At 42.9% G+C, this 125,882-nt stretch overlaps 8 protein-coding genes across 13 annotated transcripts; 3 read left to right on the top strand and 5 right to left on the bottom strand.

Annotated features, from left to right (window-relative positions):
- Positions 1–8,637: 8,637 nt before the first annotated feature.
- LOC121650529 (trace amine-associated receptor 13c-like) lies at positions 8,638–9,741 on the top strand. The gene is made up of 2 exons (XM_042002082.1): positions 8,638–8,830; positions 8,928–9,741. Exons 1-2 carry the CDS (start codon positions 8,652–8,654, stop codon positions 9,739–9,741), a joined length of 993 nt encoding a protein of 330 aa, XP_041858016.1. The 5' UTR covers positions 8,638–8,651.
- A 4,740-nt stretch (positions 9,742–14,481) lies between these two features.
- On the bottom strand, positions 14,482–15,629 carry LOC121650591 (trace amine-associated receptor 13c-like). Its single transcript, XM_042002158.1, has 2 exons — positions 15,460–15,629; positions 14,482–15,301 (listed from the first exon to the last, which is right to left on the bottom strand). Exons 1-2 carry the CDS (start codon positions 15,627–15,629, stop codon positions 14,482–14,484), a joined length of 990 nt encoding a protein of 329 aa, XP_041858092.1.
- A 9,519-nt stretch (positions 15,630–25,148) lies between these two features.
- On the bottom strand, positions 25,149–26,293 carry LOC121649923 (trace amine-associated receptor 13c-like). Its single transcript, XM_042001051.1, has 2 exons — positions 26,124–26,293; positions 25,149–25,968 (listed from the first exon to the last, which is right to left on the bottom strand). The coding sequence occupies exons 1-2, from the start codon at positions 26,291–26,293 to the stop codon at positions 25,149–25,151; spliced, it is 990 nt and encodes a 329-aa protein (XP_041856985.1).
- Positions 26,294–29,822: 3,529 nt separating this feature from the next.
- LOC121649924 (trace amine-associated receptor 13c-like) lies at positions 29,823–30,970 on the top strand. Its single transcript, XM_042001052.1, has 2 exons — positions 29,823–29,992; positions 30,151–30,970. The coding sequence occupies exons 1-2, from the start codon at positions 29,823–29,825 to the stop codon at positions 30,968–30,970; spliced, it is 990 nt and encodes a 329-aa protein (XP_041856986.1).
- An 8,029-nt stretch (positions 30,971–38,999) lies between these two features.
- Positions 39,000–51,994, bottom strand: LOC121649921 (gamma-aminobutyric acid type B receptor subunit 2-like). Its single transcript, XM_042001049.1, has 19 exons — positions 51,589–51,994; positions 49,491–49,628; positions 49,231–49,401; positions 47,802–47,903; positions 47,643–47,708; positions 47,296–47,484; positions 46,905–47,147; positions 45,182–45,242; positions 45,023–45,103; positions 44,765–44,915; positions 44,560–44,692; positions 41,867–41,965; positions 41,633–41,752; positions 41,309–41,419; positions 40,796–41,023; positions 40,569–40,685; positions 40,325–40,412; positions 40,144–40,246; positions 39,000–39,388 (listed from the first exon to the last, which is right to left on the bottom strand). Exons 1-19 carry the CDS (start codon positions 51,838–51,840, stop codon positions 39,265–39,267), a joined length of 2,577 nt encoding a protein of 858 aa, XP_041856983.1. The 5' UTR covers positions 51,841–51,994; the 3' UTR covers positions 39,000–39,264.
- Positions 51,995–52,504: 510 nt separating this feature from the next.
- On the bottom strand, positions 52,505–63,833 carry rpp25l (ribonuclease P/MRP 25 subunit-like). Of its 5 annotated transcripts, none has more exons than XM_042001057.1 (2): positions 63,814–63,833; positions 52,505–53,643 (listed from the first exon to the last, which is right to left on the bottom strand). In XM_042001057.1, exon 2 carries the CDS (start codon positions 53,641–53,643, stop codon positions 52,984–52,986), a length of 660 nt encoding a protein of 219 aa, XP_041856991.1. In that variant the 5' UTR covers positions 63,814–63,833; the 3' UTR covers positions 52,505–52,983. The 5 variants fall into 5 exon arrangements, 4 of the variants coding, with proteins under 4 accessions (XP_041856991.1, XP_041856989.1, XP_041856990.1 ...); XM_042001055.1 differs by lacking the exon at positions 63,814–63,833 and adding an exon at positions 63,108–63,164; XM_042001056.1 differs by lacking the exon at positions 63,814–63,833 and adding an exon at positions 62,032–62,163.
- si:ch211-67e16.4 lies at positions 63,450–72,366 on the top strand. The gene is made up of 10 exons (XM_042001050.1): positions 63,450–63,689; positions 64,777–65,195; positions 66,303–66,452; positions 66,541–66,776; positions 67,650–67,790; positions 67,948–68,035; positions 70,854–71,059; positions 71,133–71,219; positions 71,412–71,490; positions 71,909–72,366. The coding sequence occupies exons 2-10, from the start codon at positions 64,793–64,795 to the stop codon at positions 72,151–72,153; spliced, it is 1,635 nt and encodes a 544-aa protein (XP_041856984.1). The 5' UTR covers positions 63,450–63,689; positions 64,777–64,792; the 3' UTR covers positions 72,154–72,366.
- A 773-nt stretch (positions 72,367–73,139) lies between these two features.
- fer1l6 (fer-1 like family member 6) lies at positions 73,140–112,755 on the bottom strand. 2 transcript variants are annotated; one of them, XM_042001047.1, is made up of 46 exons: positions 112,372–112,755; positions 111,639–111,724; positions 111,158–111,260; positions 110,649–110,703; positions 110,207–110,338; positions 110,033–110,095; positions 109,808–109,886; positions 109,440–109,596; positions 109,181–109,367; positions 107,018–107,119; positions 106,850–106,940; positions 106,638–106,755; positions 106,305–106,545; positions 104,664–104,772; positions 104,237–104,474; positions 102,083–102,203; positions 100,094–100,194; positions 98,656–98,758; positions 97,636–97,755; positions 97,403–97,555; positions 97,160–97,331; positions 93,827–93,951; positions 93,595–93,729; positions 93,372–93,521; positions 93,184–93,291; positions 93,039–93,101; positions 92,837–92,935; positions 90,781–91,006; positions 88,955–89,088; positions 88,751–88,870; positions 88,619–88,664; positions 87,185–87,229; positions 86,820–86,917; positions 85,464–85,592; positions 82,126–82,266; positions 81,918–82,045; positions 81,661–81,831; positions 81,376–81,530; positions 79,754–79,896; positions 79,451–79,539; positions 79,259–79,357; positions 75,325–75,445; positions 75,127–75,247; positions 74,893–75,050; positions 74,715–74,815; positions 73,140–73,842 (listed from the first exon to the last, which is right to left on the bottom strand). In XM_042001047.1, exons 1-46 carry the CDS (start codon positions 112,401–112,403, stop codon positions 73,656–73,658), a joined length of 5,655 nt encoding a protein of 1,884 aa, XP_041856981.1. In that variant the 5' UTR covers positions 112,404–112,755; the 3' UTR covers positions 73,140–73,655. The 2 variants fall into 2 exon arrangements, with proteins under 2 accessions (XP_041856981.1, XP_041856982.1); XM_042001048.1 differs by having other exon boundaries at positions 88,955–89,085; positions 104,664–104,769.
- Positions 112,756–125,882: the final 13,127 nt, after the last annotated feature.

The raw sequence follows: 125,882 nt of genomic DNA, 5'->3' as shown, positions 1-125,882 counted from the left end.
GAGTCCTGTTTTCCATCAGGAGGAAATCTATTGCAGAGGGCGCTCGAGCTGTCATCGCGGTGGATAAATAATTTATTAATGGACAGCTGTACCGCGACCCGGACATCACTCTGTGGCTCTACTGACATGTTGTTATGTACACGCTTGATCATGAGGCCCAGCTTGCTTGCACACATTAGCACTTTGCATGATTCGCACAAATGCACACGCACGATGTATGAGGGAACAGCGCAAATGCACACACAGACATTTAATACACAGATCCAGATGGCACACTCAGCCGGTAGATGCACATGCACATGGAAAATCAGTGGAGCACACACACACGCTTCAGTAAAATACACGTAGCTCTTTTTATTTGTTGGATGTCGGACACTTGGAGGTTTGTCACTTGGAATATGCGCGGAGCTGGTACAGGGGAGAAGAAGTTAAAGATTTTCAATTGGCTGAAAGAAATAAAAGCAGACATCGTCCTCCTTCAAGAGACTCATTTCTCAAACTCAACAACAGATCTTCTTTCAACAGCCCAGTTTCCACATGTGTTCTCAGCTTGTTAAGGCAGAGAGGAGTAGCAACTTATAAAGTTGAATGGATAAAAATTAATCCGGGACAACACAGCAGCGTGTCCCTGAGAGCCGACCCACCCCAATGCACACCCATCCGCTGGCCTGGCAGAACACCCATACATGCAGCATCCACAGGAGGAGAAACGGAACCACCGACACGGGACACCACCAGACGCCCTTCATAACCCCAGCATGGCTTCAGCTCCATCAAACACTGAGCTACTCGCCAACTGATCCACAAATGGTGAAACCACCTGCTGCCAATGACGGCAACCTGCACGCAGGGCGCTGCTGCACACCACGCTGCAAAAGGATTAAGCTGCGTGAACCTCTACAGACAGACAAAGCAAAACGGTGCGGTACTCACGGTATGTTCAGCTGAAATGCTCGATCACCTCCACCATGATATACTGACCTTCGCTCCGCCCCATAGTCAATGCTGGTAGATTACAGAGGTGCAATTAAGGGAGGAGAGGGGAGAAGGTAACCAGCCCTGTCCTGTCACATTTGTCTCAAGTTTCTTTTTACAGGGGCTCCCAGCGAGAGACTCTTCTTTGTCTTGAGTTCCTGCTTCCAAGGGGCTCTCTTAGGAACACTGCTCTTTCTTGAGTTTCTTTTTCAGATTTGCCTTTGTTGTGACCTTGTCCTGTGCCTAGAAGGGCTGTGTGGTCTGCCTCGCCTTCCTGAAGTAATTTCTCATCCCCTGACCTCCACCAGAGCTGCCGCTGCTCTTTGGTCTGCTCAGTTACCCTCTACCAGTTCATCTAAATGGTAAATGGTCTGTATTTATATAGCGCTTTACTGTACCTGAAAGTGTCCTACTCACTTCGGCTTGAGCTCTCCAGGCCAGGACCGAACCAGCAAACCTTGTTACAAGACGTCCACTCTACCCACTCAGCCAGAATTAAGGCTTTAGCCTCATCAGTAAAACCACCAGAGTTTATTGGTTGCCTTCATCTCCACTTTCACGACTCTGCATTTGGGTCCAGTTCCTCAACTCTTCAACTTTGACTGGGACAGTCTCTGATTGGCCAACATGGATTCAGGGGTTTGGTATATTGCCGCATGAAAAATCTGTTTGGCAGTGTATCTGTGTTTGGGTCGACATAGTTTAAGGTCAATGTCTAAACACATGTTTAGGTTTATTTGTTTAAGCCTCTTTTCATTTAAATGTTTCGTCCCAATGGAACTGATATTTTGAGGGCTGAAAAACACTAATTTGTGAAATCAGTTCCCAAGATGTATTAACCTGAAAAAAAAAATGCCACTCTGTTTACAAATGCTTATTTCCTGAAACCATGACACCAATGCCCATCACTTGGTTACACCAGTTTCTGCACATGCTCCATGTCGCCTTCTGATTGGTTGTGTAGCTCTGTGGTTTTGTTTCTGCACCACTTGCAGGTTGCACACATTTCTTCTGCACTATTCTGTTTATGCCAACAGCCTTAATTTAAAGACTTTCACTTTAAACCTCTTCATGACCTTTGTATTAAACATTTGCTTGTCAGTTTTACAACAAAATGTTTTCAGACCAAACCGAGTGGATTTCCTTGCAAATCTGTTCAAATACCAACATTAGTATTGGTGTCAAATTACTAAAGACTGACGGTTTATTTCCTCTACAGGGCAGAAACTAGAAGTGGGCCTCATGCAATAGTTCCCTGGAGGGTTTTGGGGCAAAAAGTCAAAACCGAGAAGAGCAAGAAGTAGTTTATGCTTGTAATCAACTATTTGCACTTTATGTTTTAAAAAAAAAAACAATTGTGTGCACTTTGTTTACAAGAAAATACAATTTAGAGTTTAATGGAATATTTTATTATTTTACTGTTTTTAAAGAATAACAACCTGGAACAAATAGAAAAATGTAAGTTTTATAACATTTGTTTAAAAAAAATTAAAAATGAGTCGGCCGGGGTCGACTGCTGCCGTAGAGGTGTGGTCATATCTGCTGGATCACACTCATCTCTGATCCCTCCTCTTCCTCATCCTCTGCATGCTGACACAGTCACGGAGGCATCCAGTGGGTTTTTACACTAAGACATGCTTTGGTTGGGGTGTGTGTTTCTGGTTGTTGTTGTTGCTGTCTTGGTTATTTTTTAGGAACTCCTGATGATTGTCTGTTCAGTTTACCTGTAAAGCTGTGGGAAATTCTCTGTTGTGTTTCTGTAAAGGTGTAGCAGCTGCTTGTCTGGTGTTAGGTTGGATTGAAGGGTTGTTGATTCTTTACTGTATCTCTGAAGTAAAAATCTTGTATTGACTGTATTGATGAGACTGGGACTCTCTGTGAGAGAATGATTGTGACCAGAACTGTTTCACGTCTCTGGGAGTGAATACAGTTGTAAAATCACATCAAAGGACCTAATTACCATTTTGCTGTTGTTGGTCAACGTGAAGCCTGAATATGGGGTCCTGCACTAGTGGATGAGACAACAGTTCCCAGGTGGTGATAGGAGTATAAGAAGATGTGACCTGGACTGGAAACCAGTTCTAACATTGTTGGCTGGCCTGTGTTCAGCTTGTCTCCTGGCTGTGTCTGAACTCCGGCAACTGCAGTAAACAGCTGTCTTCTCATCGATGTGAGTGTCCATCCTTCATTAAGAAATTTTTCTAACAGTCTCCTCTTCCTTTTTTCTACTTTCCTTATTTCTGTCCCCTCCAGTCAGGTCCATGAATATTACATAAATGACATAATTCATAACAAATCAATAAGATAAAAAAAATGAATATATGAAATAATTAATTTAAAAAAGTCTGATTATCAAGAGGAGCTTTATACCCATTAAGCTCCTCTTGGCAAAACAAATTTGTTTGCCATGGAGGCGCTACCAGGAGACAGGCCAGTCCATCAGGAGACGTGGAGGAGGCCGTAGGAGGCAACAATCTTGGCCACTGGCGCCCTGTGTTCTTCACAGATGAAAGCAGGTTCACACTGAACACATGAGACAGACGTGACAGAGTCTGGAGATGCCGTGAAGAACGTTCTGCTGCCTGACAACATCCTCCAGCATTACCGGTTTGGCAGTGGGTCAGTAATGGTGGGGTGTGGCATTTCTTTGGGGGGCCGCACAGCCCTCCATGTGCTCACCAGAGGTGGCCTGACTGCCATTAGGTACCGAGATGAGATCCTCAGACCCCTTGTGAGACCATATGCTGGTGTGGTTGGTCCTGGGTTCCTCCTAATGCAAGACCATGCTAGACCTCATGTGGCTGGAGTGTGTCAGCAGTTCCTGCCAGACGAAGCATTGATATGGACTAGCCCGCCCATTCCCCAGACCTGAATCCAACATCTGGGACATCATGTCTCGCTCCATCCACCAACCACAGACTGTCCAGGAGTTGGCGGATGCTTTTGTCCAGGTCTGGAAGGAGATCCCTCAGGAGACCATCCGCTATCTCATCAGGAGCATGTCCAGGTGTTGTAGGGAGATCCTACAGGCACGTGGAGGCCACACACACTACTGAGCCTCATTTAGACTTGTTTTAAGGACATTACATCAAAGCTGGATCAGCCTGTAGTGTGTTTTTCCACTTTATTTACCATTGATCATTTTTGTGTGATTTTGTTGTCAGCACATTCAGCTATGTAAAGAACAAAATGTTTAATAAGAATATTTCATTCATTCAGATCTAGGATGTTTTATTTTAGTGTTCCCTTTATTTTTTTGATTAGTGTATATCTTAGTTATTTTTAGTTTAACATGAAAATTAATTCACATTTAGCATGTTGATGATTCATTTGCTAAAAGAGCTTTTACAAGGAAAACATGTTGGTATTTTTATTACTGTATTTGCTTGGTACTGAATTGATGCCTAGTTTCACAGTATCTCAAACTATTATTTACTAGACCAAGTTAATGTAGCTACAAGCTCATTTACTTTTACATTTAACATCCAAAAAATGCATATATTCTCCAAAATGTCAAGAACTGATGCTCTACCATATAAAAACAGGACTTTTAAAGCAAATGAAAAGCTAAAGAAACATTTCGTGTTATTTTTCAGCACAACCTGTCATACCACTGAAAACAGAAGTCAGAAATTTAAATCTGTTTTATCTGTTATCAGCCACACTCATTAAACTAATCTGCAGGTGTGAGACCCCGGTCCCAGGGGGACATGGTCGAATGCCTTCTCCAAGTTCACAAAGCACATGTAGATTGGTTGATTTAATATCCAAGAAAAATCGGCGGTGTTACGTAATTAGCTGTAAATGAATCGATATTGAATCGAAACAGGCTGTTGTGAATCGAATCGAATTGAACTGTATCTGACATATCAGTCATTTAATGGTGTACATGGTGTCTTCAATAATGCACTTTTAAGATGACAATGAATTAATTTAATTTCATTAACTATTTTATGAATGAACTATATTAACATTTGAATGTGTTAACTCTGTACAGTGTTTCTCTGCCTCTTTTTAAATTCCCTCGTCTGACTCTCACTACTAGGCTGGCCAGGAGTTCTCGTCCACAACACACACACACACACACACACACACACACACACACACACACACACACACACACACACACACACACACACACACACACACACACACACAGCAGAAGCAGCAGCCTCATCTCAGTTAATTGGTTAGTTAGTTAAAGCGGCAGCAGACTTACTGAAACACTGAAATAGTGTCAGTTGGCTCTGTTTTCATCTCATTGTTTTTTTTATCCACATTTACTTCTCCACTGACTAACGTTGGACCAATTCAAGTTGTTTACTCGTTCCTGCCATACAACATCACTGCTTCACATTTGCAGCAACTGTGTGATGCTGTCACGTCAATGTGGAGAAAACCTCTAAGAAAGGTTTCCACCACCTGCTTCATCTATCACACCAAAATGTCCAACCCGGTACTAGAAGGTGGACCTGATGAAGAGGACGACCCGGTACTAGAAGGTGGACCTGATGAAGAGGACGACCCGGTACTAGAACGTAGACCTGATGAAGAGGACGACCCGGTACTAGAAGGTAGACCTGATGAAGAGGACGACCCGGTACTAGAAGATGGTCCTGATGAAGAGGACGACCCGGTACTAGAACGTAGACCTGATGAAGAGGACGACCCGGTACTAGAAGGTAGACCTGATGAAGAGGACGACCCGGTACTAGAAGGCGGTCCTGATGAAGAGGACAACCCGGTACTAGAACGTAGACCTGATGAAGAGGACGACCCGGTACTAGAAGGTAGACCTGATGAAGAGGACGACCCGGTACTAGAAGATGGTCCTGATGAAGAGGACGATCCGATACTAGAAGGCGGTCCTGATGAAGAGGACGACCCGATACTAGAAGGCGGTCCTGATGAAGAGGACGATCCGGTACTAGAAGGCGGTCCTGATGAAGAGGACGACCCGGTATTAGAAGGCGGTCCTGATGAAGAGGACGACCCGGTACTAGAAGGCGGTCCTGATGAAGAGGACGACCCGGTACTAGAAGGCGGACCTGATGAAGAGGACGACCCGGTACTAGAAGGCGGTCCTGATGAAGAGGACGACCCGGTACTAGAAGGCGGACCTGATGAAGAGGACGACCCGGTACTAGAAGGCGGTCCTGATGAAGAGGACGACCCGGTACTAGAAGGCGGACCTGATGAAGAGGACGACCCGGTACTAGAAGGCGGACCTGATGAAGAGGACGACCCGGTACTAGAAGGCAGACCTGATGAAGAGGACGACCCGGTACTAGAAGGTAGACCTGATGAAGAGGACGACCCGGTACTAGAAGATGGTCCTGATGAAGAGGACGACCCGGTACTAGAAGGTAGACCTGATGAAGAGGACGACCCGGTACTAGAAGGCGGTCCTGATGAAGAGGACAACCCGGTACTAGAACGTAGACCTGATGAAGAGGACGACCCGGTACTAGAAGGTAGACCTGATGAAGAGGACGACCCGGTACTAGAAGATGGTCCTGATGAAGAGGACGATCCGATACTAGAAGGCGGTCCTGATGAAGAGGACGACCCGATACTAGAAGGCGGTCCTGATGAAGAGGACGATCCGGTACTAGAAGGCGGTCCTGATGAAGAGGACGACCCGGTATTAGAAGGCGGTCCTGATGAAGAGGACGACCCGGTACTAGAAGGCGGTCCTGATGAAGAGGACGACCCGGTACTAGAAGGTGGACCTGATGAAGAGGACGACCCGGTACTAGAAGGCGGTCCTGATGAAGAGGACGACCCGGTACTAGAAGGCGGACCTGATGAAGAGGACGACCCGGTACTAGAAGGCGGTCCTGATGAAGAGGACGACCCGGTACTAGAAGGCGGACCTGATGAAGAGGACGACCCGGTACTAGAAGGCGGACCTGATGAAGAGGACGACCCGGTACTAGAAGGCAGACCTGATGAAGAGGACGACCCGGTACTAGAAGGTAGACCTGATGAAGAGGACGACCCGGTACTAGAAGATGGTCCTGATGAAGAGGACGCCCCCGTACTAGAAGGTAGATCTGATGAAGAGGACGACCCGGTACTAGAAGATGGTCCTGATGAAGAGGACGATGAGTGGATATCAGGAAAATCCCATGAAGTGAGATGGTGCTTACACCAGGTCAGCATCTTGGGGGACTACAGTAGTGGTTGGTGTATGTTGTTGGGGTTGGAGGTAAAACTCTTGATGCTATCTCTGAAACCTGAAGTCATCACACTCTCTGCACTTTTCTTGCTTTTTGTAAACACGGCCCATGAGCACAGTCGCCATCATGAAAGGAGCTGCACAGGTTAACACAACAGACCCGTCTTGCAGTGGGTGAACTGGGTGCACGTGGGTCTGTTTTCATGGGCGTGAAATTACACAAAAATAGTGAAAATTTTAGTTTTTGTTAGCTATATCAAGACTGTTCAATCTACAAATGGCTGGAACTAATTAACTGGCATTACACAAGTTCAGGCTTGATAACATCAACACACACTTTGTCTCGTTAGGATTCTCTCTGGGCTCTGAACAGCTCTAAGTGTGAAGCTTATTAGCTGCTTAATGACTGTTTGCTTCTCTGGCAAAGAAAGTTTTCACACCTGTTGTCATTAGACTCAGGCGATGATACAATCAAAGGTGTTAGCCGTCAGACAAAACAAGCTGCAACATTAAAACATGATGCAACTCACAAAGGTAACAGCTTACCTTTATACTTTTATAACATTAAAACTTTTCTGCTGGAACCTGCACACTGTATTGTCACAGACACAAGCCAACGACATGCAGAATGTTTTAATAAACATACAGTCTCCATTTTATAAGGTCTAACTGTTAAAATGTTAAACACAAACATCTAACCAGCCAATCCCAGGGCAGCATGTAGTCATGTGGACATGGTGAAGACAACTTGCTGAAGTTCAACCTGAGCTTCATAATGAGGAAGAAAGGGGATTTAAGAGACTTTGAACGTGGCATGGTTGTTGGTCTGAGTATTTACTGGGATTTTCACACATAACCATCTCTAGGATTTCCAGAGAATGTTCTGAAGAAGAGACATTCACTGAATGTTTGTTGGTTCTGTGATGAACCAGGAACACCTGGGAAAGGTTTCAACCGCATTTCAATCCTGCTTGTGGAATAATCTGTTAACTTAAGAAGACAAAGTTTATTTCCTCGAGATAAATGATCCCGTTGTCATGAGGAAACGGTGTAAAAAAAAACATGCGAACGCTCTCAGCTTCCATGTACAAGCCCTGTTTCAGCAACTTTTTGAAGACACTCTTTCGCACGACACAGATGAGACTCACAGTGAGATCTGATCCACTTTCCGAACCAGTCACGTGGTATAGCCTGACCGCGAGGCTTCGCATGGAATCACTGACATCGCTCCTCATCCTCCTTCATGGATGACTCCACGCATGTTCTGAAGACATGGTGCTGTACGTCCCATCACTACTGAAAACTTTTTTGGGGACAAAAAAGACAAAGTTACTTTAACCTGCAATAAAGAGGTAAAAATAACACAAAGGTCGAGGGTGGGGACATAATGAGAGAAAACATGACGTGCAGCTGATTTAGTGGGAGGAGGGATCGTTGGTGTTGGGGATAAAAGAGTTGCATGTCAGAGGCTGGCTCAGCAGCTCCTCTTCCTCTGATGATGATGATGGAGATCCTGGATGAAGCCAAACTCTGCGTTCCACACCTGAACTCCTCCTGCAGGAGGCCCACACATCCTCCCACCACAGTTATGCTGATTTACGTTCTACTTTCCTCTGTTTCTTTCATCACCGTGGCTCTCAACCTGCTGGTCATCATCTCCATCTCCCACTTCAGGCAGTGATCTAAAATCTTTACATCTTCTTGCAGGATGAGACTTTTTATTCATGTCTGTGCTTAATAATGTGAAATCACTGTGTGCCTCCATCTCCAGGCAGCTCCACACTCCCACCAACATCCTCCTCCTCTCTCTGGCTGTCTCTGACCTCCTCGTGGGCCTCCTGCTGATGCCGGTAGAGATCATCTACATCAATGTCTGCTGGTTTCTCGGAGATGTTGTATGCACTCTGTATTACATCATGGACTACATCATCACCTCTGCTTCTGTTTCTAACATGGTTCTCATTTCACTAGACCGGTATGTTGCAATCTGTGACCCCCTGCGATACCACAGCAAAGTCACCAACGGCACAGCAAAGATGTGCGTGTGCTTGTGTTGGATCTGTTCTGTTCTTTACAGCCTCCTCCTTTTACACGAACAGCTGGAAGAACCGGGCCGGTCCAACTCCTGCTTCGGGGAGTGCGTGGTTGTCATCAGTCACATTGCAGGACTTGTTGATATGGTTTTGACTTTTCTGTTACCCATTGCTGTCATCGTATTTCTGTATTGCAGAGTGTTTGTGGTGGTTTTGCATCAGGCTCGCATGCTGAAGTCTAAGGTTGCAGCTCAGCATTCAGGAGCTCTGACTGTGAGGAAAAAGGAGATGAAGGCAGCCATCACTCTGGGGAAGGTTGTGCTTGTGTTTCTGATTTGTTTCTGTCCACATTATTTCCCCACTATGGCAGGGGAAGACACTTTCATCAACGCTTCATCTGCTGCGTTTGATATCTGGTTGGCACACTTTAAATCCTGCTTGAACCCTGTTATCTACGCCTTTTTCTACCCCTGGTTCAGGAAATCTGTGAAGCTCATTCTGACACTCCGAGTCCTGCAGCCTGGCTCCCGGGAAACCGGGACGCTTTTCTGAGTGAAGTGAGGTGTGAAGGGGAATAAAGTGTTGGTGTATGCTGTACTTGAGTCCTACAGTCAAGTTAATGGTTAATGCTTAAATATGTATTTTTGTATCTGCATTGAATGAACAAAATGTTAGTTACCAACCTTGCAAGCATCATCTCACACCAATAAAACACAAATAATTAGGATTTCTCTCAGCAAATGTTTGTTTTATTTGCAGTTATTTAAGTAATTGTCTATTTATTAATTATATCTTGGACATGCTGAGGATGCGACGTAAGCTCAGAGGGACCAGGCTTTTAGTGGCAGCTCCTCGGTGGTGGAATCGCTGCCACTGCAGGCTAGACAGCCCCACCATCCAGGTTCAAATCTCTTACAACCCATTTCTTCTCTTTGGCTCTGACCCAGCGTCAGAGTTGATTTTATTATTATTTCAACATTATTTTGGTTTTTTTTTATATGTTTTTATTTAGCTTTGATCTTATTTTACATTGTTGTATTATGTTTTTATTTGGGCTGTCAGGTGATTAAAATTTTTAATCAGATTAATCACAGCTTACAAATGAATTAATCATGATTAATCATGATTAATCATGATTAATCATGATTAATCATCATTCACGACTATGCCTGAAATCTGCCCGTTTTTACTGTATTGTATCAATAGAAAGAGCTGAAGCTCTCTTGGGTTGTTCTTTGCTTTTTTACACTAGACGTTCACTTTAGGTGTAATAATCAGTTCAATATTACACAAAATCAAGAGCTTATAAAGCATATCTCATTTGCACCCCACTTTTCCTGGTCATTGCCCTCATCAAAACTTTTCTAGACCTGCCCCTGCATATCTAAAGGATAAACCCTTCCTACCATCTGCCAGCTACTGTGTTAGAGAAGGTCCTGCTCTGGTTTATATCTCAGAACCTGTTCATAATTTCTCTCACCACATTCATGGTCCCTAAATGATCAAGCTATTGTTGAGTCTCCAACATCTGCATCAGCAATTATGTTTCATTCAGCTTCACTTGACAGTAAAAGATTTTCAATATATATATATATATATATATATATATATATATATATAAATCCACAAGGTAATTCTTTCATAAAACAGTGACATCATGTAATCACAGTGGAATTTAAAGGGTTAAAATAAATAGAATAATTACATATTTGGTCGTTTTTATTTGGACTGAAAATAGTGGAAAAATAGGAATTTATAATGTTTGATTGCAGTTTTTGGAAGAGGACTTTTTTGTCCTCTAATGAGCCAAAAGGGTTGGAAACGAAAGTGACCCACAAGGATTTAAGTGACTTTGAACGTGGCATGGTTGCTGGTCTGAGTATTTACTGGGATTTTAACCCACAACCACCTCTAGGGTTTCCAGAGATGGTCCGAAGAAGAGAAAATATCCAGAGCAGCAGTTTTCTGGACCAGGATGCAGCAGAAGACACACCGGGTGCCTCCTGCCAGCTAAGAACAGGAAACTGAGGCTACAATTCACACACACTCACCAACACTGGACAATAGAAGATGGAGAAACGTTGCTGGTCTGATGAGTCTCCATTTCAGCTCCACATTCAGATGCTCGGCTCAGAATCTGCTGGAAACATCATGATATATGTTTGTTTATTATTGGTCTTGGACCTTCTTATTTATCTGACCTACATTTAAGTATGAGCCCTTGTGGACCCTGAGGTCCTCTGGTACTGGCCTTTTAGTTGTTCCTAAAGCCAGGCCTAAAACCTACACTCATTCCTCGTCCCACCTCTACGGGCCTGGTCTGTGGAGCTGGTTTTTGTGACTGTTTTACTAAAGCACATTGTTTTTATAACTCCTGTAGTTAAACTTTCGTACTTGTTGTTCTTGTCATTTTTGTTTTTAGGTTTATTTAATGTTCTACTTTTAACATTTTTAACTTCAGTGTATTCCTCATGGGGACCTCCGTGCAGGACCGTTGCCTGCTTGCCAGGATTGTTGCCATAGGGATGGCTGAGGCCTGGACGGCCGGCTAGGCCTGCCCAGACCTGGGTTGTCCCCTCGGTGGTAGCCTCTGTGGTCATGGAGCCAGAGAGCATTTTGCTCTTCTGAATGAGCAGAATGTTTGATGAAGAGGAGCGTCAGTCCAAGAGCTGTTCTGGTCAGCAGGGTCTCTGCTCCTATCCTCTCCTGTCCTTTCAGATAATGGACGCTCCAGAAGAAGCCGAGCTCTGCTTTTCACAGGTCAGTGCCTCGTGCAGGAAGACACTGAGGCATACTGGGCTGCATTTGTCTGCTCACTGTGGTTCTTAATCTGCTGGTCATCGTCTCTATCTCACTTCAGGTCTCTGCACAACCTACGTGATTACTCTCAATATGCAATCCATATGCATCATAAAATGCTTATTATTGGAAAAGTATCACTGCTTCTGTTAATGATCTAATGTGGTTTTCACACATTCTTCTTCAGCTATCATGTTAAATGTGATAATTATGATAATGGTGCTGCTTGTGATGCATTTTGTCTTAGCTGCATGCTGTGTTACACTCCTCAGTGTTGGTATTCCCTCCTTTCAGGCAGCTCCACACCACCACCACTACCCTCCTCCTCCTCTCTCTGGCCGTGGGTTTCCTGCCATTAGTGTCATGTTCTCTGCCCTGTCTGGGCTCATCAGCTGATTCAGTTCACCTGGGCTTAATTGCCCCTCTGCCTCGGTTCCTGCTCTGACAGGCTACCAGCCTAATTCAGCCCACCTGGTTTTTCCCTGATTGCTGCTTGGTTTCTCTGCACTACCTAATCCCTTTTCAGTCCCTCCTTCTCTGCCAGGTTATCATGTGCTGTGTGTGGTTGAATTTCCGGGTCCTCACAGTCACCCATTACAATTAGAAATCCTCCACCGGCACAGCTGCTGAATTCTGGGTGACTTCATGTGTGCCTACTTTTTAAGTTTCCTTTTTTGTCAGCATCTCAGTGTGAAACATGCTGCGTATTTCAGCTGACCACTTCTTAGCTAGATGTGACCCCATGTTTTATGCCACCAAAGTGACTTCGAGAAGGGTTCGATTCTGTGTTGTGTTCTGTTGGATTCTTTCTGTTCTCCACAACAGCTGGCTATTAAAGGATTTCCTCGGGCCCCCCTGGTCTGCCTCTGATATTTGAAGTAACCTGTTAATTACATGCCTGTTATTTTGCCCCCACATTTATTAACTTGCATGCTGATAGTCACTGTCATCCTGTGGGTTTAATCAGCAACTACAGTTATGTTCTGTGTGTGTGTGTTACTCATGTTTTTGTTGTTGTGATTCATGATTATTTTTTTTATTTTTTTATTCCCCCCCCCCCCCCCCATCTTATCTGGCCTTTTTTATGTGCTCCTGATAATTGTCAGCTTTGTTTATTTGCAGACATTGCAGGTGGTTTGTTTCCTTCTGCAGGTGAGGCAGCTGGTTTCTGTTTTTTCCTGTTTAGACTGAACAGCTGTTGCTGTTTTTCTATCTGGTGTATACTTGTGTCTTTTCTTCTCCACTCTTTTTTTTTCTCTTGTTTAATCTCCTTTCTTTTGCGCCCACCCCCTCGTCAGGTCCAGCACTAATATGTAAATTCAGCAACAGACTAATTTAAAAGTACAGAATAATTAAGGGCCTTACGTCCATAAAGCTCATAATGGTCCCACGTCTTTATCATTAACTTCATAAGTCTATTTTTATGAATGCAGTGACCAGAGATGGGCACTCGAATCTGGGACTTGGACTTGAGTCACACTTAAGTCACATTTCCACTGACTTGAGACTCAACTTGGACTCGTGATTTGAGACTCGTGAACAATTTTACTTTTTTCATGCTCTTCTCTGTCCTATCTCCTGTCTGCTGTCATTGCTGCAGACGTAACGCTGACGTAAGAGCACACAGATGCAGTGCACTCAGTGCAATCAGTCAAAACAGCGACAGCACTGGTAAATGCAGCTGTTGCTGCAGTGCCTGTAACTTTTGGGAATTGAAAACTTAATAAAAAGGGACCAGTATAAGAGCAGCAAACTGGAACATCTGTAATATAAAAATCCAGGATACTGGATCACATCCACTTTCATCCACCTTAAAACACATCTGGAAAGGTTAGTCACTGTGATATGAAGCTAATGTTAGCAATGGGCTTAGAGACATGTAAACCCTAGCTTGTTACCTTTGTACAAAAATAATGTTAACTCCATCAGATTGGTGACATTGGATGTGCTCAGAAGAAGAATAACACATTTACTGAACAGTTTCAGTAAACTGCTTGCTTTTTTTTTTTTTTTTTTTTAAAAAAACCTGTCCTGTCTGACAGCAGAATGATGGTCTGGCTTAACAAATGCCAAGAGGAGCCATTTGGCTATGAGGCTCCTCTTGAAACTTAAATGTTACTCTTTATAATTTTAAAATAAGTTTTTGCTTAGAATTGCTGGACCAGAGAAACAGCAGAAGAAAGGAGTTTTGTTGAGTGATCATGCAAATGCAACCACGCCCCATCAAATGATGAGGCAGGCCGAGAGGGCCCCAAGCCCCGGGCAACCAGCAACCACCACAGAGAAAAGAACAGAGACGTCCACCACAGGAACGGTAATGCATCCAGAGAGGAGGAGGCAGAGGAAGGCCACATCCAGAACCGCCGCCCGCCGGGGAGCGCAGCCCCAGGTGTCCACAGTTTAAACCTATACAGATAAATAAAACGAACAACCTTTTTCTTTACTCTCATTTTTTGTGGTTTTATTTGAGTCAGTGTTTCTGAACAGACATGTCTACAGTATGTTTGCATCACAGGAGTCAGGCTGCAGTATCTGAAGTGTCACAATGAGTTTAACAGATTTCCTAAACCAGGGATAGAAAAAAGCATAGATCACTGGATTTATGCAGGAGTTACAATACAGCAGCCAGACACCAAAAACCGAAAATACCTCTTTTGTTGACAAAGTCTGACCTGCAACAGAGGGATAAAAGTAAATACAGAAACATATCAGAAAAACAAGCACAACAACACCAAGAGCTGTAGCTGCTTTCCTCTCAGACTTCTTAGCTCTTACATGAACACGTCCCTGTAGTGTGACGGCTGCAACATGAGACCTCATGGCTCGAGCCTGAGACACAGCCACCACAAACACCCTCATATACAGAACTATGATTACAATAATGGGGCCAAAGAAGGTCAAAATGACATCAAAAGCTCCTGTTATATAATCAATTACAATTACACATTCTCCATAGCAGGAATTATATCTGTCTGGATCTTTTAAATACTCTTTCAAGATCACACCATTGTAGAAAACAGAGCAGATCCAACACAGACAAACACAGATTTTAACTCTTCTTTGAGTGACTTTGGTGGGGTAACACAAAGGTTCGCATATGGCAACACATCGATCGGCTGATATGAGCACCATACTTCCTACAGAAGCAGATGTAAGAATAAAAGACATGTAGTTAAACAGTAGACAAATGAAGATTCCCAAAGCCCAGCAGCCTCCCATCAGGAGGATTCTAACTGGCATCAACAGGAGACCAACAAGGAAGTCTGAGACAGCCAGAGAGAGGAGGAAGAGGTTGGTGGGGGTGTGGAGCTGCCTGGAAACACAGATAAAAGTCACTCAACATTATTAAACAGGAATATAAGTAAAAACACATCATGCAGCCACTAAAAGGCTGTAATACAAGTAAAGAGAACAGTAATACAGTGCAGGTAGCTACGCTTAATAAGTGGAATAAATTATTTCAGTTTATGCCTGAAATGGGAGATAGAGATGATGACCAGCAGGTTGAGAAACACAGTGAGCAAAGAGATGCAGGACAACAGAATGTAAATGAAAACATAAACATGATGCTGAGGTGGTTTCCTGCAGGAGGTGTTGAGGAGCTGTGGAAAGCAGAGTTCAGCTTCATCCAGAGTCTCCATAATCAGAGAGAGAAGCAGACACGAAGCTGCTGAGCTCTGGCAGCTTCCTGACCGATGCTCTCTTTAAAAAGCTGCTTCATCTCCCTCCTCCCTCTCTGTCTGTCATGTAATCACCAAATACAGTGACTGCAAATGTGCACTCAGTGAAGCTTTGTGGAATGAACCTTCTTTCTTTGTATTTGCTATACCACTTATTCCACTTCAGGACAACTGGAGGCTGCAGTCTATCCCGGCAATTAGCAGGCAAAAAGCAGGGTACACCTGGACAGGTCACCAGTTTATCATAGGCCCAACACAAAGTGATAAATGGATTCACAATGTAAAGCGCTTTGGGTGCCTTGAAAAGCGCTATATAAATCTAATCCATTATTATTATTATTATTATTATTATTATTATTAATATTATTATAAACAACCACTCACATTCACTCCTAGAGAGAATCAAGTGACCAATTAACATGCATTTCTTTGATGCTGGGAGGAGGCCGGAATACCTGGAAAGAACCCACCGGAGCCAGAGTACATGGGGAGAACATGCAATATTTCCCATTACTATTATTATAGTAGTCAAATAAATCATGTAATAAATGAGTAAAAACAAGGCATTAGGTTTGAATGCAATGACCATGCATGGAGCGTTCAGGACGGGAACACATTACACCAGTTTTTAAAATTGCGGCATTGGCTCCCTGTGCATTTCAAGATTGATATTAAGGTTCTTATTTATCTGACCTTCTTTCAAGTCATGAACCCTCACGGACCCTGAGGTCCTCTGGTACTGGCTGTCGCTGATTCAAGGGTGAGGACCAAGACATACGGCAAGGCCTCTTTCCATTGTTACGGCCCTTGTCTGTGGAACAGTCTGCCAGAGAACCTCAGGGCTGCAGAGACCGTTGATGTTTTTAAAAAGTGGCTTAAGACCTACATTTTTAGCTTAGCTTTTAACTAAATTTTATTTGATCTTAATTTATTTTACATAATTTTATTTCAAGTTATCTTATTTTCATTATATTCAACTGTACTACTTCTTATTGATTCATTTATTTATTAAATCTTCTTCCGGCTCTCAACCGAGGCAGACACTTTTTCTTTTCTTCTCCCTCCCTCTCCCTCTCCCACTCTGCCCTGCTACTGTCCTGTCATCTCTCTGAGCCTCTCTCTGCATTTCCTTCCGAACTTAAATCTTGAGATATGGATCTGATCAGCTGGTCCCTAAATGCAATCGACCAAATTTATTCGAACCGGAAAACAGGCGTAGGGGAGCCTGCTTGCCCTGGCGGAACGTTTTCGGCTGGATATGTGATGGATTCCTGGGGAGTGTGGAAAGTCATGTGTCTGTCGATTCTTTCTGTCGAGGACGCTGAGGACATCTATACATTCGGATTCATGATAACTGGGTTTCTGCTGTTTGGAGCGGGCGGTTTCCTGGCATATCGCAAAATTCGGACACTGTCGGCAGTCACTGGCAAGCTGCCGGATTTCTGTGCTGGTGTGTGCCGAGCTATGAACAATCAGGCTTTGGCGGTACAGGAGCTGAATCGTAAACTGGAGGCTATTCCAGTTCTGGATGGCAAACTGGTTGCGATTTCTGGGCTTGTACGTGAGGTGGTCACCAACTTGGAGAAGTTGTCAGCTCGGCTGGATGGAAATTGACCCAAAATTCGGATGATTGGAGTCGCCAGTGGGACCACTGTAGAGACTCAAGGCAGACGAAACAGCTCTGGCCTGAACCAAAACAAATGCTGTTATCAAATTCGGCTCCCTGTGCTGGCCTTGGATGGCTGGCTGAAAGCTCCCTGGAATGTTTCGTTGATGGATGCTCAGCCCCCACCCTCCCCTCACCCTCTTCACGGGCGATGGACTTCAACCTGGATCAGCCCTCAAGGATGCCCCACTATCATCAGGTGGCAGAGACTGTGAGGGAGAACTGGGGCATAGTTCATATGCTCACTTCTACGCACACACATACATGCACCACACTCAAGTACACCACTACAGATACATCCCCCCGTGATTCACTGCCTGGGGCTGCTCCTTACCCCGCTCCTTCCACTCCCTGGCGGCGGGTCGACTGGACTGCGCTCGTGTCAGCTGCGTCCGGACTTGCTGTGATGGGAGACCCCTCCCCCCCCCCCGCCACGTGTTTCTGATGTTGTGATTGTCTGAGTTTTGTTCTTTATGTACTGAGGAGTGTTTTTTTGTATCTCAATAATGGGCCCTTCGGCCCAGTGTGGAGATGCCTTTTTTTTATCCTTTCCAGCTACATCTTACCCCCCTAATGTTACCTTTCACCTATATCTAAGACAAGGAGCGCTGTTAAATGGCTGCTCCGACAGGCTGCCTGTTCCTGTTTGTGTTATATGTTGTTTTGTCTAGTCTTGGATGGGTTGTACTGGAAAACACATTTCACTGTACAATTGTACTTGTATAACTGTGCATGTGACAAATAAAACCTCTTTGAACTCTTTGAATTTATTCATTCTTAGCTGTTTTTATTGTTTCTTAAGGTTATTTAATCTTCATTTTAACTCCAATGTTTTTCTCATGGGGATCCTCCACACCCGGGGTGCTGCCTGCTTAGTCTGGGGGCTGTTGCCGTGGTGATTGCACTTATCGGGGTGGCTGGGGCCCTGCACTGCAGCCTTATGGCTGTGGTGTGGGCTCTGGTCTGTCCTGGTGGGGGTGGTTGCTGCTGTTGGACATGGGTGGACTGGCCCCTGGTGTGGATAGATCCCCATGATACTGATATTGTTTCCTCACAGCAGCATCAGGCCAGATGTTTACCACTTTTAGCATTTTATACGAACATTCATGTCAGAGACAGAAATTAGAGAGTCATGTTTGTACAGAATTGATGTGTGTGTGTGTGTGTGTGTGCGTGCGTGTTTGATTTGATTTGATTTGATTTGATTTGATTTGATTTGATCACTCAAGATACATCCAATCCAATCTGTGTGGTTTTCGTCCTGGTTTTGGAACAATAGACCAGCTCTACACCCTCTTCAGAGTCTTGGAGGGGGCATGGGAGTTCACCCAATCAATTAGAGGTTTCTTAATTAATGTAGGGCAATCAGCTGGATTGGAACAGGACTTCACCACCTAAACCATTTTAATGTTCTTTCCTTGGGTGTGTTAAAAGGCGCTTTTTAAATAAAATGTATTATTATTATTATTATTATTATTATTATTATTATTAATCCTCCATGAGCCACCACCTTATCGCGGTGGAGGAGTTTGTGCGTCTTGACGATCCTAGCAGCTATGTTGTCTGGCTATTTTTTTGCCCCTGGTAGGGTCACCAGGGCCAGGAGTGACTGGTGGTTGTGGGTTCTTGGTGGTTTCCCATGGTGCAGGGCTGGATTGCTCTGCAGTGATGTTGGCTCTGGGTCTGGCCCTGTCAGGGGTTGTGGGGACCAGCGGTTGGGGTCACCTCGTGGCGGGGGTGAGGCCACTGGTGGTACCTGGGTTGGTGGGCGTCGGCCCTGGGCCAGGTGGCCGGGCTATTCAGGGGCAGGCCTGGTGGGGGTTCTGGGCTCTGGTGCCTGGGGGTGGCCCCACCTCCCTCCAAGGTGGTGGGGTCCATATGTGCCGGGGGTCTGGGTCTGCTCGGATGTGCTGCCATGGTGTAGGTTGGTGCATGCCCTGGTGCCTGGTACCCAGGGTATGGCCCGGGGGCAGGAGGGGTGTAGGGGGCTGAGTGGGGTTCGGGGGATTGTAGGGGGAGGTGCTGGGGTGTGAGACAGGGACATTTGTATGTTGTGTGTGTGTTTATGCTGTGGATGATGTGTGTATGGGTGTATGTGTGTGTGTGTGTGCGTATACATGTGCCAGGATTAGTAGGAGTGTGAAGATCACGGGTGAGTAGGTGGGGTGGGGAGGGATGACATGACCCTCTAGGGGAGGCCTGGGTGGGCCTGGGGGTGGTGTCCCATGGATCTGGGCTCTCCTGTTTTTCTCCTGCTGCAGTCACTGCATGGCCTGGTCGTGGGGGGCGGCTGCCTCTGGCCTGTCTTGCCCTGGGGGACCTCCTGGGGAGTAGGTGTGCCTCATGCCAGCAGAGGCTCAACATCCAGAGGGAAGTTTGATTCCCAGACCCCTCTTCTTTCCTGCTCTCTTTCTCTCACACACACACAAGCACGTAGGGACTTGGGAGGCGTGCACGGCATGCGGGGTGTAGCTGAGGGGGCCATTTAGTGGCCTCTTCGGCTGCAACCTGGCGACTCAATTGCACTTAGACACCAAAACACAAGAAACACAACACACAAACAACATCTGGGGGGGCGTGTCATGCAGTTAATGGTGGGCGGGGCCACTTAGGCGGCCTCGTACCCAGCACAATGCGGTCACTGCCCCTCAATTTTAATTGCAAACAACACACACTTCATAAACAGTCAGGAGTGGGAAAGGAGAGGGTAAAGGGGACCTCTCACACCCCTGTTCCCCCTGGGTGTGGCCGGGGGCGGGCGGGTGGAGGTGGTTGCACCAGGGGCCGGGACCCGGATTGGCTGCACTAGTGGGCTGCTGGCTCTGGGGGTGCCGGGTCTGACGCATCTAGGTGGGTGGGGGAGTTGCTGGGGGTGGTGGTGGGAACCGTGCTTGGAGCTCACTGCCTTCTAGTCCACCTGGGATGTCCCCCACAGGGCATGTTGGGTGGGTTATGTATGGCATGACTGTGTGATAGTGAGTGCTTATGGGTACAGCGCAGGGGAGGGTGTGAGTGTGGGATTATAAGGGGTGGAGTTTGGAGTAGGTGGAGGGTGGGGGGAGGGGGGGTTGATGGCGCCCTGGTTCCCAAGTTGAGCGGCTGGAACATCGGGGTGTGTGCTGGCCCACGCTGGGTGGTTGTCTCAGGGGGGGCTGGTTCTCCTAGGCATGGTGCCGGCCCTCTACGTTTGTAGGGTGGGGGGGACACCTCTGGGCCCAGGGCCCTGGACCCTTTGCTCGGGCCGCCCTGGATGGCTGGTTCCTGGCGGGTCCAGCTGCTGCCGATCTTGGCCCACTGGAGCATGTGCCCCAAGACCATGGGGGTTTCTGGCTGGGGCTCTCCTTTGCCACCCCCGGGTGGGGCTGGAGTCGTCTTCAGGATGGGGTAGCTTGGGTTCGTGCTCCGGGGCTTCTGCTGAGGGCCCGGGTCTCTGGGCTGTTCTCATTTGCCTCTAGCCTCCGCACGATCTCACTCACCACTCTTCATCACTGATCACTCCTCTTCCTCAGCTTATGCATGCTGACACAGTCACTGAGTTGTCCAGTGAGTTTATACACTAAGAGATCATTTCTCTTTTTTCTGTGAGTTAGTATCTGGTTGTTGTGCTACTTTCATGATATGTCTTTTTGATTTGGTTATTATTTAAGAATTCTTAATGACTAGCAGCTCTGTTTTTCTGTAAAAGCCGTAGGAAACTTTCTGGTGTGTTTGTGTACCAGTGTAACAGTTTGTTGTCTGGTGATGGTGTGAACTGAAGGGTCGTTGCCTTCTGTCTGTGGTGTTTTTGTCTCCTCTTTCTTCTTTCTTCTCTCCCTTTTGCTTCTTTTTGCTATTTTCCATCTTTTTCTGTCCCCTTCAGTCAGGTCCAGCAAGATTAGATAGATTCCATGATTCAAAGTAAATAAATGAATCAGATCATCAAGAGGAGCCTTATATCCATAAGCATCCCCTTGGCAGAGCAAATTTGTTCAGCACGATACAGCAACCATACCATTATTCTGCTTCTATGATGCTGGACAGGACAGGTTTTAAAAAAAATCTGGTGGGGTTTACTGAGTTGTCTCACAACCAGGCCAAGTTCTTTTACAAGGTTCTAGTCCATGAATTCAGTGTCCGCTCTGAAGTCAATGAATGCTTCTATGGTTGTGCGTTGGGCATAGAACATGATTTGGGTTCTGATGGGTGTGGCAGAGAAGGATTTCAGTCCAAGTGTCTGACTCAATAAAGACCTCTGATTCTCTACTGAGCATTGAATTTTAATGGGCAATTTGTCACCACACACGTCTCACCTCCACAGTAGAAACAAAGGTGTTTCTGCAATCTTCATAATTGCTGCTATGGGGTTAATTTGGTTCTGCCAAGTTGCATGGGTTCTGGAGTCTCAACGGGGACAGGTAAAGGTGGAGGTGCTGGGTCAGTTGCTGGTAGAGGACTTATGGTAAAGACGGCCCTTCTCACTGCATCTCTCGACATAACGGTGGACATGAGAAGCCAGGCACTCAAGCGCTTCAAGAGTTTTGGGGGGGTCATGAGTTGCCACCTCATCCTTTATGTCATCAGAAAGGCTTTGGTAGAAAGCATCACACAGAGCATCCAGTTACTCAATTACTTACTGTGGCCAATGTATGAAAGTCTGTAATGTATTATTCAGTTACCGGCCTGCTGCATTGCTTAATTGAAAACAAACGTCGAGCTGCCTCCTGTTCAGGTAGAACAGGGTCGAAGACCCTTATTAGTTCCTTGGAGAAATCTTTGAATGAGTAACAGAGCAATGAATCTTAATCCATTCAGCTGTTCCCCATATCTTAGCTTTACCAGAAAGACGTGATATGACAAACGCCACCTTTGCCCTTTCTGTGTGAAAAGATGAAGGTTGAACTTCAAAATGGATATTGCACTGGACCAGAAATGGTCTACACAGAGAGGGCTCACCACAAAACCGCTCCAGTGGAGTTAGTCATGGCTAGTACATGGGTGATGCAGGGTGGCTGGAGGAGGGTGGTGATGTTGAGCAGCACTAGATGGATTAAACGGTTCTTGTAGAAAATACATCATCTCTTGGACAGTAACTTCCAATTTTGTTATAGAGGACTCGACCCTGTTGCGCGAGTCCTGGTTTAGTGTCAAGTCCATTGTGCCCAGATTGTACTGTAATGGCCTGGGAAACTCAGACTCAAAATAAGCCAACCTGGTTTCCTGGGGAGGCAGTACAACAGAGGTGGCAGTGCACCAAAACAGGTGGTAGTAGCCAAATAGTGAGGAAGATTGGCAGAGGGCTAGATGAGAGGGTGTGGTCGAGGCAGGTAAGGGTCCAGAAGAAAATGGCAAAGCTCCATAGGGAACAGGCAAGACAGGAATCCGTTGGGGAGAAGAGACCAAAAAACACTGTGGCAAAAGCTTTGGAAGAGAATGTTGGATTGCTAGCACACAACATCAGATAATCTGGCACTGGAAAGCGAGCAAAGGAAAGTTAAATGCCATGTGAAACAGGTGAGCAGCATGAGCAATCAAGCACAGGTGGAAAACAACCAGGGACCTGGCCAGCAGAGCACCAGTCAGACCATCACACTGTTGCTGATTTAGGAATGGGTGCAATATTTACTGGACCTGCAAGTATTGGATCTAAATTTAAGAAAATATTGATTTTTTATTTTTTTATTTTTATTCATTTTAAAAAGTTTAAAAAGAGAAGGACAGAGCATTTGTCAGTTTAAGCTACAGATCAGTGCTGGTACTGAATGCTGGTAGATAAGGCGCATTAGAGTACAGATCTTCTAAGCAGACCAGACAATAGGTGTCACATAGTAGATTACTTAGTACAACCAAAAGTGACTTGCGACCTGACTTATGCTGGGCTTACACCAGAAGACTTTTAAAAAATTTGCAAAAGACTCTAGAAAACTACCAGCTCACACCTAAAGACAAATGTTTAGAGTTTTAAGTCTCAGCCTAGTCTCAGACTGAGATTTGACAAAGACCGTGAATAACTATTTAGAAGACTACAACTAGATTCTTTCAACATTTTTTGTGATATGTTGGACAGTTGATATGGAACAGGGCGGATCTGCCCACAGCAAAGCGAACAAGGGGAGAGTTTCCCTCCAGGGAAATATACATCATCATTATTAAGTGTGGCTTTGCATCTCCCCAGGTTTTTATACCGACTCATCAGAAAAGGAGGGTTGAATAAGTTTTCTATTCTTCTCTCATTTGTTAAATCATGATACTGTAACATATAAATTATCCACAGCACACGTTTACTTCTTAATAACATCCGCTCCTCTGTCTGGACGGTTCATCTACAACGTTTCATCACAGCTTCTTGTTCGTCTATTTTTTTTTTGCCAGTGTTTCTGCTTTGTCAGAGCTCATCTATTGGTTGTGCGACTTGCGATAATATCAAACACGTCAAATATTGTCACAGATCCAAGACTAGGGATAGATTGACGTTAAACAGCGCAGATTACCGCCTTAAACCTAACGATGAGATGACGGGAGCGTGCTGTGACTCCAGTAAAACTTTTAAGATTTCCTAAAGACTTCCATTTTTAGTCTGCAACTGTGAAATCGTTTGGTGTGAGCCCAGCATTAGACTTGCAGAAAAGGACTTGTGAACATCTCTGACCCACTAAAAAAACATCTCATATCATGTCCACCTTGCTAATACCTCCTTTGGTTGGACCCCTTTTTTTCAGAACTGTCTTAATAGACAGTGTGATAGATGGAAGCAGGTGGTGGAAACCTTCCTCAGAGGTTTTCTCCATGTTGACATGACAGCATCACACAGTTGCTGTAGGTTTGTCGGCTGCATCCATGATGAGAATCTCCCGTTCCACCACATCCCAAAGCTGCTCTACTGGACTGAGATCTGGTGGCTGTGGAGGCCGTTGGAGTCCAGTGAACTCATTGTCATGTTCTAGAAAGCAGGTGGAGATGATCTGAGCTTTGTGACATGGTGCATTACCCTGCTGGAAGTAACCATCACTAATCATATATAACAGAAACACAATCATATTGAGTTAAATTTCTCTCTATAAGCAGCAGCCTAAGCTGTTGATACAAGGCAGGATGTATTCATGCTTTCCAGATGAACCAACTTTCCACCAGCACCTAAAGGGAAACCCCACATGCACACACAAGCTGTTCCATTATCCAATCCATGCACATCAGGCCATGCATGCACATGCATTTAAAAGTATTTCTGTTTGTTTCACAGGAAAACTTTTGGATATACAAACTATCACATCTGTGAGGTTGAATGATTAAAATCATGATGCAATGTATTAAAATTTGTAAAGTAGGTAAATTATTTCATAAAATGTTAAAACGACCAGATATTTCTATGTAAAAACATTTGTAGCCAGTTAAAAAATATTTTGTAAGTGCATGGAGTGAAATTGTGAGACTAATTTCACTCCATACTGAGTCACTTATACACCTCAGTTCAGTTGAGCTCTTGGGAAGGAGGAAGAAGCCACTGCAGGATGGTTCAATGCAGGATTTTAAGTTAAGCTTCTAGTTGTATAGCGGCACTTTTGTGTGATCTAGTGCATGTAAGTTGTTGTTGTTTACACAGGCTTTATGTTTAGGAAAATGTTAACCAAAATCAGTATGAAACAGTTTAAGGTTGCAGAAACCTGGTTCATCTAAATATCCTGTCAGACTAGAAGCAGCATGTTTTCAAGCAACATGATGGAAGGCAATGATGTTTAGAGCATATTTAGGCCTATACAGATAAATACAACGAACAACCTTTTTGTTTACTCTCAATTTTTTGTGGTTTTATTTGAGTCAGTGTTTCTGAACAGACATGTCTACAATATGTTTGCATCACAGGAGTCAGGCTGCAGTATCTGAAGTGTCACAATGAGTTTAACAGATTTCCTAAACCAGGGATAGAAAAAAGCATAGATCACTGGATTTATGCAGGAGTTACAATACAGCAGCCAGATACCAAAAACCGACAATACCTCCTTTATTGACAGAGTCTGACCTGCAACAGAGGGATAAAAGTAAATACAGAAACATATCAGAAAAACAAGCACAACAACACCAAGAGCTGTAGCTGCTTTCCTCTCAGACTTCTTAGCTCTTACATGAACACGTCCCTGTAGTGTGACGGCTGCAACATGAGACCTCATGGCTCGAGCCTGAGACACAGCCACCACAAACACCCTCATATACAGAACTATGATTACAATAATGGGGCCAAAAAAGGTCAAAATGACATCAAACCCTCCTGTTATATTATCAATTACAAGTACACATTCTCCATAGCAGGAATTATATCTGTCCGGATCTTTTAAATACTCTTTCAGGATCACACCATTGTAGAAAACAGAGCAGATCCAACACAGACAAACACAGATTTTAACTCTTCTTTGAGTGACTTTGGTGGGGTAACACAAAGGTTCGCATATGGCAACACATCGATCAGCTGATATGAGCACCATACTTCCTACAGAAGCAGATGTAAGAATAAAAGACATGTAGTTAAACAGTAGACAAATGAAGATTCCCAAAGCCCAGCAGCCTCCCATCAGGAGGATTCTAACTGGCATCAACAGGAGACCAACAAGGAAGTCTGAGACAGCCAGAGAGAGGAGGAAGAGGTTGGTGGGGGTGTGGAGCTGCCTGGAAACACAGATAAAAGTCACTCAACATTATTAAACAGGAATATAAGTAAAAACACATCATGCAGCCACTAAAAGGCTGTAATACAAGTAAAGAGAACAGTAAAACAGTGCAGGTAGCTATTAATAACTTGAATAAATTATTTCAGTTTATGCCTGAAATGGGAGATAGAGATGATGACCAGCAGGTTGAGAAACACAGTGAGCAAAGAGATGCAGGACAACAGAATGTAAATGAAAACATAAACATGATGCTGAGGTGGTTTCCTGCAGGAGGTGTTGAGGAGCTGTGGAAAGCAGAGTTCAGCTTCATCCAGAGTCTCCATAATCAGAGAGAGAAGCAGACACGAAGCTGCTGAGCTCTGGCAGCTTCCTGACCGATGCTCTCTTTAAAAAAGTTGCTTCATCTCCCTCCTCCCTCTTTTAGAAAAAGTCTGTGATGTAATCATCAAATACTGTGACTGCAGCTGTGCACCCAATGAAGCTTTATGGAATGAACCTGCTTTCTTCTCAGTTTCTTTTAAGTTTTAACTACAACCTGCAGATCTACATCTACATCTGCAGATGTTATTAAATACATTCATTCATTTATTTGCGAAACCACTTATTCCACTTCAGGACAACAGGAAAGCTCCAGTCTTAGCAGGAAGAAGCAGGGTACAGCTGGACAGGTCACCAGTTTATCATAGGACCAACACAGAGAGAAACAACCCCTCACATTCACTCCTAGGGAGAATTAAGTGACTAACTAACCTAAGATGCATGTCTTTGATGTTGGGAGGAGGCCAGAATACCTGTAAAGAACCCATGGAGTACATGGGGAGAACAGGCAAATTCCACACAGAAAGGCCCCTGTTTGTTTATTATTTCATTTTTATTATTATTATTATTTTACTTGTCAAATAAATAATATAAAATTTGAGTTAAGAAAAAACCTCCTCCCTGAGCGGCCACCCTACTGCGGTGGAGGAGTTTGCATGTCCCGACGGTCCTAGGAGCTATGTTGTCGGGGACTTCATGCCTCTGGTAGGGTCACCCATGGACCAGACAAAGCTCAACTCAATAGACCCCTATGATGACGACAAACTATGGATCCAAGTTTCACTTGCCTGGATGTAGGTTACCAGGGTCCCTTCTGGAGTCCTGACTGTTGTTTGTGCTTATGTACGAACAACAGTTCAGAGTACCCCACATTCTGGAGTCCTTGAAAGGGGTGTTGGAGAGCACTCCTTCGAGGGACTCCCTCGTTCTGTTGGGGGACTTTAATGCTCACGTGGGCAATGACAGTGAGACCTGGAGGGGCATGATTGGGAGGAACGGCCACCCTGATCTGAATACGAGTGGTGTTTTGTTATTGGACTTCTGTGCTTGTCATGGATTGTCCTTAAAGCACCATAGCACCAGGTTCTGGCACAAAAGTGTCCACATGTATTGGACTTGCAGCCACATGTCTTGGACACTCGGGTGAAGAGAGGGGTGGAGCTGTCAACTGATCACCACCTGGTGGTGAGTTGTCAGATAGTGGGTGAGGATGCCAGTCAGGCCTGACAGACCCAAGCGTGTTGTGACGGTCCGCTGGGAACGTCTGGCGGAGTACCATGTCAGAAAGAGTTTCAACTCCCATCTCTGGCAGAGCTTCAACCATGTCCCGGGTGAGGTAGGGAACATTGAGTCTGAGTGGGCTGTGTTCCGTGCCTCTATTGTTGAGGTGGCCAACTGGAGCTGTGGCTGTAAGGTCGTCAGTGGCTGTCGTGGCGGAAATCCCCAAACTTGTTGGTGGACATTAGCAGTGAGGGATGCCGTCAAGCTGAGGAAGGAGTCCTATCAGGTCTTTTTGGCCTGTTGGACTCCAGAGGCCGCTAAGCGGACCGTGGCTTTGGCAGTCGCTAAGGCAAAAACTCAGTATGGGAGGAGTTCGGAGAGGCCATGGAGAATGACTTCCATATCTCTCTCCATTTATCTCTCATATCTTAGATCCGACCCCTCCCCAGTCACTACAGGTCTGCCCCAGGGCTCTGTCCTGGGGCCCCTTCTTTTCATCACATATCTCCTTCCCCTTGGCCATATATTCTGCAAATTTAACATTAATTTTCACTGTTTCGCGGATGACACCCAGCTCTACCTCTCATCCAAGCCCAACTCTACACTGCCACCCACCTCCCTCACCTCCTGTCTATCTGAAATTAAAATCTGGTTCACCTCAAGCTTCCTGAAACTAACTAAATAGTAATAAAACAGAAATTCTTCTAGTTGGAACAAAATCTATGTTATCCAAAGTAAACAGTTTCTCTATAACCATTGCCGACTCCATAGTCTGCGCTTCCCGCTGGCTACCAGTATTGCATCGTATCCAGTTCAAACTGCTCCTCTATACCTTCAAGGCCATTCATAACCTCACTCCTCCATATCTGTCCGATACCATCCACATTACCACTCCATCTTGCTCCCTTGGATCCTCCTCCTCCATAAATCTGATCACCATGGGGAGCAGGAGCCCAGCCTTCAGTCGCTATGCTCCCCAGCTTTAAAATTCTTTGCCACCAGATTTTCAGGAACTATGAAACGCTTGCCATTTTCAAATCCAGAATCAAAACTCATCTCTTCAAAATTGCCAACACATTTTAACCACTAGACTGCAAATTTACTCTGCCATTCATCCATTTCTGTTTCTTTTTTTTGGGGGGGGGGGTCATTAATGCACTTTGTTCTTGTTTTATTCCTGATTGCTTTTATATGGTATTGTTTTTATGTTGTAAAGCATCCTTGGGTGCTTTGAAATAAAATGTTTTATTATTTTTTATTATTATTATTCAACTGTACCCCAGGCACTCGTGTGGGGGGTGCTCCAGCTAAATAGAGTACCTCCTTGTCCAAACTGTTCAGTCTCCATACAAACGGTGAAGAAGCTTGGTTTACAATGCCCGCAGTAAATCTGATGCATTTTTGGTGAGGGTTGGACTCCACCAAGTGGCCCTTCTAGACTGATTCTTTGCTTTTTGTGAATAATGTGGTTCTGCTTCTCTCGGTTGGGAATGAGGTCCTGCCCAAAGTGAATGAGTTCAAGTAACTACATCAAGGTACTTAATTTTATCTATTTATTTATTACATTTGACCTCAATCTTGCACAATATTAGAAAAAGATCAGCTGTTTTAAGTTAATGACATAAGCATAGTAAAAACTTTTGGTAATGTAGTTTCTCTCCCTGTGCTCTGCTCAAACTTCCCACCAGTTCTGTTCTTCTCACCGTTGTCTGTCTCTCGGGTGAAAACGCACTGCGGGCCCTAAAAACCCGGAGAACTTCCGTTGTGTCAGTGAATTTGCAGCGTTTTCTTCTTGCAGTTGTTTTCGTTTATGCAGCGCATTTTTGTATCTGTAGCACATTTCTGTATTTGCAGCACGTTTGCACCTATCGGCCACCGTACATAAAAACACTGCACCATGTTGAGCTTCTGCTCGCAATACACTGTGATATTTATTGACCCATCTAGTGACCGTCAATGCTCACTACTTTTCAAGTTGTATTGTGAGTAATTTTGAGTGCCCTACTTTTTTCTCTCTAGACATTCGGACACCCCTACAAAATGGTGTGGCCCCTATGTAGGGAGTAGGGTGCACATTCAGACACAGCCATTGCCTTTCTAGAGCTTGAAAACAGATCTTTCCTGGATCATCAACTGAGAAGACAGCAGGTTCAATCCACAAAGTTTGATTGGGTACACAATTATGGTAAATGCATGGAATGATTACGTCAGACCAAAAGAGGGAGGAGGGAGATGAAGCAACTTTTTTAAAGAGAGCATCGGTCAGGAAGCTGCCAGAGCTCAGCAGCTTCGTGTCTGCTTCTCTCTCTGATTATGGAGACTCTGGATGAAGCTGAACTCTGCTTTCCACAGCTCCTCAACACCTCCTGCAGGAAACCACCTCAGCATCATGTTTATGTTTTCATTTACATTCTGTTGTCCTGCATCTCTTTGCTCACTGTGTTTCTCAACCTGCTGGTCATCATCTCTATCTCCCATTTCAGGCATAAACTGAAATAATTTATTCCACTTATTAAGCGTAGCTACCTGCACTGTATTACTGTTCTCTTTACTTGTATTACAGCCTTTTAGTGGCTGCATGATGTGTTTTTACTTATATTCCTGTTTAATAATGTTGAGTGATTTTTATCTGTGTTTCCAGGCAGCTCCACACCCCCACCAACCTCTTCCTCCTCTCTCTGGCTGTCTCAGACTTCCTTGTTGGTCTCCTGTTGATGCCAGTTAGAATCCTCCTGATGGGAGGCTGCTGGGCTTTGGGAATCTTCATTTGTCTACTGTTTAACTACATGTCTTTTATTCTTACATCTGCTTCTGTAGGAAGTATGGTGCTCATATCAGCCGATCGATGTGTTGCCATATGCGAACCTTTGTGTTACCCCACCAAAGTCACTCAAAGAAGAGTTAAAATCTGTGTTTGTCTGTGTTGGATCTGCTCTGTTTTCTACAATGGTGTGATCCTGAAAGAGTATTTAAAAGATCCGGACAGATATAATTCCTGCTATGGAGAATGTGTAATTGTAATTGATTATGTAACAGAAGGGTTTGATGTCATTTTGACCTTCTTTGGCCCCATTATTGTAATCATAGTTCTGTATATGAGGGTGTTTGTGGTGGCTGTGTCTCAGGCTCGAGCCATGAGGTCTCATGTTGCAGCCGTCACACTACAGGGACGTGTTCATGTAAGAGCTAAGAAGTCTGAGAGGAAAGCAGCTACAGCTCTTGGTGTTGTTGTGCTTGTTTTTCTGATATGTTTCTGTATTTACTTTTATCCCTCTGTTGCAGGTCAGACTTGGTCAATAAAGGAGGTATTGTCGGTTTTTGGTATCTGGCTGCTGTATTGTAACTCCTGCATAAATCCAGTGATCTATGCTTTTTTCTATCCCTGGTTTAGGAAATCTGTTAAACTCATTGTGACACTTCAGATACTGCAGCCTGACTCCTGTGATGCAAACATATTGTAGACATGTCTGTTCAAAAATACTTTTTCTACTTCAATTTGACTTATAAAAGGCCAAATTTGGGCAGTAAAGAAAAGGTTCTGCTCTGTATTTATCTAGATATGCTTGAATGGATCATTCAAGCATATAGCAACTACCAAATGTTGCAGAAAAATGTTGTTGCATAACATGAACCCTTCCTGAACCTGTGAGTGACAAGATCAGATAAGATAAGATAAGATAAGATAGACGCCTTTTAGGTGTTTACCCAGTCTTACAGTAAAGATGTAACATGGAGTAATTGATCAACCTAATTGCTAATACTGATCACACAAAAATGTTTCTTGACATGATCTTCAGCCATTGAAACGACTCCAAACCTTTTTCTTGTTTACATCCAAATGTTTCATAAACTGCTCTCCTGTTACAGCAATCAAAACTAACTTGCAAAGTATGTGCCAACTCACATGCAGATTAATGGACGTATTAAACTATGTTCCATGTATTTCACATTTAGTCCATTTATTTATATTTTATTAAGTTTTCAAGAACATATTAAACAATGAACACACAAGACAGCAGCAACAGGCATAAACATATAATAGTACAAATCATGTAAAGGTCTCATAAAGAGAGACAGAGAGAATAAAAGGGTTAGGGTTATTTTCAGGAGACAGGCAGAGAGGGAGGTGGGTGGGAGCGTGGAATTTGGTTTACAGGACAGGTAGAGCTGGGTGTCATCCGCATAACAGTGGAAACAGCTATTGAATTTATAGAAGATGAGACCAAGGGGCAGGAGATAGGTGATAAATAGAAGAGGCCCCAGGACAGAACCTTGGGGCACACCAGTGGAGACTGGGGAGGGATCGGAAGTGAAAGATTTGAGTTTTATGTACTGAGTGCGGCCATTGATATAAGACTGGAACCAGAGAAGTGGAAGGAGTGGAAGTGACACCGAGTGAGGAGTCTACTGAGGAGGATGGAATGGGATATGGTGTCGAAAGCAGCACTTAAGTCAAGGAGGATGAGAATGGAGAGAAAACCAGAGTCAGCTGCGAGGAGAAGGTCATTGGTGAGAGGGTTCCACACCTGCACTTTTCCCGCATTATTTTTCAAACTTGTCCTGAGCTCTGCACCAACATGTCTGCTCTAGCAGATCTCTGGTCGTCTGTTTGTGGAGTGCAGCTGCTCCTCCTCCTCTCATGTTCCATGAATCATGATGGGGATCAGCTGATCGGCTTTTCTTGCGTTTGTTTATGGTTCAGCTGAGAAAGAAGAAACTAGCGTTTCATGGTTCACATATTTATCCCAAAGTCTTGTTGTCGGCAGGACCTTCTCTAACACAGTAGCTGGCTGGTGATAGACAGGGTTTATACGTCAGCTATATGGTCGACTGAAACTGTCAAAATAGAAATTAAATACAGAAATATAAAAATGGCTCAATAAACAAATTGGTGTACCAATAAATTATACAACAAAATGTAAAAAAATGTTTTTCCATTAAGAAGCCTATAAAACATAACACAAATTTACAGTTTTAAATTAACTTTATGTTGATATTTCTATTTATTTACTTTTCCGTGTCATTTTCAGTTCAATTTATTTATTTATTTATTTGGTGGTTTTATTATGCTTTCTTCATTTATTTTTATGTTTGTATTTATTTTGTGGTATTTTACTTTTACATTTTCTTTTCCAAGCATATTCAATTTCTGTCGGGGATAATTGCCTTGGCACGACACTATATATATATATATTGTCTCATATATATATAAAGTTGGAGTTGCAGTCCCTGAAAACGGAACTGAGTGCTAGCATTGCAGCTATTAACACGGAGGTACACGGGTTGAAAGGCACTATTGGTGACATGGAGGTCTCGCTATCGACTTGCACAGATGATGTGGTCTCACTCCAAAATAAGGTGGAAAGACTTTCGACCCAACTTGTTTCACTTGAGAATAAGTGCGAAGATTTAGAGGCGAGGTCTCGCCGCAATAATATCAGGATTGTGGGACTGCCTGAGGACTATAACATTTATGGGGATTTATGGGGATTGGGAGAGTTAGTGAAGCGGGGGGGGGGGGGGGGGGGGGGGGGGCTGTCACCTTGGTCCACTTGCTTTTTGATATCTACTATACATGGCTAACATTGTAGGCTCATCTGTACGTTTTGTCAGTTGGAATATTAAGGGTTTGGGGGGAGCAGTTAAACGATCACGGGTGTTCTCTCACCTAAAGCGCTTAAAACCTGACATTGTGTTCCTACAGGAGACCCACATGAGAACCAAGGATCAAGTTAGACTGAAGTGTCCCTGGGTTTCGGAAGTGTTCCATTCTAGCTTCGACTCTAAGGCCAGGGGGGTTGCTGTTCTGATTGGTAAATCAATTTCATTTACACCATCTGCAGTTAATTCTGATAGGGAAGGTAGATATTTGATAATTTCAGGTACTTTAGCTCATACTCCTGTCTTACTTGTTAATGTATACGCACCAAATTTTGACAATCCACACTATATGAATAAGTTGTTAGAAAGTCTCACTTCTCTAAACGATCACTTTTTGATTTTTGGCGGGGACATGAACTGTGTCATTAATCCTCAGTTAGATCGATCGAAATTAGGCTCCACTCAATCACTAATGGTTAAGATGCTCGGTAATTTTATGTCTGCTAACGGCTACGTTGACCCCTGGAGATTTCGGAACCCTAGTGGTAGACAATAATCTTTCTACTCACATGTGCATCAGACTTTTTCCCGCATCGATTACTACTTTATAGACTCTAAACTAATGCCCAAAGTGTCAGATGTTTTGTACCATTCTATTGCTATATCTGATCATGCACCCGTATCTTTAGATATTCAAGTTTCACCAGGACCTCGCTACTCCACTCAGTGGAGGTTTAACACGTCACTTCTGTCAGATGATAAATTTCATAACCTCATTACAACAGCAATTGATGATTTTATTAGTCTCAATCAATCAGAGGAAGAGCCGATTTCAAAAGCATTACTTTGGGAATCTTTAAAAGCCTATTTACGGGGTCAGGTTATTTCTTACTCTGCACACTTGAGGAAAACACGCATGTTTACTATACAGAAGCTCTTAACAGATTTAGACTCTGTGGACCAACAGCTCGCGGCCACTCCATCTACTGATCTGTTAAAGCGCAGGGTAGCCTTGCAGACCGAGTTAGACCTAATCACAACCAGCGAAGCTGAGCGACTCTTGCTACACTCTCGCTCCAGATACTACGAATATGGCGATAAGTCGGGAAGACTGCTAGCTCACCAACTACGTCGACAGGCAGCCTTGCGTCTAATCCCTTGCATTAAGGACACAACGGGTGCACTGTTGGAGGAGCCAGATTCTATTAGTTCAGTTTTCTCATCTTTTTATTCCTCTTTGTATAGCTCTGAATCAGGGTCAGATTTGTCAAACATGCAAACTTTTTTAGATGATCTTGAGCTTCCTGCTATATGTCCAGAGGTGATTAATCAATTAGACTCACCATTGACTGTTCAGGAGCTTTATCTTGCTTTACAACGCATGCAAAATAATAAAGCTCCCGGTCCAGATGGATTTCCGGTAGAATTTTTAAGGTGTTTAACACCAAACTCATTCCATTATTGCTTTCTGTTTATGTTGAACCGCTGTCACAGGGCTCTCTCCCCCCTACATTGAGACAGGCCTCTATTAGTGTCCTCTTAAAGAAGGACAAGGATCCAGAACTTTACACTTCTTACAGGCCTGTCTCGTTAATGAATGTGGACACCAAGATACTTGCAAAAGCCTTAGCTCGTCGCTTAGAAAAGGTCCTCCCAATTATTATTTCTAAGGAGCAGACTGGTTTTGTAAAGGGCCGTCAGCTTTTTTACAATATTCGTACTTTACTAAATGTAATCTACTCTAAAGTAGTGGTAGTGGTAGTATCAGTCGAGGCGGAAAAGGCATTCGACAGAGTTGAGTGGAACTACCTGTTTGCTGTTTTAGATAAATTCGGTTTCAGCAAAGGCTTCATATCTTGGATACGTCTTCTTTATACTTTACTATGTGCCACTATTACTACTAATGGTGTCCAGTCCAGATTGCCTTAACATCTAATATTTGTGTATTGGAGTGGGATTGTCTCACTCCAGTTCCCTCACTCACACATTGCCACTGCAAGGTGTCGCGCAAATGGCACTGATTGCTGGGCGGAGTAGAGCGCCTTTATATCCGGGCAGGTGTTTGTCCCTGCAGTAGGCACCGTATGCTGGCTGTCCGGGGCCATGTTGAATGCAGCATACCAGGCAGCTCCACCTTGGCGGTGTGCTGCTTGATGATTGGGTTTGGTGCCGGGGCAGTTCGTCCAGACCTGCCGCACTGTAGCTGGTTTCTTCTCTCTTCCTCACCACCGGCGGGTGTAGCTACTGACATGGGAATTAGCACATCCTATGCTATCGTGGGTATGTGTGGATACCCTGCTGTTTTTTCTCCGTTTGGGATTCCTGTCCGCTCCTCCCGTCCATCTCCAGCACAAGTGGTGATCCCAGACTAATAACCACGGGGGAGGCAGCCCCAGATTTTTGTTAAGTGTTTCCATTGCATATGGCTTCTTTTTGGTTGGCATGTTTTAACCCTTTTTTTATTTATAGGGCTGGAGCCTCCGTGCAATCTATTTTGGGGAATTGTCAGCTTTTATTTATATTTTATGTTTATTAACTGTGTTAAAAGGAAATTGTTTGAATAAAATATACAGTTGTTATGGCAATCCATCTGCCCTGGTGCATTTTATTTTGAATCTATCTTTTTTTTTTTTTTTTTTTTTTTTTTGTCTTTTTAGGTTCACTGGGGGTTTAACCACCCAGTTGGGGGTGTCACCCTTATTTTTAATACAACATATCTTTTATAGCCTTACCACCTCGTCACATTTGCAAGATTATGGAAAAATGGTTAAAGAAAAGCTCATTTATTATATTGAAAGCAGGAGATATTTGGCTAATTACCAGAGTGGATTTCAGAGGGGCAGAAATACCATGGACCCAGTGGTGTGTTTACAGCATGAAATTAAGAAAGCTCAGATTAATAAGGAAAATGTGGTGGCCGTTTTCTTTGACACTGAAAAGGCCTATGATATGATGTGGAGAGAGGGCCTTTTGATAAAACTTGAGATAATGGGTGTCGGTGGGTAGAGGATTTTTTGAGGGGATGGGTAATGCAGGTAAGGGTTTGTAAGGCGTACTCGGAGTATTGTGAAACTAAAAAATGTAACTCCACAGGAAAGTATAATCAGTCCATTGTTGTTTTTGGTTATGATAAATGTTGTTTTTATGGATATGGAAAGCAGTCTCTTTTATGGCAATGTCTCTTTTTGCTGATGATGGAGCAACTTGAAAACGTGGGAGAAATGTGGAATTTCTGGTGAAAACGATGCAGGAGGCCGTTCATAGAGTGGAAGAATGGTCCTATAGATGGAGTTTTAAGTTTTCAGTTAATAAAACAAAAACTATGTTGTTTACTAGAAATAGGCGAAAGCCCGACCTGACACTGAGACTGTATGACAAAGTGATTGGTAGTGTGGAGCAATTCCAGTTTTTGGGTGTGATTATTGATGTGAAACTTACTTGAGCGGTCATGTACAGAAGATTGTGGGAAAATGCAGGAGAGTACTTAACGTTATGAGGTGCTTGGTTGGACAGGACATTTATTTTCCACTGCTTATCCGGAGTCGGGTCGTGGGGGCAGCTGCCTAAGCAGGTGAACCCAGACTTCCCTCTCCCCAGCCACATTCACCAGCTTATCTGGGGGGATCCCGAAGGCGTTCCCAGGCCAGCCTCTGGGACTCCCTTAAGGCTTATCTCAGAGGGATAATAATATTCTTTTCTAGCCATTTGAAGAAAGACTCTTGGACAACCTTACAAACGCTAGAAGCAGAAATAAAGAAACTAGAGAAAGAGCACCGTAAAATTAGATCAGAAGGCTTGTACAAGACACTGTTGAGAAAGCGTAACCAGTACAACTTTACTAACACCTGTAGAGCTGAAAAAGTGTTGCTTAGGACCAGACAAAGATACTACAAACTCGGCAACAAGGGTAATAAGTTATTAATGTGGCAATTAAAAAAACAGACTTCAATCTTTATGATTAAAAGGATTAAGAAAACAGACTCTACCACCACATGTAACCCGAAGAGATAAACGAGTGCTTCCGAACATTCCTCTTGAAGCTGTATTCGCCTGAATGTGAGAACACCTCAGATAGCTGCGAGAGGTTTTTATCCTCAGTTAAGTTACCTAAGTTATCAGAAATAGACAAAACTTTATTAGAATGACCATATCCAGGAATGAAATTCTAAAAGCGCCTACGTCGCTCCAATTTGGGAAAGCCCCTGGGCTAGATGGGTTCACACCAGAATTTTATAGAAAATTTAGACCCCCTGATAGATATTCTCCAGTTTTCGATTAATAAAAAGTCCTTGCCCATGACACTTCAGGATGCCCTCATTACTTTGATACGTAAGCCAGACAAGGACCCAGAACTTGTGGGCTCCTATCGCTTGATCTCCTTGCTTACAACAGAAAGCAAAAATTTTGCCAAAGGATGAGCTCTAAGGTTAGAAGGTTACTTATCATCACTTGTACACAAAGATCAGACTGGCTTTATAAAGAATAGATCCTCCCTAAATGACCTGAGGCACCTTTTTCCATTATCTCTTAAGGGATCTAAGCATAGCATTTGTATGGTACACACTCAAGTTTTTACCATATAAGGTTCTCTGTCCCACAGACTGGATTGACACACGAACATGCATTCTATGCAAATGGGCATCCTATAGGCAAACTCTGTGATTGGAGGACACAGGACTGAGGAATTTTCTTTGTTTAAACCCTAAATAAGACAGAACGACACATCAGGTCTTTAGGTCTTCGTTCTGGTTTTGGGACCTCCAGATTTTGCTGCAGAAATCTGTTTTGATGTCAGAACTTTTGTAATAAACTTCTTTTTATTATTCAAGTCAGCGTCCAGAGACGTTTTTGCCTGAAAGCCAATTTTTCCACATTTCCTGATCAAGATACATCACTCTCATACAGGAAAATTAAAGGCCTCTCCTACAACTGCCTCGCTAGATGCGGAAAAAGCGTTTGACAGTGTGGAGTGGTGCTACTTGTTTAATGTCCTGGAACACTTTAATTTTGGCAGTTATTTCATAAATTGTGTAATACTCTTGTATGATAAACTCACAGATAGGGTGAGCTCTAATGGATCCATTTTAAGCCCCCTTAGTACTGGACGTGGTACCAGGCAGGAATGCCCCCTGTACCCCCTAATTTTTGCATTTTTCCTGAAGTCTCTTGCCCAAAAAATCAGAGGCAAATTTTATACACACACACACACACACACATATATATATATATATATTTATATATATATAAACTTTTAATAATTATAATTATCCACAGCTTAAAAATGAATTTATCATGATTAATCACCTTTTTCTTTGCAGACCTGTGCAGACCATAAGACGATGACCCTGTAACCAACCTTAGACGAGTATAAATCCTGCTTTACTAGTCCCTCCCCTTCTCTCGTGGCGTACTCCGGCTCTGATGGTACTTTATGATTGAACAGCGTCGGTGAAAGTGAATCTCCTTCATGCAGATCGTGCAAATCACTTTTTATTTACTGGCTGTTCCATAAACATCCTTTGTACGCTTTTATCCATCAACAGAGCTGGCCAGATCTCGTTCCATCTTGCCTCACCTCCGTGTCCTGCGGCCATCACAGAGAAATGACTGCTGTACAGGCTTGTCATGCTGCACATGCGTTTAAAATCTTACCGCTATTAATTATTTATTAATTAATTAGCTACTGCCATTAATGCGTTATTTTTGACAGCCTGTATATACGTATACATATATGTTTGCACAATGAAGCTGAAACTTTTTCAGCGAGCTCTTCCTTCTTTCCACTTTTTCCAAGATGAAAACATGTTTGTCTGGAAAAATTTGGGCCGCCAACAGGCGCCGTCCATTCATGTGGCTAGTATTTGAAGTCATTTCTATGTCCATCCTCACCACTAGATGGCAGTAATCCTTACAAACTGGACCTTTAACCAAATGAACCAGTTCCTGATTTGAGTTTTTAATGTGTTGTAGAAAATATCTCAACTTTTCCAGAAGTAGGGTTTGTTCACCAACCTAACATTTAGAGTTAAAAAACAAGAAGTTTAGCTTACTGTGCTAAAAGAAAGTACTTATAGATCATATGAATGCCAGTTTCTAAATGTAAATGTCATAGCTGCTGGTTCCTCAGTAAGGTAGCTGCTTCAGTGTCCCGCCATCAGGTAACCAGGAAGTCCTCCTGGTTGGCGAACAGACTGGAGCTGCTGGAGCTGACGCCACCAATGACGGGCAGGTAGGAATGATGGAGGATGGGCAGCTGGACAGACAGACGGCGACGCACACTGTTGGAAAACACACGAAGAACAAAACACAGGATGTCAGGTCTCCTTTAAAGGGTCCAGGATGTGTTTTCCAATTCGGGAATGTCATCCAAGGCTACGATGTCTACGATCACTGATGATATCATGATGTATTTCCTGTTGACATCTTGTATGTGCCCAAATGTTCACTGCCTGTCTCTATTTTAGCTTGTTCTGTTTTTATTTAATATCTTTTATTCCTTTTAGTTTGTTAATTCTCCATTTTAATGTTTCTTTTGCACTTTGCTGTAATACCTTTAATGTTTAATGTAAAGCATTTTTAGTGCTTTACCTGTCTCGTCTATCACATATAACTCCCAGATTTACTTTTCCTTGTATGGCCATGCACCTGAGACGAAGCGTGCACGTTATTCACCACAAACACTGGAAAAACATGTTTTTGCACTTCAAAGAACGACTCCTGGCCAGTGCAGGAGTCAAACCCTGTTTACTTTATCACTAGCCGTGTTTACATGGATTAAAAGCCTGACCAGTCAAAAGCTTCTGATCCAATCACATTCAGATCAACATGTCATTCCAGTTGAGATTAAGGGGCCATCCCGATTGTTGCTGCGATCAGCATGCAGGAAAACAAATTCCAAAATTCAGGCAGATGGCTGAGCTGATGAATGGCAGGTCAGAGATAACCAGGTCCTCACACAATGCTTGTTCTACATCTTAGCTGCTAGTGTGTGCTACGTTCAGCTAATTGTTCGGGTGTACTTTGCTCCACTCACTGTTCAGGGGAGTTGATGTTGTCTAGATTTGAAACTTTCCCCTCAGAGTCTCTATGAAAATAGACCTGAGCTTCATGGGTTGATTGAGAGCCGACGGCAGCTGCTATGAATGAAAAAAAAAAAAACAGCTGATAACAGTGAAACGGTTTCTTTACAGTTGCTGGTTGATGTTCGTGGTTACCATATTTGGGTCCAGTCCCATGCAGAAACCAGTGTGGCTCAGACATGTCAGACAGCTGCATGGTGATGGTTTCTATTTGGACATCCAGCTGCAGACAACAACAGTTCAACAGCACATTTATTATCCTCAACGAAGAAAAGCTTCAGGAATCAGACATCCAGAGGAAGGAATGATTCCTGTCTGCATCTCTGAGCTGAAAATACTGTTTTATGCTGCCAGAATGACCCTTTAACAACATTCTCACCTGTAAACTCTGAATCTTCAGCTGCTGGTTGAACCTGCTGAGCTCATCCTCATCTTCCTCATCTGCAGCTTCACACGGCTGCTGCAGCTCACTGCTGCTACATAGCACATACAACATCTGGAAGTAAAAAGGGGGAGGAAACCTTAGTGTGTTGTTTTTGTTTCATTCCTCTCAGACTCTACAGGCTGCCATGGTAAATATCCAAGAGAGGAGACCATCACACTGACCTGTGGTCCAAACAGGCTGCTCAGGATGAAGATGTTGCAGCTGAGGATGAGGATGCTGCTTAGACAGAACTGAACAGGAGGATTATGGGATGCCAGCAGAGATCCTGACACTCCCGACACGCTGGACAAGGTCACAGCAAACATACAGAGAGTCAGAAGTTTACTGTTAACAGCAGGGGGCGCCATTTCTGCCGTCCTGATGTTCCAGGCCACAAAACATCCAAGACCCTGAAGACCAAACACAAGGTCTGATCACACCTCAGAGCAAGCCTAATGGACCATCTTCAACCAATCAGATCTATAAAGAGCTTCCAAGAAAAGAAGCTGTGGAAAATCACACTTTAAATCTGCTGAGTCATGGTTGGTGTTTTGGACACTCATATTTTCTGAATAATCCATTTGTCAAACAGGAAAAAGAGACGACACACATTGAAAAAGGACCCCGTCCTCTTTAAATTATTTAAGCTCTTTCATTTTTTACTATTTCAAAATGTTTATTGTGTGTTTGCTGACCAGGAGAGGCGCTTTGTATCCGTAGACGGCAGTGAGCCACAGATCCATGTTGGTGCTGCTGCAGTGTTCCGAGTACGGCCGGATGATGGCGTCCTGATCCGAAGGGTTGTTCTGAAAACATATGACCAGGTAAAAACATCCATACAGGTCCAAACAGTCATGAAGCACTGCAGGTTAGATGGCTTTTTACTTCATATCCTTCACATATCTGAGTCCTCTTAGGTTTGCACATACCTCCTGCTGTTCCTTTCAGATTTTCTTATGCTTTTTTTCTTTGCTGTTTTTCTTTCTAAAAGAAGACATTTAAGGTGAGATTCTCATCACCTCTGAGCTGTGCTGAAGCATCACCCATCTGAGAGGGTCCAGGATCTGCCAGGAAGTTAAAACGAGCATGTCCAGCAGGAAAACCCAGAGCAGGACACAGCTGGTGTGCTGCCGATGAGTCTGCATGGAAAATACAAAATCTTCTTACACTGCAGCCTGATCATGGATGGCTTTGTCTTTTCAGTCTTCATGTTTGTTTAAATTCAGAAAGCAACCCTTCAGTTTGTGATTTACCTTCTGCTCTATGCTGCAGAGAGAATAAACCCTCCACGTTTTGGTGAACAGCACAGCAAAGCCCACAGCGTGTCCCACAGAGAGAGTCCACAGACGAGCCTTCACAGGCAGCACATGAAAAACATGATCCTCACATGGACATTTAAATATCAGAGGTTTGACCTCCGGACACAGTTAAACCAATGGTTTACTTTCCTGCAAAATAATACCACAAAAAATAACTTGTTGCAGTGATGTCATGGAAAGAAAAACTATTCACGGTCAGAAAACTGCTGCTCCATTAACCTGCTACAGACATGGAGCATGCACACTCGAAGCAGAACTGCACCTCACCATGGTTAAATGCGGGACATTAAAAGAGCTTAGATAACTTATTTAGCCATCAAAACATAAATTCTAAACATACACCGCCTGGCTAAAACAAAAGTGGCCACCTGGATTTAACTAAGCTAACAGGTAGGAGCCTCCTAATGGATAATCTCTGCATGGGCCATTATCTTTCATCTGCAGCAAGTTATTTATCCCCAACTGATGCAACGAGCAGCTTCTCATGTCTTAAACAACCATGTGGAAAGACACATCTGTGGTATTAGAAAAGATGTTAATTTCTTTAAGAAGATTAGATTAGATTAGATTAGAAAACTTTATTATCCCCTTGAGGGGCAATTTGTTGTGCAGCCAGCAATGACAATGAAAATGACGCCACATTCAATTTAAAAATAAAACAAGCAAACAAAACAAAACAACAACATCACACAGGTTAATTTAAACACCCACTATTCATTAAGCCAATGGAAGCCGGAATAAATGAATTTTTTAGTCTATTTGTCCAGCACCGTGGCATAGCATACCGGCGACCTGAGGGTAACAGCCTGTATTCATGGAACAGGGGATGGGTCGGGTCAGCAGCGACAGCTCTAACTTTCCTAATGACTCAGGGTCAGATCATTGGTATTAAGCAGAGAAAACATCTCATGAGAAGCAGAAACTACTAGAGCTGGGTTCAGAACTGTCCGACTGTCATTAAAAGCTGGAAGAATGGTTGTAACCATCGTCTTCCAGGAAGAAACATGGTCAGAAAAACATCCTGAATGATGGAGATCGGTGATTTAACGTAAGAAAAACAGCAGTAGAACTCAGGACCATGTTTAATAGTGAAAGTTAGAACATTTCCACATAAACAATGTGAAGGAACTCAAGGGACTGAACGGCTGTGGAGCCAGAAGAAAACCACTAACCAGTGAGGCTAACTGAAGAAAAAGGCTTCAGGTTGCTAGGGAGCATAAAGACTGGACTCTGGAGCCATGGAAGAAGGTCATGTGGTCTGATGAGTCCGGATCTACCCTGGTCCAGAGTGATGGAGCATCAGGGTAAGAAGAGAGGAGGATGAAGGGATGCAGCCATCATGCCTAGTGCTACTGTACAAGCCTGTGGGGGCAGTCTATGATCTGGAGTTGCTGCAGTTGGTCAGGTCTAGGTTCAGGTCTAGAGTCGGGTCTAGGTTCAGCAGCATTATGTGTCCAAAGAATGAGGTCAGCTGATACCGGAATACTGAATGTGCAGATTATTCCATCTTCCCTGATGGCACGGTGCCAGGATTCATGGGGCTCAGATTGTGAAAGAGTGGTTCAGGGACCAGGAGACATCATTTACTACTAGATCGACCACCACAGAGTCCAGACCTGAACCCCATGGAAAATCTTTGGGATGTGCTGGAGGCTTTGTGCAGTGGTCAGATGAATGCTGCTGGAATCAGAGATGAAGGAGGTCCAACCAAATATGAGCGTGTGACCTTTTCTTTCTTTTTCTTTTTTTTTTTTTTTTTTGGTGACAACTTTTTATTTGGCCAGGCAGCGTTTAAACTAATGCAAAATAAAACCAAAATACCTCATAAGAAAATAAGCAATGTATTACTCATGACAACTAAATTATTGTAATGAGGCTTTATGTACAGAATAAATATAATTTTCATACAGCTCTAAGTCCACATCACGAAAAATTTAAATAACATTTAAGAGACTTTATTGTCGTAAATTTACAGTGAAATTTTGTTGGTAACAGTTCTATATCAGTAACAGTAATTAAAACATAAATGAGGACGTTTTCAAATTTTTTATTTAATTGGTTCAAATTATTTAACAAAAAGAAGTCAATAGAAATAATTTTCAGTATCTTTGCCGACCATCTTTAGAAAAAACTGAAGTTAACATGTTAACGCTGGTTCAAGGCCACGCCCCCTCCTCTGATCACCTGCTGACCCGCTTCCTGCTTCACCCAATCACATCTGCTCGTCTCGTTCTTTCAACCCCTCCTTTCCTGTCCTCATTCTTTCTCACTCATCCATCTTTCCATCTTCCTCTTCATCAGCCTTCACCTTCTCTGTGTTTAAATAATTTCTTTCTTTTTTTCTTCAGGTACCATCTGGGGGATCCTAAGGTAGCTTGGATGACCTCCATCTTGAAACAAAAACCCCATAATGAGTCACCATTGAAAAAGGGTGCAGCATCCCATCATGGCCAACCCAGGTTGGACTTCAGGTCTGGGGCCATTTGCTGCATCTCATCCCTCGCCTCTGAACCTTTCCTATCTGGCTTTTCTAAATAAACTGCCCAGAAAGCCTTTATAGAAACAATCTGTAAACAAGTCATTTCTCCTGCATCTAAAAAGCTTGTAGCAGATGGGGTTGAACTCACAGAGCAGAGGATCTCCAACGTCGGGTCAGGCAGTGAGACTCCGTTCAGGCCAGAGAGCGGGACTGAGGATGAAGAGAGGATGATGCCCAGCAGCAGCAGCTCATCCTGGGATGCGCTGCCAGTAATCAGCAGCCTGGAAGCAGACGGACACATCAGTGTGTGACGGGAGGAGTTTACACACGGAGGGAATCTACTGAGACTGTACCAGCGTTTGTGGTTGAAGATGACGACGCAGAGGATGATCAGAGTGATGAAGATGATAAAAGCAGCAGCTGATGACATGATGCTGTAGAGAATGATGCTGACCTGACGGTGCTGCAGAAGCACCAGAGTCTGGTCTCTAGCTGGTCCTCCACCTGTAGTGTTAATGAATCTAATGAGTGTAGCATTCAGAAACACTGACAGAAACAGCCGTGAGAGGGGTCACATCACATTTCTGTGAAGGAGAAGTTTAGATTCTGACCTTTAAACTTCAGCCGGTTGTCAATCAGCCGGAGCTGCTGTGTGCTCGTATTAAACTCTCCCACCAGCACGCCGCTGCTGCCTGAGGCCACACATACACCACAGTTCTGCACATGTTCAGGACTCTATAAGCAAACTAATTTTCAGCGGTTTTCATCACCTTGAAACTGAATCAGCTCGATTGACGACATTCTCTCTCCATTTCTAAAGAAAACTGGACCCTGATAAGACACAACATATAACACGCATAAATCACACACATTTCTGTTCTTTCAGGACCACAGTGTTCCTCTCAGGAACATCGATTGCTGGTCAGAAGTTCAATTCCACAAAAACTAAATTCCTTTAAATTGAGTCCCTGCAGAGGGTTCATTCTGCCATCTGCTGGGCCTTTACTGGATCGCTTTGGTGGCAACCTCTGCAACTGGTTTAAAAACAAGCTGGATTTTGAGCATCACACTAGAAGACCTGCACAGTTTCTCAGAAATATTAAAAAGATAAGATCGTTCAACGTTTAAAGATCCTGAGGCGATTTAAAATGTTTATTGCATCATGGCTGGATTACTGAAACACCCTTCCTACTTTAATCGCTGGATGGACTACCAGGGGTGTATCCAGAAAGTTTTCACTGGGATGGCCAAGATAAGTCAGAAGTTATGGGAGGGTGACCTTTAAAAAACTGTTTCAAGCTCCTTCCATTGTCAACAACAGAAGTCTGTTTACAGAAGAAACAAAAAATGATAAAATTGGAATTTTCATTAGGAAAAAAAATCAAAAACTGTACAATAAACAACTTTAAAGAACTGTATTATTCTAGCAGCAGGTTTATCATGAGCAAAGTGGATGGTTTGACATTTTGCAGGATTCAAATAAACTGTTTTTCTTAGAGTGATGTATTATTATATTTTAATTATATGAAAAAATGTTGTAAATGCGATGAAAGGCAGATAAGATATTTTCTTCTTTCTGCTCCCTTTCATTTCTTCAGTTTGACTTTCTGTTGATCTTAATTTCTGCAACTGGTTTTTAATTTAGTTGTGGTGCTAAAACCTAAACCAGTAACTTTTAGTAAACGCTGCAGCTGCATGACTGAGATGTTCTGACAGGAGTATTTCAAGAGTGTTTCAGGTGTGCTTCAGTAGTGTTTCAGGTGTGTTTCAGGAGTGTTTCGGTGTGTTTCAGGTGTGTTTCAAGAGTGTGTTTCATGTGTGTTTCAGGAGTGTTTCAGGAGTGTTTCGGTGTGTTTCGGGAGTGTTTCATGTGTGTTTCAGGAGTGTTTCAAGAGTGTTTCAGGTGTGTTTCAGTAGTGTTTCAGCAGTGTTTCAGGAGTGTTTCGGTGTGTTTCAGGTGTGTTTCAAGAGTGTGTTTCATGTGTGTTTCAGGAGTGTTTCAGGTGTGTTTCAGGAGTGTTTCGGTGTGTTTCGGGAGTGTTTCAGATGTATTCAGGTGTGCTTCAGTAGTGTTTCAGGTGTGTTTCAAGAGTGTTTCATGTGTGTTTCAGGAGTGTTTCAAGAGTGTTTCAGGTGTGTTTCAGTAGTGTTTCAGCAGTGTTTCAGGAGTGTTTCGGTGTGTTTCAGGTGTGTTTCAAGAGTGTGTTTCATGTGTGTTTCAGGAGTGTTTCAGGTGTGTTTCAGGAGTGTTTCGGTGTGTTTCGGGAGTGTTTCAGATGTATTCAGGTGTGCTTCACTAATGTTTCAGTAGTGTTTCAGGAGTGTTTCATGTGTGTTTCAGGTGTGCTTCAAGAGTGTTTCAGTAGTGTTTCAGGTGTGTTTCAAGAGTGTTTCAGGTGTGTTTCAGGTGTGCTTCAGCAGTGTTTCAGGTGTGTTTCAAGAGTGCTTCATGTGCGTTTCAGGTGTGTTTCCAGGTGTGTGAAATCTGCTTACAGTGACACCTTCAAAGTATGTGTTCTTCACAGCCTCCAGCAGGATCTTCCCAGCCTCCTCTTTGCTGACTGTCGTGTTTCTGTGGGCACTGTATTTCTCTCTGTGCTTCACCGCCTCCATCACCTGGCTCAGAGCTCTGGCAGCAACCCAAACAGCATCGTAGGCAAAGGAATGAAGTGGGCTGACCTCAGACCTGACCTGGGTCAGCTGTCTGAGGTAGAAGTTCTGGTAGTTCTGGATAGTCTGAGGGACGAGAGCACTGTTAGATGATCTCTCAGGTTCCATTTCTTGTCCAAGGTGTCTCTTTAAGTCATGCTATATCATCACATTAAGCTGAAATAAACCAGAACCGACCCAGTTTGTTTCTGACACAAAGATTAAAGGTACTGACCCGTCCAGAGATGCCTGGTGTGTTTTTGCTGCTGAACTGTCTGATCTGTAGCCTAATAGATCCGTCTGCAGCCGTCAGCAGACTGTTGGCCGTGCAGCCTGAATGCCTTAACCCCAGCCCCCATCTAGCTGGTCCCCCAGCTGCTACGATCCACTGGTACCGAGCTCCAAACAGATTCAGTCTGTAAGCCTGAACATCACAGAATTACATTCGCCACCATCCATTTTTATTAACTTTGTGGATTTTGATATGTCCCCTTTCCTAAATGAAGAGGTCCAAAGCAGGAAAAACAGACCACAGAGACATCCACAAACTTTTGGTAGTTTAATGAACCACATTGCACTTACACAGCAGAAAACCTCAGAGGCAGAATCACCATCAAACTGTCCAATGATGATGCGAATGTCTCGTTCCTGCAAAGTAGAACTGCAATCTATAAATGAGTCACTGTGAAAGCAGCTGCAGCCTGACTTCAGACTGGAACCTGGATTTAAAGCATTCAGTACCTTCAGCTTCTTTAGGGTGCTGCAGGCATCTTCAGAGAAACTTTCTGTGGCAACGAGCTGAATATCAGCCTTCAGCAGCTGCCGGATCAAATCCTTCATCATCTATGGAGACAAAGACAAACAAGAAGGGATGCCACATAGAACACTGAAAATTTATTTGGTGTGAAAGCTCTGACAAAAAAGGTCAAATACATTTGATGGTTTTCAAATAAACTGAGACATTTTTGCTGCCCATCAATCTGAGAAGGGTTATGAGGTCATTTCCTAACTATCCACTCTATCATTCTGCAGAGAGAAGGATCATTCATATGTGGAAACATTTAAGACAGCTGCCAATCTACCCAGAACGTCCCAGCAAGTTCAGCCCAAGGTCAGAGAAACTGGAAAAAACCCCAAGAGGAAACTCTTCACATCTCAGACTTTCCAGGCCTCAATTAGCAGGTTAAATGTTAAAGTTCATGACAGTCCAGTTAGAAAAATACTGAACCAGTATGGCTTGTTAGAAAGCCTTTTCTCTCTAAAAGAACATGGCAGCAGACTGTTGTGTTGTCTAATAATACACGCGAGTCCGGCTGTTCTCTTGCATGGCGCTTTATTCATTTTTACTCTCTCGTACTCCTAACGTGCGGGTCCTACATCCTATGTCTGGACACGTCGCACAACTGATGTCATAACCAAAGGCCAGTGTATTTCTTAACACTTACAAATTAAATAAAGCCATAACACCACACAGACTTAGGTTGGCAAAGCTGCATCTGAACAAACCACCAGGCTTCTGGAACAATGTTAGACAGATCAGACCAAAGTGGACATGTTTGGTCAGAATGCAGAAAAAACTGTCCAGCACGGTGGTGGAAGGATGATGATATGGGCTTGTTATGCTGCCACAGCCACTAGTATTTTAGAATCATATCTGTACTTGAGGAGGAATCGAGAAACACTGTTCTAGAGTCAGATGTGAGTCCATCTGTCTGACAGCTAAAGCTTTGCTGAAACTGTTTCATGTAACAGGACAGTGATCCCAAACCCAGCAGCAGATCTACACCAGAACCAGATGTTGACATGGTACAGTTAAAGTCCAGACCCCAACCTGACTGAGATCTCAACCATGAGAGAGACTGATGACATCATCCAGGAAACCATGACTGCAACTTCCTGTTGCTGGAGGAGCTTCTACAAGCTGCTGGATCCTGGAGAGGAAGCAGTTTTTGATCTGATCCTGACTTTTGGCTCAGTTTTTGTTCTTTATCATATTTCATTGCTATTTTTATTTGAGGTTGGATTTATTTAATTATAAGACCTGATAAGGACCAGCTGATGTCCATGTCCTAGCATTACATTAATATTTCAGAACTGAAAGAGGTATTTAGTAAGAAGATGTTCATGTGTTCAGTCACTTCAATAAATTTTATTTTGTTTGTTTTTTTACCTCAGACTGTCCGGGGCCTTCCTTTGTGACGAGGCCAACTTTCTTCCACTTGTAGCGCTGCAGCAGCTTCACTGCGGCCTGGTTCAGAACTCGGTCTGATGGCATGGTGCTAAACAGGTTCCTGTACCACCTCCTGTTGGACAGGCTGGGGGATGAGGCTGCAAAAGACACCTGAGACATAAACGGACACTTGGTAAAGACGCCTGTAAAAAAATGAATGAATTAAATGAATCATGTGATGATGAGGCTGAGCGTTGCACCTGCACCAGGCTGAGGGCTGGCAGAGCACGGGCGATGAGTGCCGTCACAGGTGGACAAACACCTCCAAGCAACAGCAGGTAGCGGGGTCCCACCCACATGGCATCAAACAGGGCTTTGAGAGCTTTAGCTGGGTCACACTGCATGATGAACATGATGAAACCAGCAGCAAAATGTTACTGAACACAGCCGCAAACACTGCTGTTAGATACGTAACCATATCCACTCTACTTTATACGTCTAAGCCACTAAATGCACCTGACAGCTTCAGTTATTTTACATGAGATCAATAAGTTTACACACCAGTGAAATGACAGCATCACACAGTTGCTGCAGATTTATCGGCTGTGCATCCATGAGAGATGGGAGTAGACTCACACCTGGTGGTGTGGATTGCCTCTTACCTGACAGGCAGACCTCAGTAAACACAACTCAGTGTTCTCTCCAGTCCTATCCACCCTGTACATGTCAGACTTCCAGCACAATACAATCTTTTTAGTCTGTGTGGGTGGTAGCGGTGGTGAGGTGACTAATCTCACAGCTTGGGGACAGAAACTGTTCCGCATCCTGCTGGTCCTGAAGCTGTTTTCCTGATGGCAAAATGTGAACTTGAGTGTGGTCTTGGAGGTGGGGATCCTGTCGTCCTGCTCATACAGCGGTCCTTACAGATGTCCAGCAGCGTAGGAAGAGGGCCACCAGGGATTTTCCAGGCCATCGTCACAGTTCTGTGCAGCTGGTGTGGACAGGAGGATGAGTACCGGAAGATGATCCAGGACTCTGTTGTATGGTGCAAATCCAGCCACCTGCACCTCAACAGCAAAACCAGTAAGATGGTGTTAGACGTCTGGAGGTCCAGGCCGCTCCTGGATCCTGTGACCACTGAAGGCAACTGTGTGGAGCTTGTGCAGACCTACAAATAGCTGGCCATGCAGCTATTACTTTTAATAATTTTCATTTATGATTTTATTATGATTTAATTGTGAGTTTTGCTTTTGTTGCTGAATTTTACTACTTTTCAATGCTTTCTTTGCACCATTTGTCAAGCTTTTAATGTTTTATGGAAAGCACTTTGAATTGTCTTGTACATGAAAGGTGCTATGTGTGGAAGCCGTTGGAGTCCAGTGAACTCATCGTCATGTTCTAGAAAGCAGGTGGAGATGATCTGAGCTTTGTGACATGGTGCATTATCCTGCTGGAAGTAGCATCAGAAGATGCTCCACTGTGGTCATAAAGGGATGGACATGGTCAGCAACAATACTCAGGTAGGCTGTGCTGGTTAAACCAGGCCACGTTGGTACTAAGGGGCCCAAAGTGGGGCAAGAAAACCTCCCCCCACCATTACACCAGCAGCAGCCTGAAGCGTTGATCCAAGGCAGGATGGATCCATGTTTTCATGATGTTTCCAGCAGATTCTGAGCCGAGCAACTGAATGTGGAGCTGAAATGGAGACTCATCAGACCAGCAACGTTTCTCCATCTTCTATTGTCCAGTGTTGGTGAGTGTGTGTGAATTGTAGCCTCAGCTTCCTGTTCTTAGCTGACAGGAGGTCCCGGTGTGTCTTCTGCCGCTGTAGCCCATCTGCTTCAAGGTTGGACGTGTTGTGTGTTCAGAGATGATGTTCTGCAGATTTTGGTTGAAACCAGTGCTGATTGGACTTCCTGTTCCCTTCCTATCACCTCCAACCAGTCTGTCCATTCTCCTCTGACATCAACCAGACACTCTGGTCCAGACAACTGCTGTTTGCTGGATATTTTCTCTTCTTCAGACCATCTCTGGAAACCCTGGAGATGGTTGTGTGTGAAAATCCCAGTAAAAACTCAGACCAGCAACCATGCCACGTTCAAAGTCACTTAAATCTCTTTCTTCCTCATTCTGAACTTCAGCAAGTCGTCTCCCCCATGCTGCCATGTGATTGGCTGATTACATATTTTTGTTAGCAGAAAGTAAAACAGATTTGCTGGTGAGTTTACGTCAAATCTTTTCTTCTCTAACACATTTCACATGTTCATATATATTTGAAATCATCTGAATGAATTTACATCTAACCAGCAGCCTGGTATCTTTGTCTTTCAGCTCTCTGTGCAGACGTCTGACACCAACCTGTGAGTCCAGCAGCTGCAGCTGGATCTCATAGTTCCCCATCGGTGGTGGTTGTTTCTCCAGGTCCTGCAGAGCCATTCTGACAGCTGGGATCACACCAGCCGTCAGGTTCTCCCTCCCCAATCCGGAGCCGTCCGGCATGATCCACAACACAGGCAGAGGGTGCCGGAACTGAGCCAGCACTGGGCCGACAGTCAGCCAGCAGACCAGCAGCACCCTGAACGCCACCTGAAGCCATCCGCTTGGATCCATTGGCCGCTGCCACGGCAGACCTCTGATGCTCAGCTCTGATCCTCCTGCAGGAAAACCAGAATAATCCTCTTGCGCTGTAAGCAGCTGAGACCTGAGGAGGCCCACTGAGGAGATAAAAGGATCAGCAGCAGCACAAGATGCCACCAGGATCCCCAGTAAACACGGCTCAACACTTCCACACTAAAAACACTCTTTAAATTCAGGGTGGTAGAGACACTGTGGGGGAGGGGGCACTGGAGAAATGTTCATAGATTTTATAACCTCAGAAGGAATCTGAAAAGATTAAAAAGTTGCTGGTTAAAAGTAAACCAAACCAGAATTCAACTTGTTCCTGCTGACGATGCTGACTCTCACTTAGATGCAAACATTTGTCCACTACTTTTTCTTTCATATAGATCTGTCCCATATACTGAGACCTACTCCCTTCCCCCTTTCATTTTTATATATTTGTACTTGCGCTGCGTTGTTAGGTGTATTTTTTGTATTGTTGTATTGTGTTTCTTGTGTATGCACAGTTGTATGTTTCTATGTATGTACGTTATTTATTCCTGCTGGGGCCTCTTGGCCAGGTCATGTTTGCAAACGAGAACTGGTTCTCAAACATTTTTTACCTGGCTAAATAAAGGTTAAATAAAATAAAATAAAATAATTTCTAAATCTCATCAACTCATATTTTATTCCAGTCAACAATAAACAGATGTTGAAACTGAGACATTTAACCATTTTATGCTGGAAATGTCCTGATTCACCAGTAAAAACCAAAGTTTGAAAGAAATCTTTATTCCAGCCACATCTTCTCTGTTCATGCTCAGAATGAAGCGACTGTTTCTCACATCTTACAGAAGCTGATGTACAGACTTCGGCTTCATCTCACATGTTCATGGCCGCTTGTGAGATGTAAGATGAATTTATCTTACGAGATGATGGCAAAAATAAAACAGTTTACAACAAACGGCGAGTCTTTCGGAGGGTTCAACGTAAAGCTTCAGGCATCGGAAGATGAACATGTCGATGCAGACAAAAATAAACACAAACAGCTTTTAATGAAGGTCAGTAGAAACTGAAAAAATGAACATTTGAATTCAGGCTGTTAAAGTAAAACTAAAAACGTGGAACAGAAGCAGCTGCAGGTTTCCGTCTAAATCAGCTCTGTCCTTTCACCGGTTCTCTGGACCGTCCAGTCTGACGGTGAGGTCCCTTCCCTCTGCTGCCTCCTCCTCCTCCTCGCTTCCTCCGGTGCCCAGGTTTCTGTCCTGCCAGCCCGCCGCCCTCCTCCCGGCTGGCAGTCTGAGCCCACAGGGCGTCGTAGCAGCCGGGCGCCTGGTATCCCGGCTGGCTGCAGTCCAGCGGCTCTTTGGAGAGCAGGATCCAGATGGCAGGCAGGTTCCTGCTGACGTTGAGGCTGTCGAGGCCGGCGGCGGGCTCCAGCGGCTCCCACACCTCCACCACGGTGCCGTACAGCAGCCTGGTGAGCTGGTGGAGTCCTTTCACGCGCCGCTTCACAATCTCCGCACACGTGATGGCTTTGGAGACGCCCTTCCCGCTGGCGGTGAAGACCACCTGCTTGCAGGGCGGCCGGCCCGGTGCACCCTGCTGTCCCTCCTGGTGTCCGTCCTCGGCTGTGGGCCGTCCCTCCTCCTCGGATCCCCGGGGTTTGGCCTCCATGCGGCTCAGGGCGAAGCGCAGCAGGTTGCGGATCTTGCTGCCATCTCTGACCAGGATCTCGGGTGTGTTGGCGGAGAGGCCGGTGAACGGACAGACGGACGGCTGCTCCACGGTCCGAGCTTTACTGTAGTTCTCCATCTGCACACACAAAAACCACATAATAATAATAATAATAATAATAATAATAAGAAGAAGAAGAAGAAGAAGAAGAAGAAGAAGACGAAGAAGAATAATAAGACGAAGAAGAGGAGAGTCCCGGCAGATTTAAGCAGCAAATACAACATTTACACAGTTTACACACAAATAAGAGAAGAAAAAAAACAAAAGCAAATGTTTCAGTGGTTTGAACTGGAGAACTCGGTTTGGATTTAAAGGCACTAAATGAAATCAGCTCAGGCAGTTTCCACTTGTAATGAGAGGATCTTTTTAAAATGCCACAGGCCAGACACGTCTTACTATAAAAATATACACTTTATTCTTATACAATCAAATTAAAATAAACACACATGCACTGGGTCCGCTAATAAAACAGGCTGAGGCACAAGGAAAAGACTGCACCAGGGCCGGGGCTCGCTAGACGGGTTGTGAACGGCCAGAAGTGGGACAAAACTTTCACTACTCACCCGTGTTATCACACACGCACACATCCACAACACTGCAAAAAAAAAAAGGAGGATCGTGAAGGAACACCACCACCGGGAACTTCACTACCCTGAGAGCACCCGGCGCCTGATGGGACAAGAAAAACAATTTTATAACCTCAGGCACAGAACCTTAAATAACGCAGACCAAATAAACATGAAAATCAATAAACATGCAATAAGAATAGAAGAAAATACAATAAAACAGCCGCGGAAATCTGGAAAGAAACAAGGTTAGGTGAATATCTCCTTGGCTAAGAGTCTTTCATGAATCAACACCGCTCACGCGGTGATCCGGTCAGCTGACCAACGGCGCATCAGTGCACCGCCGAGCCAGAAACAGCAGGAACGAAATGTCCATTAATAATAACAGAAAGCAAGAGCCCAAGCAGCAGCAGGCCTCCAAGGTGTGGCGACTGTACCGGCCCAGATCTGGCGCCTCTGAAAAGGCAAACAAATTAATCACAATGAAATTAATCATCAAGGATCTAAATGAGCCATCCATTATACATACCACTTATTTGGAGTCAATATACTATCCCGGAAATGAAGCAGACACAGGCTTTGCCTTATGCCTCGATATGCAGCTCTCTGCGAGAAAAAGGTGCATGAAGAAAGTAAGCGGGAGACCGTGCGGAAGGCAGACAACACATGCGACAACACATACCAGGGCAGACACTCAGCGGTGCGCCCAGGATCCGGCATCACTGTCCTCGCCGCCCAGCAGCCAACCACGCTGCGCTGACAGACTTCAGCCCCGCTGATGACACATACAAACAACATGCGGCCACGCCGGGCCGCAGCCACCACAGGAGATCGGAAGAAGGAGATCCAAGGAGCCCAATACTTCCGCTTTTAAAGCAGCCAAGGCACCACCCACTAATTACAAGGTGGTTGGCACAACTGGCACAGTGCCATATAGTGGCCAGGAGTGAGACCACCTCCGGCCACATTTACCCCCCACTTTTGTATCGTCGACCCGACGAATAAAATTAGCCTACCCTCAAACAAATAGGACTACAACCAAGTGTTAGGTGGCCAGTCTAGGTCTCACCAGTCGCCTGTCCACTCTGGTCAATAGCCCGAGGAAGATGATGGACATTTGTATGGCGACCTGCTGTGGAACGAGCCGTCCGCCGAAGAGGTAGTTCCCTTGACTGGCCAGCTTGAGATGGCGATGGAGGAAGAGGACAGTCCTGAACAGATGTATTCGGGACCTGTCTCACGTATGGATCGGGTCCGTACTGGCCAACTGAAGGTACTGGGGAAAGGATGTTACTAGAGACCCCTGGACCAGATGGCGGTGGTAAAGCAGGTGTTCCAGAAACCAAAAGGCACAAGTCATTCTCACTGCAGGGCTCATCGCCCTCCGCTGTTGGAGAAAGCGGGACAGGCAACCGCAGCAATGGAGCAGCCATTTCCGGCAAAACAACTGCCTTTAACATGTCGCGGTGCACATTTCTGACCTTGTGCAGCTCCTTCGCAGGAGCGACTGCATACACAGCTCCATCACCAGCTGGGGCTTTAACAACCTCATGAATAACAGAACTCCAGAGGTCCTGGATTTTCTGGCGCCCCCTCCCACTATGGTCCCTTATATACACTTGTTGGCCGACTGTCAAAGGTGCATTTCGCACCCGACGATCATGTCGCTCCTTTCGTTGCTCCGCAGCTGCTACCAAGCGTCCACGGGCCCCCTCAAAAGCGACACGCAGTCTGGCTTGATGCTCAGCCACCCAGTCCTGTACCCCACCCGGCACCGGATCCGCAACACGACCCATCAGGAAATCAACAGGAAGCCGAGGTTCCTGTCCAAACATAAGATAGAATGGAGACTCACCAGTACTCTGATGAGGAGTGGTGTTATAACAAAACAACACCTGAGGTAAACAAGAAGCCCAATCACGTTTCCGCGATGATGGAAGTGTGCGTAGAAGATTATGCAGAGTTCGGTTGAAGCGCTCACACTGCCCATTACCTGAAGGATGGTATGGGGTTGTACGGGACCTTGAAACCCCGTACAGGAGGCAAAGCTGGTGGATCAATGAACTCTCAAAACACCTTCCTTGGTCGGAATGAAGACGGGATGGGATCCCGAACCTGTAAAACCACTCATTTATCAAGACCTGGGCCACAGTAGAGGCTCGTTGATCTCGTGTAGGGACAGCCACTGTAAACTTAGTGAACACATCAGTCATGACCAAGACATTCTCATACCCAGTCCGAGAGGGCTCCAGTAAAGTAAAATCCATAGCTAGGATCTCGTTTGGCTGGGAAGCGAGCAAATGGCCCATAAAGCTATGGGATCCCTGCCCAGCGTCCTTAGCAACCTGGCAACGCTCACATCCCAGGACCCACTGCTTTATGTCTGAAGACATTCCTGGCCAATAGCAACGCTGCCGAACCAAATCAGCAGTACGCTCAATGCCCTGGTGACCATGCTGTTGGTGGAGCGAATGCAATGTCTCCTGCTTGAGGACTGCAGGTAAGATCAACTGGAGAATTTCTTCTCCCCCATCTGGACGAAAGACTCGGCGGAAGAGAACACCATCTTCCTCCACAAGACGGTCCCATTGGCGCAAAAGCGCAATCGAAGACTTCGAGAGTTTCTGCCTCTCAGCCCAGGTAGGTGGAACTCTCCGCCGCCAAAAGGGTAGGACCTCCTTCAGAACAGGATCTGCCTCTTGTAAGGAGCACAGATCAACAGTAGAGTGGGACGGGAGAGCAGAAACTACTGCTTGAGTAGCATTTGTCACAGGGTGTACAGACGGAGCCTGCAAAAGGCCAATGGGGACCGCTGTCCCAGGCAAGGATTCCAATACAACCTGAGAACCAGGAATGTATTGCCTTGAAAGAGCATCCGCGTTACGATTGACACGGCCTGAGCGATACTTGATATCAAAATCGAAGGCAGCCAGTTGGGCCGCCCAACGCTGCTCAGTAGCCCCAAGTTTGGCGGACTGAAGGTGGCTTAACGGGTTGTTATCGGTGTACACTGTACACTTATGCCCCAGCAGATATTCCCGAAACTTTTCTGTCATGGCCCATTTCAGCGCCAAAAACTCCAACTTCATGGAGCTGTAGTTCAACATATTACACTCCGTGGGCCGCAGCCTCCTGCTGGCGTAAGCCACCGGCCTCACACCCTGGTCTGTCTCCTGTGAAAGAACGGCCCCGAGACCATTATGGCTAGCGTCAATCTCTAAAATGAAAGGGCGTGAGAAGTCTGCATATGTTAGTACCGGTGCTGAAACCAACTTCGACTTCAAAGCCTCAAAACTCTCCTCACACTGAGGGGTCCAGGCAGCACCAAAAGCCTGCCCTGATTTGGCCCTGGCTCTGGTACCCCCCAGTTGCGCCACCAACTGATGTAACTGCCCTGCCCACTGAGCAAATCCCTCAACAAAACGCCGATAGTAGCTGGCGAAGCCCAAAAAGGAGCCTAGCTCTGAGATATGAGCAGGGCGTCGCCAATTAGCCACGGCCTCAATTTTCTTGGGGTCGGTGGACACCCCCTGGCTGGAAATGACATGCCCCAAGTAGCTCACTTCCCTTTGGAAAAATGCACACTTTTCCAGCTTTGCCTTCAGCCCTTCTGCATGGAGCCGACCAAGCACCATTTCCAGTCGCTGCAGATGTTGTTCAACAGAAGATGAATAGACGACAATGTCATCGAGATACAACAGCACAGATTCATTCTGCTGGTCTCCAAACATCCTCTGCATCAGCCGCTGGAAAGTGCTCGGGGCATTGCACAAGCCAAAGGGCATGCGATTGAACTCAAAAAGCCCAAAAGGAGTGCAGAAAGCGGTTTTGGGTCGGTCCCCCACTGAAACTGGTACCTGGTTATAGCCACTGGCCAAATCCAGTGTAGAGAACCAACAGGCCCCAAAAAGTGCATCCAAGCTCTCCTCAATGCGGGGCAGAGGGAAAGAATCCTTCCTGGTCTTGCTGTTAAGGAGACGATAATCAACACACAAGCGCAGGCTCCCGTCTTTCTTGCGGACCAGAACAATTGGGGATGCATAGGGACTACTGCTCTCTGCAATGACCTGAGATTCAAGAAGCTGGTTAATGTGGGCCTTTACGGCTTCGTAATCCGAGGGAGGGATACGCCGGTATCTCTGCCGGACTGGGACATCATCCAGCAAAGGAATGTCATGGGAAAGAAGCTTAGTGCAGCCCAGATCACCATCACGGGCTGAAAAGACATCACGGTACCGATGTAACAAAGCTTTGGCGTTAGCCTGCTCCAGCTCAGTTAATGCTGATAGGTTAAGTGACTCTATCCTATTTTGTACTGACGGAGCCGCAGTTTGTGAGGAAACTGTAGCAACTGTGGGCCCCACTTCAGTCACACCTGCTGGTAGACTGACAACTTCAGCCACCCCTAGGGTGCCAAGAAACGTCCGTGGGTAGAGAAGGGTCTCGGTGGTTCCAACGTTGACCACAGGAATATACACTGTGCCCCGGACAACCTGCACAAGACAAGGGGACGCCAACAGTCCTGCCGACAACGCCAGAATGTAATGAGAGGATCTTTTTAAAATGCCACAGGCCAGACACGTCTTACTATAAAAATATACACTTTATTCTTATACAATCAAATTAAAATAAACACACATGCACTGGGTCCGCTAATAAAACAGGCTGAGGCACAAGGAAAAGACTGCACCAGGGCCGGGGCTCGCTAGACGGGTTGTGAACGGCCAGAAGTGGGACAAAACTTTCACTACTCACCCGTGTTATCACACACGCACACATCCACAACACTGCAAAAAAAAAAAGGAGGATCGTGAAGGAACACCACCACCGGGAACTTCACTACCCTGAGAGCACCCGGCGCCTGATGGGACAAGAAAAACAATTTTATAACCTCAGGCACAGAACCTTAAATAACGCAGACCAAATAAACATGAAAATCAATAAACATGCAATAAGAATAGAAGAAAATACAATAAAACAGCCGCGGAAATCTGGAAAGAAACAAGGTTAGGTGAATATCTCCTTGGCTAAGAGTCTTTCATGAATCAACACCGCTCACGCGGTGATCCGGTCAGCTGACCAACGGCGCATCAGTGCACCGCCGAGCCAGAAACAGCAGGAACGAAATGTCCATTAATAATAACAGAAAGCAAGAGCCCAAGCAGCAGCAGGCCTCCAAGGTGTGGCGACTGTACCGGCCCAGATCTGGCGCCTCTGAAAAGGCAAACAAATTAATCTTAATGAAATTAATCATCAAGGATCTAAATGAGCCATCCATTATACATACCACTTATTTGGAGTCAATATACTATCCCGGAAATGAAGCAGACACAGGCTTTGCCTTATGCCTCGATATGCAGCTCTCTGCGAGAAAAAGGTGCATGAAGAAAGTAAGCGGGAGACCGTGCGGAAGGCAGACAACACATGCGACAACACATACCAGGGCAGACACTCAGCGGTGCGCCCAGGATCCGGCATCACTGTCCTCGCCGCCCAGCAGCCAACCACGCTGCGCTGACAGACTTCAGCCCCGCTGATGACACATACAAACAACATGCGGCCACGCCGGGCCGCAGCCACCACAGGAGATCGGAAGAAGGAGATCCAAGGAGCCCAATACTTCCGCTTTTAAAGCAGCCAAGGCACCACCCACTAATTACAAGGTGGTTGGCACAACTGGCATAGTGCCATATAGTGGCCAGGAGTGAGACCACCTCCGGCCACACACTGCAGAAGGGAAAAACGAGGATATGGGACAGGAAGCAACAGAAGTTGGAATCAGCATGTCTCTGAACAACTAAGGAACACAAGTAGGTCGGCAGTAATCTGAGTATCGCCTTATATATGAAAGTATACCAGGGATTTCTCCTTCAGAGAGAGTATAAATCCCACTGGTGGATCCACAGCTTCGAGTCTGTACTAAAAGGGAAGCCTGGCGTACAGTGTAGTGATGCAGCTACCAGTATCGGTCCGATACTATGTGGGGGTACTTCTACTCAGTATTTCGATCCTACAGAAGTCGAAGCCAATGTGAAAAAACTAGGGCTGGTAAAATGAACGTATTAGTGCAAAGAGATTAAGTTATGCAGATGATACACAACTTTATGTGTCTCTGTCACCAGGTGACTGCAGTCCAATAGACTTATTGTTTCAGTGTCTGGAGCAAATAAACACCTGGATGAGGGAGAATTTCCTACAATTAAATGAAGACAAAACTGAGATTATTCTGTTTGGTAGCAAAGAGAAGAGGGTCAGCATTGGTAAACACCTGGAGACTCGGGCTCTTAAAATCACCAACCAAGTTCGTAACCTGGGAGTGTTGCTAGACTCAGACCTGACTTTCAGCAGCCACATCAAAGCTTCACTAAGAAGTTTTTTACCAGCTCAGAAACATCAACAGAATTAAAAGTTTAGTCTCCCAGAAAGACCAAGAGAAACTCATCCATGCAGCTCATCCAGAATGCTGCTACTAGAGTTTTAACCAGGACTAAGAGATCTGAACACATCACACCAGTTTTAAAATCTTTACACTGGCTTCCAGTCAGTCACAGAATAGATTTTAAAACCCTTCTGCTTGTTTACAAATCCCAGAATGGTTTAGGCCCAGAATACATCTGTGATATGTTCAGAGAATATAAACCTAGCAGAGCTCTTAGATCCAAAGACTCTGGTCAACTAGTCCAGACCAGAGTCCAGACTAAACATGGAGAAGCAGCATTTAGCTGTTATGCTGCAAACAAGTGGAACAAACTGCCAGTGGAGATTAAACTTTCACCAAATGTAGACATTTTTAAATCCAAGTTAAAAACATTTCTTTTTTCATGCCCCATGCATGAAATCTGCATGTTAACTTTTTTTTTTTTTAACTTATCTTGCTTTTAATCATTTTAATGTAATTTATTATTTTATTGTGATTATGTGTTGATGCCTTTTACTATTTCTAAATATCTGTAATGTCTTTGTTTTATGTAAAGCACTTTGAATTGTCCTGTACATGAAATGTGCTATACAAACAAACTGCCTTTCCTAATATAAATACTGAATAACAGAGGACCTAATACAGAACCCTGTGGTACCCCTTTATAGACAGAAACAAAGCTCCGAACAGAGATCATCATATCTGAGTTCTGTAACTGAGAACATTTATGAACCAAACCACTGCGTGCTCTGAATGGAGTCTACGTTTTAAATATCATGGTCAAATTTATCAAACACTCTAGACAAATGAATAAAAAGTGATGCACAATGCTGCTTTTTGTCGAGTGCAACAATGACATCTTTTACCACCTTCACTGCAGCTGTGATGGTTTGTTTTTTGTTTTTTTTCTTTCCTGGAGCCTGATTGATATTTGCCATTAGATGGCAAAGGAATATAAAACTCCTTTCCTTGCTCACTCACAAGAGCTTCAAGGATTCTGGCCAGCACTGATAGATTAGAAAGTTATTTATAGTCCTGTTTATTAGGCCTTACTGACGCGTATTCATTCAGTCAAATATTATATTTATCTGCTGTTCATCACTTTATCTTGGTCACAAACCTCTACAAAAGCTAAACTTTAGCCCTCAAAATAACATGTTAATCATAACAAAGGATCACAATTATTAGTAATTAAATAATTTTCTTACGTCTTCTCCTGTTTAGATACCTGCAGCTGCCACTAGGTGGTGCTAAATCACTGGATTAGAAGTTTCTCATTTCATTTGATCTTAGTCTCATTTGTCCATTTTGTCCCTGCTCATCTTCATCTTCATCTTCCTCTGTGTGTGAGCCAGAGATCAACTTCCCTGTAATCTGATGGGTGTCTCAGGGAGATGATGCTTTTAAAAGGGAGCATCAGGTACTTTCCAACCCTGCAAACTGAATTCATCCGCGACACGCTGCAGATTTTACTCATGTCACCAAAACAATAAAGCCTCATTTCTATAAACTCATTTCCTCTCTCCTCCTTTTCATCATGAACTCAGCTGATGGACGGGTTGAACTGGAATACATTTTGTTGTACTTGTGTCCTGCACTTGTATAATGTCAAATAAAGAATCTTGAATCTTGGTGAGGTGATGCAAACAAAGGAACTGGGGATGCATAAACTGGGAATAAGGAAAGAGCTCTGTGTAAATTTAAATTTTATACAGATATTTTCCTCAAAAAAAAAAAAACTAGCAATTAAATTACTGGTTGCCTTATTATTGTCAGTGGATAAAATATTCCTAAATAAGATTTGCAAAAGAAATTTGAACAAGTTCAACTTTATGTTACTGAAATTTTAGGTAACGCATGGAAAGGAAGAGCAATGGGATTACTTTCACTTTGCTTCTCACTCTTAATTAGGTTGATTCTTACTTTGATGACATAGCCTACTGATTTAAAAAAAACTATTGTTGATTTAACAATTAAATAAATACTGCTGTTTGCAGCCTCATGGTACCTGAGTAACATGGTTTCTTTTGTCATAGCCTAATATAGCTGATGTTGAATTTAATTTGTGTAAAATCAAGTCATAAACCTGCTCTTTTAGACCCCTGGAAGTTTTCCCAGGAGTTGATCCATCCCTAAAGTTAAACAACAACCTTTTGGATCACACAGGCAGAAAAGGACATGCATAACAATATCCAAACAACAGCACATCATCAGCAAATTTCCATTTAACTTTAGATACCTGACATTTGCATCTTATCTACTCGGCATTTATTAGCTATGAAGCTATAAAACAGACTGTATAAAAATCAACAATATTTGATCTGAATGTTTGTTGCCGTTACTGAGCTCATGATTATATTTTTGCCATGACTAACATCTTCCAGTTGATGATTACCTGACAGGGAGTCGCGTTAATGAACGCAGCTAATCTAAGCTAAGAATAAGCTAAGCTAACCGCGTAAACTCGGAAAACGTCTTGAGAGCAAAATCTCATCGGTCATAATTAATCATGCAATTATTCTCTTTACAATGCACAAAAAGTATGCGTGTTTTCGTACCTTTTTCCGGCTAATAAACTATCCACATGTTTACTTCGGCTGTAACGCTTTCCGCTGCCGTATGACGGTACTGACTGCCGTAAAATCACGTGCTGTTCTGTAGTTCTTTGGGGGGCTAGTCACACCAATGTTTTTGTTAATAAATCCTTTAAAAAAGTAGCTCCATAGGCTCAGGTAACATAAACTATAACAGTTAGATACCGACAATACAGTACTGATTCGGTGTGATTAAATAACAATTAAATAATTTAGCACTACGCTGTATTAACTGTGTCATTATTCTTCCGGAGCGGTAGGGGGCGGAAGCGCATCCTGAACGCGTATTGCCTTGTGAGACAGAAGAATAAAGGACCTCGGATAAACTTCAGTTGTAACTCTAAAGCAAACCATAGCTGAAAATGTACTTTAGACTTTGTTTAAAATGGCATTGGTAACTTCTCTTCAGTTCTAAGTTGGGCTTTGTAAACTAGAAGTTCTTTGTCTTAACGGTGAAACTGGTGTTAGAGTTTAATTTTAATCGGTAGTTATTTCGTTGGGTAATTCGCAGCTAATGCTAACAGGCTAATAACAATAGCGGCCACGGTGAGTAATGCGTTCTAGTACCTTCTGTATTCTTTCTCTAATGTCCACCAATTAGCTGATTCCTGTTATCACTTCCAGTAACAAGCAGAAGGATAGAAAAATGCTGCTAAAGCTGTTAGCTAACCTGACTCAGTACATCTGGTTTTAACGTTGTCCCACCTGATTAGAACTGATTTGTTGTCGTCATTGGTGTGGCTATGTCTTCACGACGCTTTGAATATTACAACAAAATGGGGCTGCTTTGAAGAGAAATATAAACATATTCACAGTTTATCTATCTATCTATCTATCTATCTATCTATCTATCTATCTATCTATCTATCTATCTATCTATCTATCTATCTATCTCTTCCTTTCTTCCTTCCACTTTTCTGGCAGCTCAGTTTATTCTGCCGTTATGGAATCTTAAACATGTTAAAATTTATTTTACAAAGTAATAATATTAATTTAATTACATCTCTTTCACCTACATTTTCATGCTATGAAACAGTGGGTCGTTTAATACATTTCTTAATTATAAAGTTAAAAATGTATGATCATCATATGCATTATAAACGGCAAGTAGACCTTAACTTTACACAACAAAACCTTTTCTGTTTGCAGTCCTCTCGTTTTAATTTCAGCCACAGTGTTGCTGTAGTGGTTTGCGCACACTCTTTTCTTCCTAGGAAGTGAATTTAGTCTGCCGGATGACCATCTGAAAGATAAGAACCAGTCTTTCAACCTCTCATTTCTGAGTGGAGCTTAGTGGTCTGAACGTCAGTAACATGACTAGCATCAGTACCAGGAAGTCATTGCTTTAAGGCTTTGGAAAATAATGAGTAATAGATGCAAAGTTCTCTAAAACCATAACACTGAGATATTGAATATCCTAACCTCCTTACATAATGATTTTATATATATATATATATATATATATATATATATATATATATATAGAGAGAGAGAGAGAGAGAGATTTTTATATATCTGTCTATCTATATATATATATATACATACATACACACACACACACACACACACACACACACACTTTAGATTAGAGGGTTTTTGGCTTGATGGACATGAACCAAATTTGTTGTTACAGGTAAATCTTTCCCATCATGGATGTGAGCATCGCTGTGTCACTGATCCGGGGCCAGATGGGGACCGTGGTGGAGCGAGCAGTGAACGTTGCCGTGGAGACGGTGCTGGCTGAGATGCTCAAAGTGGTCGGCGTCAAATTTGAGGAGTTAAAAGTTCAGGTGGTGCTGATGAAGAAGGAGATGGCTGCACTGCAGAGGGAAAAGGCCCTGAAGGAGAAGGAGAACGACAACATCCGGGCCAAGCTGCGCTACACCGAGCTGAAGCTCAAATACTACCGGCAGGGCGTGGAGGAGGAGCTGCAGCAGAGGACCTCCACCTCCGCTCTAGTCCGCATCCACCCGCCCACCTTCAGTCGTGTGCAGACACCATCGTGTTCAGCTCATAGGAGCGCCGAGGGGGCACTGATGAGGACCAATCAAGGTAATAAAGTCCGTCAGAGAGCTGCAGTTAGTCCAGAATGCTCCTGGAACTCCAGTCCTCAAGAAAGTGGGTAATAGTAGAACTCCAGTCCTCAGATCTTTACCCTGGTTTCTAAATCCTGCTGTTAGTTTACAAAGCACTGAATGGTTTAGGAAAAAATCTATTCAGGATCTTCTGGTACGTTATGAACCGACCAGATCCCTCAGGGTCAAATCTACTTCCTGTTCCAAGAGTCAGAACTAGACATGGAGAGGCAGCGTTCAGTTTCTGGAACAAACACCCAGAAAACTGCAGAGCTGACGAAACTCAGCTTTAAATCAGGATTAAAACTTTTCTATTTGCTGCCTTTTACCAGAACAGCTGTTAAAGATTTCTTGCATTTCATCTTATTTTATTTTAGCTTTTTCTGTCTTTATTTAAATTCTTTTATTTCTTTTTAAAGTTTGTTTTTAATGTATTCTTTAATGCTTCCTCTCCATGCCGCTGCAATGTTTTATGTAAAGCAGTTTAAATAAACCTGCCTTGCCTCAACCCGTCAAGGCCCGACCAATGAAAAAATGGTAAGAAAAGTCCAATTTTTTTAATATGAGGTCTTTATTTGGTCCTTTAACAAAATGAAACAAAAAAATTACTTTTTTGGGGGGGGATCTACCATTTATTACTATGTGGTATATTAAAAATATGTGGTTTTCTGCTTCTGGGTATCTATTAAGGCAGAGGTCCCCAACCCTGGTCCTCAAGGCCCACTATCCTGCAGGTCTTAGATGTCTCCCTGCTTCAACACACCTGATTTAAATAAGTGGCTTGTTAGCAGACTTGTGCAGAGCTTGTCATATGCCATTAATTTGAATCAGGTGTGTTGCAGCAGGGAGACATCTAAGACCTGCAGGATAGTGGGCCTTGAGGACCTGGGTTGGGGACCTCTGTATTAAGGGACAGAAGACGAGTATCAGATTGTGTTCAACAGGATTTTGAGCAAAGTTTTTACCATAAATTGAAGCAAAATGTCTCAGAAACTATGTAAGAAAAATGTCACGTCATGCTCTTATGGGTTAAGGCTGCTCTGTCCTTCCCTTCATCAAGTCTCACTGCTTCCTGTGTTTGTAGTCCCAGAATGCACCTCTTCCCAGAGCGAGAGCAGGCCGGCCGTCAGAGCCCGCTGTTCTCCGGACGTGGCCGGCTCAGACTCGTCTGATCTGCTGCTGCCTGTCACGCTGAACATGAACGCATCTGCAGAATGTCTGGACAGCAGCTCAGGTGTGTGTGTGTGTGTGTGTGTGTTTATTGTATTTTCATTTGAATTTCTACTCCTCCATCCCACACTGAACCCTCGTCTTCTGTCCAGTGTTGTTCTGTCCGTCAGAACCCGACCCGGCTCAGAGGAGAGGTGTCGAGCGGGAGGACGAATGTGAGTGGACCGTCACCGTGCTTCCTCATGAAGATGACCTGGACGCTGCCGCGGCTCCGCCTCCAGGTCCAGCCCAAACTGTGGCAGCAGGACAGCAGTCCACGCCCGCCTCGCTGTCGCCAGATGTCTCTGCTCTGGCTGACAGCTCCATGCTGCCCTCTTCTGCTGCACAGGTGAACCTGATCAGCTGTTTCTGTTGGTGTTCACCTACGAGTCAAAGATCTGGGCTGTAGTTAACACCCAGCAGTCACATGTTCCTCTCTTATATGTTTCTACTGTTGCTGTTTGACTTGAACCAGAAGTTCAGAATTGCAGATTGCAGTGCAGAAAAATCCCCTGTATGAGCATGAAGTAAAAAACGGTCCATGTTAAAACTATTTATCATCATCCCCTCTAAGAAAACAAAGACAATGTTTAGGCTTAAATTAAAAAAAAATATTCCTCAATGGCACTGAGGACAGCTAGAAAGATGCGATGATCTTTGCATTTTGATATATCTAAAAATATAGAGTGATAATTAGAATCATCTTGTACAGTTTCAGTGTTTCTTTTTCCTACAATATACATCATATTTAGTTGTATCGTAATTACTGACAACATAAACTATATTTGGGGAGTTTCTGAGACTCCCTCTAGTGGCAGAAACCTGCTATAACGTGTAGAAGTTGGTTAGTAACTCCAGAGTTGTTGAAAAATGATGCTTTTCTTTATATGTTGTCCAGCACAGTGAAAGTAAGCAAAATGCTTTTTATTAGAGAAAATATCCCAAACTTATATTTTATCTGATTAAAGTAAATAAATACTTCATTATTTTAATGTCATCATTAAGCTGCAGAACCAGCTGAATTCAAACATTTTAAAGTCCCTTCTGATTCATAACTAGTTCTACTAATAACAAGAAAATGAAGGGACAAAATTAAATAGAGAAAATTAGATTAATGAAACAATATAAACAAATCTTCTACAATAACATCAGGTTCTGTCTCATATTTTATCAGCTTATCAGACATTAACGTTGTGACCACCTCAGTTCTGATTGCCTGCAGGTGAAGCAGGAGGTCCAGCCTCAGCAGGAGCAAGAAGAGGAGATGATCTGCATCAAAGAGGAGCCAGAGGAGGAGCAGGAGGTGATGACCACCCTGCTCCTTGACTACCAGGTTCAGCAAGACCATCCTCCAAAGTCAGAGGTGAGGTCTGATGTTGCCCTTAATTCTCTAAATCTGTTATCCCAGCTGTGAAACACGGTGGTGGTGGTATCATGCTGCATGGTTGTCTGTCTATGAAGAAAATCCAGAGACACCACAGACTGCTGAGCATCATTAACGCCATCATCTGTTCCTCCAGACTCAAAGGTCGGGGATGGGGTGGTCCAGACCTCCAGCGAGCCAGATGAACCCCGGTGCAGCCGTCAGCTCAGCAGGCCCGGGCACGTGTGAGTAGATGTGTGTGTGCAGGTGACGCGCGAGCCGGGAAAGCTAAAGACAAACATTCATTCTGTCTGCAGCCATGATGAGTCGCTCATCCCTTCAGCAGGCCTAATAAATAATGCAGGACATGGAGATCGTACGAATGAGCTCTTTTTAAAAACCCAAGCTCAACATTTCCAGATTTGATCCAGTTTAAAGCAGCACAGATCATATTCAGAGCCAGAAATAATTCCATTCTATTCTATTCCATTCTATTCTATTCTACAGTCCCTGACAAAAGTCTTGTCGCTTATCCATTTTGTAGAAACAAAAGCTCATAACCTGACTTTAAATTCATCGATTGGTTTTAGAAATGTCTCATATGAAAGCTAAAACCCTCCCAAATTATGCTCAATATACTAAAATAAATTTGCTTCACTGAAGAAAGATTGATCATTTAATGAACACAGAAAGGTCAGATTTTGGCAAGACAAAAGTCTTGTCACCTTGTCATATGATGCACCCAATCCTAGATTACAGCCTCACCTGTGATCAGTTACTGATCAATCACTTAGTGGGTGTGTATAAAAAGAACCCCAGCACACCAGACCTTCACATCAACTGCAACTTGACCTCTGACAACATGCCTAAGATCCACCCTGAGACCAAAGTGTTAATTATCAAGAGGCTGAAGACCAGATCCACTGCTGAGGTGGCTGACACCTTCAATGTGTCTCAGCGTCAAGTACAAAGAATAAGAAAAAGATATGAAAAGACTGGAGATGTTTTTGACAAGCCCAGGTCCGGCAGACCCCGCAAGACAACTGCTCGGGAGGACCGTTTGTTGCTTCGAAAATCCAAGGCCAGCCCCTTTTCCACTGCAGCAGAGCTCCACCAGGCCTGGTCACCTCAAGTTCCTGTGTCAACCAGAACAGTTTGTAGAATCCTGTCTCGAAATGGCCTCCATGGTCGAATCAGTGCACAGAAACCAGCTCTAAACAAAAGGCAATTAAAAAACCGTGTGGCATTTGCCAAGGCCCACAGCCTGCTAAAAGGATGGACACTGGAAAAGTGGCAGAAGGTGGATTTCTCAGATGAATCCTCGGTTGAATTACATCACAGCCGCCGCAAATATTGCAGGAGACCTACTGGAGCCCGCATGGATCCAAGATTCACCCAGAAAACAGTTAAGTTTGGTGGCGGAAAAATCATGGTCTGGGGTTACATCCAGTATGGGGGTGTGCGAGACATTTGCAGGGTGGAAGGCAATATCAATAGCCTAAAATATCAAGAAGTATTAGCTACCTCTTACATTCCCAACCATAAACGGGGTCAAATTTTGCAGCAGGATGGTGCTCCATCACATACTTCTATCTCTACATCAAAGTTCCTCAAGGCGAAGAAGATCAAGGTGCTCCAGGACTGGCCAGCCCAGTCACCAGACATGAACATCATTGAGCATGTCTGGGGTAGAATGAAAGAGGAAGCATGGAAGGCAAAACCAAAGAATCTTGATGAACTATGGGAGGCATGTAAGACTGCTTTTTTTGCTATTCCTGATGACTTCATCAACAAATTGTATGAATCATTGTCGAACCGCATGGATGCAGTCCTTCAAGCTCATGGAAGTCATACAAGATACTGAATATCTATCTCACAGCACTACTACTTAATTCACTGATGTTATGCAACATATTTTTGTATTTGAAGTAAATTATTTGTTCAATTTTCTGTAGGCGACAAGACTTTTGTCTTGCCAAAATCTGACCTTTCTGTGTTCATTAAATGATCAATCTTTCTTCAGTGAAGCAAATTTATTTTAGTATATTGAGCATAATTTGGGAGGGTTTTAGCTTTCATATGAGACATTTCTAAAACCAATCGATGAATTTAAAGTCAGGTTATAAGCTTTTGTTTCTACAAAATGGATAAGCGACAAGACTTTTGTCAGGGACTGTACAGTCATTTAGCAGACACTTTTATCCAAAGCGACTTGCATCTGAGAGGAAGAACAACACAAGCATGAATTCAAACAAGATGGACGTCGTCATTAAGTGGTAGTCAGACTGCTGGAGTCCAGTTGGACCAGGTGCTGTCATGTAGGGCTATAAGCAGTCCTTTTTTTCGTTTTGTTTTTTGTAAGTCATTTTGTTTAGATATGAGATCACGATTTCATCACACAACATCATCTTGTAAGTGCAGCAGCTTCTTCAGTACTTGGTTGAGCCAAAGAGCTGGACAAATCTTTTGATCACATCTTCTTAGGGGCCCACCAAGAGGGTTTGAACATAGGACCCAGAATTTTGTGCTACACCCCTGACCCCTTCCCTGCTTCTTGGAGATGTTTCTGCTCTTTAATACGCCTGGTTGGAACGAATGGCTCATTAACAGGCTGCAAAGAGCTTGAAGAGAAGATCCATTAATCTGAATCAGGTGTGCTGGAGTAGGAAAATACTGGTACCCAGAGATCCACAGCCTGGATCCAGGCATTTTTAAGGGATTCTTTGGGAAGTTTAGGATCATTTTGCCATTATAGTACTAGTATGAGCATAATTGGCTGGCGGACCCTGCGCTGTCTGAGTGCTTCTAGTTTGAATGTGATGAATTGTGATTAATCCCAGCTTTCCAGCACTAGTTTTATTCTTTCCTCTGCACATGGCTGTAATGTTTTAATGATTTCTGTAAAGCGCTTCGTCTTGTACGTAAGATGTACCTTCCTTGTGCTGCCATGATCTGCCATGTCTGATCCGAGGGTGGATGGAAAGGTTTTCCAAGAACCAAATGATTTATTGACGCCTTTCTCTTTGTGTGTTGGTGGAGCTGAGACTCTGTTTGTCCTCTCAGATGGACCAGCACAGTTTTCCGCCTCCCTGGCCGCCACCTCCGTCGCACCACTCAGCGTCCCGCCCCGCCAGGTGGTTCGGCCGTGGCCAAAAGACCTCAGCCTGTATGAGGAATACAAACTGCGGAGGAACGAGCTCCGACGGCGAAACCTGAACCGGCGGCGGGAGCTGGAGAAAACGCTGCCTCAGCCCCTGCTGGCGGATCTGGTGAATGTCAGAAGCATAAAACATGCTGCGGCATGAAGTGCGCCATGTTCTGATGAAGGTTGTTGTGTTGAAGGTGCGTGAGCGTCGAGAGAAGACCCGGCTGAGGGTGGCCAGGTGGAGGGCAAAGAGGAAACTCCAGGCCTGTCTAAACCAGGCTCAGGTCAGTGATGGCTGTGGCTATAACCTGGACACCAACACGTCTGTTAGCATACTTCAGGTTTGCTGCAGGGTTCACATCTAAATAATTAAGCTGTTCCTGACTGAATCTTCACTTTCATAGAAGAAACGTCCTGATTCGGTGCAGCTGTTTTTATACTGAATCATTTTACTTTCTCATCATGTTCATATCCAGGCTCATGGAGGTGCTGCAGGTCTTTCTCAGACTGGTTTTCCTCCCAGCAGTCAGCAGCAGCAGATCGCAGCACCTTGTGGTAAGATGACACCTTTAATCGCTTATAATGTGTTTGTTTCATCTCCTTGGATCGTATCGACTTCAGATAGATTCAGTCCAATCTGTTGGTTTCTGCTTGTGCAAGTTATCCCACTTAAAAAGATGTAATGTTCATTATAGGTACTTTTCAACTGGGAGAGACAGAATGTGAAAAGAATCCAGGAATCACTTTGTATGATTTTTACATTGAATGATTATATAAAAATAATAAATTGCCCCTCTGGGACGAATAAAGTTTAATTGAATGAAATTTAGGTTGAAGTGGAGACTGTCTCTAGTGGCCATCATTGGTATTACACCTTCAGCTGCCGCGTCTGATCAGTCAGATAAATGGATTAATACTGATGAGACGTGTGAGGATGTTTCCACGACGACGACATGTCTCTCCTGTGTTCCAGCTTCCAGCAACCAGCAGAGACACCCAGCAGCTCCTCGGACCAGCAGCTTCCTCAGCAACATGTCGGTGAACACTGTTTCTGCTGCCCTGCCCCTTAATCCTTCATCTTCCTCCTCCTCCCTGCTACTGCGAGGCCCCAGCATGGCTCCACATGAGCACACGGTGACATCTTCATCCTCCTCCTATCGTCCGGTGGGCCCGTCACAGCACAGCATCTCTCTGACGGACTCAGATTTACTACAATGACCTGCAGAGCCTGAAGTCGCCCCCGCTTCAATGAGCCCCGTCGTCTTCATCAGGTCCAAGTAGAGCACCACATCTGGATCAGTTTACCGTCATGCATCAGGTTTCAGAAGATTCAGAATGTTACTCGGTATGTTTCAGTTAAAAACTTGTGTACAAATCCAGTTCCAAAACAACTGGGACACTGACATGTAAGTAAAAACAGAAGCAATCATTTCCAAATCTCATCAGGTCATCTTTTATCCCCAGTAGAAGATAAACAACATGTCAGATGGTGAAACTGAGACATTTTACTGCTGCGAGTCGGTTGAGGAAAAACACGTCTTGATCGCACTTCGTTTTATTGACCACTAGACGTCCGACTCGAGCATCGTCTCACTGGCCACGTTTACATGAGTTTTAATTCCCCTTTAATTCAGAATAAAAATGAAACCCTCTTTAAAATGACCTTTAAACACCTGAATCCAAATTAAACTTAAATCTAAAGTGAGTTTCTGGTTTATTCTGATTTTAAATCCATCACGTAAACGTTCTTTCCGCTTTGAATGAATTCCGCTCGTTCTGAGCATGATCCTTCCCTTGTCCTGTCGCCATGACGATACGGTACTCTGCCTCCCTTCTCCTCCTCAGCTGACCAACATGAAGGAGGATGCTGGTGTTGAGCTGCTGCTTCACAACTAGAATCACAATCCAAGCAGAAATGGTTCTTATGATGTATACGAAACGAAAAGGAGCAGGAAGTCAGATTCACTATCAGCTCATTGTTTCATCACATGGTGAAACGTCTGTTTCATCCTCTGACATGTTTTATTAACTTTTTAATAAACCATTAATTGTATTTATATCCAGCATTATTTCCTGTACGTGTCTAGTGTGGATGTATTTGTCTCAATATTTAAATCTTAACGTGCTCGTGTCTGATGTTTGGTTTTTAAGTGTAATTGCTGCACTTTGATGTTAAAATGTCTGCAGTACAAACAGGTCACACACAACGCTGATATTCTGTTTAATTATAATAAATGCAGCGAAAAACCCATTTTTATTCTCACAAAACTCTTTTCAGGATGGTGTGTGATTATTCAAGATCCCAGATTTCAGTGTCGCCTTTCGGTCTGCTAACGAACTGTTTGGGATGAAGCACGGCAGGATGCACGATGCTTGACGCCGCACTGCGAGGGCTCTGACGTCTGAAACCACAGCGACATTCACCAGGAGTTCAGTCTAGTTGTGCTTTGGATGTTGGAGCGTTTGCATGTGAATGCTGCACATGGAGCAGACGTTTATCTAATATTCCAAACAAACATGACATTAACATATCCTTCTAGTGTTTAATCCATTTCTAACATATTGGCACACAAATTAAATAAAAAGGAGGTGAATTGAGCACAAATTTTCCCATAAAGTAACTAAATCATCGATTTTACTGCCATCATCCCTCCTCTTCATCCTGTTGGCCCTGTACTGTCCCCAGTGCAGGGCCTTAAAAAGAGAACTGGAGAAGAGTGTTAGCGTTTTCCGCTAACAATCTTCTGGGAGATGGCTCCTGGCAGAGTGTAGAAGAGCAGGGCGAGGAAGAGCGCGGTGATGAGCAGGAGGAGGGCGATGATGATGTACTTCTTATAGCTTCGCCAAACCAGGTGGAAGAAACACTTGAATGGATTCACGAACCAGGAGAAAGACGTGTCGGGACGGCTGGAAGACAGGAAAAGGATATGAGGAAGGGATTTATTTCAAAACTTCTAAGATACAAAAAATAACATTTTTCAACCGAGTTTGTAGTACAAACACCGTCGTACATATGTATGTACACAGACACATGCATATGTACATACACACATTAATATACACACACATGTGTGGCTCTTTTTACAGTGGTGTGAAAAAGTATTTGCCCCCTTCCTGATTTTTTTTTTTTTTTGCATGTTTGTAGCACTTAAAAGTTTCAGATCATTAAATAAATTTAAATATTAATCAAAGACAACACAAGTAAACTCAAAATGTTTTTAAATTAAGATTTTTAATATTAAGGGAGGAAATAAAACCCAAACCTTGATGGCCCTGTGTGAACAAGCGATTGCCCCCTACACCTAACACCTGGGTGGGCCGGCCTTAGCAGCAACACCTGCAGTCAAGTGTTTGCGGTGAGTCTTTTACGAAGCTGTGGAGCAGTTTTTCCCCACTCATCGTTGCAGAACTGTAATTCAGCCACGTTGGAGGGGTTTCGAGGATGAACTGCCTTTTTAAGGTCATGCCACAGCATCTCGGTAGGATTCAGGACTTCAGGACTAGGCCTCTCCAAAGTTTTACCCCAAGCCGTCAGAATGCTACATGCTCTGCTGGTATGTGTATTTATACTCACTACAGACTTGTGTTTGTTAAGGACTCTTTGTTTCATTTCTCCATCACTTTAACTTCCTTTATGTTTACGTCCGTTTACTTGAGTGACTGTAAATGTTGCACCTTAATTTTGTTGTACAATGCTGCGTTACCACTACGACAGAAACAGAATCCTCTTCTGATTCTGGTATCAGCTCTTTTGGCTTTATTTTTGTGCTTGGGCTTACTTTGGTTTAGGCAGCGGTTCCGGCTCCTTCCGGGCTCGGCCAACCGGATTCTTCTCAGTTTCTTCGGCTGAAACTAGATGGAACTCTGCTTCCACTTTGCCCTGAAGATTTAACAACAGTTTTTTTATCTGTGTGTAACGTGTTGATTCCTGCAGTGTGTACATGTTGGTGTGTGTACCGTTAGCTCTCCAGATTTGCTGAAAGGCCACCAGCCTCGTGCTCTCTTCTGCTGGAAGATAGAGATTCTGTCCAAACTTTCGGTTATCATGTCCACCTTACAGGACTTGGCTGTTTTGGCTCCACGGGGGAATCCATGGAGGTCCAACTCTAACGTTCCTGCACCCACAGACAGACACATGATATGATATAAAACCCACACACACACATGTGGCAAAGTGATGATAACACCCACCTAGAAAGTCATCTGAGGAGAGCGTCTCAAAGTCCCAGACCTGCAGGATGAGGATGGCGGGAAGCTTCTGCTCCGTCTTATCCAGGGAGAAGATATTCTCTCTCTTCTTCACCACTATAACCTGGAGAGGAAGACGTAACGACTTCATCACAGCGTATTTCTGCCCAGCAGCGGTTAGGATTGTGTGGTTCATTTTACCTTCTCAGCAGGAAGATAGCTGAAGGGGAACACGAAGCGCCAGTTGAAGTTCCCTTCTCCAGTCAGGGAGTTGTAGTGGACGTCCGTCTCCTGTCGGTCATCTTCTAACCCTTTCAGCCAACTTCAGAAGAAGTGAGAACATCAGAAACTGAACAGAGATAATTTCCCCTCAATGAGACGTGTGTCAAGACATCTGCTTCTTGTTTCAGTTAGTATAGTATATGTTCACTTATACTAACATATAAATACAACTAAAATATATATGTGTGTGTATATATATATATATATATACACACATACACTACACATACACACATACACTACACATACATACATGTACATACGTACATACATACATATGTACACACATACATATACATACATGTACATACATAGATATATACACATACATACATGCACATACATAGATATATACACATACATACATAAATTCATACATACATAGCTACATACATACATACATAGATATATACACATACATACGTTTACAAACATACATACATAGCTACATACATACATACATGCACATGCATACATACATATACATACATACATACATGTACATACATACATACATACATACATATATATAGCATATATATGTGTGTGTGTGTATATGTCACATACATATCTGTATAAATACATGTGATACATATACACACACATACACATATAGACACACATGTACATACATATACACAAACATTTATGACCATACATGCATGAATACATGCACGTACGTAAATAGATATATACACATACATACATACATACATACATGTACATACATACATACAAACAAACATACATACATGACCATACATAGATATGTACACATACATACATACATTTATATAGACATACATTCAAGTATATATGTATATATATGTATATATATGTACATATATATATACATACATACATACATTTATATAGACATACATTCATGTATATATGTATATATATATGTATATATGTATATATATATATATATATATACATACATACATACATGTACATACATAGATATATACACATACATATATACATACATACATATATATAGTACACACATTCGTACATGTACACACAGATATATATACACATACATTTATATAGACATACGTACATATATCTATATATATATATATCTATATATATATATCCATAGACATACATACATACTTACATATGTACATGTACATACATAGATATATACACATACATACATACTTGTATACATACATACATACGTACATACATGTACATACATAGATATATACACATACATACATACAAACACATACATACATACATACATTTATATAGTACACACATACATAGATATATATACACATACATTTATATAGACATATGTACATATATATATCCATAGACATAGGTATGTACATACATACATACATATAATACACACATACATACATGTACAAACACATACATGCATACATACATATAGTCCACACATACACACATATACATACATAGACACATACAGTACACATATACATACAAAAATACATACATACATACATACACTACACACATACATACATAGATATGTACGCATACATACATGCATACATACATATAGTCCACACATACACACATATACATACATAGACACATACAGTACACACATACATACATGTACATACATACATACATACATACAGTACATACATACATACATACAGTACACACATACATACATAGATATGTACGCATACATACATACATGCATATATATATTACACACATACAACACATATTACACACATACAAACATATACATACATAGATATATACATTACATATATTTATATAGACATACATTCATTCATATATATATATATATATATATATATATATATATATATATATATATATATATATATGTATACATACATACATAGATATATACACATACATACATACATACATACATACATATAGTACACACTTACATACATGTACATACATAGATATGTACACATACATACATACATACACACATACACACATACATACATACAAACACATACATGCATACATACATACATACATACATATATACATACATACATGCATTCATGTAGTACACACATACAAACATACATACATACATAGATATATACACATACATACATACATTTATATAGACATACATTCATCTATATATATATATATATATGTATATACACACATATATATATATAGATATATACACATACATACAAACATACATACACACATACAAACACATACATACATGTACATACATAGATATATATACACATACATTTATATAGACATATGTACATATATATATCCATAGACATAGGCACGTACATACGTACATACATACATACACATACATACACACATACATACATACAAACACGTACATGCATACATACATGCATTCATATGGTACACACATACATACATGTACATACATAGATATATACACATACATACATACATTTATATAGACACACACATATACATACATAGACACATACAGTACACATATACATACATGTACATACATACATACATGCATTCATATAGTCCACACATACATACATTTACATACATAGATATATACACATACATACATACATTTATGTAGACACACACATATACATACATAGACACATACAGTACACATACACATACATGTACATACATACATACATACATACATTTATATATATATATATATATATATATATATATATATATATATATATATATATATATATATAGACATAGACATAGGTACATACATACATACATGCACACATACAGTACACACATACTGTACATACATGTACATACATAGATATATACACATACATACATACATACATACATACATAGATATATACATACATATATACATACATACATAGATATATACACATACATACATATATACATATATATAGTACACACCTCCATACATGTACATACATAGATATATATATATATATATAGACATACATATATATATATATATATATATATATATATATATATATATATATATATATATATATATATAGACATACATATATATATATATATATATATATATATATATATATATATATATATATATATATATATATATATATATCTATAGACATAAATACATACATGTACATACATACACACATACATGTACATACATTTATATAGACACACACATATACATACATAGACACATACAGTACACATACACATACATGTACATACATACATACATACATACATTTATATAGACATACATATATATATATAAATATATATATATAAATATATATATATATATATATATATATATATATAGACATAGACATAGGTACATACATACATACATGCACACATACAGTACACACATACTGTACATACATGTACATACATAGATATATACACATACATACATACATACATACATACATACATATATACATACATACATAGATATATACACATACATACATATATACATATATATAGTACACACCTCCATACATGTACATACATAGATATATATATATATATATATATATATAGACATACATATATATATATATATATATATATATATATATATATAGACATACATATATATATATATATATATATATATCTATAGACATAAATACATACATGTACATACATACACACATACATGTACATACATAGATATATACACATACACACATAAATTTACATAGAAATACATACATATATATATCCATAGACATAGGTACATACATACATACATACATACATGCATACATTTATATGGACACATATATATATATCCATGGACATAGGTACATACATACATACACCATTGCACCCATGGTTACATAATTACCCTTTAACATAGATGTCACTGGACTGTTGACCCGTCAGGAAGTTGGTGTCCTCCAGAATGACGTCCTCTGTGTTCCAGATGATGATACGGAGCTCGTACCTGAACACACATTTGGTTGTAACTTCCCAAACAAACAAAAACTACCAGTAAATCTCGACAGCAGGCAACGCACTAAAGATAACCGAGTCTCACCCTTTTGGTTTTCGAGGTGAAATGTCCACTGAGGGTCCAGGATGTGGTAAATCCATGGGGAACATGTCGACCCACATCTGGACCTGACCCTTTACACACACACACACACACACACACACACACACACACACACACACACACACACACACACACACACACACACACACACACACACAATCTCTGTGTTATCATCATGACCCAGATTTACTTACTTACTCATTGAGTTATTTTAGTGGAGCCCACGCCAGCACCAGCGTCTGGATTAAAGCAGGATTTGATGATCAGATTAGACCGTTATCATACCTGGTCTATTCCTGGCCGAGCCTTGGTGAACAGACTTCTGGTCTCAATGTGTTCTGGTACCAGTCTGCAGCCCACACCTGGGATCTCGGCCCAGCGGTGCAGGACCTTCAGAGACAAGTGCTCGTAGGACTCCACCGGCTGGTCTAAGATGAACAGACATATAATCAATGCTTCTGTCCCTGCAGACACTGACAGGACAATGAAACGCACTCAAAACTCTGGCAGATTTTCCAGCTTTAGCCCCCCTGACAACAGCTAATCCATCATCCATCTTCATCCTGTCTCTTCTCTGAGATCTCTCCAGACAGTAAAAGTCAGTCTGATGTCGACTCTTGTCTTATCTCATGTTCTTGTCTTTATTTTTTCTTCCTTTTCCCCCCTGATAAGGCCCTGTTACCATCCACAATGTTTCACCTCCTGCAAGATAAGCAGCAGCTTTGCACCATGAAGGACAGTAGAGCAAACTTACTTTCTACTTCAGAAACTATTTGAGACATGTTGCAGCTATGTTTTTGTCCACTTTGCATTATGGAGATCTTTTCTATGCACGCCCCGGCCCAGGTTTTGAATCTGCCGGACTCAGCTTAGCAAGTTGCATTGTTTTATAAAAAAACTACACCTCAGACTCATCGCTATGAGCTTTATTTTCGGGTTGGATGGCCTGATCTGGCAGCCCTTTGGTGTACACATGGTACAGATTAATTTACAGAGGTGTCTGCTCACTACCTGTGTTTATCTCTAACAGAAGTCTGCTGGTTTTATGCTTTGTGCTCAGAATTTCAACTCGTTGTCGGCCCCCCATGTTTCTATAAAGATTAACTAATTTTCCATGTCGTTCCATGTGTTATAACACCTTCTTTCAAGCTTTGGATTTGGAAAAATAGATGTGCTGTAAACGTCGTTTTGTAACCTGAGGGTTGACGGTTCGATCCTCGGCCAAGTCGACCTTATGTCGAGGTGTCCTTGGGCAAGACACTGAACCCGTAACTGCTCCTGATGGTTCGTGGTTGAGCGCCTTGCATAGCAGCTTCCGCCGTCAGTGCGTGAATGTGTGTGTGAATGGGTGAATGTGATGTATGATGTAAAGCGCTTCGGGTATCATTCCAGGTACAGTAAAGTGCTGTATAAATACAGACCATTTACCATTTACAGAAAGTGGGAAAATTGCATTTTAGAAAAGTTCTCCTTCAGACTAGAACAGTTTTAAGTCAATACTGAAAGACCTGGAGATGCATTCACTGACCTGTCGCTGCTTAGTTTCTTTTTCTACTGGTTTAATTTTTGTTTGTTTGAATTTGTCTGTTTTTGTTGTAACTCTGTCTTTTGTTTGTAGGTTGTTATGGTGCTTTTCTTGGCCAGATGTCCCTTAAATAGGAGGAATATTGATAGGACTTTTCTGGTTAAAGATTGGTCAAATAAATAAAAGATAAATGACACCTGCCGAATTCTTGATGTTTTTTAATTGTAGTTTTGCTTGAAATGCTCGTGCCTAGTATATTTGCTAAAAAAAAAATATCCACATTCACACATTCCTGATCCTGGTAACCCCACCTCTGTTCATCTCAATAAACAACTTACGTGTTGTCCTGCTGCACCGAAGAACGCAGTGAACCCATCTTTACCTTCGTGCATGTAGAGCGTCTTCCCGGTGAAGACTTTGTCCCCCACGATGATGCGTCCGGGACTGAAGTGAGGACCATCCACACCGTTTTCTTTGCACATCTTTGACAGCAGCTCACACGGCTTCAGGCAGTCTCTCCAGGCGTTGTAACCCTCCCTGACAGACAAATCCAAGACAAAATATAAACTCCCTTCAGCTTGATGGATATAATGGATCACAGAGTTTCTTATAAGTGTTTCGGATTTAACTTCTTCAGCTGGAGAGGAGGGTCAACACCAGGACTTACAAGCTGTACTCGGTGGGGAGTCCACAGGTGGCTCTGTGTCGGCTGTAGAACCGGTTTTCCAAGTCGATACGAGTCTCTCCGATCAGGTCATCCCCTCCCACCAGGTCAAAGTCGTAGATGAGCACCGTGAGCAGAGACTCCTGAGGAAATGTGGCCTGCATCTCAAAAGACCTGGAAGAAAGTCATGTTTGAAACATGAAACTGTGCAGACAGCGTTAACAATACCATTTTGGAGAATTAGTGGAGCAACTATTTACCTTCCAAAAACAGGGTTCAGCTGTTTGGGAATGTAGTTGTCTCTGTCTTTGATCTCATTTTTGCCAAGACGAAGAACGATGTAGGGGTCGGCCTTCCCATCCGGATCAGCTGGGTGTAGGTTAGACGCCTGGAAAGAGAGCAGATTTGGTCTAAAACGTGTGATTTCACATCATTTAGAAATGATGACTAGCAAAGAACGGGACTCACAGAGACGATATAAACCCGTATGAGGACTTGAACCGGGCCGTTGGCAGGGATCCCTCTGCTGACTCTGAAGAGGCTCATGTCAGTGACTTGGTCCCAGTCCTCAGCATCATCATCAGTCAGCTTGTAGAGGCAGAATCGTCCCTGAGGAGCAACGTAAAAAAGATGTGTGAAGATGTACAATCACCATCCACTTTATCAGCTCCACCTGTTCAGCTTCCTGGTAACTCAAACATCTAACCAGCCAATCACAGGGCGGCATGTAGCCATGTAGATGTGGTGAAGATGGCTTGATGAAGTTCAAACTCAGAATGAGGAAGAAAGAGGATTTCAGAGACTTTGAACGTGGCATGGTTGCTGGGCTGAGTATTTACTGGGATTTCCACCCACAACCATCTCCAGGGTTTCCAGAGATGGTCTGAAGAAGAGAAAATATCCAGAGCAGCAGTTGTCTGGACCAGGATGCAACAGAAGACACAACGGGTGCCTCCTGCCAGCTAAGAACAGGAAACTGAGGCTACAATTCACACACACTCACCAACACTGGACAATAGAAGATGGAGAAACGTTGCTGGTCTGATGAGTCTCCATTTCAGCTCCACATTCAGATGCTCGGCTCAGAATCTGCTGGAAACATCATGAAAACATGGATCCATCCTGCCTTGGATCAATGCTTCAGGCTGCTGCTGGTGTAATGGTGGGGGGAGATTTTCTTGGCCCACTTTGGGCCCCTTAGTACCAACGTGGCCTGGTTTAACCAGCACAGCCTACCTGAGTATTGTTGCTGACCATGTCCATCCCTTTATGACCACAGTGGAGCATCTTCTGATGCTACTTCCAGCAGGATAATGCACCATGTCACAAAGCTCAGATCATCTCCACCTGCTTTCTAGAACATGACGATGAGTTCACTGGACTCCAACGGCCTCCACAACCACCTCATTTATCAAACTGTGAGTGGCAAAGTAAACTACAGGTGGTGTCCATGGCACAAAAAGGAAATGATGCGCACTTTAACTTTCAGATTTATCAAGGTGTGCGCATGCACGTCCCATGCCTGTTTCCGCTCATAAATCATAATCAATTCTAAAGCGGGCGCACATGAGGGAACGCCTTTCCTCGCCCACATGGTGGCTATAAATGGTCAGGTGGATGCATGTAATACATAATTTCCATACATAAAATCATTTCCATGATGGCTCAGGAGGGATAAAGAGGGAAGGAGTGGACTTTTTCAGGGTGTGAGACAGATCCTGATGGACCACGTTGACAAACATAAAAATGTTTAATTGGTGGGCACGGCGTGGGCATTACTGGTGTCAGAAAGGCAGAATAGTGGCAGCAGGTGGCTGATGCTGTCATCACAGTGTCAGAAGAGGAGACACACCAGAGGTATCGGAACATACGGATGATATCTCAGTCTGTAGAGCATGCGTCTGCCATGCGGGAGATCGAAGTTCGACTCCCACAGCGGTGAACAGTAACACCTTCCAGTTTGGTCCTTAGGCAAGACGCTGCAGCCCACAGTAGATCGTTCTGGAGAAAAGCATCTGCTAGATGACAGTAATGAAGCTGGTAATGTGGTCTTTTGTTTTAATGTATAAAATAAATATGTACAGATACATCTGAGAATGGTAGCAGTTAATTTAGTGTTAAATCATATTTCTTTTTAGTTCCTGGGTGTTCAGACTGGGTGGGCAGTGCTGCAGCGAGAGGTTAAGGCCAGAAACTGCACCCAGCACTGTAGCAGCTATGTCTTCAGAGGAATCAAGAATCTTTATTGCCATTATGCAAGGCACAATGAAAGTTTGTTCAGCAGCTCTTGGCTTAAGGCACACAGTAAGACACATAAATATAAAAAATATAAAGTATGAAAGTATAAAAATAGAATAAATTGAATAAAAGAATAAAAGTAACAGTGCAGATCAAATCTTTGAAGGGACTGGGATGAATATATTACACATATTGCACAGTATTAAAGTGCAGTGTGGTGGGAATGTCTGTCTGCAGGGGTTTAATGCTCCGTCTATGGGTGGATGGGGGGTGAATGTGTGAGGGGATGGGGTGATGGATTTCATTGCTCTGGGGAAGAAGCTGTGTCTCAGTCTGTTGGTGTGGGTTCTGATGTTCCTGTACCTCTTTCCAGAGGGCAGAGGCACAAACAGATCGTGTCCTGGGTGGGTGGGGTCTGCAGCTATACGACCGGCCCTCCTTTGGACCCGGCTGTCGTATATTGAGTCGAGGTGTGGGAGAGGACCCCCCACAATCCCCTGTGCTGTTTTCACCATTCAGGCCAAGTCCTTCCTGTTTTGTGCAGTGCAGCTCCCGTACCACACTGTTGCACTGAGACAGAGGATGCTTTCTGTAGAAGTTTGTCAGTAGCTGCGGGGAGACTCCAGTCCTTTTGAGCTTCCTGAGGAAGAAGAGTCTTTGTTGAGCCTTCTTCACCAGGTGGGACGTATGCATGGACCACGTTAGGTCAGATGTAATGTGGATGCTCCACCTCCTCCCAATGAATGAGGAGAGGGGTGTGTTCCATCCTCCTCGATCTCCTGAAGTCCACAATGACCTTCTTGGTCTTGCTGGTGTTCAGGACAAGGTTGTTGTCTGAACACCATCCTGTCAGGTGCTGGATCTCCTCTCTGTAGTGAGTCTCATCATTGTCCGATATGAGACCTACTACGGTGGTGTCAGGAAGTCCTGCAGGTGCAGAGGGACACCTTCACCGCTATTAACCAGGTGGACAAGGAGCTGCAGGAAATGGAGACGGTCTTGATGGAAATTGGGACAACAATTACAAAAGGATTGTGCCGTCGACTCTGCTGGATCTCTGAATAAATTACCAAAGCTTACTTTTCGCATTTTCTTTTACTGACTGGTAAATGTTGGCAGCAGACTCTCCACCTCATCATTTCCTCATTTTATTCTGGACCCTTTTCCCAGATTCTGTGCGTACGACATGGCCAGTTTTCATGGAGGAAGGAAACATTCTCCTGCCAAGTTTGGTTTTTATAAATCCCAAAAGTTGACTATAATTGACGTACGCTGGTTTTTGTACCTACGCCAGCTTTATGAATGAGGCTCCTGACCTCAGTCCAGTAGAGCAGCTTTGGGATGTGGTGGAACAGGAGATTCTCATCATGGATGCAGCCGACAAACCTGCAGCAACTGTGTGATGCTGTCATGTCAATATGGAGAAAACCTCTGAGGAAGGTTTCCACCACCTGCTTTATCTATCACACCAGGATTAAAAAGGTCCGACCCGGTACTAGAAGATGGACCTGATGAAGAGGACGGTGAGTATAAACATAAACCATCCAGCTGCAAACTTACTGTCTCACCTTAAACTTCCCGACAAACCTCTCTTCAGAAGCTCCATCCTCCTCGTTGGCTTTTCCTCTGAACAGCTCGTAAGTGTTCACCCAGTCATCGAACGGCCCGAACTCGGCCTCCAGCTCTTTGTCGTACAGCTGCACAGAAGACCAGAATCACTCAGCCCAGCTTTTCTCTCTGACATGTAGTTTCACTTCAATGATTTAAGAATTTACATTTAAAGGCTCATTAAAATAAATTCTTTTAATTTATCTCAGATTTCCCTCCATCTTGTAAAAGGTTGTGTCAGAACTACCATCTGTTCAGAAAACGAGCATATGGCTAAACCAGATCCCATCACAGTGCTTCTGTATGGGGAGAAACAGAGGTGGATCCTAAACGGATGAGCAGGCGACTTCTGAAGGTTCGAGTCTGAAAGACTGGATCCAGGAAGGTGAACGTTACTTTTTTATTGAACAGATCTTGAGGTTGCTTAACTCTAGAAGACAAGGAGGAAGACGGTTTCCAAAACCTAAAATTCTGCCATGAAATTTATGAAGTTTCTGTTCTCGATGGTGACACATTAACTGTTTTCCAACCTGAAAGCGCTTCCACCTATACCAGAAAAACACGGACTGCTTGTATTTCAACTAAATACCCTTTAACTCGAGGTTCATTCACACCTAACAGCTAAACTCTACGATGGAGGGCTGCAACATTCGCCCAGTCTGAGTTTGCCTCCACACTGCAGCCAGTCAACGAACTGGACCTTAAAAAATGTTAAAAATACATGTTTCTATCTTCACCAGAGGCAGCGCTGCATGAAAAATGACTGAAGATGACGAGTCTAACAACGAAGAAAACAGGTCCATCAGTTGGTCCGTCAGGTCCATCATAGCAGTTTAGGGTTGAATTTATTTCTATCAGAACTTTTAATGAGTTCTTCCTCGTTTAATCGCGATACATTTCTCCAGCTATCAAATTCTGGTCCGCTTGAATTCCAGGGGTCTCGGTCTGTCCTGGTGTGAATGCACCTTTAAAAACAGAGTTTAAAAAGTCCTCTAAAGCCTGAGGAATGTCTGTGAAATCTTACAGCTGTCACTAAAGAAACTGAAAAAAATTAAAGTTAAGCTGTAAAGTACTCTTCATATTAGCAAATGCATATATTTTAATCACTGTTTCTGTCTGAAAAAGCTTCCACACGTGTTGCATTGTGTCTGAATTACCATCACATTTATTATTTCTCATTCGGGTCTAAAAGCAGAAACAAAGTCCTGGTCAAAACTTCTCTTGTAGAGGTTGAAATGTTCCAGATAATTTAACTGCTTTTCTGCAAGTCAACCATCCCGATTTTATTTCTAAAACGTTTTTGTGAATAAAAGTACCTTGAGTGTGGCTAACTTTGTTCTCAAAGCACCGCTCTGCTCTAATGTTCCCTTTCCTTTCTGCTTCTTCTTCTTGTCTCCATCCGATGGGCTGCTGACTGATGGAGCAAACAACAGATTTCAGAGAGAAACAACGACAGAGGAAAAGACATAAAATGTGACGAGAGGCACAAAAGCAAGCAAAAATCTCAAATGTGTGTGATTTGGAAAAAGTTCCCGTCATCTCCACCAGCAGAAACACAAAACATGCAGCATATCCACATCGTAACAGAACCAGAAACAGCTGTGCACATCTGTCTGCAGCTGCGCCACCGAAGCCAGAAAGATGCGGCCATCATCGCTCAGCTGCAAGCCTGAGTCCTTACCCAAAGACTCTATTCCATCGCTGAGCAGGCTGTGGTACGGTGAAGCTGCAATGTACAACAACGTGTGTGTGGGTCAGGTGATGGTTACTCTGTGACTCCTCCTACATCAACTTCTTCTGAATTCAGAGACACAGCTGTGTAAAAGTCCTGATCCAACCTTATTTTTTATATATTTCCAGGGAAGCAGGAAATAATTGCAGGACTTATTTAAACATGTTCAGACATAAATGTAAATACACAATGAGTCAGAATCAGAGTCGGTCCAGTTCTGAGGGACTTGAAACTGAATATTTTTACTCTTCAGCACTCTTCAAAACTTCTTAGAGAAGCTTTCTTGGAATTTCTATAATTAGTGTTCAGGAATAGTTCTCCATGATCCTTGCTGGACTTTCCAAAGCTCTTCTTTGGATGTTTCTGTCTTTTGTCCAGATGATACCACACTGCTTCACTAATGTTCAGGTCTGGGGAGGACCCATCCCTCTGTCAGACACCGTTGAGGTCTGGGTTCTGGGGAAGACCCATCCCTTCATTAGACCTGTTTCTTCTGCTCCTCAGTCCAGTTCTTGTGTCATGTGATCAACCTCAGCCTTTTCTCCTTGTTTCCTTCCTTAAGAACGGCTTCTTAACAGCCACGTTTCCATGGAGACAGTTTCTGTTGAGGCTTTGGCCAACAGTAGATGGATCAGCTGAAGGTCCAGATGCATCTCTCAGGTCCTGGTTCAGGTCTTTGCTGGATCTTTTTCTTTTTCTTCAGGACATCACTGTAGATCGTTTTTTAGTCCTGATTCTTCTTCTTTTGTCAAAGCTCTACTCTCTACAAAGAACATGGCAGCACGGCTTAGGTCAAAGCACCAGACTTCTGGAACAACGTCCACTGGACAGACCAGACCAGAGTGGACATGTTTGGTCACAAACACCTCATAGCAGCTGTCGGCACGGTGGTGGAGGGATGATGGTCTGGACACCTTGCAGTCATTGATGGACCATGAACACCTCTGGATAACGAAGTCTTCTAGAGTCAGATGTGAGTCCATCTGTCTGACAGCTAAAGCTGAAGCTGTCTCAAGCAGCAGGACAAAGATCCCAAACACAGCTGCAGATCTACACCAGAACCAGGTGGTGACCTAGTCCAGTCAGATTCTGGAACCACCTAGACCTGCAGCCACATTCTGGTTCAGTCTCTCCAGCTGGTTTGCTGCCTGACTGCAGGAAACAGGTTTGAGGCAGGAACAGAGGAGGTCTCCATCTGGTGCACTTAAAGTCCAGACCTCGTCCTGACCTTCAGGAAGCTGCAAACCTCAATGAGCTGAAGCAACACTGGAAAGAAAGGTGGAGCAAAATTCCTCCACAACCATGAACTTCCTGCAGCTGCACACAGTATTCTTCTCAGAGTTTAGTTTTAAATATTACTGCTCCTATCTTAGGATCTCTCACCTTTCTCAAAGACATGCGGGAACGGAGATCTGTCCTTCTGTTTGGTCTGAAACACAAACACACCAGCACATGTTCACCTTTGTATCCACGCCTGCTCATTCTTCTTGAACGACGGTCATCGTGCTGAGCTACCTGCTTCTCTACAGATGCGTAGTACTTGGACCACCAGTCGATGACGCTCTCGGCTGATTCGTCAGCGATAGTCCGCCTCCGCCTCTTGGTGGAACGATGGATGCGCGATTTGCTGCTGTCCTGCATGGAAAATAAAAACACGAGGAAAGTGTAGAACATGCTGAGTGTGATTCATCAGAAAATGCTGCTCTGCATGTAGCTCACCTTCTTCATCCTAGGCTCCTGCAGCGGTGTGGGCGGAGCTGGAGGCGGAGCTTCATCCTCTACTGTGATGAGGAAATCCTGGTTAGTTAGCGTCATAGTTGATCCGGTCTCTCCAGGGTCCGGCGGCAGCCCTGCTGGAGAAAGATGGAAGGATGTCAGACCTGCAGTGGACCAGAACCAGAAGAAATCTGACAGATTTAAACTTTTTTTTTTTCTTATTCTGTTTAGTTTGTCAGATTGTTCTGATTTTAATTATGTTTTGTGTCTTTTTGTATCTGTTTGTGTGTCTTTGTGGTTGTTTTGTAGTTTTTTTTTCTGCCTCATTGTAGTCTTTCAGCTTCCTTTTGTGTTGTTTTGATTTATTTGTACGCTTGTGTGTCCTTGTCTTTTTTGCCCTTTTATTTGTTTTTTGTGTGTGTGTGTGTTCCTTTGCAGTTGTTTTGTTTCTGTGAGGCTGGGTTAATACCAGACGGATGGCGTGAGTGTTGAACTGCTGCGTCACAGATGTGTCGACGACGCCAACCTTTCTGCTGCAGCACGGATGGGTCAGTTTTAACACAGCACGGTTTCTAATGGCCTCGAACACATCAGCTATAGCTTTTATCAGCTATAACTTCAGAAGAGTCACATTTAGTTGCTGAGATGAAGTGAAAAATGTTCACCATCGTAACAGGTCAGCTATTTTAAATGTCTGACATGTCATCTACACACTGAAACTAAGGTGAAAGATTAGTTGTTGATGATAAGAAGTTAATATGACTACCAACTAATATTGACTGTTTACTGTGTATTTAGCTGAGATTGATGTTTACCTTTCACATTCTCGTGGTTTGAGCCGTATGTCAACATGGAAGCTTAACCCTTTAAGGGTTGTATGTGTCATATTTGATACACACAGTTTCTGAGACCTTTTGCATCATTTTGTGGTAAACACTTTGCTCACACCCTGTTGTACACAGTCTGATATGTCTCTTCTGCCCCCTGGTGGACACCTTTTGCACTACAGTAATTTTAACATCACACTGTGATAAACAGTAAATATACAAATACATTATATATATATATATATACACATATTATATATATATACACATTATATTTGTTCTTTTTTTACATTTTGCTAAAGGGTCAGCTAAAGACTTCAGATTCAAAATATTAGAATGTTCTCCCCATTTTTCCTGGGGTCGGGCTTTAAAGTGTTAAATAAACATCTTCCCCGCTGCAGACGCCACGCCACACAAACCTGGTGTGAAGCAGAAATCCGCTGATTTTTGTGTCGTAGTGTTGTTACTTCATTTTTCTGTTCCTTTGTTTCACTTGTTCAGCCATGTGGTCATTGATCTAATTGTAGCTGGTTCCTTGATTTTTGTTGGTTTTTTCAGGCCTTTGCTAATTGTTAAATGGCAGAACAAATTGCCATTTGTTCTGGTTTTAGTCATTTAGTCCATATTTCTGGTTGTTTAATTGCTGTTTTGTGCCTTTTTGTAAAGCTTTTCTATCTTTATACTTGCATCATGTCTTTGTTTCTATATAATCATTTCAAACATTTTGGCTGGGACAGTTTGTGTCTCGCTGCAGCAGTTTTTGTGTATCTGTGTGGTCGTTTTGAGCAATTTGGTCTGTGGTAGTTTTTTTTTAACAAATTGAATATTGTTATTTATTTGTGGGTTTTGCTTCTTTTGTTGTATTTTTTATCAGAGCTGTTAAGTTGGTGGCTTTAACATTTATAATATTTCTCTGTGTTTTAAACACCCTGTTCCTAATTGAAGGAGGTTTGAAAACAATTGCTAATATCTCCGCCACACAGATACGAACACACTCCTTACCCTCAGCGCTGTGTGGTCCTGGGGTCGGCTCAGGTCCGGTAGAGTATAATGCCGGCGGTGGTTTGTGTATCTGTATGGCAGCAGGTGGAGCTGGAGGTGGAGTGTATTTGAAAGCTTTCAGGTTGTTGATAATGTGGTTTCCAACCAAGGTGCTGCGACCAAAAGCTCTCCAGTCAACAACAGTGATACTGAGAGGAGGATGGAGGTGTTCTTTTTCTGGAAGCTCCTGCAGAACAGAGAAAATCTTTTTAACATCATACTGTATGTTACAGTTTAATAAATTATACATGTAGACACCAGACTTTGATTTAAAACTGTCGTTATCTTACAGTTGTGACACCCTCTACTCCCATAAAGCTGCTGAAACCTGAATGCTGGGACGTTCTTCTTTATTCTTCTTCTGGTTCAAACTTTTATTATGGGAGGGGAGTTTCATAGGGAGGAGTCTCAGTTCAGAAACTGACATCCATACTATGTAGATGTCCATCAATTTCTTTGGAAAAATGGAAAACTCTGTCTTTGAAGCAACAGTACATACATTTCTGAATTTAAAACTGAGCTTCAGACTCGTTTAGCTTCCATGATTATTAAGCTGAAGCCATCATTTCCCTGCAGCATCCTGAGGCTGCACACTTTGACTTCACACAGCTGCACTTTGCTTTATGCACCGCATCACACTAGCAACTGGATAGCAACAAACTGGTTGTCTTGAATGTGCATCATGGCTGATTCAGCAAAGAAACCCAAGAAGACATTATCGGAGAAACAGAAGAAAAGCAAGAAAGAAGGAGACAGAGGAAGGGATAAGATATCAGACTGACTTTTTCCTTCTTGCGTCCTGTCTCTTCTCTGAGATTTCTCCAGCCAGTAAAAGTCATACCGATGTCAGATCTCTCACTCTGTCCTCCTTTTCCTCACTTTCTCCAACATTGCCCTCTTGGGTTTTTTTTTTTCTGAATGGTGTACATTCATAACGGCCACTGTGTTATATCCAGTTGTTAGTTAGTAATGCAGTGTGTAAAGTGAAACTCAGCTGTAACGTGACGCAGCCTCCCGGAAGCTAAAGTTCTGAAGTGCCTTTTTTTAGCCTCAGGACGCTGCAGGGCATCGACGGCTCCAGAATTTTACATAATGTCAGTGTGACATCAAAACAATTCAGAAATGCATATTTTAAGATCGGAAAGTTACATAGTGCTACTTTAAGGTCCTTGTTTTATTTTCAGGAACAGGGAAATGTTCTTCCCATCATAATCTCTTCAAACTGTACCAGATATTTGGAACTGAGGTAAAAAGAGACATAAGTTATGCATAAGTTATACTGGTCTTCATGTTGACTTTTGGATGCATTTCTGATCTCAACAGGTGAAATGACACTGAAATGATTAAACAGCCTTTTATATGCAGAAGGAAACACCAAAGCTGAGTTCTTAGTCAGGAACTGATCATGAGATTTAGTGAAACCTATCAGCACAACACAGTTACAGAGACAAACACCTGGAAACCATTAGAAGGTAAGTTTATTACTGGCAAAAACCCAGAAATAAGTACGATGTGGACCTGAAAATGTGGACTTTAGCTGTTGCTTGAACTTTCCACAGACCAACTTAGCAGTGGCGCTAGCTGACCTCATCAGAAGCTGTTTTCTACCAGGAAATATAAAACATCTAGCAGAGATCAAGCTGTTCTCAGTGGAATAAATTAGTGCTATCAGCCACCTCGATAAGACTGTCAGCTGACCTGCTAGTGGGACAAAGACAAGTAAATTTACAAGTAGGCTCAATCTCATTAAATCAACCACATATTTGAAGTCTTTGAAGCTTAAAACTATAAATGTGACGAGTACAAACCACAGTTACCATTTATCTATGATGGTAGCCATAGAAACAGAGGACAAAATGCTTTAAAAAAAGACTCTTGCAGCTGAATTGGTGCGAGTAAGAGGAGGTGAACGCACCATAAGCACCATGTGCAGAAAGTTCTGCCTGCAGATCTCAGACCAGCTGTTCAGAAGTTTCTGTTATGGTATTTTTCTAAATGATAACAAGTGTGTTCTTACTAGCTCTATGGCATCAACCAGCGTGGTGAAGTTTGGGTTGGACTTGTACTTCTGAATGACAGAGGAGCGCAAAGTTTTACCTGCACACTCTATGAACACCTGGAAACAAAGAGATTTACGTTGTCCAGATACGTTTTCCAAGATATTACAGACCAAAATGAAGACAATCATTTTCATGTCCTGAAATGTGACTTTGTCCCACCTGTGGCCGATCAACAGACAGAAGCTGGACCTTCTTCAGCTCCCTCAGACCCCAGAACAACACCTGGAGGAAGCACGCACTGGTTTAACTGCTCAAATGAAAGACTATGATCAGTTTGATTGGTCAGTACTCTGAGTGGCCGAACCTCCAGCCTGTAGGTGCTGAGAACAGGTCTGATGTTGGTCGGAACTGTGAGAAGGCCTCCTTCCTGTTCCTCCAAGTCCGGCAGACTCTGCTGGTCAGACTTTGGGATCTGCACAGTCATCAGAATAAGACTCCACCCTGCACTGTTGTGATTGGAGGTGCGTGATTACTGAAACGAGTGTGACTTACCTGCAGCAGTTCGAATGCAGCCAGCAGGTCTCCTCCTGACTGGCTGCCGCAGTGCAGAGGGCTGTACTGCAGGGTGGGAGGAGTGTAGGCTTCAAATGACAGCCGGACCTCAGGGACCACCACGGTGGCTCCCAGGTACTCAGCCTTTCCCTGCACATAGGGGGAGTCAGAGGCAGGTAAACCTAATCTAAAACACTGATCACCTGTCTGCAGCCGGACTTACCAAAGCGTCATCATCATACACCTCCACGACGACTCGTGGCGGCTCTTTCTGGATGTACTGCAGGTCTCCGCTGAGCAGCAGGCGCTTCATTAGCAAACATTGGTTCCATGTAGGACTGAGAGTCTGACTGATGATCTGACAACATGCAAAACCAAGACAGAACACAGCAGATCAGACCCAGACAGACGAGCAGCCGCAGAAACTGAAGCAACATGAGCTGTATCACACTTACATTGGTGGTCTGGCTGTGTGAGAGGAACGTGACTCGGGCGAAAGGATCCGACAAGCCTGTGTTATCAGCAGCAATCAGACCACGGGCCTGATACATGTGGCACCTCAGCTGGAACTGATGCTGGTCTGAGGACACAAACAGAGCGATGGTGAGGTCTGATGAGAGATTTAAAGGGTTTTCCACATTAAACACAAGAAAATGAGAATTTAAACTCTTAAACCAGTCCTCTTTTCTTCATGTCTGACTTTATTATAATCTTTTAAAGTGATCTTGATCAATAGTTTTCCAGTTTAATAACAGTTTTTTGGTTTAGTTAGGATGTTTTGTGCTGTCCCCCTCATTTTTAGTCCAGTTCTGGTACCTCTGAGCTACTGAATAACTCCAGCACAAAGAAAGCTCCAAAGGCAACATTTCAGCTAATATTACCTTTGTGGACAGACATGGACAATTTGTAAAGACTAATATGGTTTATTCTGCTTTAACTTAGCAGGTAATGGTAACAGCTCAAAGTAGCTTGTTTATGCTAATGTCTAAGCTAAAAATGGTAAAGTTAGTCCAGCAGCCAGTACTGCTAATGTAGTAGCTAACATTTGCATGTTTATGCGAACAAAGCAGCAAACATGATCCTGCTTAAAGTAATGTTCTCTTCTTAGACTCAAGTAAGTGTTAAAATGATCTTAACTGGCCAAACAACGCCGCTCACATCTCAGTTATGCTAACACTATCATATTTTGGTTAATACAGCTGCTATAGTCACCTTACTCTGTCTAAAATAGTTTAAGCTAATGTGTTTAGATTAGCATAGTCATTCTTTAGACTAAAGTTGCAACTGCAGTTATCTTTCTTCATTCTCAAGTAGAAGCTAAAAATTAACGTTGGAAGACATCAACTATTATACCGGTTCCCAAATCAAAAAAGACTCCAAAGAGTTAAATGATTTAAGACCAGTGGCACTGACGTCTCCTGTAATGAAAAACTTTCAAAATATTCTAAGACATCACTATGTCTTTGATAGGTGGGAAACTTGATCCTTTATAGTTTGCCTATCAGCCACATAAAGGAGTGTAAAACTGTACAAGAACCTTGAGAAATCAGGATACCACACACGAATTTTGTTTGCTGACTTTTCCTTGGCTTTTAACAAAACGCAGCCTCGCATTTTAATGGAGAGGCTGCACTCTTATTTTTGTCTTCCAGACCGGTTGCTCATGTTGTGGGCAAATTTCCTAACAGAGAGGGTACAGCAGGTTTTTGTGGCTGGACAAATGTCCAGGAGGACTTTATCAAGTGCTGGTGCACCTCAGGGTATTGTCTCAACCTCTGTTCGTCATGTACACTGACAGCTGTAGAACTCCTTCAGACGGAGGTTTATTGTGATATTTGTGATGACGCTGTCTTTTTAAGCCTTCCTCAGGACTCAGAGTCTGAACATGATCCTGCCTCATCACATTTTGTCAGCTGGTGTGATGACTCCATCTGATGAGGAGACGGAACTCTTTTAATGTCAGTGAGACCATTTTAAAGACCTTATATTGTTCACTCGTTGAAAGCATCTTAACATTTTCCTTTATCTGTCGGTTCAATAGTTTAACGCTGAAAGACAAGAACAGCCACTCTCCATAGTTAAAACTTGTTCTAAGATTATTGGAGTCCGTTGGAGGCTTGTCTTCCCTCTGGGAGCTTCAGGTTACTAAGAAATTAAGATCATCATCAGTGATCTCACCATGTGTTGTCCAATCTGTTTGCTTTGATGCCATCAGGCCAGCACTACCATGCTCCTCATGGAGAACCAATAGATATTCTACATCTTTCATTCCTTTAGCCGTCAAACTTCTAAACTCTGAGAGCCTTCATTTTAAATGACATCTATTGCTTTATGTTAGCAGAGCTAACAGAGGTCTTAGCCTGTAGCCATATTTATTGTTTGATTGTTGATTGTTGATTTTTTAATGTATTTATTTGTCATCCAACGACCTCATGGGGTACTGTGTATAATGCCTGACACATGGCACTTTGAATGCTGACTGGTGTCTGTGGTAAGCTGCAAATGAATTGCCCGTACGGGATAAATAAAGTTTTCTAAATCAGATTCTTTATTTGGGCCAACGTTGCAGTTAATACTTTTTTGATTAGGTTAACATATTTGGGATAACATAGTTGTTAAAAAGATCTGGGTAATGCTAATATTGTCGTTAGGCTGAGGTTATGTAAAGACTAATACAAGATTAACTATTTTTTATTTCTGTAAAGCCACTTAACTCTGACATATGAACCATTCAAGCATAAAAAGGCTCCTAATTCATGGGATGAACCAGAGTTGTGTTCACAAAGATAACTTAGCACAGAACTGGTTTAAACTGGATCTTTAGGTCTGGGAACAAAGATGCATCATTTGTTCCCATTTCTTTAGTTTCATCTGTAAAACCAGCAAAGACCAGACAGTCAGACAGACAGGAAACAGGATTTCAGCAGCAACAAGGTCATTTCCAAACAGCTGGTAGCTGGAAACCTGGCTTATCTCAGCATGGAGGGAGAAACTGGACACGTGGAGGACAGAAGAAGAATCAGGACAAAAAACTGTCTACAGCGGATGAACAGGATTTGAAATCCAGCAAAGACCTGAACCTGGACCTGAAAGATGCATCTGGACCTTCAGCTAATCTATCTACAGCTGGTCGAAGCTTCATCAAAAATGATTTCCATGGAAACGTGGCCGTCAAGAAGCCGTTCTTAAGGAAGGAAAATGGGGAGAAAAGGCTGAGGTAGGTCACACGACACAAGAACTGGCCTAAAGATCAGTGGAAACAGGTCTGATGGAAGGATGGATCCATGCTCGTTGACAGGGAGGGACAAACAGGTCTATTGTCCTGGGCCCAGAGGGGGAGGCAGGACTGGCATCTAATAGTATCTCATCCCGGCCTGGGACAAGACTGTCAGCTAGCCAGGATGGATCCTCCTCAGAACCTGGATCTCAATATTATTTACCAGTGTGGGATCATCTGGACAGAGAACAGAACAAAAGGCAGAAAAGTCCAAAGAAGAGCTTTGGATCCTGAAGAACTCTTCCTGAAGGCTACATAGAGAAATGACAGCTTGACTAAAAGCATTCAGACTGGGTTGAAGAATAAAGCTGCTCAGACCAAAAATTCACTTTTAGTCTCCCTAGAACTGAACCAGCTCTGGTTCTGATTCAAATACTGGATTTATATTTGTGTTTGAACATGTTTCAATGAACCCCTGCAGCTTTTTCCTGTTTTCCTTTAAATATTTAAAGATATGAGGCTGGATAAGGACTTTTGCACATTGTGCAAAATGCAAATGTTTCCTCCTCACCTGTGCAGAGCAGGTATGCGGGGGGGCAGCTGGCATCAGCGCCCCCTGTGGCTGGACAGAATCCCTCAGGCAGGTCATCCAGCATGTGGCAGGAATCTGAACAAGCTCCGAACCACAGAAACACATCCAGCTTGGCTTGAACTGAAAAGCCTGCGACGCGCTTCCCAGGAGGCTGTATGAAAACACACACATTTTCCGTAACCAGCCCTCTGACTGTAAAACATGCAGGTGTGTGTGTTTTACCTTCAGAAACAGTGTTGTTATCTTCCCACAGAGGCTTCCTCGGGCCTCCTGGTTGCTGGAGAACAGCAAGTCTCTGGTTCTAACACGCGCATATGCAACACGCTTGTTGTTGCTTAGCAACCACACAAACATATCTGGAACCGTGTGCTGGGGCTGCAGCATGTGACGACAAAGTTGCAAATAAGAATTTTATGTCAGGTAAACAAAGACACACACTCATCTTTTTTTCGTACCTCCTCCACAAGAAAACACAGTTTTTGTGCGAGTTTTGTTGCATCCTGCAGCATTTCTTTCACTCCTCCAGCTTTTCTCTTCCTCTCTCCCATGGACTGAGCCTCTCCAACCATGCTCACCTACAACACAGACACAAAGCAAACATTAGCATGTTGTCTGCTTTGTTGGGCCCCCAGCTTCATGAGGACACTTGTCCAGAACTGTTCCGTTCAAAGACAAATCTCTTTTAAAAGTTTTAAAAGTTCCATCATCTTGTACTGGAATACTTTAAATCAGAGATATTTAATTCGGTCCTACGCAGGCCGCAGTCCTACAGGTTTTCCAAGTTTCCCTTCTCAAACACATAGGGTTCTGTGATGGCACGGGGTCGGATCGGGGTTCTGATGAAATGGGGTCGGATCAGGGTTCTGTGATGGAAGGGGGTCGGATCAGGGTTCTGATGAAATGGGGTCGGATCGGGGTTCTGATGGTACGGGGTCGGATCAGGGTTCTGATGAAATGGGGTCGGATCGAGGTTCTGATGGTACGGGGTCGGATCGGGGTTCTGATGGTACGGGGTTGGATCGAGGTTCTGATGGTACGGGGTCGGATCGAGGTTCTGATGGTACAGAGTCAGATCGGGGTTCTGATGAAATGGATTCGGATCAGGGTTCTGTGATGGTACGGGGTGGACTCACTTGGTCGGACTAAACTTGGTCTCCTGCGTGTTTGAACGTCTCTTTAGAGTTAGGAAAAGGAATGGGAACGTTCCAGAGTGTAAAACACTGTTATTGACATGCTGTCCTGAAATCTAAAAATGGACGTATATCAACAAATGAACCTAAGTTGATTAGAAAGATATAAAATATCTCGAGATTAGAATTTTCTAAAGCAAATGTTTTATGACTCAAACAGAAACATTGTTTTGGAAATGGACAAACATTGTTTGACAGGCTGAACTGAACTTTGATCTAATCCAGTGATGGTTTTACGTTTAATCAAACACATATTGAGTTTGGTGTTTTCCGTGTGCGTCTCACCAGCTCCTGTTTGCACATGGTCAGTCGTTTCTTGTCCAGCTGTGTTGGGTAGCTGGACTTCAGCTCAGCCTTCAGCTTAGCTTCTGCAGCTGCAATGAAACTCCTGCAGAACGAGGCGACAAACATGTGACACATACATCCTGTGAACGTGATCTTTGTAAACCATCACCTTTTAGAACCTGAGTCAGTTTGACACCTTTGTTTCAGTAATAACAGTTGAAAGATAGTAATAAAAATAAAGTTGTAAAAAAAAAAAGTATAATCATTTTTATGGTGTTCATGTCTTCTGTTGTCACTGTCGCCCTCCACCTGCATGTAGCAGTCAGGATAAAAGACCTCCTGAGCCTCTCAGTCCTGCATCGTATGGAGAGGAGGCTGCTTCTCTGGCAACCACAGCGTCATGCAGAGGTGACTACTGTTCCTGAGGACGGCCTGCATCAACAGAGTCCGCCCTCTTCCCCATCACTGACACACACTTCCTGACCAGTTTGTCGAGCCGTTTCCCTTCTCTGGCCGCCATGCAGTTCCCTCAGCACACAACAGCAAATACAGCACTGGCAACAACTGAGGTTCAGCATTTCACTGCAAACGTCAAAGGATTTCAGCTTCCTGAGAGAGAAGAGTCTGCTCTGTCCTTGTTTGTATGCTGCATCTGCATGCACCGACCAGTCCAGTCTTATGATCCAGGTGGACACTCAGATATTTATGGGACCTCCTGTTGCCTTTCTATCATCTCCAACCAGTCTGTCCATTCTCCTCTGACCTCTGACATTAACCAGACATCCTGGTCCAGACAACTGCTGCTCGCTGGATGTTTTCTCTTCTTCAGACCATCTCTGGAAACCCTCGAAATGGTTGTGTGTGAAAATCCCTGTAAATATCAGACTAACAACCATGCCACGTTCAAAGTCTCTTAAACCTCCTTTCTTCCTCATTCTGATGCTCACTTTGGACTTCAGCATGTTGTCTTCACCACGTCTACATGGCTACAAGCTGCCGTGTGATTGGCTGGTTGGATATTTGCGTTAACAAGCAGTGGAACAAGTGGAGCTGATGAAGTGGAAGGTGACTGTATAAATAAACATTTAAAAGGCCTAATTTGAAGTTCATTACCAGCACAATGTTATGTACATGTATTGTTACCATGGAAACGAATGAGTTAGCCACAAAGATTACACTGCACGCCAAAAACATATTCATGGTGCCGCTGGATGATCTGAACATCTTCAACATGAGAGCTGTTTTCCTAAAAGTTTTCAGTGCCCTAAAGCTTCATTTGCATGTGTACCAAAGTAATATTTTATCAAAATACTGGTGTGCCTGTGGAAAGGAACTCAGACTAACTTCTGCTCCGCTGCTGGGTGATGATGCTGTGACAAACAACAGAAAAAAATATGTACATTCTTACAGACAAGCAGATAAAAGTTTATATACATACCTGGCATCCAAACAGAAATCTCTGAGAACGGCTCTGAGCGTGCGCTCGGCCGCCAGGTCTGACTTCCTGTGAAGCTCGGCCGCGCTGGACACACCGTCCTCCTGCAGGACACAAACAGATTCTCTCAGTAGGACATCCATGGAAATGTGCTCAGACAAGTATCTCAGGTCAGATTAAATCATTCATGTAGCTTCTAAGTCAACACTCTGGATCAGGGATTTGTCCTCCTCTACAGCCCCAATTACAAGTAGTGTTCCACAAAGATCAACTTTAGTTCCAGTTTTAATTTCGTGCTGTTTCCCTCAAGCTGCATCTTTCACATGTCTAATACTTTGTTCCGTTTCTACGCAGATGATACAGAAATCACATCGATCCAAAGCTGCCTTCAGGAGGTCATACGGTGGCTAACATTTGTTTTCAGGAGGTTTTTTCAGGAATTCGGTATCTGATCAGAATATCTTATTGTGCTAAGGTTTGATATACAAATAAAGTGGTGAAAAGTTGTTTTCATATAAGGAACATTGCTAAATTAAAATCCTTTCTTTCCAGCAATGACTTGGTTAGAACCGCAGCCTCACATCAAGGAGGTCGTTGGTTCGAGCCTCGGCTGGGAGGGAGGGGTTCAAACAGAGGTCCTGAGTTTGCATGTTTTCTTTGAGTATGTACGGGTTCTCTTCGGGTTCTCCACCTTCCCCCCACCATCCAAAGACATGCATGTTAGATTAACTGGTCTAAATTCTCCCTGGAGTGAGTGTGATTGGTTGTTTGTCTCTCTGTGTTGGCCCTGCGGTGGACGGGTGACCTGTCCAGGTGTACCTGCCTCTCGCCTAGTAGCTGCTGGGATAGGACCCAGCTTCCCCGTGAGCTTGAATTAGACTAAGAGATTGCAGAAAATGAAACAACCTGGAAAAAAAAAGAATGAATCCGTATTTTATTGTTTTTATCCTCACTCTTCGTCAAACTAATTTCAATTTTGTGTTCTTTTCCTCTGATTTTATGTAGTTTTAATCTTTATTTTTCATTCTAAAGCACTTTTATACTGTTTAATTCTGCTGTTACTGCACCTTATTCTGCACTTTGCACACAAGTTAGTCTTTATGTGTGTATGTGTGTAGATGTATAGCTGACCATGTTTTTATAATGTTTTTATTGTTTTCTTTGCAAGTGATTTGTTTTAGTTGTAGAGTGTAATCTGTAAAGGTTTATGGTAAACACCAACAAAGTTACTGATAATCTTTGTTTTGCCTGCAATGACATAAAAGTTCTACTCTCCATCCATCTGTTATCTGTACCGCTTTGTCTATTAAGGGTCGCGGGGAAAGCTGGAGCTTAACCCAGCATGTGACAGGTGAGAGGCAGGTACACCTGGACAGGTCACCAGTCCATCGCAGGGCCAACATAGAGAGACAAACAACCACTCACACTCACTTCTAGGGAGAATTTACAGAGATCAATTAACCTAACATGCATGTCTTTGGATGGTGGGAAGAAGCCAGAGAACCATGCAAACACACAGAAAGGCCCCCCCCAGCTGAGGCTCGAACCAGCGACCTTCTTGCTGTGAGGCTCCACCACACAACTATTCTATTCTATTCTCAATTAATCAATCAATTAAACAATCTTTATTTGTATAGCACTTTCATACATTGTGCAGCTCAAAGGGCTGTCCAAAAACAAAACACATAGGTTACTATGACAACAAGCCAGGCCAACTCACCCACCCAGACCTATAAATGATCTTACACACATAAAAACATCAAAACCAAACAATGAAATTAAAAATAAGCACCACAAATAAGTAAAATACAAGAAATATATAAATATATTCTATTTGGTTGACTGTAGTCAGTAAATATGTTTTTGCTTGATAAATTCGATCGAATGTCTGAAAAATCTTGGAACTTGGTCTGCTTATTTTTTAATATTCTAACATTTCAAAAAGAAAGTACACCTGTGAGGCTTTGTTTGTTTGTGCATGTGTGTACATACGAACAGCATGGCCATGTTCTCCAGCATGTTTGAGGTGGACAGTCTGTAGGTTCTGTCCTCCCAGTAACTCAGCACGCTGACACACGGTTTCTGCTTCTCCAGAGGCAAATACATGTAGTGCCTGAATAGAATCACACAGACAAATGCACACTTTCACCAGGAGACTCCCCTAAACAGAAAACAAAGTTTCCTCACATTTACAGGCCACAAGACTCTTTCTGTTAATAACTAGAAATAAAGGAATCTGTAATGTTAAATATTGAGTTTACAAATTAGATTTACTTTCAGTCCTACTAAAAAAAAGTCAGCAGATTTATTTATAGTCAAATAAAATCTGACATTTTCTCAGTTGAGTTGCCCCAGATTTCCATGCAGCTGTCATCAGTGGATCATTTAGCAGGTTTTTCCTCTACATACAGTCATGTGCAAAGGTTTGCCTCATTTCTTCATGCTTTCCTTCAAAGAGTCAGACTTTGTTGTAACATTTTGCTCCTGCACACTGAACAATAACAGAATAATGCAGTAGCAACTTTTCTCATGTTAATAAGTGGAATATCTCAAAAAAGTATTTACCATTTACCAAAAAAGTATTGATTGATTCATGGCTTTAAAATTTTCTTCTCAGGAGCCAGACTTTATTAGAATACTTTAAATGTTGAAAAAGAGGGTCTTTTAAGGTTTTTAAGGTTTTACTTTGGACTTTTCCTGCTTTTAACCTTAATTTCAGTCCAGTCCTGGTACTGGACCAGTTTCAGAGGAACTTAACTTTGATCTATGAATCATTTAGGCATAAAAAAGGCTCTTAACTCGTGAGATGGATCAGAGTTGTGTCAACACATAACAGACAGCTTAGCAAAGAACCAGTTTAAACTGAATCTTAAGACTGAAGAAATGGGGTAGAGAGGAACAGTCGTCTGCCAACCGGAAAGTTGGTGGATCGATTCCAGGCTTTCCCTGACTCCTTGCGGAAGTGTCCTTGGGCAACACACTGGACCCCACGCTGCCTCCCGATGTGTCTTTTGGGGTGTGAAGGTGAGTGATAGGAGAAAGCACTTAGCATATAACAACAGAAGTGCTGTTTGAGTGTGTGTGTGTGTACATTGGGTAAATGTTAAATGTGGTGTTAAAATGCTTTGAGTGGTCAAAGTACAGTCATTTACCATTTTTTACCAAATAAAAACAAATCCATCAAAGCAACTCACTGTGGGTTGCTGAGTTGCTGTGAGTTGCTGAGTCGCTGCGGGTTGCTATGTCACTGCGGGTTGCTGAGTCGCTATGGGTTGCTGAGTCGCTACGGGTTGCTATGTCGCTACGAGTTGCCGAGTCGCTACGGGTTGCTGAGTCGCTACGGGTTGCTATGTCGCTACGGGTTGCTGAGTTGCTATGGGTTGCTTTGTCACTGCGGGTTGCTGAGTTGCTATGGGTTGCTGAGTCGCTACGGGTTGCTATGTCCCTGCGGGTTGCCGAGTCCCTTCAAGTCGCTGTGGGTTGCTATGTACCTGCGGGTTGCCGAGTCCCTTCAAGTCACTGTGGGTTGCTGAGTCGCTACGGGTTGCTATGTCACTGCGGGTTGCTGAGTCGCTACGGGTTGCTGAGTCGCTACGGGTTGCTTTGTCACTGCGGGTTGCTGAGTTGCTATGGGTTGCTGAGTCGCTACTGGTTGCTGTGTCCCTGCGGGTTGCCGAGTCCCTTCAAGTCGCTGTGGGTTGCTATGTACCTGCGGGTTGCCGAGTCCCTTCAAGTCACTGTGGGTTGCTGAGTCGCTACGGGTTGCTGAGTTGCTACGGGTTGCTATGTCACTGCGGGTTGCTATGTCCCTGCGGGTTGCTATGTCCCTGCGGGTTGCTGAGACGCTACGGGTTGCTATGTCCCTGCGGGTTCCCGAGTCCCTTCAAGTCGCTGCGGGTTGCTGAGTTGTTTACTCATTTTCGGGGTCTGATTCGGACTCGAACAAGTATGGCTCTATGTTTTGTGTGGACTTTGTTGAAACTTTGCCACATTTCTGCCAACAGATCACCTAAAATGTTAACTGGAACTATAAAGTTCAGTTTTTAAGCTGCTGAGGTACATATGCAGTGCGGTCTTCATCATCTTCATCATCATCTGTGAGGATGGCTTGTATAAGACAACAGAGCATCAGCAAAGAGACTCAACCTGTTTCCTTCAACAATGACCGGCTTCTCTGGAGGTGTGGTGGACTTAGAGCCGACGCTGGTGTCCACTGCCTCCCTGGGTAAAAGGGGGGAGGCCGGGCTGGTGGAGGAGGAGCTGAGCGGGGAGGTGCTAAATGCGTCTGTGCTTTCTGGGACCTCCAGTGCTCTTCTCCTCCGAGCGACGACAGAAGTAGAGACGCTGGGCTGGACTGCAGACTCCAAGACGTTGCCATAGTTCCCTGAACCACAAGGTAAAAACAGAGGAGGAGGTGTTGTTAGTGGATCACATCATAAGGATGGCTGAAATTATCTTTAGTTTTATGTGATTTTATGTTTGACCTCAGTGGTACTGAATGCTATATTTGATGACTATATGTGAGGTGGTTCTGTTGAGAAGGGAGGAAGTGGAGACAGCACCAGGGACTCACCGAGGGAGAACTCAAAGCTGATCGGCTTGTCACCGATCTTCCTGTCAATCACAGTGGCTTCAAACAATGCTCCGAACAACAGGAAGCTCTGGCTGTCGTCTGCAGTCTGCTGGACATACAAACACCATGTCAGTCTTTCACTGTTCGCTCCACGAACCTCCCAGATAGCAAAAATGTTTGGCCCAAATATGGCTTTGACTCACAGCTAGACTAGATGTCAGTGTACCTGACAAAGCTCAGCCACATGTGGCCCACAACTGCCATAAGGAAGGCTTTCTGTTTTAGGGCCACTTCTAGACCACAGAATACTTGCTACAATCCACATCGAGGCCCACAACTGACATCTGGTCCACTTTTAGCCCAAACAACATTTGCCAGTGCCGAAACTGAACCATAAGAGAGAAAAGCAGCCCAGATTCAGCCCAAACATGTCTGCTATCTGCGTTATCAATATAATAAACGGAGGTAAATTTCTGTGGCAGTGCAACCATTAATGTGTACAAAAAGTCTTTAAATTTGATGACGTTGACCACAATATAATACTGCACAGACTGAAAAACCAGGTGAGTTTCTCTGCCACAGAAACTGGTATAAATACTGTTGAAAAAATAGATTACTTTCTGTCTACAGGTAATCACAGATCTAAGCAGGCAGAAATAAGGTGGAGTTCCTCAGGGTTGTTTTGGGGCCTCTTCTATTCAACATAAACATGTTCCTACTAACTAAGACTATGCAAAACAATAAAATATAATAAGATGCAATGATACCAGTATCAGGTATTGCTCCGATACTAGTGTTCCAGATATTTTCTCCAATACTAGTTTTCCGATACTATAGAACCCGATACCAGTGTGAAAAACTAGGGCTGTAAAAGTTAACGTGTTAATGCAAAGAGATTAATCTGTGTTCATGCTCTCTTTACATGAGCACCTCTGGTGTTCAGTGTAGCAACTTGCACACGTTGCAATTCACATTCCTAGCTTGTCAAACGTACGCTAGGAATGCGTGGCAGCCATGACATGTACATGGACATGTTGGTAACAGCAAGTATATCTCAGCCCTTATTGTGTGCAAACAAATCATTTCTACAGAAAAAGAGGATGTTTAGAAATACTATGTTAAAAATTACTTGCTCTGTTTAAAAAGCACATTTTTGAGACAACTTTATATTTAATAGGGGAGCTACTAATTTAGTCCTCCACTGTGCATAACCATACAATCCAGGAGATTATAATCCCTTACAAACACAATTAACTGCCTTAAACAGATAAAGAAAAACCTCAGAATTATGTGCAGGTAAGGAGTAAAAAAACAGATTTAGTTGCAACTGGAGAAGGAAGAACATGCCGAATCTGAGTTACAAACTCAGCCCACTGTAATCTGAAGATTAAAGGACGGATATGTCAGAGTTTTTACTTGTACTATATAAATCGTTCAGGTTGCTTTTCCCAGTGAAAACATAACTGTTCAGTAATATTTGTTTGGCTGAGAAGCTCTGAAAAGATCTGAAATAGTTTTAGGGGTGAGATCAGAACCGGTTCTATGTTGGTGGAAACTATCCAACAGCTAATTTTACATGCTGTCATCATATTTCTGCTCCATATTTCCATATTTTTTTGGATCAGAGCAGTATTTTGTTACCGAAGGAGGCGATTCCACCGGCAGGACTTCTGCTGCTGCAGCTTTGCCTTTGTCTTCCTCAGTCGCCGCCCCTCCTCCTCCTCCTCCTCCTCCTCCTCCTGCAGATGTCTTCCCATCCTTCCCTCCTAAAGCTTTGCCTGCTTTAGCGTCTTTCACAGGTTTGACCATTCGGCTGAGTTTGGACTCGGAGCCCGTCCCACCTGACAGGATCTCCACTGCCAGCTCCAGGTAGACTCGACCCCTGACACCACGATCACACAGCAGGGTGTTGGTCATCAACACACTTTCTCTCAATAAAAATAGATTTTTAAAAAGATCATCTTAATCATTAACCTGAAGGACACCCCCTCGCCGATGCCCTCATTAAGTTCTCCCCCATCATCGCCCAGAGAGAAGTTTCGGGCTGAGCCGTACAGGTTGATCCAAGCTGGACCGAATGTTGGTAAAAACCCTGAAGGCAGAGTGAGAAAGGAGACAAACATCCATCAACCATCCACCTTCCTGCCTTCCTCCCAGTATCTCCAGTACACTTCATCTCTCATCACCTTTGTCACCATCCTGCTCATTGGAGATACGTCTCAGGTCAAAGTAATGGGTTCCTATGGCAACATCATTCATGCTTCCTTCGTCCCAGACCTATGACGAAACAGGATCACAGGATTTTACTTCTTATTTAAATATTTTGTGTATGAAGTGTTGAAAAACCTTCAGACCTGGATCTTGAGTCTCTGGCACAAAGGAGGAAACATCTCAATGAAGACGATCTGCTCGTTCCACACTGGGTCTGCTGTGGACTTCTGGGTGGACGTGCGGCCCTGACAGAAACCAGTTACACCAGTAAAATCAACCAGCAGCAGCTGGTTCTACATGAAACCACACACTTCAAGATGATTTTAAGCTAATTTCTGCAGCCAGGTTAAGTTTAAATATGGGATTCCTACGAATGTGTCTCTTGAACTTTAGGTAAAATTTAATTTAAACATAAAATCCAAATAAAAAAGGTTACACACATTAGGCAGTTTATTTGTACAGCACATTTCATGTACAGGACAATTCAAAGTGCTTTACATAAAACAAAGACATTAAGATATTTAGAAATAGTAAAAGGCATCAACACATAATCACAATAAAATAATAAATTACATTAAACTGATTAAAAGCAAGATAAGTTAAAAAGTTAACATGCAGATTTCATGCATAGGCATGAGAAAAGAAATGTTTTTAACCTGGATTTAAAAATGTCTACATTTGGGGAAAGTTTAATCTCCACTGGCAGTTTGTTCCATTTGTTTGCAGCATAACAGCTAAATGCTGCTTCTCCATGTTTAGTCTGGACTCTGGCCTGGACTCTGGTCTGGACTCTGGTCTGGACTAGTTGACCAGAGTCTTTGGATCTAAGAGCTCTGCTAGGTTTATATTCTCTGAACATATCACAGATGTATTCTGGGCCTAAACTATTCTGGGATTTGTAAACAAGCAGAAGGGTTTTAAAATCTATTCAGTGACTGACTGGAAACCAGTATAAACTGGAAACCAGTGTAAAGATTTAAAAAAAATATAACACAATTATCTAACCAGCCAATCACAGGGCAGCATGTAATCGTGTAGACATGGTGAAGACGACTTGCTGAAGTTCAGACTGAGCATCAGAATGAGGAAGAAAGGGGATTTAAGACACTTTGAATGTGGCATGCTTGTTGGTCTGAGTATTTACTGGATTTACTGGGCAGACTGGTTGGAGAAGTTAGAAAGGCAAAAGGAAGTCCAGTCAGCACTGGCTCCAACCAAGGTCAACAGAACAGCATGTCTGAACACACAACATGTCCAGCCTTGAAGTATGGGGGTATTTTCCTATCTTTAATCAAGAGCGTAATTATTTGCTTTGAGAGCAAGATTTCTGGTTTTCACGCTCAAATATCGTCCTGCTCTCTCTCAAAACTCTAATCTCACACTCAGAAAGTCCCCTCTTGCTTTCAAACATATTCTTCCTTTTAAAACTCTGCTTTCAGATTTGGTCTCTTTCCCTCACACTTAGATACATTCTCTGCTCTCAAAACCTCTGCTCTTGGATATTTTTCCCTCTCTCTTGGGTTGCTGAAAGAGCTGTCTGTCAAATCTCCTCCAGCCAATAGAATACGAGGTAATTTGAGCAAATAGTCCTCATGAAACATCATGAAAACATGGATCCATCCTGCCTTGGATCAACGCTTCAGGCTGCTGCTGGTGTAATGGTGGGGGGAGATTTTCTTGGTCCACTTTGGGCCCCTTAGTACCAACGTGGCCTGGTTTAACCAGCACAGCCTACCTGAGTATTGTTGCTGACCATGTCCATCCCTTTATGACCACAGTGGAGCATCTTCTGATGCTACTTCCAGCAGGATAATGCACCATGTCACAAAGCTCAGATCATCTCCACCTGCTTTCTAGAACATGACGATGAGTTCACTGGACTCCAACGGCCTCCACAGCCACCAGATCTCAGTCCAGTAGAGCAGCTTTGGAATGTGGTGGAACGGGAGATTCTCATCATGGATGCAGCCGACAAACCTGCAGCAACTGTGTGATGCTGTCATGTCAATATGGAGAAAAACCTCTGAGGAAGGTTTCCACCACCTGCTTCCATCTATCACACCAGGATTAAAAAGGTCTGACCCGGTACTAGAAGGTGGTCCTGATGAAGAGGACGACCCGGAACTAGAAGACAGACCTAATGAAGAGGGCTACCCAGTACTAGATGGTAAATGATAAATGGTCTGTATTTATATAGCGCTTTACTGTGCCTGAAGGTGTGGACCGGATAAGGTGGACAATGAATTTATTACTTTTCACTGTGAAGCTTCTTGATTAATTCTGACACATAAATTAAAATTTCTCACCACTTGTTTGAAGAAACTGACCACAACATACGGGTCAATGAGAGCAGTGTTGTCTCCTATGAAGGCCTTGGTGACGTTGGCCATGATGCTGGAGTTGTTCCTGGGGAGGCCCTCAGCTTGGTACACCTTCACACAGAAACGAGCCCACGGTCGCTCAGCGGGAAACCCCTCTGGAATCAGGAGGTTCCTGACAACAAAAGCAATGTGAATGCAAATATTTTAGTCAAAACATCATTGCAAAGATAAACAGGTGTCATACTTGTCGATCTGCTCTTCAGCATCGCTGGCTTTCTGTCCCGGCTTCATGGCGTCCCCCTTCGCTGAGACACTGATGTCACACTTCACATAACCTTTGACTCCAGTCGTGATGTCTCCAGGATTGGTCAACATGGCCCACTTATTAATGAACTGGTGGCCTGAGAAATCCAGGACAGAGATTATCATTCCACAAGTCATTTAATGTTTATACCCATAAATATGACCCATTTAAACCAGAGCCCCAACTAGAAGTCAGAGGCAAATAACCTCACTGGTTTAAGACCAGATTCTTCACCATACATTAAGCTTTATGACTCTGTTAAAGCTCCTGTTTAGATTAGTTAGACAACATGTAAGAATGAGGTAGACCTGGCTGTTTGTAGACTGTCCACACATCCAGCTTAAAGGATCCCACAGAGAAAGTCCTCAGCATCTTTGAGTGAACCACCTGGAAAGAGGAGAGATGCAATTTGTGAAGCTGAAACCAGTGTGAAAAGAAAATAAACCAGTTAAACTCAAAGTGAAACAGAATCAAAAGAAGTCCAAACTTTCAGGACTGATATCTACAAAAGACACCTGACAGTTTTTACCCACCGTCAGCTTGATGACTTTGTCGAAGAAGATTTCTTTGTGGGCGAAGAAATCAAACACAAAATACTGATAGAAAGAAAAGTTGTTAAAGCTATGAAGCACATGTTTGGAAAAAAAGAGTTGTTCTGAAATGATATTTAACAGGTGGGTTTATAAGTTGAACTCAGGTATTTTTACCTCATTGTAAAAAGGAGCATTGGTTCCCTCTTTGACTGATGTCTGTTTCTTCTCATCACCGATCTCGATCACCACGCTGGGATCGATGTTTTCCCCCACAAGCTGTCTGGCTTCTGTGATGTTAATGGCAATCTACGACACAAACTAAGTATAAGTAACCCTACATACCGGGAGCTAATCCCATTTACAGATCATAACAAACCCTCAATTTGAAAAAATTTAGCTAGCTAGAGAGCTAGCTTGATTTTAAGCTAGCTGGAAAGTTAGCTTAAATATTACTTTATTCATTTAGCTAGTTAGCTAATATTAATTTAGTTGGCTAGCGAGTCAGATAAATGGATATATATTTAAGCTAACTTTCTAAAAGCAGAAAAGAAGAGCCAGTTTGACACAATCCTTTAAAAACTGTTAAGTTTAATCTTACTGTTGTGGATGATATTACCTGGAAACTCTGTGGTTTCCCTTCACTGTCCTGAATGTGAGTTTTCAGTTTAGCCCTGTAGAAGTTTCACAGCACAGGTCAGTGTGAAATTACTGAGAGATAAACATGGAGAAACCCAACTGAAAGGAATAATATTTTTGTGCAGTGTGAAAAGTGGGGATAGGAGGACCAGCTAAATGTTCAAATATTTCAAAAACACTACTTTTGAATAATTATTTGATTTTGCACATAGAAATGTGATCAATCGTGATCATTGTTGCAGTGGAGCACTACTTCAAACATTTATTCATCACCACCTTTTTCTATGTATAAATTAATGTGCTTTCCCTCCTGAAACCAGCTGCTGTGAACAGAGTTGTAAATACATGGTTGAATAAGGACCTGTTTTTCTATCTTTGTGGTATTTTAAACAATAATACTTCTGTTAATTGTGCTGAAATACATAAAAAGGAGTACCTTCACTCAAATACAGTATTCCAAACAGATCAGAGAGCGTTAATGCTTCGTACCTCTTACTGTTTTGTATTATTCTGGTTCTGACTTCAGGCAGATCCTCAACGTTTACTTCTTCTGGCAGAAGAGGCACTTCAGGAGACACTTCCACCTCAGCCTCTGCACAGAAAACAAACATTCATACTGTAGGAAACTGACTTCATGTTGCACAGCATCATGCAATGAAGAGAAACAGTCTGCAAAAGTGTTAAATGGATGAATTAGTCTGTTTGCATTATATCATTGGAAAATCAGACACATCCGGCTGAAAGAGAAATGTTCAAGCTACCTGAGAAATAGATCGAATCTTTTTATTAGACTTTTATGATCTTGACAGGAATGAAGATGTGTTGACCTGAAAATCTAAATGACCCATAATGACTGTATGTCCGGTGTTGACATGTGAATGTTTGACAAGGGTTAGTCTGACAGTGAAATGACAGGAATAATCCCCACCCAGGTCGAGATGTGTGTGTGTGTTTGCTTTCCAGGCCTTACCCACAGCTCCCTTGTTTGCCAAGACCAGGTCTGCATCTTTCTTCTTCTTCTTCTTCCCTTTCATACCAAGTATCTTCATCTCTTTTCTGCTCACACAAACACAATTTTGCTTTTTTTTCCAGAATTATTGAGATGCAACTAAAGTTCAGCCAGTTGGTGTCACGATCACAAAGAAAAAATCAGTTACAGAGTGTTTATTGGATTATTTCTGTTGCACTAATAAATCTTTCACTGTTGAAAAGTTTGTTTTCCTTTTAAATGGAGCCATGTTTTAAAGGAAAATGTGTTTGTGGGACGAGCAGCAGAGTTGAAAAAGTGGACAAGTCTTTTCTGCAATGCCAAACAGCTGATTCTGTCCATCATCAGACCTGTTAGCACTGTTAGCAACATGGACATGTGGAGGAACGCTATTTCAGAGTCCAGATTCTGGATCATTGGGTCAATCTAACAATCCAACAGGAAAAAAGAAAGGAGTAATCAGAAGACAAAAAAGAGAACCAAAAAGTAGAAAAACACCTTCTGTAACTCATGTTAATACAAATAAAAAAATCCTTTTATTTATTAGCATCTTTTTCTTGGTTTTCTTTGCCTCTTTCAGGAAGTTTTAATGTTATTGTGATTAACTGATAATAAAATTATGTTTTCTTCTCTCTTAAGTGAGCATGAAACTGACCATTTCAAGAGGAAATAAGACAGTCTGTCTTCTTAAAATCTGTAAATGAAAACGTCTCACCGCTGGGATGCTGGACTCCCGACAGGATCCATTCTGCTTCAGTCCACGGAAGTTTGATTTATCTACCAACAACCTCAGAGCAAATCCTTCATCCTCTACTGAACCAGAACCTCCAGCTGGACCTGGAATATAAACTGTTTTGTTCCTGATCAAAGTGAAACACCAGAATGAAGGGACGTGTCCCTGTCTTCGCCTTAAATACATCCCTTCTCCACTCTGTAAAAACATCTCTCCTGTTTAAGCAGCTGTGGTTTCAGGGTGGTGTTAGTTTGTGGTTTCTGTGACCAGACCAGCCTTTCTCCGTCCGTCTCAGAGCCCAGCTCCTCAGAAAGTCCTGTCCAACTGTCTCTAACACTGTCCTCAGAACAGAACAAGATGTTTTTACATCTTTTTCTAATGAGCTGAATTATTTTAAAACAACTGAAGCAAAATTCTGTGTTAAAATGTTGGTCCAGAAAAGCTCCAAAAGCCTGAAACTGAATGTTAGGCCTATTTTCTGCATCCTGCGGAGTTCTGCTCATTTAGAAAAGACTTAGATCTTTTGGAGCCCTGAAGACCTTCTGTGACTCAGTGTTGGCATCAGCCATCCTCAGTTTCTTCCAGCACAACGACTGGGCTGAACAGAAGATGTAACGTAGAACCAGCTGAGAAGAGGGTGGTGATGAAACTGTCCTCCATGCTGGAGTCCCACTGAGCAGACTGTTCAGCATCAGGCTGCTCCATCAGGCATGTAGGAGGGAGAGCCTCCTACCTCCTCTGCTCACACACATATTCCTCAATATCCTTTATTACTATACTAGAATGTTTTGCTTTTTTAATTTTTTTTTTTTTTACTTCTGCACTATGCAAACTCTTTTTCCTTTTACCCTTTTATTTAATTGTTTATCATTCCTCCGAGTGCTACTGTCTCTTTGCTGCTGCAGTCCTGTACAATTTCCCCATGGCGGACTAATAACAGATTATCTCATCTCATCGGTCCCCAGTCTTCAGTGGTGAAGGGAATTCCTCCTCTGCTGCAGTGTGACGGTTTTCAGACCAGGAGACTCTAAGGTGAGTTGAACTTGTGACAAGATGGATGCCGGTTCAGTAAAAGAACTCTGCTGTTTACCACAGTTGATAGTTTATTTCTAATCATTGGGTTTTTCTCTGTGTTCAGGATGAGGGGTTCCCCCAAGTGGTGGAGACATATGACACACTGTGGTCTCTTCATTACACTCCCTAGTACTGGTCAAGAGGAGAAGATATGCCCCGCCATGTTTCCTTGTTGTTGAAATGTCTGTTGTTGATTCAACATCATTTACCTATTGGACCTTTTTTCTGTTTTATTTAGCCTGGCTGTGCCCCTTTGCCATAACTCTGGGCCCCTTTAAGTGGCAGACATCCCCCCAGTTTGGGAATCAATGTTTTAAAGTGGCACTACTACTGGATAACTGCTGGTCCAATCCCTGCTCCTGCTGCCACCCACCAGGAAATAAATGACTTCTGCCACTGCTCAGTCATTGGCAACCATTTGCACAGACAGGTCGTCCTTGGCTTGCTGGAACTCGGTGACTTTGACCGTGTGCTTTAGTTGGTGGTACTTGTTTAGAAACAGTAGTATTTTCTAAGAGTGTTAAAACTGTTTGGCTTTGTGTTATATTTTGTTAACTGACTGGTTCTTGTTTTTTTTCTTGTTTGGTACGTAAAGCCCTTTTGGCTTCTCTTTCAGTTGTATTTATAATTAGAATAGTTGGTAAAGTTAGAAGGTGTTGGCTAGGATAGTTTTGTATCTGTAATTGTATATAGGTGTGTAAGCATAGATGTTGGAGCTGCTTCACTTTCTGTTTGTAGAATAACTTAGTAGGCCAGTCTTTAGTTTCACTTATTCACTTGTCTTGGTTTCCCTTTTTGTACTGGCTAGCTTTGAGTTTATACATAGATGTTTTATTGCTTTCTTTGCTTTAAGCAGCTTTGCTAACCCCAACATTTGTACCTTACCACTATTTGTTCTTCATCGCCACTTTCATCAATAAATTCTGTTAGCTTCTATTTTAAAATCTGTCCTCTTTTTGTTATGCCTCTCATTCCCCCTGAATTGGGTCATAACAAAGTGGGGGCTCGTCCGGGAGCTATCTTTTTCCTGTGGTATTGAGTAACCTTCATGTGGAGCAGTGGACTTTGTTGTTCTAAGTGGTGATTAAGATGACCATGTCCTTTAGCTTGGAACGGTTTCTTGTGGATCCTTCCTGTGTAGATGATCTCATGCAGATTGCAGATCATATTAATCTGTTGGTCCCAAAGCAGGCCACCAAGATCCAGATTAAAGCTCTACTGGTGGAACGGCTGGCAGCTTCTGGGGTGTTGAAGGTGCCTGCAGAAACTGCAGAGGTGTGTGACGGTACTCTGGCTATGGGCCAACTAATGGGGACGTGATCCTCTCCCTCAAACTCCCAGCACAACAACTGCTGAGATAGGATCAGGGGTTGAGAAACAGGTGAGAACACCGGTTACTCTTCCTCGGTGTGATCCACTTTCTTCAGACGGGGCTGGGCTGAAGATTCGCTTGGCTTGATTGGCTCGATTGGAGCTGGAGGCTCAAGACCAGGCACAGCTCCCTTCCTCCACTACTACAGCAGTGGTTCCCTCTGTTTCTACCACATTTGATGTGAGCATGTGGATCTCCTTGGTGCCTGCTTTTAGGGATTCAGAAGTTGATTCATACTTTGCTGCATTTGAGTGCATTACTGGCACATTGAGTTGGCTGTGAGATGTGTGGCCTTTGTTGTTACAACGCAAATTGACGGGAAAAGTGCAAGATGTCGTTGCTGCTCTTCCTTTGAAGGACAGCTTGCACTATGACACGGTCAAGACAACGGTTTTACAGGCCGGTGGACTAAATAAAACATTAATATAAAATAAAAATATAATGTTTAAGTGGTTAAATCTGTTAAATCTGAAATTTCTTTTGAGAGTCAGTGTCTATCAAGTTTTCTTTGGATCAGGAACCATCCAACAGACATTAGCCTCTGGCTGGGGACCCCATTGCAAACCAAGAAAACGACCATGAAATAAGTAAGGGAAAAATTAACTTTTAGACATTTTAATATTAACCCCTTAACAGCTGAATTTGTTTATAATTATATTAAAACGACATAAATACATTAAAACGACTGGGGAAAAGAACAAAAAGGTAAAGTTTGGAATAAAATTAAATACAATTAAATATTAAATAAATACCAATTAATAAAGCTAGCTATTGTTGTGATTGGTGCTAACGCAAGGGGTCGCTCCAGTTACGGGCACTGAGAATGTATAGAAGAAGAGTGCCTCAGGTGTGGGGCAGGTGATTGTATGTGGAAGTGTGTGTATGGTGAAATGGCGGTTAGCCTGTGGTAATAAAGAGATCAGCATAACTACAGCCGACCTCGACCATCTATTAGAACACAAACACGACAGCTATTACATAAATAATGGGGATGCACAAATACCACAATTTTTCAAACCAAGTACAGGTTATTACATTTGAGTACTTGATGATACAGAGTACAGATATGAGTACTAATTAATCCCAGTACCATTCACTGGTGAGGAGTGTGGACCAGAACACCTGCCGCAGTGGTTTATCTGCTGGCTCGTCCTGCAGCATCCTCTAAATGTAAAGCTGGAAAACTGTCAGTATCTTCACACATGAGGAGGATTAAAAGGTTTTTGGGGGATTTTGTTCACAGCTGTGACAAACCACCTACATGCCCAAAATCAGCTTCTCTACCTGAGATGAAAACCTCAGTAAAATCTTTGTTTCTGGACACCCGATGATAAAAACGATTAAGTCATCTCTCTGTATTAACATGTTTATTTTGACAGCCATTGTTTCTCCACATTGGAATCAGTTCTGTTGGATCAGAATAATGAGTACGAGTACATGCACAGAGTATCAGACCTGATAAACAATACACGATACTTGATACCCGATGCCAGAAACTATTATCGGTACTGGTGCATCCCTAATAAATAATATAAAATAAATGAATAAATAAATATATAAAGCAAATAAAAAATTAAATGAGTTAGATACAAATAAATAAAATAAACAAAGGTTGGAAGTGGTTTGTTACAAATTTGCTACTACAGGCATCAAGGGGCAAAATATCTTTTTATTAATAATATAAGAAATAAATCTGTTTTTAATTTATAGATTTTCATTTGGTGTCATAGGAAATAAATTAATAAATAATTTAATAGATACATGAATTAATTTACACTGTTAAGGCATCCTAACTTAATAAACATATTTGCAGTCTGATTTTTGAACACTGTGTTCTCATTTTGTGAGAATTAAGTGAGTTAATGATTCTTAAACTTTTCTGTTTTATAAAATAAAACAATTAATTGCATAAAAAATATGCACTACAGTTTTCTGACGGTGTAGTGCAGAGGGCAGACATAACCATAAATTCAGCTTTTTAATGGAACAGTGGAATCAGCTGTAAGAACTCTGACACGTTGGAGATGTAGGAACAGAAAAAAGGAACATGAGCATCTTCAAAGAAAAGAAAACGTGAAAAGAATCAAATTCGGGAAGGATGAAGGATGTGGATGAAAAGAAGAAGAAACACCGGTGTGGTTTCTCCCAGACTAGATGACTAATTTTTTCTTCGACAGATACACTGCGACTGCTGTTAGTTTCAGATGGTTGCTATCCCCAACTTGACCACTAGATGTCACTACATTCTACACTGTTATTTAATATTAAATATACATTTTTAAGCTTAAAGTTTCCATCATTTCTGTCTTTCAGCATATCAACAAAACTAAACAAGAACAAAACAGATTGAACACATTCAGTTTAGTCAGGAAAATAATCACAAAACCTAAATTGATGATAAAATGAGATGAATATGGCAGCAGACATCTTACCTCGGTTTGGAGTCCATTTCTATCCAGAGGATGGAGGTTGTGTGCAGTGTTAGCAGCTGGATGTGGAAGGATGCATCCTGTCTGCTTCACAGAGTCAAAGTAAGGATGTAAATAAGAGGCTGTTTGTTCAGGCTGATGGTGTCGAGCTGACGGGGGTGTTCCTCAGAGTTTCGCTTTACTGCCACAAAGATCAACAGCAAACATAACAGCTCCATAAACATTTCTGCTTCAGGTTTGTTTTATTTGTTCAGTTTTTCTGATCATTAAAAAAAAAGGTTTAAAACTGAATGTATTCTGAACACGGTTGATCAAATGATTACATTTATTTACAGGTGTTTGTCATCAGTGATGTTCCAGCTAAGATAACATGTTCTTAATGCTGAAGACATTTTAATACATAAGCTGATAGAGGGACGAGAGGCTGTTTGCTCTGTGAGGATGTGTGTGTGTGTGTGTGTGTGTGTGGACTGACACTCTCATGACCAGGATGTATGAAAGTGGCTGTTAACAAACCCGCCCCAGGTAAACAGAGCCACTCACGCCCAGTCAGAGCAGACGATCAGCAGACTGATGGATGAGTCAGCTGATGCCAGACGCCATGTTTCACACCGATCAGCTGCAGCATTATCATCCTCATCCATCTAGAAGTTATCGTCTCCATTAAAAGTTCCTTTAACTGAACCTAAAGTCCATACAAGCCGTTTATATGTGCAGTCACATCAGATCGGCTCTAAAACAGCTGGGTCCCTGAACTCGTCGTAACCATGAAGATGAGAGGAAACTAACAAAGCGGGTTTTAACTCAGTCTTACAGGTGTGGAATGAAGATGTTGGAGTGGAGATGGATGAGGCTGCAGAACCTGCTGCGCAGCTTTCAGATAACAGAAATACGCTGGGTTCAGTAGAAACATAACAAAGAGGTTGGATATGTTCCAGGTTTTTATTTGGAAGTAATATCACAGCAGAACTGCTGTTCATGTGCAGACATGGAAATAAGAAAGAGATTTTTAACCACAGGTATCTTTTATCCTGGTTAAGTCAAGGTTACATAATAATAATAATAATAATAATAACCTATGTGTTATAATTATTTCATTCTGTCACGGTGCCGTGAATGTGAGGATCTAAGTGCAGGTTTAAGGAGGCGGGAGGCAGACCGGTGCAGGGACAAAAGACTGGCAGCAAAAACCTCTGACATGGCATGACACTAAATATTACAACAACAACAAACTGTGGCATGAACTGCAGCAACTAACAGGAAGAGTAAACAGAAGCAAGGGACTGGCCAGGAGGCTGAAACCAGTGGCTTAAATACACTGAAGGACTAATGAGACACAGGTGAGGTGAATGAACGATCAACCCAGGTGAACCAATGAACAGGAAACAGAAAGCAACACAGGACTAAACATGACCACAAATACAAGAAACCAAGAACATTAACCATGAAGAAAGAAATGATTCTGTCTTTTCCTTCCTGCACATCCTTAAGCTCTTATTGGATGGTGCATCCAGGTGTCATTTCTTCTCCAGGTTGGTGGTGCACGTTGATCTGACCATCCACATACAGAGGAAAGACTCATCATGAGTCCAGCCCAGTCCTTCCAACGCTCCCAGGTCTAGTTCTGGTGTGACCACGAGAACCCTCCCTGTTCTGAGCCATATAACGAAAAACCTCCACGAGGGATGTCACGATTACAGAGTGTCTTGATAAAAGTATTGTCAAAGAAATAATTGCGACTTTTCAATTATTACGATTATTTTGCCAATTTCTCAACACTAAAACAGCACGTAGGTGCTTTGTCACAGCGGTAACCTGAACCCAACAAAAACCACTTCATCCTCCGTATTTCTGAGTTTTCCAGCATCTCATGTGGGGGATGCTGCAGGACGACCCGTCCGATGCAGCAGATTACTCAGCAAGCTGCTCTGGTCTGCTGCGATGGTTCAGACCTGAGATGTTCACCTTTTTCATTCAAGTCGAGCCTCAAGTCACTGGAAATGCGACTTAAGAGTGACTCGAGTCCAAGTCCCAGACCCGTGTCTCCATCTGGTTCAGACATGAACTTTTATAGAAAGTGATGATATGGAGGAATATTTGTGAATAAGTAATTGTGGTGTTTAATACTGCGATTAATTGTGAAATGATGCGAAATTCAATTGCTTTGTGATGTAATGTCATCTCCAGCTTGAAAATATAAATCATGTTTGTAAAAGTAACTCCAGAACATTCTCTATTTTTTTACATTCTTTAGCTCAGTTAATTAATTAATTAAATTTCCCCCCCCCTTCTGCTCTTTTGTTGAGTATTTTAATTGGTAAGTGTATGTGTGTTTATGTGCATATGTATGCATGTATGTGTGTGTGTAGGGGCATGAATATATACATATATATGTACGTATTTTTTAATCATTAAATTTTTGGGGGGGAGGGGGACAAAACGAAACATGTAAACATGGCCTGTCATGTGACAATGTGTGTGATAATTTGTTTGAAACTGAGGCTGACATATTCCAAATTATTAAAAAATGTATAATAATAACCATAATAATAATTGTGAAATTAAGTAATCATGAAACCCCCAGTTGTGAAACTTTCCCTCCACAACCAGGTTTTAGGTGTCTTTTATAAAAAAAACAAAAAAACAAAACCTGACCTTAAAAAAAGGCTGTCTTCTGATCATCGCTGAATAACTTGATTTAACTGGAAAATAAGGCAGTGACATGAATCAGTGACGTGAATCCAGCCTCAATTTTATAAGACACCAAGTAGAAGAATTTTACAGTCAGACAGGAACTACAACACCAAACATGACTCATGTGTTTGTTGGTGTAGCCTAGCAAACAGCCTACTGCATAGCAAACACATACATGGAATCTTTCCATGTTTGGCTAATATCAGTGATGAAGAGTGGTGAATGAGATCGTGCAAATGCGACCACGCCTCTATGGAGGTCAGAGGCAGACCAGGGCCAGAGACCCAGGCCCTCAGCAGCAGCCCCGGAGCACCAACCCAAGCCACCCCACCACGAAGATGACTCCAGCCCCACCCGAAGGGCTGCAGAGGAGAGCCCCAGCAAGAGCCCCCCATGGTCTTGGGGCACAGGTCCCAGTGGGCCAAGATCAGCAGCCGCCGGCCCCGCCAGGGACCGGCCACCCAGGGCAGCCCAAGCAAAGGGCCCAGGGCCCCAGGCGCCCAGAGGCGGCCACCCCACCCCCCAAAGGCAGAGGGCCCGCAACATGCCTAGGAGGACCAGGCCCCCCCAGAAAGCCACCCGGCGTAGTCCAGCACACACCCCGATGTTCCAGCCGCACACCCCAGGAACCAGGGCGCCATCGACCCCCTCCCCCCACTCCCCACCTACTCCATTCTGCACCCCACATAACCCCACACTCACACCCTCCCCTGTGCCGTACCCACAAGCACTCACCATCACACAGTCACGTCACACATAACCCACCCACCATGCCCCGTGGGGGACACCCCAGGCGGACCAGAGGACAGCGAGCCCCAAGCACCCCCCTTGACCCAACACCCACAGAGCAGAGCCAGAAGCCCATCAGCGCAGCCACCCCAGGACCCAGCCCCGGGGCAACCACCTACCCCCGCTCGCCCCACACACAGGGGGAACAGGGGTGTGAGAGGTCCCCAATACCCTCTCCCTCCCCGCTCCTGACTGTTTATGAAGTGTGTGTTGTGTGCAATTAAAATTGAGGGGCAGTGACCGCAATGAGCCGGGCCACCTAAGTGACCCTGCCCGCCATGCACCGCATGCCATGCCCCCCAGGTGTTGTTTGTGTGTTGTGTTTCTTGTGTTTTGGTGTCTTGGTGCAATTAAAACTGAGAGGCGTGTCGCCACGGGGTGCATCCAAGGAGACCACTGAATGGCCCCCTCCGCTCCACCCCGCATGGCTCCACGCCTCCTGCCTCCCAACTCCCTACGTGTGTGTGTGTGTGTGTGTGTGTGTGTGTGTGTGTGTGTGTGTGTGTGTGTGTGTGTGAGACAGAGAGAGCGGGAAGTAAGAGGGGTCCGGGGATGTACGTCTAGAGGGAAGTTTGATTCCCTCTGGATGTTGAGCCTCTAGTGGCATTAGGCACCCCCGCTCCCCAGGAGGCCCCCCAGGGCAAGACAGGCCAGGAGAGGCCGCCCCCCACGACCGGGCCATTCAGGGACCACAGCCAGTGAGCCGTCACCGACCCTAGAAAGTACCCACCCTCCCACAAACCTAACGGGGAATGAGAGTGCTGAATACACAGATTATTTTTGTTTTTCCAGTTCACAAGGATAGTTTTCTTTGCAATGCATAATGCTGTGTGTATCATGTGTTAATTGCCATATTAATGTCACCCAAGTCACCTAGTAGACATAGTGCGGAGATTGCAGGAATATTACATTTAAACCATGTTGACATGTCCACACATACCTGAAGCCAGAACCTGTGGACAGGTGTGCAGGACCACAAGGCATGGAGATAGTTGTCAGGTGTGTTTTCATTGCAGTGTGTGCAGATGTTTGATTGTGACAGACCCATCCTGAACATCCTTTGTCCTGTATAATGAGTTCTATGCAGAATTTTGAATTGTATCAGTTGCATTTTTGAATTCTTAGTAATTTTAAAGGTGTTTAAACATATTTGTGACCATTTATCTTTATTAAAGTTACTGGATAAGTCACCCTCCCATTTTGAAGTTGGAAGACAGATTGAGTCTTCTAGTTTAGATGATAGTCTATATGTTTTTGATAATAGCTTTGGGGCATTGAGATTCATGAATTCTGCCACCCTAATAGGTAGCTGTAAGTTTAATTGATTAATGGTATATTTTTTACATATAATAGATTTAAGCTGGTGATATTCTAAAAATGTTTTGCTACTGATTCCAAATTGTGAAGTGAGAATATTAAATGATAAGAAGTTTCCTTTTTCTATTATATGTTCTAACTGTTTTATTCCTTTATTTTTCCATTGAGTAAAATTGATAAGCTTTTTGTTTTGCAGGATGTCAGGGTTGTTCCAGAGGGGTGTAAACTTACATGGAAAAAGTGAGGATTTGGTTATTTTTAGAAAATCCCACCAAGCCACTAAAGAGGAACTGATATTGATGCTTTTAAAACACTTATGTGTTTTGATGGTTGAGCTGATGAATGGCAGGTCAGAGATAAACACATCCTCACACAATGCTTGCTCTACATCTAACCATGTTTCATCCAGACTGCTAGGTTTAAGCCATTTGGAGATATACTGCAGCTTGTTAGCTAAGAAAACATGATTAAAGTCGGGTAGCTCCAATCCGCCTCTATCTTTAGTCTGTTGTAAAGTTTTTAGACTGATACTTGATGGCTTGTTTTTCGATTAAAATTTAGATATATGTGAGTCCAGTGACTTAAACCAACTGGAGGATGGTTTAGTGAGTATCATTGAAAACAGGTAGTTTACTTTAGATAGAACCATCATTTTAACTGTGGCAACCCTCCCCATGAGTGATATGGGTAAGTGCCTCCACCGTGAGAGATCATCCTCTATTGCTTTAAGTAGCTGGACATAATTTAGCTTTGTTAGTTCTGATAACCTGGGGGAAATGTTTATGCCTAGATATCTAATGTTTCCAGACTGTATTGTAGTATTGGGTATGTTTTGTAGGTCACAGTTGATGGGCATAATAACAGTCTTAGACCAGTTAATAGAGTAGTCAGATATTGATGAGAATGTGTTAATAAGTGTGATTGTCTGGGGGAGAGACGTCGGTGAGTTCTGGAGAAAGAGTAATACGTCATCAGCATAAAGACTTATCTTGTGTTCTATATTTTTGGCATGGATTCCTTTAATCTCTTTATTTTGTCTTATGGCAGCAGCTAGGGCTTCAATAAAAATAGCAAAGAGTGATGGAGAAAGTGGGCAGCCCTGTCTGGTGCCTCTCTGCAAACAGAAGCTTGGAGAAGTTTGATCATTGGTCTTCACACATGCATTTGGGTTGTTATATAATATTTTTATCCAGTCTATGAAAGATGACCCAAACCCAAATTTGTTTAACGTTGCAAATAAAAATTTCCAGTTTACTCGGTCAAACGCTTTTTCTGTGTCTAAAGAAATTGCTGTAGATTCCAGATTATGTAGAGTAGAATAATCTATGATGTTAATTAATCTACGCATGTTAGCAGAGGAATGTCTACCTTTAATAAAGCCTGTTTGGTCAGGATGTATTAGTAGAGGGGTTATTTTTTCTATTCTTCTGGCCAAAGCTTTGCTAATTATTTTGAGATCTACATTTATTAATGAAATTGGACGGTAACTGGATGGAAGTGTCGGGTTTTTACCTGGTTTTATTAGTAGAGTAATATTGGCTAGGTTCATATTTGAAGGTATTTTTTGTTTTTCCTTTATTTCTAATATCATATTGTAGAAAGTGGGTGCCAGCATTGTCCAGAATTCTTTGTAGAATTCTGCTGGGTAACCATCAGGACCTGGACCATCTGGACCTGGAGCTTTATTGTTGGGCATATGCTGGAGAGCTTCTTGGAGTTCGCCGACTGAAAGGGGGGAATCCAAGACCATTTTATTTTCATGTTTTAATTGTGGAAGATTGATGTTACTAAGAAATTTATCAATATTGTCATCTGTTGTAGTTAGTTGTGATGTATATAATGTTTTATAGAATTCTTTGAAAGTGTTATTTATCTTGTCAGGGTCGTGGCTGATGTTTCCTTCTGGATCTCTGACAGAGGAGATGGTTGTTTTCTCCTTGTTTGTTTTTAACTGATTAGCCAGGAACCTTCCAGATTTATTTCCATGCTCAAAATTCTCCAAGCAAAGTCTTTGCACCAAGAACTGCGTCTTTTTATCTATTATTTCATTAAATTCAAGTTTAGCTTTCCTTATAGCCTTTAGTGTGTGTTCTTCTGGGGAGACATGGTAAGCTCCTCTAAGGATTTAATTCTGAGTTCTAACTCTGAAATTCTCAAAGTTTCCTTCTTTTTCTTATGAGAAGAAAAGGAAATAAGTTTCCCTCTCATTACTGCTTTTCCTGCTTCCCAAAGAACGCACGCTGAAGTTTCTGGTAAGTCGTTATTTTCTAGATATAAGGACCATTCTCTTTTGAAGTAGCTGATAAACTCAGGATCTTTAAGTAATGACGTATTAAATCTCCAGTTTCTAGTTGCTGGTTTATTGCTCTTACTTCTCAGAGTGAATGATACTGGTGCGTGATCACTAATGCTAATAGGATGGATTCTGATTTCTGACATGTCATTCATCAGCGAGCTGCTAGTTAAGAAATAATCTAATCTAGAATAGGAATGGTGAACTGAAGAGAAGAAGGTGTATTCTCTTAGTGTGGGATGGTGAGAGCGCCAAGCATCACAGAGACCAAAATCCTTCATGTTTTACAGTTTCTGAGGATTTCCAGACTCGATGAGCTCCTGTGGTACTTTTTTTCTCCAGTATAATGTTAAAATCTCCTCCTATAATTAATGTGTTATCTGAGTGACCATAGAGGCGAAGAGGGAGTGAAAGAAGGAGGGATCATCTACATTTGGACCATATATATTTGGAATACATAACTTAACATTTTTAATAGATAATGTAAGTTGTGTATGTGTTATGTAGATTGTATTATCTATGTCAAAATTTAACCTTCTATTAATAAGAGTTGCTACTCCTCTCTGCCTAGAATTATAACAAGCTGAATACACGTGTGGAAACTGGGTTGTTGAGAGAAGATCTATTGTTGAGTTTGATAAATGAGTCTCTTGGAGTAATATTATATCTGCTTTCATTTCTTGCAAACGATTAAAAATGTTTAACCTCTTTTCCCTTGTGCCAGCTCCACGCACATTCCAAGTGACAAATGTGAGTTCGTTCATGAACCAACCACAGAGATGAGGCTATATGCATATTACTGAAGCGTGTGTGCGTGCATCCCACTGCTTCTCCACGTGCATGTGTATCTGCCAGCTGGTTCTAAGTAGAATTTTACTAACATTTCTACCAAGTAGCTACTGTGTGCTATGCTATAAGCAGGGAAAGCTAATCCAGCAGCTATTCTGCTTGTATGGGGCCTGTCCTTGTAGCAGAGAGAGAGAGTGATAGAAGTTGTAAGTGAAGAAATGGGAAGTGAAAGTTGCTCTGAAGGTAGTCAGGAGGGTGAGGAAAATATGTGTGAAATCTATTGACCAAGTAGGGACCCACTAAGATGATTTGTACACTGGATCCAGAATTTTGTGCTACCAACGGGCCATTAAAGCACTACACTAAAGACGGACAAGGAGCATTTCATCCGTCTTCTGTGTGATTTACGTACATAATTTGGCTTGTTTTCGAGGCCCCTGTGGCTCCGTACCCTCATGGAGAAAACTGAACAGTACCATCAGAAACAGCGGGGGCAGTGTTGAGCAGTATAGCTGATGTGTGACCTGCAAAAGGAACAGAAGAAGTAGAACCTGTGTTTGAAGTTCACACAGACCACCGTCACTGCCTCTTTATATGTATGAGAATAAATCATCATGATCTCCTCCACCATCGCCATGTTTGCTATTAACTACTACTAATAATAATACATTTTATTTGTATAGCACTTTTTTACTACTGCTTACAGAAAATAGGAAAAAACAAACAAAAAAAAACA

This window comes from Melanotaenia boesemani, chromosome 12, assembly GCF_017639745.1.
Source record: "Melanotaenia boesemani isolate fMelBoe1 chromosome 12, fMelBoe1.pri, whole genome shotgun sequence".
Classification (NCBI taxonomy): Eukaryota; Metazoa; Chordata; class Actinopteri; order Atheriniformes; family Melanotaeniidae; genus Melanotaenia; species Melanotaenia boesemani.
This window is presented reverse-complemented; position numbering and strand designations above follow the sequence as displayed.

What these genes read in the sequence shown, in the direction of transcription:
- LOC121649923 (XM_042001051.1), bottom strand. Translation starts at nt 26,293, where the DNA reads ATGGAGACTCTGGATGAAGCTGAACTCTGCTTTCCACAGCTCCTCAAC. An exon ending in ATCTCTATCTCCCATTTCAG is followed by an intron (nt 25,969 to 26,123) that starts GCATAAACTGAA and finishes CTGTGTTTCCAG; the next exon opens with GCAGCTCCACACCCCCACCA.
- LOC121649924 (XM_042001052.1), top strand. Translation starts at nt 29,823, where the DNA reads ATGGAGACTCTGGATGAAGCTGAACTCTGCTTTCCACAGCTCCTCAAC. An exon ending in ATCTCTATCTCCCATTTCAG is followed by an intron (nt 29,993 to 30,150) that starts GCATAAACTGAA and finishes CTGTGTTTCCAG; the next exon opens with GCAGCTCCACACCCCCACCA.
- LOC121650529 (XM_042002082.1), top strand. Translation starts at nt 8,652, where the DNA reads ATGATGATGATGGAGATCCTGGATGAAGCCAAACTCTGCGTTCCACAC. An exon ending in ATCTCCATCTCCCACTTCAG is followed by an intron (nt 8,831 to 8,927) that starts GCAGTGATCTAA and finishes CTCCATCTCCAG; the next exon opens with GCAGCTCCACACTCCCACCA.
- rpp25l (XM_042001057.1), bottom strand. Translation starts at nt 53,643, where the DNA reads ATGGAGAACTACAGTAAAGCTCGGACCGTGGAGCAGCCGTCCGTCTGT.
- LOC121650591 (XM_042002158.1), bottom strand. Translation starts at nt 15,629, where the DNA reads ATGGAGACTCTGGATGAAGCTGAACTCTGCTTTCCACAGCTCCTCAAC. An exon ending in ATCTCTATCTCCCATTTCAG is followed by an intron (nt 15,302 to 15,459) that starts GCATAAACTGAA and finishes CTGTGTTTCCAG; the next exon opens with GCAGCTCCACACCCCCACCA.
- si:ch211-67e16.4 (XM_042001050.1), top strand. Translation starts at nt 64,793, where the DNA reads ATGGATGTGAGCATCGCTGTGTCACTGATCCGGGGCCAGATGGGGACC. An exon ending in CCTGTCTAAACCAGGCTCAG is followed by an intron (nt 71,220 to 71,411) that starts GTCAGTGATGGC and finishes GTTCATATCCAG; the next exon opens with GCTCATGGAGGTGCTGCAGG. An exon ending in GCAGATCGCAGCACCTTGTG is followed by an intron (nt 71,491 to 71,908) that starts GTAAGATGACAC and finishes CCTGTGTTCCAG; the next exon opens with CTTCCAGCAACCAGCAGAGA.
- fer1l6 (XM_042001047.1), bottom strand. Translation starts at nt 112,403, where the DNA reads ATGGATCCTGTCGGGAGTCCAGCATCCCAGCG. An exon ending in GCCAGAGACTCAAGATCCAG is followed by an intron (nt 106,941 to 107,017) that starts GTCTGAAGGTTT and finishes GTTTCGTCATAG; the next exon opens with GTCTGGGACGAAGGAAGCAT. An exon ending in TAACAACACTGTTTCTGAAG is followed by an intron (nt 97,332 to 97,402) that starts GTAAAACACACA and finishes GTTTTCATACAG; the next exon opens with CCTCCTGGGAAGCGCGTCGC.
- LOC121649921 (XM_042001049.1), bottom strand. Translation starts at nt 51,840, where the DNA reads ATGGATCCAAGCGGATGGCTTCAGGTGGCGTTCAGGGTGCTGCTGGTC. An exon ending in TGCAGCTGCTGGACTCACAG is followed by an intron (nt 49,629 to 51,588) that starts GTTGGTGTCAGA and finishes TTCATCATGCAG; the next exon opens with TGTGACCCAGCTAAAGCTCT. An exon ending in TCTGCAGCATAGAGCAGAAG is followed by an intron (nt 41,753 to 41,866) that starts GTAAATCACAAA and finishes TTTTCCATGCAG; the next exon opens with ACTCATCGGCAGCACACCAG.